At 45.7% G+C, this 126,006-nt stretch overlaps 3 protein-coding genes across 7 annotated transcripts in view; 1 reads left to right on the top strand and 2 right to left on the bottom strand.

Annotated features, from left to right (window-relative positions):
• Positions 1-8,285: 8,285 nt before the first annotated feature.
• On the top strand, positions 8,286-61,734 carry VPS54 (VPS54 subunit of GARP complex). Of its 5 annotated transcripts, XM_037390868.1 has the most exons (25): positions 8,286-8,369; positions 8,785-8,891; positions 18,859-19,020; positions 19,887-19,992; positions 20,084-20,128; positions 21,573-21,654; positions 24,665-24,699; positions 26,089-26,146; positions 28,809-29,194; positions 33,743-33,869; positions 34,946-35,053; positions 38,228-38,283; positions 40,119-40,215; positions 40,715-41,052; positions 42,946-43,075; positions 43,533-43,714; positions 44,551-44,663; positions 46,056-46,119; positions 48,275-48,380; positions 51,702-51,789; positions 53,422-53,543; positions 53,655-53,735; positions 57,274-57,381; positions 58,316-58,410; positions 60,428-61,734. In XM_037390868.1, the coding sequence occupies exons 3-25, from the start codon at positions 18,885-18,887 to the stop codon at positions 60,531-60,533; spliced, it is 2,769 nt and encodes a 922-aa protein (XP_037246765.1). In that variant the 5' UTR covers positions 8,286-8,369; positions 8,785-8,891; positions 18,859-18,884; the 3' UTR covers positions 60,534-61,734. The 5 variants fall into 5 exon arrangements, with proteins under 5 accessions (XP_037246765.1, XP_037246763.1, XP_037246762.1 ...); XM_037390866.1 differs by having other exon boundaries at positions 8,785-8,866; positions 19,887-20,128; positions 26,015-26,146; XM_037390865.1 differs by having other exon boundaries at positions 19,887-20,128; positions 26,015-26,146.
• A 1-nt stretch (position 61,735) lies between these two features.
• Positions 61,736-81,972, bottom strand: UGP2 (UDP-glucose pyrophosphorylase 2). Its single transcript, XM_037390870.1, has 10 exons — positions 81,719-81,972; positions 75,955-76,082; positions 75,298-75,405; positions 68,512-68,697; positions 66,957-67,090; positions 65,997-66,294; positions 64,735-64,932; positions 64,308-64,550; positions 63,738-63,842; positions 61,736-62,835 (listed from the first exon to the last, which is right to left on the bottom strand). Exons 1-10 carry the CDS (start codon positions 81,735-81,737, stop codon positions 62,728-62,730), a joined length of 1,527 nt encoding a protein of 508 aa, XP_037246767.1. The 5' UTR covers positions 81,738-81,972; the 3' UTR covers positions 61,736-62,727.
• Positions 81,973-122,001: 40,029 nt separating this feature from the next.
• Positions 122,002-126,006, bottom strand: part of MDH1 (malate dehydrogenase 1) — a 12,197-nt gene continuing 8,192 nt past the window's right edge. Inside the window, exons 5-9 of the mRNA XM_037391773.1 lie at positions 125,295-125,417; positions 124,994-125,170; positions 123,300-123,413; positions 122,999-123,088; positions 122,002-122,635 (exon numbers count right to left, since the gene is read on the bottom strand). Coding sequence (XP_037247670.1) covers positions 122,510-122,635; positions 122,999-123,088; positions 123,300-123,413; positions 124,994-125,170; positions 125,295-125,417 — 630 coding nt within the window. The 3' untranslated portion in view covers positions 122,002-122,509. The remainder of the gene's footprint in view (positions 122,636-122,998; positions 123,089-123,299; positions 123,414-124,993; positions 125,171-125,294; positions 125,418-126,006) is intronic.

Raw genomic sequence — 126,006 nt, 5'->3', positions numbered from 1 at the left:
ATTTTCGTTTGCCTGAGTTAAAGAAAGAATTGTTCCAAAATGAGCAAGTTAGCACAGGAAAAGGTGGGAATAAAGGACAGGAGGTCCTGATCCCCTGCTCATTTTGCAAAAAAACGAATTTACTGCATGGCTGTGGGGTGGCAACTCTAGCAGGCACTTGTTCCTGGAGTTCAAACACCTCCTCTCATGCGTGCTCAGATGAAAAGGATGCACTCAGGAGAAGTCATTTTTAAAACAGTTGGGTTGCATATTGTCTGCCTGCTTGTAGGCAAGTGTATGGCCCTCTGCCAGACAGTGCCCAGCACACGAAAATCCAGTAAAGTCAAGATGTTTTGCTGCTTTTGGGATACCAGAATGGTTGGAAACAGTGAGGTCTGGGAAGGAAAATGATTGATTTTTGGCTGTGTTGTGTTACAGTGGCCAGGAGGTCTAACATCAAATATTGCTGAGGAGATGGTCAGCTCGAGGTGGTAGGTCCTCAAGCCTAAATGGTGGAGGCAAACAGAGAGAAGCCAATAAAAGAGAGGTAAATATTAGTCAGCAGTAAAACGGTGTGTGTCATACTGGTGAAAACTCCCAGGGTGTGATGTAGACAGAAGAAACAAATGAGAGAGAGAGAGGGAGGAACTTCTTCGGGAGTATCTCAAAGGGCAGCAGGACTAGAGAGTCTATGGGCTGGAAGAGAAGTCTTAACAGACCCAGCAAAGCTGCGGGGCTTGATAAAGCATCTTAATCCCTGGGGATGATTTAGGTGCTGTAAATGCTATAGGTGAATTCCACGTGCATTGGACGCACCTGGTCTGTACACAGTGATTCCTTGTTGCCAAACAGGAGACTCTCCGGCTGTGTTTTCCAGCAGCTTCCCATGTCACCATTTAATTGAAAAGCGAAGCCCTGTTTGAGTCCATGGCTGATGACACTGGAGTTGCCGCTCAGACCAGACTGTTTCCCATTACACTTCCCTGAAAGCATCCCACCAGAATCCCTCCTTTTGTAGTGTCGGGGTGGCAGTGGCCGAATTCAAAGGGAGTGCTGCACATAACAAAGCTAGCCTGGAAAGCTGACATAAAAAAACCCAGAGCCCCTGATGACTCAGGTATTAATGTACTCCACTTCACCAGAATAAGCTGCTATCTGATAAAATGTGCTCACTCCAGATACAGAAGCAAGAGCTTTTAATTTTACACAGCCTTTTTACTGGATACTGACAGCACCAAGAAGAAACTGGGTTAAACGCAGATACATCTGCGGCATGTCTAATGTGCTGAGAAATGTCTTAGAGCCAGGAGAAGCTCTGCTACCGTGGCAGACTTGGAGGAATAAATGCCGTATCATTTAGGAGCAACGGGAGAGATCTGACATCCCTGTTTTATGGGTTGTCCTTATGTTGGGACAGTGTCTTGATGGAGTCTATTAAGAAACTGGCCCAGATGGAGCCATTGACCTCCGCTACCCTGATCCAGCCACTTTTCCTTCCTGCAGGCCCCTTCCCGCAGGCCCCTTCTGGCACTCAGTTGTGGCCCAGCTCATTCTCATCTCTGAAGGAAAATGTGGGTATTGCCCTGCAGGGTCAGAGCAGGCGCCCGTCCTGCCCTGCGTCTTGCCTCTAGCGAGGATACAGCGTGTCAGGGGTGGCCCATGAGTGCAGAGGTGGGCCAGTCATCTGTCTTCTCTACATATGGATCTGATCCTGAGTTCTGACAGTTGGCATTTGGTTGACATGAAAAAAAATAATCTTCAAAATTGTCGTATGAGTTAATTTTGAAAGCTGCTAATGTTGCCCTATAAAACTGCCATCCCGTTCTGCATCTTTCTAAGTTCTTGTCTTGAAAGGTTTCTTGTGGCATTGAGCACCACGCTCCACTTACACAAGGCACAGAAACATTTCTCCCGCTATTGGCATGAAAAATTCAGGTTTAATATCCCTTCACATCACTAAAGACAAGAAGAGCAGAAACTCTCCATCTGCTTTCTCTGTGGTGTTCGTAATTTTACATATTTCTTTTATAGCTCTTGCTTCCTCCAAGGAGAGCTTTTCCTTGATGTTTGGTTGTTCCTATCACTGTTTAATGCTGCTCTTTTAGAGACAAGATTACCCACCACACTTGGGGTTCCTGGGGGACCTGCCCCTCTACTTACATTTAATCATTATTTTCCCTCATATTCCTTATGGATCCCAATACCTTGTTCATTTTTTTTACTTGCAGTACAAGCTGAGCAAGGGTTTTCTGTGAAGGTTTCTGAAAGCCAGCGGTACCAGGACCCTGCAAGTAAGGACCTTCTAGGCCACTACAGCATCCCCTGAAAAACAGGAGCCCAGATATTACTGGAGATAACCCAGCTTTTACAATAGTTCGCTACTAGTCCTGCCACAAGCAGTAATACGCATTTCCTTGCTTTTTATTGTCTCTTGCACTCTCTCGCATCTGGGAAAACATCAAGCTACTTTGTTCTTTTTGCTGTTTATTTTCTACATCACAAAACCCACTGTTTCCCCTGTTTCTTTTCCAGGAAGGCTCCATAAAAGACTCCTGAACCAGAGTGAGCATAGGAAAAATCCCCTGTCATACTTCTGTTGTTTTTCAAGAATGCCGATTTAACTCGCATATCTGAAAAAGTAGCAGCAGAAAAAATTTCCTGGCTAGAACTACTGGGGATTGGAGTTGTTTACGCAGGAGACACTTTGCAGGACTATGTCCCACATGCACAGGAATAAGGATGTTTGTCATTCTATATCACCAGGGCACTGTAACACACCGGCAGTGCTGAGTCACGTTCTCCTGCGAAGCCAGCGTGGCCCTTGGCAATCAGTAGAGAGCAGAGATAACTGAAACGCTAGTCAGAAGACTTACCGTAAAAGCATACTTTACGGGCAGAAGTTGTGCTCGAAGAGGCAGGTAGACAACACATCAAGTGAACTACGGTTGCCTGACTCACAGTTTCCTCCCCTAACTCTGCTGGTAAAGCCCTGGCGGTTCCTATCTGCAGAGAACCATCAGCACGTTCAGGCTGCAAATACCAGAGTTCACAAGATCATGCTGCGTGTGCCCTGGGGAACTTTGTTAGGTTTAAACCAGCCTCTCTTCTCAAAGTCACGCGAAATCACCCACTGAGTATCCTACCATCCAGGTGGCAAGAGATATCTCAGGTGGGACTGGCGTTGTCACTGCCACCGCGGTGTTCAGCCACAAGATGACAGCCAGCAAAGCAAGCCGCAGGAGGGAACCGCACATCTGTCGCCCCTTCCTTCTGGTCCGCAAATGTTACGTGGGATTCGTTTATTCTCCCCGAGGGGAACAGAGAGCTTTGCTGTTAATACAAAATGCAGCAGAACAGTAACAACATTTAACTCTGAGATAACATCAATGAAGTGTAAGGTAGAAAATCAAACAATTTGTTACTTTCCCTGTGCGAGCAGACAAGACGCCTCTCTTCATCACAACTAAAAAATATTAAAGGCCGTGGAAGGGCGTGTGGCTGAAAAAGGCACTCTGAGGGTATGGCTTTCCCCTGTGTCTCTGGCACAATTAATCACTGGGGATTTGAATGTACCTCTCTGGTGAAAGAGAAACACAGACCTGAGGGTTTCAGCCAGATCAGTCCTTCCTGGGCAAATGTCAACTGAGGGGTAAATCCAACGCTAGCTACGTAAAGGTCATTTCATGCTGAGTGAGTGATGCAAAATTTCTTTTTAAAGCAGCTCTGAGCGATCGACTAAGATTAACCTGGCAGAACGTCCCCCTGACTTGGGTGAAGATGCTTCAAGATCGGCGATCTGAACCTCACCAGCTGGACACTGAGGTCAGTCCCGCACAGCTGGACTTGGCTCTGGCTTAGTTTGCAGACCAGGACCAGACACATGGCAGTGGTGAGTGCATTGGCCCATGATTCAGCCAAGGGAGGCACAGAAAACGGTATCCATGCTGCAGCACTCACTTTCAGCCTCGGGTTGACCCATAGGGCTGGAAAGGGGAAACCTGGTTTACCACCAAGGCTGTGGGAAGGGCTTTCCCTTCAAAAACAGCAGCTGTAGTTAATAACCACCCACAGCTGCTCCTCTGCTGGGGATTCCCTTTCTTTTTGCCTTTCCCCTCCCTTCCCATCTGTCTCTCTGCCAGTGGAAAGCGGTTATGTAGATACTCCCAGGTCCCTTTCCAGAAAGTCAGACTACTGAAAGCAAACAATGAACACGGTGTCCCTGCCCATGACAAGGGGGCCAGAACTAGATGATCTTTAAAGGTCCCTTCCAACCCAAACCATGCGGTGATGTGGGCAAACCCAAACTTTCCATCTCACTTGTGAGCGCTTGCAGGAGCCGTGGGGACATCCTCAGCCAGCTGGCAGCAGTGACGAGGCAGGAAGGCAGGAATGCCATCCTCAACCCACACAGCTGAGGACGTTAATCTGAGACAACAGTGAGTAACACAAAGCAGAACTGCAATGGAGGACAGGGCTAACACGGCCTCTGTCCCTCCCACTGCCTCTCTGATTTCATTGACTTTATGCACGTGAGTAAATTCTGCAAACTCAGTCTTTCTGCAGTCTGGATCTATACACAGTGATCAGTTTTACGTTATGCTTGTGATCTCTCACTTCATTGCAACTGTGTCATGTTTTAGGGATTAGAAGACAGACAGACTCCAACTAATGTGACCCCAAGTGAGAAGAAAAAAAAAACCCAAACCCTTCACATTTTCCCTACGAGGAGCACCTCACGTGTGCCTGTAGTCTGAACATGGCTGAGGCTGTTAGGGACAAGGAGATTTCTGCCAGGCAGTGCAAAAGATGCTATGAAAATATTGTGAGTGACGTTTGCAGGTTGCTGTAGAGAAATTCCCACTGGCTTCCTAACAAGCATTTAATATTTAGCACAGGGTTTTTTACTGCTTTTGCTGCTCTAGCTTCCAATAAAGCCTGTTTGATCTGAGCTGAGCTGATATTAATTCCAGCACTTCAGAAAGCCAAGGATGGTATTTTGAAGCATGAGAAGGTACGTCTTTGTTTTCTAAAGCATGTCTAGGAAAGGTATAATGAACTTAAAGAGAGCGCAGCAGGGGTGGTGATGACCACTGACACTGAGGCCAACAGTTATGAAGTAACAGTAACATTAAACTAGTATTTCTTTCTTGTAGTGCCACATTTTCTACTCCTTAAACTCATGGTATACACCAGTTATTTCCTGCAGGGTAAGACAAGAGATCAGATTTCATTGCAATTTTGCATGCAAAGCAGCAAACGGTGCTATTTCAGCTCACGTGAGTATCTCCCAGACTGTCACGCACATATGAGTGGCGATCTGTGGGCCAGACTGAGTAGCCACCACTTCAGTAGCAGGTTAAGCTGTGCTTTCAATAAGCTCTGCGATGAAAATTTTGGCGCTGTGTGAGTTGTGAGCTACAAAGACATTGTAAAAACTGCCAGGAGTATTCTGATGCAAAAAGCTTGGGAACCACAGCAGCGGTTTTTACTCTCTAGTCACTGCAGCTTTAAGGTGTTAACATGAATCAGGGAGAGCAATGAGGACACAAGCACCCAAACCTCCATCTGGGCATGAAATGGCCATTTCCAAACAGGGCTGGAGTGTTCTGCTTGTTGGTAAACAGGCACACCCGTAGTGTAAATGCAAGGGAGTCGAAGGTGTTCCCCATGCCCTCAATAAACGGTGACGTTGCACAACTAGGGCTGCAAGGTGTGCGGGCTGAGGCTGTGATTCTCTCAGGGAAGGGTCCTGGGCTGATCTCCACGATGTTCACATGCTTCCACGTGGACCGTGGGTGAGTTTATTTGGCTCTGTATTATCTGGCCAATCTGGGGCCTTGCAGACAGTGAAGCGACAGGGCAGTAATTGCAAGGTAGGCATCTTAAGATCCTTCTTTGTGCTCCATGGCATTACTGAGTATTTCACAATCTGAAACCTGAGGACCCATAGGTGGCTACATAGGAAAGTAAAATTAAGCAGTGAAGGCAGGAAAATTGCAGCCACAAACTTCCAAAGGTCTCTGAGGGTAAATGCTAATGAAATCTTCCCACCTAGTTCTCTTGGGTGTTCCTTTCCACAGTTCCTAAGGTCTGCAGAGCTAACAGCTGACTCGAGCTCCCCACAAGAAGATACCTGCAGGTTGGGTGGGACAGCAGGTCCCACAAATAGCTGTGACCCAGGGGGTTCCATGCCTGGGTCTAAAAGCCATGACTCGGCCTAATGCTCACGTCCACGCTATTGCGAGGTGGGAGAGTGGTCCCACTGGGAATGGCAGCCCAGGTGTGCGACACCAGCAGCAGTACACAGGTGTGACTACTTGTGGCAGCCTTGCTGCTGGAGGCAAAGCAGCAGCAAAACACAGCCTTGAAGTGAGACAGAGGCGTGGAGTTCACCCTCTGAGCACAACATCCATGCACCTGAAACCGCAGCCTCTCTGTGGGATGTACCCCAGCTGGCTTACTGATGGGTCTGTGCTTTAAATGTACTGACTCTGGTTATCCTTTCGGATAAACCTTTCAGAACCTGGGGTAGCGATGCTAGTGCATATTTTTAGTCTGATGCAGCCTTTTGCCATGTTGCAAACCAAGTCTGATGGGAGGAATGAAATGGGATACTGCAGCCACAACATGCAGCCTCCCCAAGACGGTGTCTAGAGCAAAGCATATAATGTCCTTAGTGCAGGGCTGCATGGGGAGCAAAGTGCCTCCACAATTCTCATGTATTTTCTTCCTGCTATTTATCTTATGTGTGTACGTATGTATTTCTCTCTTCTGCACCTGCAACTCATTCCTCCTCTTGCAAAAAAGCCCAGCCTGCTGCACCAGCAACTGGCACACGGTCGTTAGAGGTGTCAGCAGCTTTCTGTTGCTGTTAGTACATTAGCAACAAGAGAAAAGCTGAAGACAGGAGTCCACTGTCTGACGAAGGAGCATCCCAAGCCACATGGTGGACACGGGTCAGGTCAGACACATCTCCCAGGGAAGCCATTGAAGAGTCCCTGTGAATGCCAGGCACGTGATCCTACTGGTATTTATTGGTCCAGATTCCACAAAACAAATTGTACCTAACAAATGGCTGTCAACATTGACTACCGAGGAGCAAAACACCATCTTCAGCCCAGCTGGAGTGATGCTAGTCTGACTGGTGTCAGTGCTGGGGCAGGCACAGGAATGAGTTAGCGAGCTGCAAGCCCGGGTGTGAATTTGTGGGTTTCCACATACGTGCATTTATGTGGCCCATAGCCATGTGCTCACGTGCCTCTGCTTGTTAACACAAATGGAATTACTGCTATTAATTAATCAGCGCCTCCCTGTGTTTTGATACCTTTTGTTGACTGCTGCAGGACTACGGCTGAGAATTTAAGCATGTTTTAAGACATGATCAGGCAGGAGGCTGTTATTGCTTAATCAGGACCTAATGTGTCTCTGTATCTTTTGTGACCTGATGAAGAATTACAGCCTAAAATGTAAGGCTGGATCAGGCATTACCAGCCAGGTGATCGCTGGGTCTGACACCTGGTTGAAGCCTCGGAGCGTGACCACCTGCAAGGATTTCCCCATTGCTGTGCAGTGTGGCCACCGCAGCCACAACGCCGGTGGGACCCGCCCCCGTCACTGGCTGCTGTGGCTCCCGTCCTCTGCTCACCGCTGGCACGGAGGAGAGCTGCGAGACCTCCACGGTGCCAAGGATACCCTGTTCCCCTGGCTGGGGCCCACCAACGGGAGCCCCTGCGCTCCAGGGGCACTCGGCTGTGGGGCACTCGTGGGAGCCCTCAAATGGCAGCGCCTTGTCCGTGGGGCGTGTTGGATGGTGGCACTTCAGCCATGGGGCACTTGTGGGGCCTGTCAGACCCTGGTGGAGCTGTGCTGTAGCTGCGGGGCACTTGTGGGAGCCCTCAGATAGCAGCACCTTGTCTGTGGGGCCTGTGGCACTTGGCTGTGGTGCACTGGTGGGTCCTCAGACCCTGGCGGGGCCCTGCTGTAGCTGTGGGGCACTCGTGGGGCCTCCCGGGCGGCTGCGAGTCCCTCACGGGGCTTCTCCCTCCCCGGGGTGGCGGCGCTGTAGCCACGGAGTCTTTGTGGGGCCCCTCAACTGGCGGCGCCTGGGCCGCAGAGCCTCCCGCCCCCTCCCCGGCCCGGCGGCTCACCCCTCTGCCCGCCGACTTCCCCCGGGGCGAGGAGGGCCGGGCAGCGCAGTCCCCGACAGGGCAAGGGCAGCCCCTTCCGCCGGCCGCGGCGGCGGCTCCTCCCCCGGGCGGCGGGCTGAGGCGGTGCCTCGGCCCCTCCCGCCGCCGCTGCCGCCGCCGCCCGGGCCGCTTCCTGCGCGGGGGGGAGCGACGTGTCGCCGCCGCGGCGCCGCGCTAGGCCCCGCCGCCCGCCCGGCGCCGCAGGTAGGCAAGCGCGGGGAGCTGCCGCGCCGCCCGCCGCGGGGCCGCCGGCGCAGGTGCCTGCCCTCCTCCGCCCGGGCCTGCCCGAGAGCGGCCGGGAAAGTTGAATTTTGCCGGGTGCCCTTTGTCTTTGCGGCCCGGGGCCTCCGCGGGGTGAGGGCCGGGGCGGTGCGGGGGGAGGCGGCGTGAGGGAAGGGGCGCCAACTTCGAGGCGCGGGGCGGCGGAGGGGGGGCTGCCCGCGTTCCTGCAGATTTTCGTTTTCCATTTCCATGGTAACCCGCGGTGGGGAGCGGGCGGTGTCTGACGGGGTGCCGGTGCCTGGCGGGGAGGCACCGAGCCCGTGGCGGGGCCAGCCTCCAGCCGGGCGCTGCGGGCCGCCCCGGCGCGGCCCTCCCTCAGGCGGGCTCTTCCCCGCAGGCCGCCGGTGGGCCCCCAGCCAGAGACCCGGCGCTTCTCCGTGCGATGCGACGGGGCGAGATATGACGACGGCCTCCCTGAGGTACTGCCGGCGTGTTCCCGCTGAGGTAGGGCCGGCCCTCACGCACGGCTTCCCTGGGCGCCCGGCGCGGGACCGGGAGCGGCGGGGGCCGGGAGGCGACGGCTGGGGTGCCTCCGTGGTGCTGGGCATCGCACCCGTGTGAATGGTGGCTGGCATGTGGGGCGCTGAAGGATTTGCTGGTTCCAAACCCAGTTTGGGCTTGAAGTGGTTCCTGGGTTTATACGTGATCCAAAAATTGTGCGCGTTTCTTACCTTTGCTTACCATAAAAAGCATCGTTTCTTACCTTTCCTTACCGTAATTTTGCAAGCGCAGCATGTCCCGCTGAGAGAAATGCCCATATGTGTTTGTCAAATACTGAATTCCTGCGCTCTCAACAAAATAATGAACTTGCTCTTTGACTGTCTGGTTTGGGCCTTAGTATCTTACTGATTCTCTTTTCCTTCTCTGTTTTTCTTATATTCCCTAAATACTTAGGATTTCTGTTACAGAACATCAGACGATCTCAGACGTGTAAAGTACCTGCTTTAAAGTACATCAAAATACTTGACTACTGATTTGCATGTGTGGGGTTTTTGAGAGTTTTCAAGTGCAGGTGGTGAGTTGACTGTACTGTCTCACCAGTGCCCTCTCTGATGGAGTCCTGAAGAAGAGGTTCTCCAGACTTGTGTGCACCTGTGGCCCTGTGTGTCCACAGCTGCTTTGCAGCCCTGTGAAAAAATGCTCTTAGTAAAAAACCTGACTGCAGTACGTTAATTGTTGTAGTGGCTGCAGTAATTACTACTTTAGCCTGAGAGCCAGTGTGACTCTTTCCCAAACTGTAGTGTAGACAAAAGCTATAGTTCCCTTGAAATCCTCTGGGCACAGGATGGTGCTTCTGTTGGGTAGGAGAACAATGCCTAAAATGAACTAATTGACAGGAGATCTACGGCTGTCTAAGCAAAAGCTGCTGTGTGTCGCGTGGGCAGCCTCACCAGTGAGGTCTGGAGGCTGCATGCTGAGAAGCAGCTCTACCTCTCCCATCCCATTTGCCAGTAATAGTATCTGCCCTGGGTCTCTGTGTCTCCAGTACTGTCTTTCTCTGTAGTTAGCAGTCCGGAGCATGTGTGGAGGGATTGTGCCTTTGGGGAGAAGGGGATGTACATTTCCAAGGTTGCACAGGAATATTGTTTGCTTGAGAAGTATCAGGAGCCACTAGAGAGAGCGGAGGAAGCAGGCCGCAGGCTTGCTCTTTGGCAGTTTGTTGGGAAATGGAATCGTGTAGGTATTGTTTCTTCATTTGAGGCAGTGGCTCTGTGTAGAAACCACTTCTGCTTTCCTTCTTCAGACTTCTGGGGAAATGAGGAGCTGTGAGTTTCTCAAGAAGAGCGAAGGGCCACAAGCATCTTTCCATGCTTCTAGTTGAGAGGCTTCATTTTCTTTTGGTTTCTATTTCTCTCTTTTTTTTTTTTCCCCTTTCCACTTAATTGTGTTTATTCCTCGTCTTATTTTATGAATGTAGCATAAAGAGAGAAAGGGTGAGCATGAATGATGTTCTACATATATATTTCTGGGGCCTCATGTGATCAAGTCCAAAGAAGTATTTACCAGCACATCTTGTCTTCCCCATTTTTTAAAAAACTTTTTGCTTTTTGCACCTACTTCACCTAGGTGCTAGGTTTTAAAAAAAAAACAGCTTCCGAGAGTTCTTTTCCAAAGGTAAAGAATCCTTAATATATTTCCCTGGTAGTCAAAAACAGTGGAACTATTTACTGATCAGATGTTCCAAAATACTCATCTCTGGATAGAGAAAAAGCTACGATATTTCAACTGTTAATCTGGTTCTTAAAACAAGAAAAGGAGCCACTTTGGACATGGGAGTGTTTAAGATAGGTTATTAGAGTTGGAGTAGCGTATCTGGTGGTTTGCAATATGGCAGAGAGCTCCCATCATTTTTACACAGTTGTTGTTAGCAGCCATGGAAGACCTTCCTTTTATTTTTTGGCATTCTAAATGTAGCATAACCATGCCAGTTTTTATGTTTGTAGCAATCTTTATTCTTCTTGTAAATGGAGGCTGTTTGAGGGATGAAAAGGAAGTGCTGAGAGTAGATGTGATCAGTTTTGTTTGATATTCTGTTGGGCAGGCGTTAACAAAACACCACAAGAACTCTCAACAGACACACGGGTGGCATTCTCTGTTGCTCACCGAGGTACAGTTTGGATGGTGTTGTTTGCTGAGTACTTGCCCTGCAGAGTGATTTACTGCCTCCCGCTAGTGGACTGGCCTCCTGTGTCAAGACCGCTTGATAAGACTTGCTGAGAGGTCTGCGGTGTCTGCTTTTGGATAATCCCTGGTCTCAGCTTTTTGCGTGATGTCAAAACTTAAATATTTTTATGTGGCTCTTTTGTAGCTGCTTGCAGTTGTTCAGGACTTTGGTAAGGCTTTGGAAAGACATGGTTGTCATGAAAACCACATTTTTAGAAAACTAGTTTCAGATTAACAAATTGAGCTCAACTCTGCTGAAGATAGCAAGCGGAGAGCCTGCACAGGGAAACTTGTGGTTGATGCAAGTGGCTGTGAGCTTTCTGTCAAACTCCTTTCGTGAAGTCAGGACCTTGGTCTTAATTTCTGCTCTGGCTGGTGCAGTTCTGCCTTCCCTCAAAATGCCACTGCTTTCCAGTCTCTGCCTTTTGACAGATTTCTAGCTGGAATGCCTGCTGGGGCTTCTTGATCTTTTTTCAACTCCATCTACCTCTGTGGAGCTGTGAGATGCTCATATTTCACCATTTTCCAAGAGGATAATGCACACTGTAATGCTGATGCCTGAAAAAAAAAAAAAAAAGACTACAAAGAGATTTTGCTCTCATCTTGTGTGATAGTGTGGGCAACTAACCACAAGGCCTTTTATTTTCTGACATATATCTTTACTGCTTTGTTAATTGTTTCTGAATGTTTCTGCTACCCCTGGCATGGAAGAACCTGGTGCATAATGACCTAAGTAGCTGTAGGAAGGTCTGTTCCTCCAGCACAGAACATGCCTTCCAATTCTAAATTAGTGTTTAGCATTGGGAAGTTCGGTTTCCAGATGGGAGGAAGTGCATTTGATGTGTTGGGCATATCACAGGTGTTTCATTTAATTGTTTTATTCAGTACCTGAATAAAATTGAAATATTAATTTTAAAGTCTTTTGTCTGTAGGGAGGTAAATTGCTTTCTGATTTTTGACAAAATGTTTACACTTGTGTATTATTCTAAATAACTTGTGTGTACATGCATTCAAATAACTATGTTATTCAGTGATGGGGCTTTTTGGGTTAATTTTTTTCAGAGGAGCTTATTCTTGTATTTAAAGAAGTGAAGGTCAACTGAAATTTGGTGTGGGTTTTTTTCCAGCGTTTTATTTTTTGTAGGTTTTATATTTTTTTAAAAAATCTGCTCTTCAGGTGGCTTCAGCTGGGGAGGGCAAAAGAAACCAGTACAAAATATAATAATATGAAAGTCAGATGCTGTTTTACCCTGGCCTCATAGTCTGCCCACAGTGCTTTGCAGTGGGGTTGCAGCTGTCCTGTTCCTTCTTTGTAGTCAGATTACTTACTTTCTTGCCTGTTTCTTGGTCTGGGGAGAGCATTTTGAGATGGCGTTATGAAAGAGACGATTTAAGGGAAGTGGTAGCATTACTCTTCAAGCTGTTCCAGTGCTTTTGCTTTTCCACAGTTCCCATTATGCAGTTTGCTGAGAAAGTTGCACAGTCTGGTTCAGCTCGGCGCCATCCAAGGAATTACAAAGTATGCTGGATCGTAACAGCACATGTGGCTAAGGAGGGCTGATGAGAAATGCAGATAACTTCTGTATAGGTTCCTGTTCAGGTTGCTTTTATCCCAGCAAGGCTAATCTGGATGGTCATCACACATGCTGACTTTGCAGAGAAGGTATACTCTCAGTGTGGGAACGTGGGATTTGAGGTACTGTTAAAAGATGTGCAGAAGGCCCTGAAATACACACGTGTTCATGAATGTGACGATTTGTATACTTGTTAGGCTTTCAGCAGGGCTGGGCTGACACAGGCCCCTCTCCAAGTTGTGTAAGGAGGTTTGATGTTGGACTGTGCACCGAATGTCAATGGCTTGCCGTGGGGACAAGTCATAGGTCTCCTCCGACTCTTGCCTCGTTGTCCCCCTGACACTCATCTGCTTCCTACTCTAAAACCCCCAGGGTGGAAATAGGTGTTCAGAAAGAGCTTGCGTTAGCAGAACAGCTTCCACAGCCTCCACCTCATTCTCTGAAACCACTTAAACATTTCTGCTGAAAGCTAAGCTTGGCTTCCCCACTGAAAGAGTCTGTCTTGGGGCACAGGCAAACATGGAAATTTTGGCCCAAGGAATTAGGCAGTTGAAAGAAACTGAAAGCTTACGTTAGTCCTGGCTGGTTCACATTGTCTTACAAAGGTAGTGTACTTTGCTCATACTATGATTTCCTTGTTACAGGGTTAAATCCTGCTCATTTAGCAAAAAGAGCTGTAAAATAATAGAGTGGGAAACCTAAAGTTTTGAGGACGGAGTAAGTGTACTAGACCATTAACAGGCACATGTTGGCCATTGAGGTCCTGGAAGAAAACCTTTGTGTGTGTTTCCCTTTTAGTTGTGTTTCAGGTACTCTTCCCCTTAATAGGTTATCTTAGGTATTTATCACTCATAGGAATGGTGAAATATTTTGCTTTAGCATGACTTATGGGTGGCTTCTGGTGGTTTTCTGTTCTAAAGGGTGTTGAGTAACCATAACACAGTACTTTAAAATGTTTTGATTTCACTCCGCTGTTGCCAGACAAAGCCAAGAAAAGCAGCAGGGCCTCTAGCACGCTACTTGTGTTCACAGAGAGACTTCTCCTTGCCTTGCCTTTGGGATGCCCTGTGTACCTCTTGAAAAGTACCAAGTGGTGTCCAAGTGTGGCTCGTCGTGGACAACAGGGAGTACTTAAAGGAGAACTTGCTCGGTGGTGTGTGGTCAGTGGAAGCCCTGGGCTCTTTCCCCTGGGTCCTTGGTGTCTCTTCTCAGATGTCACCATTTTGGAAGCCAAATTTGGAGAGCAGATTCTATGAATCATGTGAAGAGCTGGAGCTAAGAAGCTCCATGTTCCTGGGTGCCCCTTGTAGTACTAGCTAACTTATCAAAACTACCCATTTAAGTTGAAGGTATTACTAGTAGGTTGTAGATTTAATTTGGGAGGGAGAGCACAGAGAAAGGAGAAATAGGGGTTTCTTTAGTGCATAAATTGAGACTTACTTCAGGCACCTTGTTGTGGACGGGTTGTGCTCATTTCCTAAATTCTAATTTGTATTGTTAATACAAATTACGGCTTTACAAGCTGAAATGTGCTCACATGAAAATTCCCAGTAAAAATTATTAACTTGTGTAAAGCTGTTACCTTAAGTAGGAAACAGAAAATTGGTTGATAATGCTAATGGAAAATTGCCCAAAAATGAGAAAATACGGAGTTAATATCCATAAATAGGCGAGGTTTAGTTTGCACCTTCTCTAATACTGTGTTTAAGTAGAGAGATAATACCGGATGTTTCAGCAGCGAAGGCTTACCATCTGAAAAAACAAAGTGTGCAAATAACACAGAATACGGAAGGGTAGTTTCTGAAGAACTTCATGCAGGTCTTAGTAATTACACAAAAACAAGCACATGCTGAAGAGTTATAGCCGACCTGTGCAATTACTTCTGAGTAATAAGCTTTGTTGTTTGTTGTGGTGCTCTTCTAACTGCTGAAACCTCAGGTGAGAAACTCAGGAGTCATAGCATAGTCATCACAGTTTATAAAATTAATGTGATTAATACATTACTAACTACACAGATCTTCTACTTTGCTGACTGTACAGTATCCAAGCGTGTGGTTATTACATTTGTCATCACAGTAGTTTTATTCCATGCTGGACTTTGTACAGCTGTGTCATGTCATAGTTGCTGAGTGTGTTACTGAACAAGAAATTTTTTTTAAAGAGGAAGCTGTAAGATTGGTGGATATGAAACATTAATCTTTATGTGTTCAGACTGTGAGAATACTGTAAATTCAAATTGCTGAAGCTATTTTGATTGTTGTGATGGTTGATTTTTTTTTTTAATGTTTAACGTCAATGATATTAAGTCATTACAGTGATAGTGTAATTTAATGTCATTTTTTAAACTAAGGAAATTAATGTAGTGTGTACAAAATAGATTTAATATATTGAAGGCATATTGCAAATATAGCTGTAATCCTGGGTTCCAGATTCCATCATTACTCTTGTATCTAACCTCTAAAGTTTTGGGTTTTTTATCGTGTTAGTTTAATATGCATTGCTAGACAAAATGTGAGTAAATTATGGTGATTATTGGGGAGAACAGACTTAGTCTAACCCAGTTTTAATTGTATATAATTTAAATATTGATGTCATTAAGTTACACAGTTGCATATTCTCAGTGCTGCACATATGGCCTTCTGAGTAGAGGCTCAGGGGACTCACCATTTCATAATTCATTCTGCACAGCTTGTGCACTTAACTACATTTACCTGCGTTTCACTTGCATTTAAAGTTGAATGGCTTGAAATATTCTGCAGCAGTTTTGTTCTGTGTTAACACTGAGTTTCATTTTTTGGTATGTTTAAATCGGCAGATTTATATGTTGTTGCATATTTAAAAATGCTGACTCAGAAGGCTAGTTGTAGATCCATTTGTCTATAAAATGTTCAGTAGCGTCGCATGAGGAACGGCCGTTCTGTTGGTGAACGAATGACAGTGTTTTTTAGTTGTGCACAAGGTTAGCGTAGCCAGAAGGGCTCAGGTGTAGGGAGGTTTTTTGTCTTCACATAGACTTGTCACATACTCCTTTGTAATTAAAATTTAATTTGGGTAATATTGTCCAGTTTTCTTTCTTTCTCTGAAGCTATACTTACTTGGCTAATTTAAAGACTGCAGTTAGAGGAATGTCTGGTTTTGGGCAGTACACGTGGGGTTTATTCCCGTGCAAATGTGGCTGTTCATTGAGGTTAATTATCCATAAGCTCCTGACTTATGAGGCTACTAGAATAGCTGTTAACTATGAATAATTTAGTACAGCATCATATTGTGTGCCACTTAAGAAGGCCCCTGTCTGTGAATCCTTATATCTTGTTGAAATCCACTCAACAGTATGAAGGTTACTGCTTGCATCGATATTTTATTGTACTCTTTTCATTCTATTTTAAGATGTGTCAGTGAACGAAGGTAATGTGAATATTTTATTGTGATAAGTAATGCAAATACCTGTGCAAGGATTTTTTTAAAAGCTGAGGTATGGAGCTAGTATTCAGTGTTAAATTGTCTTTTAAACTTATTTTAAATCTTGGACTGGCATCATGCAGTTAGTGTTTTCTCCACTGGGATTTATGTAATTGAGACAATCCACGTCTTGGAATATACTTTTATGCAACACTTCGTTATAAGGGAAGGAGGGAGGCTTAGTGAAAGACTTCCTAGCAAGAGTACAAGATTTGAGTGCTTTCTACACATTGCCTTAGTTGCTCATACATCTGGCTAGTGCAGACTGTGTCTCGTATTACAGAGGCTTTTTCAGGTGAAAACCTGCAAATACAGAACTTTGAAGCAGTTCCAAGTGCAGACAAATTTACCGTATGCCTTCAGGAGACTTGATCGTTATAACATAGCACTGGATGTGTTTTTTAAGAATGCTAAAATGATAGTGTTTCATCATTATCATATACTAGATTTTTCACAAAACCACGCCAAAACATTAGGGATGAGCTTCACGAGGAAAGAAGTTGCTTTGGAAGTGTCAAGGGAAGAACATAAGAATATGAACATGAATAGGAGTAATAGAGAAAAGATTTTCTTTGGGGCTTTTTGGGGAGAGAAACTGATGCTTTATGATACTTAAGGAAGATCTATCAGATGTCTGGAGAGGCTTTTTCCTTTCTGACTACTTCCAGATTTCCATTAGTTCTCCCATTCTCTATCTTGACTACTAAGTTTTCCTGGTATAAGAAAGAAGAGAAAAGGCCCTCCAAAGAAAACCTGAGAGACAGATGCTCAGTCCTTGTGCAGCATTTTTAGAAAGGGTGCTGCCAGTCTGTTTTCACCTCTTTTATTAAAAGTCACTTCTAAAAATTACAGTGGAAGCATGTTATCCTCCTTGTCTTGCTGTGTTGTCAGATAGAAAGGGGGAGGCACAAGTGAACAGCAGGAATGGTACCCAGCAGACAAGAGTTTTGGCCAGAATACCTGTTTGTTAGTCACTATGGTCTCATTCATTGGGATGCATATATATATATATATCATAGTACATATCTTAACTCGTCTTCAGAACTGTTTTGTAGGACACTTCCAACCTTGTTTTAAAAGTAGAACTTTTTTTTCTTTCCCAAATGAGATTTGCTGTAATATATGTGATGCTGTTAGAAGTTGACACAGTGACGTACAGTCATCCCTTGGTGCCTGCTTCAGCGATTGAAGATAAAATAGGCCTTTTATCTTTTTGTGCTCCTTCACAGGCTAGTAAGTAATTTAGGTGTCCATTAAGGGTAGTAGTTAAATGCTAACATCTCGCTAGATGTGTTTATTTCTCCTTAAAGCAAGGATGCAGATTGGTCCCTTTGAACGGGCACTCTTTGAGCTGTACATTATGTGGATGTTTTAATAAATCCACAAACCTCTACTAGTTCTGCAGCTGACTACTGACTCAGCTGATACTTTGATGGAAATGCAGCTTTGTTTACAGATGGAAAGAACTCATTATGTTGTTCAGCCCTGGTGTAAAACTTTTAAGGCTGTTTATTTTCAAATTGGGAGCTTGAAATTCAACTGAAAATTAGTGGGACTTTCCTTAATCCAGAACTTTTTGATCTATGTTTTAATTGTCTTCTCTCTGTGAATAGTTTTTATGCTGAAATAAACTATACTTTAGTTTACTAGGCAGCCATGAAAAGCTGAATACTCAGTTTTCTTGATTCAAGTGATAAAAGACGTCTGTGTTCTGTGTGTAGTATGTGCGTGTGCTTTTCTGGTATGCTTGTATTCTGTAAGTCGTTAATGGTTTATTGTATCTGTGGGTAGCTGTTGTTGGGCTGGTCTGAATCACAAACATAGGTTGCCGTTCTCCTCCTTTGCAATAACAGTGGACCTCCTGTTGCTGGGGTTCTAACATCAAGGCAGTGCAACACTCAACGGAATATCCCATCCCTTTTTCACTGCAGCATTCACTGTGGTTAAACCTCACTGAGGGTGGTGGGCCTTTGCAGGCATCTCGCAGGATGCTCTGCCGTGTCTCGAGTAGAGCAGCTGCAGGAAGCCTCATGGAGGTGAGCACGGGCTCGGCTGTGGTCATACACCAAGTTGTCAGGCTGTCAATCCTGACCTAAGCCCGTCATGCAGATGGGGTGGTTTTTCTGAGGGCTGTCTTACTGCCACTAGTTGTTGGTCTACGAAACAGTTTCTTGAAGACGGAGATCATTTGTCTCTCCTTGTGCCCTCCCTGGGCTGTTGTGGTTGTGGAGTGCAGCCCCCAGGACAGCAGAAGCACTGTAGGGACGAGACGAAAAGGTGATCTCCCTGCGGTCCCTGAGGGTAGTAGGTGGGAGGGCAGAGCAGGTGGAAGGCTCTGTGTTTGTCTTCCCAAGCTTCCCGGTATCATCTGTGAGGAGGTTCTGTTGTGAAAGTATGCAGTATGGCTGCAATAGTTATCGCAATAGAAAGAAAGAAGTGCCTGAAAGACTTTTTTTTAAAATATACGATTGCTGTGTGCAGGAACAAGCTATCCTCTGAACCTAGAGGTGTGGGAGGAAACAGACTATGAAGTTACATTCTGCCTTTAAGTTTTGTGTTTAAAATAAACTTTCCTCTGTTCCTGTTGAAATGTGTCAGCTAAAGTGTTTCAGTTAAAAAAAATACTATGTAGCTGATGGGGTGACATTGTTTTGGTACAATCTGTAACCAGAAATTCAATATTAAAGTCTTGATATATATTGTTTCTTATTTAGCTTTTATCAAGTGGTGATTTTATGCAATGGCATCAAGCCACAGTTCTTCACCAGTGCCTCAGTCAAACAGCAGTGATGCTTTCTTTAAAAAGGAAATGGACGCCACGAAACACTTTAGACCTGTGCAGTCACTGCCTGATGTGTGTCCCAAGGAACCTACAGGTAATGTTGGTGTGTAGAGAGTGAAAATGCAGTTAATTTTTTTAGCCCGTTTCCAATTGTTCAGTCAAGTTTTCTCGTATGCTGAGTGTAGTGTAACTAAGCTGTAGTCTTATTTCAAAGTATGCTGTAATTCCGCTTCATACCTCCCAGTGTCCCTTCGGAGCCATGGGACAGCCTTCCTATTTGCAGCTTGTTTTCAGTTGTCCACGTTATATAGGTGGGATCTTGCTTGTGTGATTTCGCATTATACCTATGATCCATGCCACGTGCAAGAAGAGGGTATATTCTGTCAGAGCCTGTAACAGACCTGTCCGGCGTGCTTGGAGTCTAGCTGCACTGCTTCTGAGACACCCCAGCTGTCTTGCAGTAGGAAGCAAGAGACCAAGACCTGTCTCTAGCGCTGTCTTAAGTCTCTAGTGCCATCATAAAACCAGGCTTTGGTCACAGTTGCAGCTGCTGTGGTATCCTAAAGCTTAGTTTATAAAAAGGATTAGGTGGGCTCGAATCTTCAGTATTGCAAAATATAATGCTAATGAGTATCAGTTGTCATTCCGATCAAGTTCAGATTATTAAAAATATGTTTGTGGTTAGAATTTTTTTTCTCTTCAGTAGAAGCTAATGTTGCTGAGCTAAACATATTTAATGAGTGAGTATACTACCGTGTTCAAAACTTGTATTGGTTAATCTGATAGAAGAAGTGCAAGTTGAAGTGTTATACAGAGTGAGAGTATCGGGTGTCTTTTGCATAAGTAATTCTGATCCATTGTGTAATTGTGCAAACATTGTTTGCTTAAGAACCATATTTTAGCAAAAATATACCTTGTGGTTTCTCACCTTAACAAACTGTCTTGTCTTTTGTGCTGCAGGCGATCCCAATAATTTATGTGACAGCCCATCTCTAGTTGCGGATCAGCACCGATGGACTATTTATCATTCCAAAGTCAATCTCCCAGCAGCACTAAATGATCCTAGGTTAGCAAAAAGGGAATCTGATTTCTTTACAAAAACATGGGGAGTGGACTTTGTGGACACTGAAGTCACGCCTTCATTCTACCTCCCACAGATCACCAAGGAACATTTTGCATTATACCAACAGGAAATTACTCCGGTAAGAACCCAAAATTAGGTGTATGTAGTACTAGGGGCCAGAAAGAAATTTGAGATCCTTCTTGTAATTAGAGATTGTCCCTGCTAGTAGTCCATCATACAGTTAGCTGAAAATTAATTTGCTCTTCAGTGCTTGTTGACTCTTAATTAGGCATTTCTTGTTTTATAATCTCAGTATCTGTAGTGTGGAAAATGCTGTCTGAATTCTCTAGGCAATTTAATATTTTTTTCATTTGTGTTTCTGAATACTGAACCTGCACCAGGGCTTACGTTCGTATTTTTTCGTTCTGATTATGAATTCTTTCTCTGTAAGGATTGCTTGATGATCGGGCTCCACACTGCAACATAGCATTTTCAGACCTTTGGATCAAATATAAAACATGACTATGTGCTGCAAGGATTGGAGATTTTTATTAAGAGCATCTAATTTAAACATTTATATGTGAAGTTCTTAAACTATAAATAGGCCTATTATCTCAATAATTTCTTTCATAACAGGGAAGCTTAAGCTACATCTAAGGACAGCAGGACCAGTAGGAGACTTCTACAAACTCTTAAAATACAGGTGTCAGTAAGTATGTAGTATTATTGTATTTTTTTTTTAACTGAAAGAACATGTAGAAGTCTCCCACTGTTTTCTGCTTCCTTGGTTTGTAACTTTTTTTTTCTGGTACAGAATTGGCTGCAGGAAATGTTACTTGTGTAAGTCATGGTTAAAGAATGTGAGAGTAAATTATCTGTAACTGAACTATTACCATTAGTTCACATATTCAACATTTAAAATGTTTTAAGAGCTCATCCATTAAAATTTGTGTGTAATGCAGTGACTGCTAAATGAAAGATTTTTGGGAAGAGAGAACTGACATGTAGCTTCTAACAGAGATTTAGCGAACATTGGTGTTCTTTAATTCTCACCACTACAGTCTCTGGTGGTGTTTACACCTGTAGATAAAATTTGAAGCTCAGCATGGTGAAAAGATGGTTTCAGCAAGGTACTCATTAGTATGATGTGGAAGCAGTTTCTACCTTGTTCCAATTTAATTTGTCAATGAAAGAGTGCTCGTTGTGTGGTAGTGTGATTTCTGGATTAGACAGCAAATAAATGTTTGGATATGTAATTATGATTGATCTGTGAATATACCTCATTATGTAGAGAAGTTATTACACTTCTTCAATAACTTCTGTGTTCATTTTCTCTTGTGGTGTAAAGATACAGAAAACCCCCAACATACCAAATACAGGGTGAAATTTTTTGTATCTTTCACCTGTAAAAACATCATCTGAGCTTTTAAGAGGAAAAAACCCCACTGTTGTGAATTTGTCAGAATTATTTGGCATAATGCAGTTAGGTTTCACTGAAAATGTTCTGAATGTTCTGTTTCAAATAAAAATTTTTTTTTTTTTAAGCCTCAGAATAATTCTTTAATATATTTTCTCTTTTACAGAGAGAGAAGGTTCACGAAAGATGCAAGAATATTTGTACTCCTAAAGATACCTTCGACAGGACTCTGTCATTACACACCCATGGTACAGCCACAGCCTTCCTTTAGTCGTTAAAAAGTAATTTCTTCTTGTATCGGTATGTTATAGCATTCAATAATGAATGCTATAGCATACTGATCTTCTCCTTTACTTGCTCGAGGGCTTCATGTGCAATAATAGCTGCTGATGATTTCTTTGTAACAATAATTGAAAACCCAGGCATGGTTGACTGGAAGTATTGTTGACTACTGCTGATATTTTATAGGTCAGAATGCTTGTGATACCTACTCTTAAACTATTCCTTGGCGTGTTTGCATTCATGGCAGGTCATTATGTCCCTGGCAGTGTTTTCTTTAACTTCCTTTTATTTAAGATCCATTGAGACTGTTGCATCAAATTTCTGGCAGCTGTTGACTTTGCAATGAAGAATGGCAGCGCTGGGCCATTACTGTCTCACTGCCATGAGGATCATGGAATGGCTGAGGTGGGAAGTGACATCTCAAGACAGTCTAGTCCAAACTGCTGGCTCCGTTAGGGTCGCCTGTGGTAGAACAATGTCTGGTTGGGTTTTGTACTTATCCACAGATGGAGATTACCCGACTACTTTGAGCAACCTGTTTCTGTGTTAGACCACCCTCACAGTAAAAGTGTTTCCTTATGTTAAGATGGAATTTTTGATGTATCAGTTTTTGCCGGTTGCCTCTTGTCCTGTCACTGGGCAGCACTGAGAAGAGCCTGCTCTGTCATCTTTACACCCCCTCGTTAGATATTTAAAAACAGTGATATCTCCTGCTGAGCTTTTTCAGGCTGGACAATCCTGGTCCTCTCAGCCTCTAGACCTGTGAAAAATGCCCTGGTCTCTTAGTCATCTTTGTGGCCCTTCATGGACTCACACCAGTATGCCTAGGTCTCTTGTACTGGGGAGCTCAGGACTGGGCATACTGCTCTGCATGTCTCACCAGTGCCGAGTAGAGAGGGAGAAGCACCTTCCCTCAGCTTGCTGGCAGTGCTCGGCCTAAAGCAACCCAGGGTGCTTTGCCACAACAGTGCACTGCTGGCTCCTGGTCAGTTTGTCACCTGCCAGGACCCCAGGTTCCTCTCTGCAGAGGTTCTAGCCGCTAGACCCTATCGTGTAATGGTACCTGGGGTTATTCCTCTCCACGGGAGGACTTTGCCTTTTCCTGTGTTGAACTTCATGAATTTCCACTCTGGCCAGTTCTCTGCTTAGTATTTCTCTGATTACTGTTAGCAAAGACTACGTGGTAAATTCTTTTGGTGTCGACAGCTGTAGCAAGACTGAATTTCAAGATTTTATGGAAATGGGTCAGCTAATATGAAACTGGACAAAGGAAGACAAGAGCTCTTGCAAAAGGAAAAAGATAAGACAAGGAGAAGGAAAAGAAACAGTCATAGCCTGGAGCAAACTTTTAATATTTATTTTCTCAAAAATGTTAGCGTAAAAGGGTTCATTTGCCAATCACTGTTTGATCAGGCTTGTCTATATGGCTACAGGTAATGCAGCAAGAAGCATTCAGTAGTTTACTTTTGATCTGAGTTCTTTCAGTCAGCTTTCTTCCTCTCTGTGCAAAAGGAAGCCCTTCTGTAGGTTTTCTCTGTGATTGGTGTTATTTTGGAATAGCTGTTCCTGAATGAGTCTGTTTGTCATGCATACTGCAAAACAGAAGTTCCTTCTTCAGACTTAGCTTAATCCATTTTGAAAGAGTCTTTTGTTTTCAAAAATTGAATTCCTGTGTCACCAAAGTAACTGGGAGCTTCTTGGGTAGATGAACAGTTTCTAGTAGAAGCTTCATTTGGTAAACTGAAACTCTTTGTTTTCTGTAGTTTCTTTTGCTGATGTGCCTGTCTTCCTCTCGACTCCAGCCAACAAGACTTGGCCTTTTACTTCTGTAGGAGCTGGTCTGTCCAAAGACTGAGGACAGCAGGATGATTCCTAGGTTGCCTTTTGTACTTCAGTACAAATAAAGTAAAAACTAAATAAAATAAGAACGAGGGAAGTGAGAGAAATGTGGGAGATAATGCTGATGTAGCACTTTAGCATTTTTGTCACGGACACAAGTGTCACACAATTTTATTTGACACACAAGTGTCCGCATAAGGTATGGGCTTGTTGCTTTTAAATTCCTCACCTTTTTTGGCCTCCAATGTGGCCCCTCTTTATAATGCACACTAAGTTAATGAGTAGGGGAGGAAAAAGGGATTCTGGCTAAATCTCAAAATTCCGAATTTGCCTTTTCTTCCAGTTCTGCTGGTGTACAGTGATGCATCTCTTTTTCCCAGCTCAGCTGTCTCACCCAATGCAATTGTCAGGTCAGCTTACTTCAGAAGCAGCGCTTCACTTGTGCTACTTGCTCAGTGTGCTGGGGACTGTCCTGAGCCCTTGTTCATCCTTCTTGCCAGCCTTTGTGTATCTGTTCTCCAAGTGCTGTGCAGAAGTGATTATATGGACAACTTCTGTCTGGAACATTAAAACCGGGGTGATGTTAGAGGGACCTTACCAGCCCTTGCCAATTGTTTGAACAGCGCATTAAGGAATGTGAAGCACTAAGTAGATTGCTTAGTGTGACTGGTTTTGCTGTCAAAGCAGCCAGGTGCGAGCACCTTTGAATACTCTGAGCGCGAGACCTAAACTACAAAGGGCAATGGAGTGTTTCAAAGAATCAGAATATTTCATATTTTAGATTGGAAGGGACTTCAGAAGGTCTTTACTGCAACTGCCATCTCAAAGCCAGTTCAGCTGTGAGGTCAGGCCAAGCCGTTTAGGGCTTTATCCAGTTGGGCCTTGAAAACCTCCAAGAGTGGAGAGTACCTAGCCCCTCTGGGCAGCCTGCTCCAATGCTTGATTGTCCTCATGGTGAAAAAGGTTTTCCTTGTCTTCAGTCAGAACATTTTGTTTCCATTTATAACCTTGTTTGCCCCCTGTGAGGAACCTGGCGTCTTGTCTTGAAAACTTCCTCATAGGGTTTAATAGTGTTCAAGGTAATTGGTTTTCTGTTGTTTGCCCATGAATGACTGCTTGTGTTTTGTTTAATTGTAGATAAATCCAGGACAGATCTGGAACAAGTACCTAAGGTATGATTCCTGTGCACTTTAAACTTTTATAAGGATTTCTCTCATGTAGTCTTGTATATATGAATGTACTCTCTTCTCTGTAGAAATTTTGTCCAAGCCGATTACTTGAGCTGATTCTCAAGAGGATCTGCAGTGCTCAGAATTTAAAAAGACTAAGAACAATGTGCTTTTTCGTTCTTTTGTTGTTGTTGTTTCCCATGGTCTTGATTTTTCTCTTAAAGTAGAATACAAATGCCATTAGTTTTTTAGTCTTTAACAGTTATAACCTCAGAGCTGGGTAAAATGAGCTACCCTGTTTTCCAGGAGGAAAGGGAGACTGAAGAGTTTGATAGAAGCTTGAATATTGCATAGTGTACAACTTAGCGTTAGGTTTAACTCCTTGAATCCTTGGGCATAGCCCTCTTGCTTATGTGTTTGCAGCATATATGATGTGGGGGTTTTTGTAACAGGTTGACAAAATGACACAACTCCAGATTTCATTTTAGTCTGAACAGTTTATTCTAGGTACATTAAGAAGTCAGAGTGTTAATGTGGGTCAGCATCTCTGTGCCAGTCATGTAGGCTGTTACTTGAATAGCTGTCACTGCAATGTTTAAAGGCCAGGAAACAAGAATGTTTGAGTGTGGTGAGATGCTATAGCCTATGTTGAACCTTTTAAAAGTGCACTTCATAAATACAGGGAAAAGGGTACTATTGTGTGCCTGGAAGCTCAAGTTTTGTACCATTTTTTTGTCAAGTAAAAATAATGTTATCAGAGAGAATTTTTGATTAATAGTTCTCTGAGATGTATAGTTAAAGTTACATGTTACTGACCGTCTGTGACCAGCACATTTGCTGTGTTGCGCTGAAGCAGGTCAGCTTGAGGCTGTGTTGGCTCCCACTTGCTGAGCCCTTGCAGCTGGCTGGATCCTCAGTCTGGTAGAAGCCGTGGCCCCAGAAATGAGCAGGTTGGCAGTAGGATGCCCCTGCTATTGAAGAACGTTTGCTCTGCTCCTTTAGGGGACCCACCTGCAGTTTAATGCTGCCTGTGTTTTCACACTCAGGATGTTTAGATCATCTTGAGTGCTCAATAACTTAGGTAATTTTGGAGCTGTGCTTTCCACTTTTAGGAAGATCATATAAACTTGTAAGGTGTAAAGTAAATTGGTTGTAAGGTCTCGAATTAATTTGTTTGCCTAGATAAATGAAAATTTGGGTTTTGAAAATCAACAAATAAGGTTCCTGTTAGTTTCATGGGACAGGGTGTGTGTCTAACTGGGGAGGAAGATGTAGGGGTGAGGGAGGCACATTTATTTCTTTTGTTTTTCTGTTTCAGATTTTTATGAAACCAGATTTTGCCTTGGAAGATTCCTTAACATTTAATGCCGTTTTACCATGGTCTCATTTTAGTACTGCTGGTGGAAAAGGAAATCGTGACGCAGCTTCCTCAAAGTTACTTCAAGAAAAGGTACAACTTTGATAGAAGGTGTTGCTACCCATCGCAGCTGTTAGTTATTACAAAGAAACTTCACTGCTGCTGTTCTGTATTTGTCGAGACATCACTCTTGTGGGCTTTATCTTTCATTTTACGTCAGGCTGCAGATTGTTAGTAATCAATGCAGGAAGCATCTTACTGAAAGAGAACTTTTTTCCCCTGCTAAATAAATCTGTCAAATCTGGAAAAAAGGAATCTGTATATGGCATAATAACTGGTTCTTCAGGACCGCTAAAACTTAGTGGAGCAGGAATATATTGAGAACTTTAGAGATTTGGAGCTGATGTTAAGGAGGAAGAGCAATTCAATGAGAAGGGAAAGCTAGAGGTTGTACACTGTTTAAGACTATTGCTTTATCACATCTCAGGAAAACTCCAGATTCAAGGCACTGTGGTTTCTGTGCTAAAAGAAATACTAAATCCTAAGGTTTTTGTATGTCAGGAGCTTCCTCTTACCTTTTGTTGTCGTGTCATCTTCACTGATCCACTTTTGGATTTCACAAAGGACCTGAGTACATTGCAGAGCAAGAAAGCAGAGCTTTTTCTTTCATATTGGAAACAGAAGTCTTTACTTAGTCTTTTTTAAGTATTTTGTTAGTTGTACTGTAGAAAATCTCATAGTGATCATTTTTACGGTACAGATACCCATAACATGCTTCTAAAACATCTACATGATTTCAGAGTCTGTTTTCTGACCTTAATTTTCTTTTCTATTTAACCTACTGAAGCCTCTGGGAACTAGCAGTGGTGTGTGGGGAAATTAAAAAAGAAAGTGGTGGCCTTAAGAAAAATTAAGATGAGATCCTCCAGAAGGTGTTTTCAAATTTCCAGGAATTAGTCTTCCTGCTCTCCTGCCAGGTCAGGAGGAAGAGGCAGGCTCTGTGGGAGGCTAACTGGATTGTTCATTGTGTTGTCCTCCACACGTAAAGTTGGAGGAATACTTCCTTGGAGTTTGTGGCAGTTGCTGTCTGAAGATGAAAAAGCAGTGTCTGGCGTATGCTTTGAACTGACAAAGTGTGCCCGGCAGCAGCAGAATGGGCACTCAACATAGACTTCGAGCGAAGGAGACCCAGAGCCCCCTTCAATGCAGTGGAGTGAAAATAAAGCTTCAAATATCCGTGAGCTATGCTTCTTTGGAGGGGTCGTACAAATACCTAAGTAGTATAAAACAGTTCTGTTGCCTCCAAAGCCACATGTATGACAAATTATTATACTGAATCATATTACTGAAATGGGCCCAAACTTTTTCTTTTACTCTTTAAAGGCTCTGAACTGCATGAGGTTTACACTTAGCACGTGTAAATAGGAACCCTGCTGCCATAATTATCCTTAGCTCCAGGCATCATTTTTCAACAGGATTTTGAAAACCTTGCCTTAAGCACACATACTTAGGCTGTTAGTGCTTTTGGACTGCTGCTGATCTACTTGAACAATTTCCCCCTAACGTTTTTCTCTTCCTTACCTCCTTCCATGTCTTGCCCTACATTGGGACTGTAAGCTCTTTGAGGCAGGTACTATCATTTTGTTCTGTTTGTTCTACCTCACTTAGCATAGTGAAGGGACCCAGGGCATCTGGTCGGTACAATCACATAAGAAAATTATCATCATAACCCTTTTTCTGATCCCTGTGTCACAGTCTGCCTCAGCTTTTCCTGTGGGCTAGGTGTATGGAGGATGTTTTTGATTAAATGTATTGCAAACAAGATGCGTTTGCATATTGTATAAATCCCCAGTGTTAAATACATGCAGGATGGAAATAACTATAAGAAGGAAATGTTCTCCTGCTGATTCTCTTTCCATCTCTGGATGGGCCTTTTGAAATTCAGCATGAGGTTTGAGTGCTTGGCACCTCTTAGAAACCAGGTCAACTGAGTATTAGCATTCAGATGAGCATCCTAATGCCTCAGTCCTTTGAGTTTGCATATTCAGCATAAGCCAGAACACAGAGCTTTTTACAGCTCAAATAATCAGGCCAACCCAGTGGTCTGGTAACTGTTCGACATAGAGAATTTGAATTTTAGGTTCTAAACATGCAGGCATATTCCATCTCTGGGAATCCCACAGTGCTGGTGTACGTGGAATACGCTTAATAGGAACTCCAGCTGGTTGACAAAAAAGCCAACAGCAGCCAGAGATATCCTGAGGATTTATCTACAAAGAAGATGCTACAGCATTTTAAATGATGACATGCCTTTGGAATGTCTCTCTTCAAGTATAGTTGGGCTGCATCTTTAGCAGCTTCAGTGACCCGAAGTACATAGAGTATTTGCATGTGTATACTGTTCTTATTTGCAAGCCAGTGTCCAGAGCTGTCTCCTGGTTAAAGGCCAGTGTGCAGCCATGGGATACAAAAGCTTGGGTATTTTAAAATTATTTGCTTTTCTACCTTGTAGTTTTCAAGCAGGAGTGGCACCAAGTCAGCCTTCCCAGAGTGACTTGGAGTTCATTTGAAATCAGATGATCAAACCACAATGAGCAGTTATTTGTTTGCTAATCTGACAAAGGATTTTAATTTTTATTAGCAAAATTTCCCTGTGATACAGTAAGACAAATACCCTGATAGTGTATTTGCGTGAGGATAAACTTGCTAAGTCATAACAACACTGTTCATTTTTCCTCCTTCCTCCTTTTTCTAGCTGAGCCATTATCTGGACATTGTGGAAGTCAATATTGCTCATCAGATTTCTCTGCGCTCAGAAGCATTTTTTCATGCAATGACCTCTCAGCATGAGTTGCAGGACTACCTCAGGAAAACTTCCCAGGCTGTAAAATTACTTAGAGAGAAAATCTCCAAAATTGATAAAGTAATGTGTGAAGGATCGCTTCGAGTTTTAAGACTGTCGCTCACCAGAAATAACTGTATAAAAGCATACAATAAACTGAAATTAATGGCTACTGTACACCAAACACAGCCCACAGTACAGTTGCTGCTATCCACTTCTGAGTTTGTTGGAGCTTTGGACTTAATAGCCACAACACAGGAGGTGTTACAGCAAGAGCTTCAAGGCATTCACAGTTTCCGGTACGTAACCATCTGGGGAATTAGTAAAATGCAAGTAGAGCTAGAATGTCCTGGGCACGTTATGTTGGCTGAAGGAGTTTGTTTTACCTTTGTTCATTCTTAGAGGGCGTAGTGCAAAAGTTACAAAATGTAAGTTGTGGCGTAAGCAGTGTGACTCATGCATGTGCCAGAGACAGGGTTTTTTTTGCAGTGGGAGGACATGAACTTTTAATGTCTAGATGCTTCGTACTCCATTCTTGTTTACAGGTGTTTTAGGGGTGCAGAGGTGAAAGCCAAACAGTGGCTGGACCTCCACCTTGCAGGGCTTGTAGCCCGGAGCTGGGAGATGGTTTCCAAGTGGTGGTCTGCAATCCTCATGTATGCAGCACCGCAGAGACCCAGTTCTTGCTATACAGCTCCACTCTGGGCCTGTGTCTTTAGTGACTGACCTAGGCTTGTGGTGTTACAGGAATATGCAGCATGTGTCAAATAAGTCAGCCTCCAACCTGTGCTTGTGCTGGAAGAAGCTTTGCAAGCAAAAGCCAGTGCAAAGTTACTAAATGTGGTCTGAGGTTGACAGTTGGTCAGATGGAATGTGTTCAGCCAGGTCCGCCCTTGTGGAGAGCTGTATTGACAGCGGCCAGGGGGTGCTGCCTCTTGCTCCATCCAACTGAGAAGTGAAGTTCTGTGAACTGCTGAAGTCGGGAAGGGAAGGAATAAAGGGAAGGTGCTGCCCAGTCTGCTGTTGCTATTGGTTTTTTTGCCTGTGTTTGCTACAGTGATGGGAATTGGTGAGTCCAAGGTCCTGCACTGGCTGCTTCTGTTAGCAGTGGATGCTTAGAGCTCCACATGGGAGATGCCACTGCACTGGACAAGATCCTCTGTGATATGGAAGAGTATTAATACAGTGGAACCCTTTTAGCTGATGTAAAATAAGCTATCATAACTGTCATATACAGTTTAAAAGTGTTGTATGCAAAGCTGCAGCTGTGGAATGTTGCTAGCAGAAGTAATATATGTTAAATCGGCTCCGAGACTTGCATCAGCTACGTGAGGAGCTGTATACTTAGTTTTATAAGTTGGTGGTGGGAGAGGGGTTGGTTTTTTGGAGGTTATGTGGTTCCTGCAACCTGGTGGTTCCCAGCTTGTGTAATAAAAGCATGGTTGTTACTCAGTAACTGTAACATGAGTGTTCAGAACTTTATACAGATGCTGTGTGTCTGTTCTGATGAGCTCCCTTTCTAACACCCCTTCCAGCTGGCTTGGGAAAAACCTCACAAATGTTGTAGAAAAGATTTCAGAAGAAGTATTCTAAAAGAATACCCCAAAAATTATTTTTTCTTTAAAAAGAGCTAATAATCTACTGGGAGGAAAGTTGTTAGAGCATGTTAAGTCTTTTTCTTTTAGCTTAGATGGTCCATCTTCAGGCGCTTCAGCACACTTCCTTTCTTCTTTACTGTTCCTACTCTCAACCACTTGAATATGGTGCACAGCGCTTGACTGAGTCACATTTGTATTTAACTGGATGATAATGAGTGTACTTCTACAACTCTGTGACAGCATCAGTCAGAATTACTTGTGTTTTGCAATCAAGTGACCTACGTACAATGTCAGCAGAGTGCAGTTCTGTTGTCGTGCTTGGTATATGTGATGTCCTAAGAATGTGCCATTATTTTAAAACTACACTCAGATGTGGAACATCTTTGCAGGTAAATATTCATTTTGTCTCCAAAAAGTAATTTGTATGAATAATGCTTAGTTGGTTTCTATGGCAGAGTTAAAAATAACGATGTGAGTGGGGAATGTCCCCTCTGCTTTGGATATTAAGGGTTCAGAAAGGTGAGTTAAGTGTGACCTGAGTCACCGTCCCCACCAGAGATGCAAGTGCAGTTGAGAAGCCCAGTACAGTTGTTCCCGAGTCTCACAGTGGCCCCTGTGTATAGCATGTCTGGAGAAATAACGTGCAGTGGGAAGATGGAGATCTTGATAAAACTTCTGAGTAGAATGTTGTGTTTCTAAAAACAAACAATTTTTTAAAAAAATCTAAATTGATGGCATACACAAATAAGTCAGCTTTTTCCAAGAAATACCAAATGGATGTTCTTGCTTTGTTCTGAACAAGAATGCCATAGTTGTCAAGTGAGTTAAGGAACTGATTTATTTTAAGATTATATTAACTTCTAAATCAGTATCACGTTTTTCTAAATAATTAGTATGTCTCTTTTTAACTAAATAATTTGTATCTTATTTTTAAATCCGAATTTGTTACTTTGGTATTGTGCATGACAGCTGGTGGAATTTGCTTTTGAACAGATAACTTTAAATTGAGTCATGTCGCAGAATCACTGATTCCATATAAAATAGTAAGAAAACTACTCAGATTACCCATATACAAAATTTTTCCTCATCTTGCTATGCTATATGCAGAAAACAATGTAATTTGATTCTAGTTATAGCAAGAAACGAAAGCACCTTAATGGTGCTGTGAAGTAATAAATTGGTGCCTTTAATCTAAGTCAGTATCCCCAGTGATTATAGGTACAGTTGTAACGATACAGTTACTGCTTGCTACTATTGGATAGAATTACAGGTTTAGAGCTCTTTAACATTTTCAAGTTCATACTTTTAATTTAAAAAAAAAACACATTTGTTAACTAAATTACAAACCTGTACTGCCAGGTTTTATATTGTTTTCATAGTCCTTGTTGGGGTCATGGAGATAAAGTGATTTTTTTGCACAGGTATGCTGGCAAACCATATTTTAGTACTTTTTTATACAGTAAAACACGGATACTTGGAAAAAAGAGTTTCACCTCTGTGTTTTAAACGAATTTTTACCCTGCAGTCATAATTTTACATCACAGAGTTGTAGTATTCAGTCATTGAAAGGACATGAGGTGTGACTGGTACCTCTTAAAAGATGGTTGCCAAGGCATTTTGCTGGAGTGTGAATTAAAGTTTGACTTGTTCTAGTGTGTTTCAGGGTAGAGGGATTTTTTATTTTTGTTTTGTTAGGGGCTAGAATATCTTGGGCAAAATGGTGGCAGCAAGTGCTGGGAACTCATGGCGGATGTTTCCATACCTGAGGTTTGAAAGGGCGGGTTACGTTGTGTTTCAGTGCAGTTAAGCACAGTTGCAGAAATACTTGACTGAAGAGCATCTTTGTGCTTACCTAAGTAAACCTTTGTGTTGTGGGTATTAGTCCTGCAGTAAGTTTTGCAGCTCCAGTCGTTATACTGCAAATAATAATCTTCAGGGTTTTTTCTGTTGGGTTTGTTTTGAAACGTCCACGGTGCAACTGGCTTGGATTTTCTGGAGACCATTTTTGCTTAAATTAGTTTTTTTAAATGTGTCCTCTTTGTCCATTCCAGCCAATTCTTGACTAACAGTTCAGTTTCAAAGCAGGCACATCCCCCATCATCTTAAAATTAGAAAAAAATGAAGCTGCTTAACTGGGATCCAGCAAGACTCATTCAGTTCAGCTCAGTGCTGGCCACGTGGGTTTCTGCAGGGAGGAGCTACCCTGGCATCACGCTTCCTTGCACCCTGGTGCTGACTTTGCCCACGGGGCTGTGAGGCTGGATCCTGTGGGCTTTGCACTGGTACAGCAGTGCTCCTACCAGGGAGTCCTAACATGTTTTTGCGGCTCCATGAAAGCTAACAGTCCGGCTACACCAGCACTGAATTAAAGCCAGTGAGCCATGCAGGTTCATCTTCCCCATTTTGTGTCCGGGTTTTTCTAAAACCTCACCACTTCTGTTAATTCTCATTGGCAAAGTGTCTGTCTGATTTTGTTTTTAAACAAGGAAAAAGCAGACTGATTTTTACAGATGTTTGGTGCTCCCAGCTGTCGGTGGAAGTTGGAAGGCCTGGAGTGTTTGACATCCCTGAAAGTATCACTTTTAATTTTACTCTGCTAAAAGTTTCTCTAGCTGCACAGTTTTTAAAGCCTGGTTGACATTTCTGATGTGAGAAATTCCCTTGTGGTTCTATATCTGCAATCTGCAAAATATGGTTTAAAATCTGAAATACATGGAAAAAATATTTTGAATGTAGAGTACCATAAAAATGGCAAACTTGAAAACTCTTCTGTGTTCTCTGAAAGCCATCCTCTCATGGAAAGCCGTTACTGTATCTCAGTCATGTAAAGTAAATCTGTGACCACGTTAAAAGCTCAAACACTTTTTTTTTTTTGTCACTTTCCTGCCGACAAGCACAGAATATTCTCAGTTCTGGTTCACTTCATTAGGAAGAAGTACTCAACACCTTAAAAAAAAAAAAAAAAAAAAAAAAAAAAAAAAAAAAAAACACCAACAACCAAAAAACCCCTAATTCCAGGTTTTACCCTCCATCAATATTCAAGACCATATGTTTGCTGCAAGGTGACGGTACCTCTGAAAAATGCATGGTTTCAGCTGCTCTAAGAAGTGAAAGATTTGAGCCCCCCATTAAGCCAGCATTGATTGCATGGAAATTACCTGCTGGGTGGTTATTTTCTTCAGCTGTGAAATAATGATTCATTTTCAGGTTGATTATATTGGCTCATATCTCAATGGCTGTTTTTCTTAGGCATCTTGGCTCACAGCTTTGTGAACTGGAAAAGCTGATAGATAAAATGATGATTGCGGAGTTTTCAACTTATGCTCGCAATGATTTAAATAGACCCTTAGAAGATGATTGCCAAATTCTAGAAGAGGTATGTCTGTTACTGAAATAAACTGTCTGATGAATATGTTTGCATTTTTAACATACTTAATTAGCACCAACTAATTCACTCAGGTCCCTAGTAGCAACATTATAATTCTACACTATTTCTCTTCTCATCCAAACTTCCACACACACACACCCTTTTTTTTTTTTTGTGCTTGATAAAATTAAGTAATTGTAACTAAACTCATGGAACTGCAATTCAGTCATACTTTATTTTTTCAAAATAATCAGTTTTATTTTCTCTGATTAAATGTATACTGAGTTTACTTCATGAGCCTCAACACTTTAAGTCAAAAAGAACATGGACTCTCATATCTACTTGAGTGTATAATGTAAAAACTTTAGTTTTGCAATGAAAGATGACAGTTGCATGTTGTTCTCATTCTGCCTCCCTGTGCATTTGTGGGTGCTTATATCAACTATATGGTCACCCTGAATACGTGCTTCATTTGCAGTATAGATAAATATATTTCTCATTCCTCTGAAGATCATAAACATCTAAAGATTAAGCTAGTGTGATTGCTTTCTAGCCAGGAAAAAACTTTTCTGGATTTTGCCTGTACTATTCTTCAGTAAATGCTGGACCCTATTAAGTGTTTAGTTTTATTTCATCCATGGGTTTCATTAAATACAGTGAACAGCAACAGCACTTAAAATGTTCCCATTTCTGCCCTATAGTTTTTTCTCACCTCTGCTCCACAATGGGATAGCCTCTCACTTGTGCTGGTGCAATTGTATTTAGTGTAATTCTTGCTTGGGGTAAGGAAACTCATTCATCTTTCAAATTATCCATGTTTTTAAGCACAAGTGGATGAGCACAACTGAGAAACAGGCATGAAACAGGCTGGGAGGAAGGGACTCCGCTGGTATTGCTATAGGGAGCTTTGTATGGTCAAAGCATGGCATTAGTCTCAAGGCACTGCACTGATCTAAATACTGTTCACTGTGTTTGATACATGAACTTTCTTACTGCTGTGTAATTTCTTAAAATTGTTTCTTGTCCTCATCTTGATATTTTTAGTGTGGGGTTTTTTATTTTTCTTTTTTTTTTTTTCTTGATAGGAGAGACTTGTATCTCTAGTATTTGGACTTTTAAAACAAAGAAAACTAAATTTTTATGAAATATATGGAGATGAAATGATTATTACTGCAAAGAACATAATTAAACAGGTAAGCCAAACACTTCTAACATACCTGACAAGCTTGCCTCAACTCCTTAAAAATTATTTTCTAAAGTAGTTAAGAACAGCTCTAACAAAGTTTTGTGGTGGTTGATGGTCTCTCCTTTGGAGCAGCTGAGCTTTGCAGACACTAAGGATTTCCTGAAGCACAGAGGTCTGTTTGCAGAGAAGACCTTCTGGAAGGAGTAGGTAGCATAAGTATAGCAGATCACAGCTTTCTCTGTATAGTTACCATTGTTCTGAGTTCCTTGATTTCAGCTTAAGGTTTTTTTTTTTCCCTCTTAACAATGGCTTTCCCAAATAGTATAGCTGTGTCATAACAACTATGTTTAGAAACAAAAAAACCAAAACCACCCCCACCCCCCCAAAAAACCCACCACCAAAATCCAAAAATGCATCAACCCTCACCGCCAACCCTCTAAAAACTAAACCTCTTAAGTTCTTGGTCTAAATACATAACAGAGTATCAAAAAACCTGCCAGCAGAAACAATCGAATTCCCAACAAATGCAACAGAAAACATTGCTTGCCTGAATATTAGCACAGACCTAGCATAGGCACATGATAGAAGGTGGGAAAATATCCTTGTCTTTTTCTGACAGCAAAGTGAAGCAATGAAGAAGGTAGAAGTGCTTGTCTGTAAAAAAAGAAAAAATTAAAAAAAAATAAAAATGAACTTGTCGGTGGTGGTGGTGTTTGCCATTTAGAGTAGCGTGTCTGTCTTCTCAAACCAAAAATCTTTGTAGACTAAAACAACAAATGAACATTCTTTGGGGGAAAATGCATCGACTAGTGACACGTGTGATGGCTTTTGTTTGCAAACAAAAACTTAGACTGAGCATGTGTTTAGTACTCTTAATTTTATTAATCTTGTTTGTTTGCCTGCATATGTGAGAATATTGTGTAAAGGGGTGTTTTTCTCCCCTAAAGATACATGATTATTTCAAGTGTCACGTTCTGCTGTGGTAATGAGCTGCTTCTGATTTGTATCTCAAAGGCTGGGAGATAGCTGGGTGGTGGGTTTGCCATCAGATGAAGACAGTCTTTCCTGTCCTCATAGTATAGTAAGATGTTCACAGCTGTGTTGTGAACCAAGTTGGGAACCCAGCTTTTAAAAGTTTGGATTTTCTTTTTTAATGTTATTGTAAGGTTTTTGTTTTAAGCTAGATTGGGATTTCCTAAATCACTTTATGTTGCAGCGCCACGGTTCTGTTCATCTCATTGTGCAGGGTGGGTATAGATAAAGCAGGCCAATGTTGCTAGTGAATATTGTGGGAGAATTAGAAAACAGACAGTCAATGTATGCAACAGTCCCACCACTTTTTTTAAGGACCTGGCGATGATGTGGGTCCTTTCCCACTTGACCCCAATGTAATTTACATCAGTTAAGCACTCGTGCCCCTGACTGCTTGTTCTCTCCCCACCTGAAGGTGGTGGGATGCTGGGCTGCATCATTTCCCTGCTCCCTAAAAGATCAGCAGAGGGTGTGAGTGACCACTACTTTCTAGTCATGCTGTGTTACTGTAAGCCTGGAAAAACAAAGGCATACAGATGTGTGCAGCTGCTCCAGGCCTTCACATTGTGCTTAACGCCACCAAAAAAAACCCAAACAAACAAACAAAAAAGGCATGAATGAATAACACCAGCCTAAAACTGTGCCATCTGCCCATTGGTCTGCCTTGGCTTTTCACTTGCCTCTATCAGCAGTCATGAGACTTTTTTTTTCCTTTAAGTTCTTTGTTTAGTTGCGAAATAGGCAGGTAGCGCTCCCTGTTTTCCTGCTTGTTCTCAGTCATAAAGCACTTCTCCCATTCTGCTGGGAGTATCTGTCTTTAAGGTGTCACCTCTGCTCAGTAATAGACGAAGTTTAATCAGCTTCCGGTCTAAGTTTCTATTGAACAGGGAAAACAGACAGGATCAGATTATTTCTGGTTTGTGCAACAGGTTTGGATTGTAGCCTATTGTCTCAGCTCTTAGGGATGTTTTTCCTTAATGAAGGAAACAGTTTCCTTCCCACATCTCAAATGTGCTTCCTGTTCAAATGCATTGCTGGGCTGTTTTGGTCAGTACTGTAGCAGCTCTTTATTGCCAGGCTGGTGAAAGAGCAGAGTTTGTAAGCACTGAACACACTGCACAGTTCAAGAATAAGGTGTGTTCTTACAAACTGCTGTACTGACCACCGTTATTCAAAATGCAGCTAAAATCCACGTAGCTTGAGACTGCAGCCCTCAGTCACTATTTGGGTTGTACATATTCACTTAAAGGCAAGATGAGTTCATATGCTACTGACTTATTTGATCAGGTTATTGAATTAGTATTTGGGAGAAGACCCCTAATTCAATCGGAACGGAGTTGATTTGTACCTAGGGCTTACAAGTAACATGAAAAGAGATCGGTGAAATCACTGTGAAACGATAGATGTCTTTGGAATGAAAATCAATTGTTAGAGACTGAAGAACTGGCCGGTTTTGTGTGCACCAGTTGAGGACCAAGTGTCCTTTGAGGAAAGGCCACAGCGTAGCGATTAAGGTGTGGAGAAATCTAGGGACAGAGGCAGGCTGTGCCCTGGAGGGACGAGGAGGACAGACAGCAAATCCCATTTCTCCTGGGAGAGCAGTTGAAACTGGCTCTGCCTTAACATTTGAAAGCGCAGGACTGTAGGTGGGTGCTTTCACACTTTCCTGCTGCTGTTCTTTCCAACACAGGTTACTTTCCAAGTCCTGTATTTAAAGATTAAAAGGAAGTCAACCAATATTTTCCAAAGTCAGTTGCTTTGGAAAGGGGAAGAATATAGCTTCTGTTCTCAAGTACCTGACCTGAGAGACATTTTTTAAATGTGCTTAGCATCCATGCTCAGAAAAGCAGGTCCCTTTGTGATGAAGTCGGTGTGCCCTCCAGAGCTTAGTATGCAGTTGGGAACTTTTTGATCATCTGTATTTTGCAAGTAGGTGTTTGGTGGGTGGTTTGGGGGTTTTGTTTTGGGGTTTTTGTTTGTTTGTTTTTAGAGAAACAAGAGGTTAAATGATACAAATATGTCTTTCCTTTATTATTTTACTTTTCCTTATTTAACTTGAGGATTATTGTGTATGTTATGAAACTCAGCAGCGGTTAGAAAGAAGCTAAGATCTTTTTTTGTTTTGTTTTTTCCCCTTTAAATTTGACAGTGTGTGGTTAATACGGTATCGCAGATAGAAGAAATAGATACAGAAGTGGTTGTTAAGTAAGTATACAGCCAGATATTATTTTTTTTTTTGGTGGTGGGTGGGGATAGGAGATGGATGGCTTTTAGCATAGATAAATTTGCCATTCTAATTTGTGCTTAAATTTCCATATAACAAAGGATTAGCCTTCTCTTTCACCTTGAGCCTCTGCTTCTGTCCACCTCCGTGAGAATATTGTGTATTCCCCTTCAGATTCTAACGTTACCTTAAATGTACTGTTAAAATAAATACTAAAATACTGTGAATCTCACTGCATGAAGCATAAACTACTGTATTTAGGCATATGTCTCTACTTGAAGGCATTCCCTGTTGTCGTAATCTGGGGTTACCTGTCAGTAGTTTCAGTACCTCCCACATGAACAAGAACAGGAGCTATGCAGAGAGACCAGGCAGCTTCAGACGCAAGAAAATGGTCCAGCAGGAGCTTTGCAAAGCCTAGCAAAGGCAAATGCCAAGTTCTGTATCTTGGAAGGAGCAACCCCTTTGCAAAAGGAGAGGCAGGAGCTGGCTGGCTTCAGGGCAGCTTTGCAGGGTGGGACCTGCGGATCTCTGGTGGAGAACTGGTTGGCCATAGACAGCAGCGTGTCCTTACAGCTGCAGCCTGGGCAACGTTAGCACAGCTGGCAGGTCAGGGGGCAAGAAAGACATCGAGATCCAGAAGAGGCCACTGGGTTGTCTGGGGGCGCAAAGCGCAGAGTGCAGGAGCAGCAGCCTGGGCCCCTTTGCAGCCTGGGAAGGGGAAGGCTCAGGGGAGAACGGCCCGCAGCTACCCCATAGAAGGGTTACGGGAGAGCTGCAGACAGAGCCAGGCTCCTCTCGGAGGTGTGCAGGGGAAGGATGAGGGGCAGCGGGCAAAAGGTGAAAGATGAGAAATGCTAGCTGAATCTTAGAAAAGATGTGTTCATGTGTTCCCAGTGAGGATGGTCAAACACTGGAACAGGGCCCTGAAGGAGCTGTGGGATATCCGTCCTGGGACGTAGTCAAGCTTTGACTGGGCAGGGCCCACAGCAACCCAAGCTGGTTGGACCCGAGTTGAGCAGGGGTTGGACAAGGCACCTCCGGAGGCCCCAGCTCCAGACGCCCCTGCCAGCTTCTGTTTGTCTGTAGCTCTGTGATTCATTTGGCTCAGCAAAGGGTTAGCCCAAGGGAATAAAACCAGACCAGCTGATAAAGCAAAGTGAGTGGCAGAATCTGCATGGGATTCTTACCCAGACTGGGAAGAGTCTGGGCACAGGGTCATTCTTAAACAGTAGATATTTGATCACTGTTCCCCGGTGTTTACTATTCTGCCGTTAGGTCCTAACTGTGTATTACAGGGTTTAACTTTTGTTCTATCAATGGCTTCTCTGCCCTTTGCCATGAACAGCTGACTTGCACTTTAGTAGCAGAAGTGGTCTCGCTGCAGTGCAACAAAATGGGCTTAATAACACAGCTTTTATAACACTTGCAAACTACTTTCATTTAAGTCTTTCTATATATATTTTTCCCCCCTTACATGATTCGTGAAAATGCTATTAACCCCCCTCCCTTGTTCTAACATGTACTTATCCCAGGGAAAGAGAATTTGTGTCCTGGAAAAAACTAGATGGTAAATGTGAGGCTTTCATTTTTTAGCATGATCTGGTTTTATATACCTCCTTCCCCATTGCACTTGCATACATTGTGTTGATAGTGACTGTTGGTCAGATGATGTTTGTTGTTATGCTAGATAAAAATCTACAGGGTTTTCCTTATATTTACGATTCCATTTAAAGCATGTTTTTTTTCTTTATGTGCCAGTAGGCATCATGGCCAGTAAGCACTTGTTGTTTACTGAATACTGCTCTTTTTTCAGGCTTGCAGACCAGATGAGGATGATGAATTTTCCTCAGTGGTTTGATTTACTGAAGAATATTTTTTCTAAGTTTACCACCTTCCTCAAGAGAATAAAGGTAAGACATTCATTTGCCAAGAGTTTCACCTAATTCAGACATGAAAGGGAATTAAGTTACTTTCCATTTGAAGTCTTAAGGTGTTGGTTTTGCTTATAGAGCTCAAATTTTTGATTGAAAGAAGGATATGTGAATATCGGCATCCAGGGCAAAAATGATTAGTGCTAACAAAGAGAGCAGTGGGAAGGAGATAATACCTCTTGTTGCGTGATTGCATCCATTTCAGGCTGCTAGGGATTAGGACAGAACTTTTGTATGTGTTAGATTGCTCTATTTAGAAACTAATTAGAAACTAATGGTTTCTTTCACCATTCTCAGAAACAGCTGATATTGGTTACCATCAGACGGACAGGTCTGCCTCCAAATGCTAATTATGCAATAGAAAATAAAGCCAGGATTTAGTTTAATTTCATGGGTAAAAGAAAATCCCTTTCTAGCACAAGTTTGTGGCACAGGGTTTTGGTTTTTTTTTTGTAATAGAAGTTATATTTGATTCTAGGCAACGTTAAATACTATCCGTAGCGTGGTTTTCTTGGTTCTAGACAAGAACCAAAAAACCAGAGACCTGGCGGACACCTTACAAAAGAACTCTGCTAAAGACAGTACGGTGGACACAGAAGTGGCTTACCTGACTCATGAAGGCATGTTTATAAGTGATGCGTTCAACGAAGGAGACCTCCCGCCTGTAGCAGCTGACACTACCTCTCAACGAAACACTTCCCCAAACAGTGAGCCCTGTAGCAGTGACTCGGTCTCTGAACCAGAGTGCACTACCGATTCCTCATCCAGCAAAGAGCAAACATCATCTTCTGTTACTCCAGGGGCAGTAGAGATGATGTAAGTAGACACACTACCTGTCTCCACTTTGCAGCGTGTTGGAAACCAGATGTTAGGTGCAGGCAGTTGTTTCTGATGATAGAGTACGAAAATTACTTTGAACGAATGTGCTTTTCTAGGTAAGTGAAGTGCAGTGGCTCTCCCCCATCTGCCCTGGAGACTGCCATCAGACTGCACTATCCCCAGCTCACCTTTTTTTTTATTTGTCTTGTTTTCACCTCTATGCATAGTGGTACAGGGACTGATTGTGTCAGTTCTTACAGAAAAGGGCCCCTTCTCCATCTGTTCTGTTGGGGAGCCTGCTTCTGTAGAGAGCAGGAGAGATGCAAGCCTAGCCTCGTGAAAGATAGCTTGTCACGCCTTTAACAGGCAGAAGCATCTGTTTCCTGTCCATGTTTCCTATGGCTATTTTTTTCTGTTGTTTTCTTTTTTTAAGCTGGCTTTATGGAGTACACCTTGATAAATTCTAGAGAAAAATCTGCTATTCGTTGTCAACTGTTTGACTTGCATGGTTAAATAAATCCATCTTGGTGCTTTGCGAACATAGGCAGTGCTGCCCTGTGGTGCTCCAGACTCCAGAGCTGTAACATTTTGGCATCCTTTTATGCATGTTATTTATGGCTGGAAGTCAGAGCTACCGTTTCAAAAGGACCAGGTATAGTGTGTGTGAGACTTGGGCATGAGCCACTTAAAAAGGCAGCATGTCTGGATACAGGGTTCTATGAAGCAAAATTGAAATACTGCTTGTTACCATGCTGGAAGATGGAAGATAGCAAATGTCCTGCTCGCTCTAGCTGGTTGGTACTTAAACTACTGGTGTGTTTAAGCAACTGTCATTGTTGATAGAGACCTTACCCCTCAAATCACAGTGCTGGCTGAAGGAGATTGTTTTATGCGCAGCATAGTCTAATTAAATCTAATTCAGGCCTCTGTACGTCCAAGCATCCATCATGCGCTGAAGGAGAAATGCAATGTGAAGACGAGTCCAGGGTTACAGTGAGGAGCAGGGAAGGAGAAGGGAGCTGGATCTGAACTGGTCTTGAGCGCTTTGCCAAGTTTGCTAAAAATATGCCACTCAGCTGGGGGTCTGGAGCAATGAAGTTGTTTCCGAGGCTGGTTGCATAACTTCGTTCTAAAATGAACTCGCTTCATCCCTCTTCTGGTTTTCTTTGCACTCTGCTGTGTGTCTGGAGCAGGCTAATAAAATTATACAGTTCTAACAATGTTAGCCCAATTGCTGCTCTGTAGCATCCTGGGTTTTTGCTCTCCTCTTATACTGCCAGTCCCTTCAGCAGCCACGCTGAACCAAAAGATTGTTATCTTAACTAATTACATGAATGGCAGTGCTGTGCTAATGGCTAGCCTCAAAGAGTAGGCAAATCACAAAAGGTTTTTTTAAAAGCACCAATTTAGGAGCCTGAAGTCTAAAGAGCAGATAGAATGACAGCCTATAGATTAAGGTGGCAGGGAGTGCAGAGTATGTATTTTAGGCTTAATGCTTGCATTGGAAGAAAAATACTGTGTTTTATCTGTCAGATGCTTGTGATGCTCAAGTGTTACCAAGCTAGGTAAATTTTAGTTCAGTAAATGTTAATAATATTTGTTGTATTAGTAATGACTATATCATGTTTTGTCTTAGCCCATTAATAACAAATAGAACGTGGATTCAAAACAAAATATAAAGAAGTGCAATTGTACATTTACTTGTTACAGGGATTGACATGACTTTGACAGCAGCTTAGAACATCCCATCTGTACAAAGTGACTTTGGTGATTAACTGACTGTCTGCATTTGACAGTTGCTGCAAGGCTCAGTCCTCCTTCAACCTATGAGCAAAAATACTGGGTTTTTTTATAAATTGATGCTCAACCAACTGGCTCTGTCATTTGTAGGATCAGTGATGACATGAAGCTGACTGACCTGGAACTGGTCAGGCTGGCAAACAATATTCAAGATTTACTTTATAACGCTTCTGATATCTGCCATGATCGTTCAGTCAAGTTCCTCATGGCAAGAGCAAAGGTAAGGAGCTTGGCTCAGACGGCTGTTGGCATCTCATCCTTAATGAGAATTTACTCCCAAGTTACTGGTTTAATGAGCGAGAGTTCTGAAATGGCATTCTCAATTGAAATTAAGTAACTGTTCCTGCTGCTACAGGCACTTGATGCTAATGCCCAGAGCACACAAGCATTAACATATCACATCATTGTAAGGCAATGTGGGTTTCTGCTACTTTTTTTCTTTTCTTTTTTCTTTTTTAATATTCTGACTTGCTGTCTTGGAAGCTCCATGCAGAGAATGCCTATCTATGACCAGGTACCAGCTTGCACTGCAATCTGCCTTCTCTGTCCCATGTAGAGTTAAATAATGTTCTCCTTTGAAATACTCATAGCCCTCAGGCCTGCTGATTAGTCGTTTCTTTATGTCTCTGAATTTTTGTGCTGTTATGTTTCGTTACAATGGTTTTCTTTGCGTATAGGATGGCTTCCTAGAGAAGCTGAATTCCAACGAGTTTGTTGCTCTTTCTCGCTTGATGGAAGGCTTTATCTTAGATACTGAGCAGATCTGTGGCAGGAAAAGTATGTCCTTGCGAGGAGCACTTCAGAGTCAAGCTAATAGATTTGTGAATAGATTCCATGAGGAGAGGAAGACGAAACTCAGGTATCTCTGGGTAGAAGATTTTTGTGTTCTTACATGAATAATTTTATCAATCATATGCCAGGCAGACACGGTCTTTTGTTGCTTAGAATGCTAGTAAGCAAGTTGTACTTAAGAGCAGGGAGTGAAAAAACTGTATTAAAATCCAAATCTTTTCAATTGGTTTAGACTTCTAAGGTTTTCATAACTTAACTTCTTCAAAGTGGATTGTTCTACAGTTGCCTAAAGGAGGACATGATAGCTACAGGAAGTCCTCAAGACTGCCAGCGAAGGGCAGGATTGCTGTGTCTCAGGGCTTGAGTAACTTTGGGATAATTCACTTCCAACTGTTTTAAAAAAAAAACAAAACAGCGACACAAAAAAATAACAGAAAACCCAAAACAAAACCAACAAATAACCCAACCTAAAAACCTCCATCAAAAACAATAACAACAACAACAACAACAAAAAAAACAACCCTTGGGGAACAGCCTTCCCAGTATCATACATCAAGTCATTTTGCTCTCATCCATCAAAAGCTCTTAAAATTCCAATGATTACTCATTGCTTCGGTGGCAGTGATCTCATAAGGATCTTTATTGCCTATTGTAGTCTTTTGTTCTCTATGATAGTTTGAATGAACAAATTGTGAGATCTCTAGGCCAAGATGGTGTTTTCCTGTTTTGCTACTGCCAATTGTTGGGCACCTCTTTAAAATGAAGATGAATAACATAACATTTTGGGCCACTGGCTTTTTTTAAAATTACTGTAGTTTTAATTCTATACTGTTACAGGCAGGAAAAGCATCAAGACAAGGTGTTTCATTTTCTCAGTCTCCTCTCTTTTGTGTTTATAACTAGCCTGCTTTTGGACAACGAGCGCTGGAAGCAAGCTGAAGTTCCTGCTGAATTTCAGGATCTTGTTGATTCGGTGTCAGACGGCAGAATTTCTCTCCCTGAAAAAAAAACAGCAGGTGTGTATCTTTCCAGTCTGTGCTGGTTTTGGCTGGGATAGAGTTAATTTTCTTCTTAGTAGGTGATACAGTGCTGTGTCCTACTGTTAACTGAATTTATTATCAGCAAATGCTGCTATTGAAAGTTGACGGACATATTCCAATGTCATTCTTGATCTGTGTTTGCTCAGTGTCTTCTGGGGGAATCAGAAGGAAGTTGATAGCTTTTTTTTTTTCTTTTTTCTATTACCAGTGTTGAAACTTCTTGTGCTGACCTTAAAAACATGGATGTTTTTTTGAAAACCCATTTAAGTGTTAGCACAGGGTTAGCACAGCTAATTTTTTTTATACGTGTATTCACAGTGTAGAGGCTTACAGTCTTTGTGCAAATTCAGTCTTTCCCCAGAACGTACCACTGAAGTGTTGCAAGGGCCCAAGGAGTGCGTGTGTGTGCTCAGCCCCCCTTAAACAAAGCTTGCTCCTTCCCCCTGCTTCATCTGCCACTTGTTCAAATGAAAGGCAGCATGCTGTGTGGCTGCTCATGGAAGTGAAAACTCATGTGCGCTCAATTATTTACCTTGCCACAGAAACCTCATTTGACCTCAGACAAGTCAGACTTTTCTCCTCGTGCCCCATTTCTATCTGTGCAAATTGGAATGCATGATGCATTCTTACTTTGTGGGGATACTCATCCAGTATTGCCGCGGTGAATGCGTGTGAGCAGCTAGAAGAAGAGGAAAACGTACATAGGGGGGAAGGAAAATGGCAATAGATGAGAAGGAAGAAAATACGGTAATGTCGTGGTGGAGAAACCCCGACCCCCCCAAAAGGAATACAGCAGAAACAGAGAGCGTGTTAGGCAATAATCACTCCGCTTACGGAACACCACACCAAGATATGCTCATCGACCATTGCTCTTAAAATAAGCTTTTGCAGCTTCCTTCAAGAAGACAGGAAACTGGCAGCATCAAGTTTAGCATGAAAAACTGCATCAGTAAGAGCTTCTACTCTGAAGCCTAAGGAAGAAGTGGTTTGAAGCTAAAATATTAATATACACAGCAAATCATTTGAGAATGTATAGTAGAAAACCTAATGGTGCTTTCTGCTTTTCTTCTTCTATTTGTAAACTGTTGTATTTGAAGTTTCTAAGTCTGTAATGACTGTGGGACTTTGGGGAATTTTTTGATCTAAAATCCCAGTGGATAATAAAGTAACTTTATGGGTTGTAATAATTACGATGGGTGGCCAACTATGTAATAAATATTGTAAGAGAGCAGTGCTCCCAAGATTGATTGTTGTTTTTTCAAGCCTCAGCAAGTGAACACTTAAGTTTTTAGAAATTTAGAAACTAGCAGGTTTTGTACTTGTTTTTAGTTCAACTCATCCCTTTTCCTTTCTTGCTAAAATATCTAGCTACTGAAGAAAGAAAGCCAACAGAATTTCTTATTGTTGAAGGACAAAAATATGCAACAGTTGGGTAAGATGCACTCTTTTCTCTTAGCAGTGGATTGGTTAGCAAGAACTTTTGAGTAGAACTGTGATAACAGCTTTAGCAATGTTATTTAAATAAAAAAAACCAAACCTCTCCTCTCACAGGCTAGTTTCTTTTTAGTTCTCAGTTATAAAACATTGCAAGCTCTTCTGCACATTAAGATGCTGTTTCTTTTCTGAATGACTAGGCTAAATTTATGGTTTCATTTGAATATGCGGGTTTTTCCAATTATTTCATGAAAACACATGGTCCTTAAAATACGGGTTTGTCTTTGTAGCACACTTGTTATTTCTTGCAATATAGATAATCTCTGGCAAAATCATAGAATGGTTTGGGTTGGAAGGGACCTTTAAAGGTCATCTAGTCCAGCCCCCTGCAGTGGGCAGGGACATCTGCAACTGGGCCAGGTTGCTCAGAGCCCCCTCCAACCTGGCCTGGAGTGTTTCCAGGGATGGGGCATCTCCAGCCCCTCTGGGCAACCTCTGCCAGTGTTTCGCTGCCCACATTGTAAAAAACATCTTCCTTGTATCTAGTCTGAATCGACCCTCCTTTAGTTTACGACCATTACCCCTTGTCTTATCACTACAGGCCCTACTAAAAGGTCTGTCCCCATCTTTTGAGCCCCCTTTAAGTACTGAAAGGCCGCAATAAGGTCTCCTTGGAGCCTTCTCTTCTCCAGGCTGAGCAATTCCAAAGTACATGAGTCTGCTGCTGAATGATTGCTTATCTCATTTAGTATAAGAAATAAGATACAGGCTATCTCAGAAGCTGCATACCCTGTATCCTGATTGCTTTGGATTGGAAAGTAGTTTCTTAAAGCTGGTTATATCAAAGGCATTTTAAAGTATATGATGCTCACATACTTCTTTCATTAAAAGCATGCTGTGTTTCCAAAGACTGTGAGGCTTTAGCATTAAATATGCATGAGAGTGTTTTTGGAGAGGGAGTAAAATCTGGAAAATCTCACTCCCCAGAGTCCTAACATTGATTTACCCCAAACTTAAAAGTTCTGTTTTACATAATGTCTTTGACCAGCTGTCTTTTTATGAGTTGCTTCATGATGATGCATCATTGTTCAATTAGAAACAGAAGCTGATGGCTCAGAACTACTGTGCCAGCCAACTGATATCACTGCAAAAGAGCATTTCAGGTCGAGTAGGAGCATTTGAACATGCTTTAAAGAATAAAATTTACCTAACAGATGAATGTCTTTGATAATCCATCTCAGCTCGTTTGAAACTCATTTTACTTAGCTCTGTGAAGCAATTGTCAGCTTCATGTTGGTACAAATATTTGTTTCATTTCAACACACTTCTATATACAGTTTCATTGTATTTAATCAAATAAAATGCATTCACGAAAAAAAGCCTAGATGTTCCCCCAAAATCCTCCAGCTCTTTATTTCCAGTTGGTTCTTCATCTTTCTGCACTCAACTGCCTAAAGGAAGAAAGAGATTTAACTTTTTGAAATGTTAGAGTATCGACTCTGAACATTTGATCTTGCCTTAGTTTTCCTGCCTTCTGTGTACCTGAATTCAAAGGAGAGTACCTGCTCTTTGTTGAGCCTTCTTAATTCCATCCAGTAGCTCCCAAATTCTCCAGTGCCTGCAGAATTCAAGGGAAATTACAGGTGTTGAGCACCTTTGAATTTTTGGTGCTGTTTCTTCACAGCTGCCTTCTCTGTTTGCAGCTCCTTAGCATTCATTACATCCATTTCAGTGGTGGCTGTTGTCTACATTCTGTGGATTTTTATACTTGCTCAAAGTTGGCCAGAATTATATAGTATAAGAAAGGAGCTTTGGAATTTTTGTCCCCTGCCAACATCTGTGTGGAGACTTCCAGTTCCATAGTAGCTGTTTTGGAGATTAAAAAGTTACACCAATGAAGCTATGAGATTTTTCTCTCATATACATTAAGTACTTTGTCCGCATGCCACCCTGTGGAATGAGAATTCTTTATAACTGTCATTATGTATATCTTCTTTTATGTTTTACTTCTCCTTCAGGTCAGTTGGTGAGTTTGTTTAATGCTATAATCTCTAGCATTAGGTAGCTTTCTATCAACATGACTGGCCTGTGTTTGATTTTTCAACATCATCTGTGCACTGAGATGACATATTTGGCTGTTTCCTCTCTTGTAGGACAGTATTGCTGTTAATAAGAATAATCCTTGAATACTGCCAGTGTGTGGATAACATTCCTTCCATCACCACTGACATGCTTACCCGCCTGTCTGATTTACTGAAGGTATGACACTAAATGTACTGTCTGCGCTAATCGGGGGTATTCAGGGCACGCAACGTGTCTTACTGTCTATAATGCTTCACATGTGTTTTATGATTTCATATCAATTACAGAAAATGTATAGAAATTATTGCATTTGTTACTACACCATAAAGCGGCCTTTTAAGCTAAGTGCATTAAAGATGCAATTTATTGTGTGTATTAACTTCAGGAAGGCTGTCTTTCCTCTTGTTCACCTGGAGTATTGGAAATCCCATCTAGTAGTGTTTGTCAAAACTGCCTGTCCTTCAAGCTGGGTGTAGGATTAATGCTGCTGAAGAAAAAGCAATTTGATCCCAGGTGCCACAGAAATATATCTATATTCAGGAAGGAAATGAGGCCCTTGGTTTTTACAAGTCAGTAGAGGTATAGTCAGTAGAAGCATGAAAAATAGTATGGGATGAAGCTTCTGTTGTAAAATGTGCAGATGATGAAAGACCAGGACCTTTTTGTCATTTATTTCTCGCTAGAGAAGAGGAAAGCCGGTAGAGCACAGATACTGCAAGGTGATATAAGTAAACAATAATAAAAGGAGCACAGGAATGCACTTTAAAGCTGTCACATATATCTATATATCTATATATAATAATCTAGGCTCCAAAACCTAGCAGTTAATTTATTTCAAGGTTTTCACTTGTATCTTTGCCCGCAAAGGTTATGTCAGGTATTAAGAGTTCTGAAGACAAGCATAATCGATAAAAGATTAATAGATTCTACTCTACAAAATTATATTTTACATAAGGTGGGGGATGGAGGAGGGGAAACACACGACAGAAGATGGACCTTTAAATAATCTTCACGTTGGTAGTTCTTGTCTGAATAACCAGATGCAGGAACACTCCTCCCTGCAGCCAATTCAGATTCATGCCCAGACCTTCCTGTCTGAAAGCACTATCGCACTATCCAAGCCCATCGGTCAGGCTGGGACTGGGGGTGCCCCTCTTCACCTCTCTTTCTCCAGCTGCTGCTTCATTTAGGTCTCCCAGCCCCTTTTTGCAGGCGGGCAGGACGGCAGCAGATGCCTCAAACTCAGCCGGACTTGCATCTCTGTGTTAATTCTCTCTCCCTACCATATCTTGTTCTAGCTCTGCGTCATTTGTGTTTTACTCCTTGGTATCCAAACACTGTGTGCAGTCTCATTATTGTCTTTCCTGTCTGGCAGCAAGGTGCCATCAATTGGAGAGATGACAAGAACAAGTAGCAAAAACGAAAGGTCATTTATTACACTTTGAACAAAATAAGACCACTCAAGGTGTCCTTGCAGGTCACCGCTTTTTGTTTGACAACTGTCAGAGCCAGCAAGCTTTGAAGGTAGCCAGAGCTAGGCTTTATTGTGCTGGAAACTGCAGAGTGTTCCCAGGTCATGAAATTCCAGGCTGTTTTGAACTATGGCTGCAACCAGAGTGAAATGACACCTGTGTATGGGCAAAACCAGCACTGCGATGACTGGAGCTGCTCAGCGGGTGCCGAGGAGAAGGCTCCAGCCCCGGTGCCCGAGCTCCGCGGTGCTTTCCTCCAGGCAGTCACAAGGAGGGGGTGTTGCTCCTTTGATGTTTCAGCCGTGCTGCTGCCTCGCTGCTTTGTCTGCAACAGGCCGTCCGGTAACTAGGGTGGATGAAAGGCAGGGGGAGAGTACCAGTGTCTTATCATCCTTTATAGAGCGTGTTTTTAATGGTCTGCCACGCAGTCATACCTCAGAGGAGCTTGGGCTGTGTAGGGTGTATCTGTCGTTGGCTCAGTGGATCTACTTCTGAAGTCCACCAGGAGGCAGAAGAAAAGGTCTTGCTTTTCAGGAGGAGGAGATGAAGGTGTGTCAGCCCGTCTCAGGCCTGACTTCTGTCTGAGCAGAGTAGATTGTGCCTCTTCCGGGTCAGGAGCCACACGTAGCTCAGGTTCGGTTGTGGCACTGGGTCTGGGTTGCTTTCCTGGTCCCAGATCCACCACTCTGGTGGCCCAGAGTGGGTGTGTGGGGTTCACCGTGTATCCTCTGTGGTCCTGAGTTTTGTGACTGACTGCAGGCAACAGCCAGAAAAATTGTTTCCTGATTTTACTCAAGGGGAGGGTTGAAATTTTGAGTTTGTTCATGCGTTATTCTGAAGCAAGACCTGTGAGGCAGGATTGTGGCCCACAAAAAAAAGGACCTGTATTTGGGGGAAATCCTCTTGTATTGCAGACACAAGCTGCAGGGCAACCTTGTCACAATTCCCTGTGAATCCTTCAGGTGTGTGAGAAAGGGTCAGGTCTCTGTAGGTTTTGCCCCTCAGTCAACAAGGTCAGTTCTGTTCAAACATGAGCCCTGGGTCTTCTGCTCTCCATTCAGTGCAGGAATCGGGGACAACAGCAATGCCTCCTCTGTCTCTGTTGCATCACCCAACCAGTCTAAAGTATCTGATGCCTCAAGCTGGGTGGGTGATGGAGCAGAATGCCAAAATAAGGCAGAATATGCTAACAGGATCCGTCTTGCTGTCCAGATGCATTTAATGATAATTTCTTTTCTCCTGTAACTAAGTTAGGAAGATTAAGTCAGAAGGCAGCCACTATACCTGGAATTCTTACAGAACTGTTCTTTGATGTGGCTTAACATCTTCTGTGCATCATTTCTTAATCTCAGTATTTTGTAGTGTTGCAGACACAGATTCAGCCTGCTCGGCAGCAGTGAGTTTCAGTACTTTTAAAGTTTTCATTAACAGCAGCAGTGAGGAAGGTCTGGAGCCAGGGCAGAAACTTGTTCTTCAGGTATTTTCCATTCTGATATTACACTTGTCTACTCAGCAAAACTAGTGAGATCCTTCCCCTTCACTCCATCCAAGGTCCTGGTTTGAGAAGTATGTTTTACAGATTTCTAGTACAAAGTTGTTCTTGTGTACAGCTTTCAAAGCAAGGCTGAACATAGCTAGCTAGTTTTCACACTGAGAGAAGCCTCACCCAAAGTTCCCGTAGAGAAGCAGAAGTTAGTCCCTGAATTGAAATCACTGAATAGCTGTTTTTAATAGCAGTATTTCTGCTTCCCTTTGCTGAAATGCTGCCTCGAGTGCTTTAGCTTAAGCCAAGTCAAAAAATACTACGGGCCAGAGACTACTGAGAGTGGTGGAAAAGTTCCCATTGTCTTACTAGTTAGCAGTCGTGGGCTCCTCTGTGGTGAGGAGTATGTGAAACTCTGGAGCTGGCCTTCATAATAATAGATTTAATCTTGCAAAGTTCTGTTGACGGTGTTTCTAAACTGTGGTTATGTGTAGTTGTTAAAAGAGCCAGCATGCGTTTTCACTATCTTTTTCTTTCTCACAGTATTTCAACTCTCGAAGTTGCCAACTAGTGCTTGGAGCTGGTGCATTACAAGTTGTTGGTTTGAAAACAATCACTACAAAAAACCTAGGTATGGATTTCTCTATTTAAAATGTCAAAGCTTGTTCTCCTGCCTGTTAAAAAGGAAAAAAAAAAAAACCAACACAAAAAAACCCCTAAACATTTATGATAAGCTATGTTTGTGTTGTGGTCCTGTGCACAGAACACAGGGTGGTAAGACCTTGCAAGTTAGGGGTTAAAATATGCATAAAAACTAGTGAGTTGTCTGATTAAGGCGTGCACTAAAATCCTTCAAATTCCTTTGCTGTTTACTGGATCACTTTAAATACAAAGCTTCACTGTGTTACATGAAGGGAAACGTAAGAACAAATATATAGGTGAGCAAGTTTTCCATGAAAACGTCTTGACCGTGGGAAGATGTAGTTACTTTTTCAGTGGTGACTTTGGCATGCTTAGGAGCTGCTTAGTGTTCAGATCTTGAGACTGGAGGTACACAGGTAGAGGAGTGCAGCCAAACCCCTGGCTCCCCCTGCACTTCGCTGAGCTGTGCTGTCCCGTCTGCCCTGGGGTGCTGTATTCTGTAGTGTCGTGTCCACATACAGCTCTTGTGGGTTATAACTGCGCGTCAGTAATGCACAAAATCATTTCTGTCGGTGGCTCTGAATCGAATAGTTAGCCTTTATGTGGCTACATGTCCCAGCGCAGTCAGGTAACTTACGGCTCTGTGACTGTGTGCTGAATCCAAACTACGATTTGGGCTTTAGTTTCTCATTTTCAGCATGTAGCTATTCAGCTGAGTTGCCAGCCCCAAGGTACCTGCCTGGACTGCTTCCCCTGCTCTGAAAAGCTGGGGAGAACTAGGTGCCTGGTTCCGTGCTACAGAAAAGTCTGACACGCTGGTTGAGACCCCTGTTTTTAAACTATCTCCAAATTTAGAGCCTTTGGTTGATGGGTTGAAGCAGGTATTTGGACTTGCGGTTCCCATGTTTCAGGGTGTCCTGATTACCAGCCTGCATTTCCCTTTTTGAAAGGGACTAGCTTGAGGAGGATGGGTTGGGAGGCTTCCCCCCAAGGGGCTGCGGCCATAGTGTGTGAGCAGAGAAAAGTTGGGGTGGATCCTTGCTCCAGAGGGCTTGGCCAGTGGGGTGACCATGCTGGCACCACCATGTGTCCTGCTGCCAGCCCAGGCCCTGTCAGCCGCAGGAGAAGCCTGGTTGTGGGAACTGGGCCAGCACCGCAGGCAGGAGCAGACTGGGCAGCTGAGCACTGGCAGGGCAGGGTGCTTAGGTAAACCTCCTGCAGAAGTAGTATTGATGCCTTGAGAATGTGGCTGCTGAGGTGAGGTAGCTGATGAGTCAGGTCTTTTGAGATCTCCCCGATGTCTACATGTGCTCAGGGCTCAAAATGTCAAGTAGACACTTAAAGCCTCTTGTAAAATTAGTCCCTTGTCCCATATCTTAGAGAAGCTGGGTGTGAATGGCCGGGTACCAGTCTGGTGTCTTCACTGGATGGGGTTTCCCAGTGGAAGCAAATGTTTACCTCTCCCCCCCCACCCCCCCTTTTTTTTTTTTAAAATTAAAAAAGCATGTTAAATTGTGTCAGATACGTTATTTATGTTAAAAGAGATACAGTCTATACAAAATGACTCTTCTTGTGTAATAATTAAGTTATTTTTCTTTCCCTCTCGCTTCTGGATTTACAGCCCTTTCTTCACGTTGCCTACAGCTAATCGTACACTACATTCCTATTATCAGGGCTCATTTTGAAGCTCGACTGCAGCCGAAGCAGTTTAGCATGCTCAGGCATTTTGACCACATTACGAAGGTAATTCTTTTGGCATTTGCTAATTAAACACGAAGTTCTGCTTTTCAACTGTGCTCTGAAGAATATGAATGCCATTAGATAGTGAATAAAACCTGCTTTCTTCCATTACAGGATTATCACGACCACATAGCTGAAATTTCAGCAAAGCTTGTTGCCATAATGGATAGCTTATTTGACAAACTATTATCCAAGGTAATGATTTATGGAAATAATTATACATTCTCGAAATTGCAATTGGAGGTCTAATTATATACAGTCTAGATGTTTCAAATGGAGTCTTAACCTTTCCTAATCAGGACTTGTTTGAACTTCTTTAAACTGTATAAACACAAAGCTCTGTGCTGTACTTGTCAATGTGTTTTGTCTTTAACGTTTGCCACCTGGGTGTCATTCGCCTTCACCCACACAAAAAAGATTGTTCGTTTACTCCTTCAGCAGTAACAGAAACGTTTTGTCTGGCCAGATGCTCTGGTGTTTAGAAACTGAAGTGCTCTCCTACCCTCAGTAGTTTTATCCGCTGACAGCTCCTGTCTGCAGCCAGACTGAGCCAGTTCCTGTTCCCTGATTTTCCTGACCGTGTGTCTTTGGAAGTGGGGAGCATGTAATTTCCTGCAGCTGAGGAAACAGCAAAAAACTGCTGGGGAGAAAGAGTTTTTGGAGGGGAAGGACCAGCCCATCTGTTGGGCTGCAGGCCTGGGGACTAGAGCCCTGTGCTTAGCAGTTCCCGCTGTGTGGCAGCGTTAGTAGGCATCCTGTGCCGTGCTGGTAGCGTTTGTGTTTGAACACCGGGCAGTACAGCGGGTTGGTCCTGGGCTGATCCCTCACTGTGACCCAGCTCACGGCGAACCACGCTGCCAGAGCCTGCCCCACGGTGGGACTTCTGGGCCCGCAGACCCCATGCATACAGTGCACAAGCTTTTAAAGCTTAGTGTTTTGCTTTGGATCTTATGCTCTTGGGAGGGGGGTGGAGAAGAAAAGCAGTCCCATGGTAGGAAAAATAAATTAATTCTTTAGTGACAGACTTGATGATTGGCCTGGACCAACCTCTTCCTTGTAGGAAAGACCTCATGAGAAGCACAGGTTGTGGACACGCCAATGGGGGCTGTAGTGAGGCCACTGCAACACGCATTTATGTCTTTCTTGTTGTTTCTATTATGTTATTGTTTATTTTATGTTGTGCTGCTTCTTTTCATCTGTTTCTTTGGGCTATCAAATGGTGTTACCTAAACTTAGGGGAGAAAAATACCAATGGTTTCCCCACCCCCTGTTGTGTTTATACTTTTGAAAACATGTTTATGCCCGTTTCTAAAGGTGTTCTTTTGGTGTTTTTTCCCCAAAGAAAAATACCTGTTCTATTAAGTAAGATGGCTTTTTGGTCACTTTGCCTCTTACCTCTTGAAAATAAAAAAAAAAAAAAACCAGCAAGAATTTAATTATTGATACTAAGCAAGTTAGCCCGCGACAAACAAGTAACAGTTTATGTTCTTGATGTTAGGAAGTATCCATCCCTTACTGTCCCTCCATCTTTACATCCCATTCTCCCCTTAGCTGGCATGAGATACAAACTGAGAATATTCCTGTCCTTTAGAGCTCTGAAAGGCTGAGTGGGAGCGCCTGGCTCACGTGAATGCAACCCACAGGGTACAGGAGGGAAGGAGACCGTGTGTTGATTTGCCTTCATTCCTGACAGACCCTGTAACTGGGCTCATCTTGTTCCTGAAATAATGAAATCTTGGCACTGAAAGCTGTGAAGAACATAAACCCAGGAACTTTGCAAATGGGCATGTCAGTGCAACTGTGTCAGTGTGTTCTTTGGTTTCCATGGGTTTTGTGAGAGTCCAAATACTTCAGTGCTTTGTGGATAAAGTGGTCACCTGCTTTGAAGTGTGTAAATCTGAATGAGTAAGCAAGCGAGTTTCATAGCAGTGGGTGTCCAGCGTGCTTTGAAAACAAACATTGCACAGTCTAGAAGCCTGCTTTGTACGAGAGGCAGTTTGATCCCGTAGGTGGGACGTTGACCTGATACCTGGGTAACGTGGGCAGGTTACTTGTGCGTTTCCAGGCTGTGCTTCCCTGTGGGAGCTCTGCGGAACAGGAGCTGTCTTGGTCTTCACACGGTGCCACTGTGATGAGGCTGCGCTCAGCAGGGCGTTTGACAGCAGCACGGACAGTTCCCAGCATCTGTCTGTTAACTTGGGCAGGGAGAGAAAACAGGAACAGGGGTATTTAACAGATCTAATTAACAAGTGAAAAAGGCGTAGGTTTTTAAAAAGGAATACATGTTCATGGAAAAAAATCCAGTGTGATTCACTCCTGTGGGAGTTTCCCATCTTGTGACTGTTTGGACAGAGGAGCGGTAAATTTTTGTCTGATCCCTCACGGTGTTACAGGCCGTTGACCTTAACTGGAGATAAAAATGGCCAGCACCTTGCAGGGCTGGAGCTCGTGTTTCTTTCTGGTGCCGTGACTTTTTCCCCATCACGATGGAGAGTTTGATTTGTCTGTAGTCGTGCAAGAGCCATTGCTGCAGCTTGCAAGATACTGGAAAATTGTAAATCACTGGTTGTCTAACTCGGATTGAGGCACGATCCTGTGCACTGTGCCGTTGTCCCACGCAGGAGGCAGCGCTCCTGGAGTAGTAAGCACTGCTCTTCTGCTACTTCTCCTGTCAAAATTAGGTCACCGGTTTGGCTTTCCTGCGAAGACTTTCTCCAAACTCCCCGTTGCTTTTTTTTTTTTTCTGTCGCACTGAGGCAAGCTTTTTGTCTTTCACAATTCAGGCTAGCGTAAGAGAGAGCATCTCCTCCAATGTGCTTGTAAATAATTTAGTTGTAATGATTCAGCTTTTCCACTGAATTGTGCAAGGCTCTATGGGGAAGCATCACCCTGCCGAAGGTCACCCTGTGCTGGCGCGGCCTCTCCAGCAGGCACGGAAGAGCTGGCTTCCCTGGGCCTGGCACAGCTCTTCAAAGTGCTTCGGAAATCACATTCAGATCTTCCCTATCCAGGGTGAGGGCGTAAGAATTTTGTTCCCTTTGCAGCAAATCTCATGCCATCTGGTGGTTTCCAGTGTCTTGGTTCTTGGATTTCAGTCTACTTTGTTCTTCAAGGTATTTTTGCAGTGGTTTTGTGCATGGGTTTTTTGGTGGTTTTTTGAATAGCTAATATTGAGTTTTCAGGAAGTTCCATCTCCTTGTGCTTTCCTTCTCTCTTCAGAAATGCGGATGCATATGGTGTTAGAGAGGCAGTATTTTCTCATTTAGTACATGGGGGGCACGTTCCTCGGAGGTAGAATTGCTCGTCTGTCATTGACTCGTGCAGATCTAAAGGAGAGGGCTAGCTAGCAGGCACCTGGCGGGCACCTGTGTGGCTGGCGTGGTGGTTGTTCTCTGCAGCTGCAATCCATAGGGTAATGGAAACCGACTAAAAGTAACAAGCAAAGAGAAGAAGTAACAGAGATGAACAGATGAATTTGGGAAATCCGCAGATTTCATACTGCTTTGAATGTTACTGTTTGCTTATAAAGCAAAAGTGCTAAAAGATTGTGTGATGTGAGTCCTTGGCTGAGTCAGATCGTGCCCAGCAACCGTTTTAATTTGTGATAGGCTAAATGAACCTTGATTCCTGACATCATTAGCAACGCAGGGCTTCAGATGGCTGTTGGAGACTCTCTTATGTAAACCGTTGTACAGTGGTGGAAAGGAGTAACTGGTTGTGGTTTTATTTCCAGTATGAAGTGAAAGCTCCTGTTCCTTCGGCATGCTTCAGGAATATCTGCAAGCAAATGGCAAAGATGCATGAAGCTATCTATGACCTCCTTCCTGAGGAGCAAACTCAGGTGAATGTTATTTTTGAGATTCATGTAATACCTCCTTTGCAAATGCACATGAACTCCGTAAGAAGAGACTTCTGCTTTATCGGGGGTGGGGGTGGAGTGGAATTCTTTTTTTGAGTCTTTGTGAAACTCACACATTAAAGGGGCTGGCAGCAGTCATGCAGACAGCTCGGTCTGAATCGAAGTGCAGGGATGTGCAGGGAGAGGGATGAGACATGAAAAGAACTGACTGATTCCCGCATTTTGAGCTGCATTTTAACGTCGAGAGAGGCGAATCTGCAATCTGGGAATTGGTGCTGAAATTGTGCACCAATGGCAACACTCTGGGGCTGGAGTGCAGCCCTTTTAGGGAATTCTTCTGCAGCGCTGCTCAAACTTGGTGGCTTCCGGAGGTCCCTAGATGTATTATGCAGCCAGATTGTACCAGATGTGCCTTTTCAGTATTTTGCTGCAGTCGCTGCTGCTGCAGAGTTGTAAATCTAAGGACAGGAAGGACTGATCCAGTCACTGAATACACTAAGTTGTAGTTTTTCTTTTGCACTAAATTAAATGGTCCCTTCAGAGTGTTTTTCACGCTTCCTTTTGGACAAAATACTTTTAAGTGGTTATAGTACAGGGAAAAGATTTGTTAGCTTCTAGCCTTAATACAAGTTGCTAGATGTTTCAGATAACAAGAAAAATTCATGCTCCAAACAATGTGTCCTCTAAGTGCAACGCATAACAACTAAGGGAGGGTGTACGCTGTCCTGTGTGTTATAAATTGTATGTGGCCAGAAAGGTTAGGAGGCCGAAGGACTGGCAGAAGGCAAAAATCACATGAATTGCAAAAATAATGCTGAAGGTTAGTAATTTAAGGTGTTGGCAGTGGGTTTCCTCTCTGTAGGCAGTGATGGAAGCAGGGGGATGGTTCCTTACTCTGTTCTGTGGTTTCTTCTAGATGTTGTTTTTACGAATTAACGCAAGCTACAAACTTCACCTGAAGAGGCAGCTGGCCCACCTAAACGTAGTCAATGATGGAGGACCTCTGAACGGGTATGTTTAGGTACTATTTTTATAATGCTTAATTTAAATAAGCAGGTTTTGTCTTCTGCAAGAAAGTTGTGATGGCAGAAGGCAGCCACGCTCCGTGTTTGAGTATGTCCCATTTGGGGCTTTCTCATAGTAGAGGACGTGACTTGTGCCCTTCCATAGTAACCAGGAATACCCTCGGCGTGGTGATAGATTGGGAGCTGGGCGTTGTCCTGCTGGAAACCTGATGCAGCTTTCCTTGGTTTGTGGATTGTTTTTTCTGCCTTGGTGTGACAGCAGTAGCCACAGTTTAATTCGCGAGAATTGCCTGATTCATGAAGCAGTTTTGAAACATGGATGATGACTCATAGGGCACTAGCAAAGGAAAAATGGGAAAAAGCGGTATTTCATCTGTGCGATGGGCAGCTCCTATACAGAAATCGTTTTTACAGCAGAACTAGGTTTGAAAGGGAGATTATGCTCACGGAGCTTTTCCCCTTTCCTGCCCCAGCCCAGCCCTCCACCACCAGCCCAGGTCAGTGGTGCCTGTCCTGAGGGGGCGTTGCTGGCTGTGCCTGGCGTCCCACACCTCCCAGGAAGGCGGATGGCCTCTCGCAGGCCGAATGCTATTGTACGTTGGGTTGTCCCCTGAAATGGAGGGGGTTATGATCATTCTTATTGACCTGGGCTTGCTTGTTTGCAGCGTAGTAAGGCTGTAATTCGGCCAGCCTACCCACACGCAAGAAAGTATTGTCTCAGGTTGAAGAAGCCAGAGAGGGGAGTTTATACGTTTCAAATGTTGCTGGAATTAAGAAGAGTTCTATTCCCGCCAGTTTATTCTTTTTTGTCCTGCCTAAGCTCATTCATCCTTGTACTCTGTGAAAGAGTTTATCTGAAATGGCTTTCTGTGCTCGTGGTGTTTCGCAAGATAACATCCAGTTACCTTTGGCACTTGGTAAGGTGTTTGTAAGCCAACAAGCTTACTGAATAGGAAGCAGGGCTGCAGCAGCCCCAGCCGGAATGAGAACGCCCAGGGCGTGTTTGGGAGTGTTCCACGCTCGGGTTTCTACTCCTGAGCAGCGTGTGTGCCGGCTTCCCCCTGCGCGTTTGGTTGTGGTTGACGCCTGTGGTTGGATGGCCTAAATGGATCTTTCGGGTGGGAGGGGGGGGGCAGGCGCTGCTGGTGACAGCGGTGGGGTATTTCCCAGCACAGCCGTCCTCCCTGTCAGAAGGGTCTCTCTGCTGCAGCTGGAAGCAGGAATGGCCCCGAGTCTGCTGCTTCCAGGGCAGCAGTTCCTTCCCTTGGGCCGCAGCTCTCCGAGCGTGGGGCTGGGCTGGCTGAGAAGGGAAACATCAAACACTGCATTTTACTTGCTCCCGCTCCAGCGGTCTTCATTGACCTAGTTTTTAATGCACTTTTCTGATCTGTTTCTAAACTGTTTCTGTAATAGTAGTAAAAATCCAGGTCTGTGAATCCTGGTTAATTTTTTTTACTATGAAAACACAACTTTTATGCCTACATCTTGCTGCTTTCCAGCTAGAAACGTGATTGTCTTTCTGTCATGCCCTGATAGGTTTCAACAGTCTGGGAGGGATTTTAACTCTTAGGAAGGATGGAACTGTTCTGCTCTTCCATTGCTTTTACAGTAACCTTCTAGAATACAGAAGTTAATGTTGCAATAATTAATATACTAAGTTGCACTGCAGTCGGGGCTGGGGGTTTAAGTCTAGAGAAACCTGGGATTACAGCAAGAGAGTGGAAGCTTTAGGTGCCTAATTCCTGCTGAGTTTTCCGAACTCATCACTTGATCTCCCTTTACACCTAGTAGTAATCACGTTATGTATGATCACTGCTGTAAAGTAAACCACATCCATAGGCGTTGAGTTTTGAACCGATACTTAAAATACCTAACCAAGGCATAGCGTTTGGACAGGCGTTGTTGTTGTTGCATGCCCCAGTCATAAACAAACCCTGGCTGTTTTTCTGAGCGCCCTGGGTGGACGGGAGGTTCACATGCTGACCTTGTGTGTTTCCCTGCAGACTGGTTACTTCAGATGTAGCTTTTTACACTGGAAACCTTCAAGCTCTGAAAGGCCTTAACAACTTAGACCTAAACATGGCTGAAATTTGGGAGCAGAAGAGGTGATAATCCACTGGGAGCAGTCACTTGGCTCTGACAACAGACCGACTTTCTTCTAAGCAGCGTAACGACTGTGAGGTGAATACTTAAGACCGGAGTCCAAGAAAGGACACTATTGATAGTCGGGGAAGCTAGGCTCAGAGCGAGCTGCAGGGAGTGATCTTTTCAGTGTCCTTCAGCAAGAAACAAGTGATCAGCTGTCTGTGCAATGTTTTTTCATTCTCTCTGGAAACAGACTCAGGTTTCTTTGGACCAAATCCAAAAGAACACATAGCTGTAACACAGCTGTAGTTGTCTAGAATGCTCTGTATATCTTTATATTAAAAAGATGCTTTGCATTTCTTCTAGTGCAATGAAATTCACATGGTGTCCCACCTTATTTAATGATGGTACAATATAAAAAAACCCTTGCAGTTGGAACTCTGTAGAAAATGTTTTTCTCTATGAAACTATGCTGTTCTAAAATTTATTTTTTTACAGAACTTTATATAAATAAATGTCTTTTGAGTGCTTGCATATAGGATTTGGATTTGTTAGGGAGCAGTCCTGTTTCAGGGCATTTCTCACAGCTGGGCTCTAAACTGCCATCCGAAGGTACGATTCTCTAACAGGTTGTTGGTTCACTGAAGCCATTACCCTGCAGAGCTGGGACACGGTGGTCGTCAGCAGTGACAACGTTAACAGTGGGCTTCCACTGGAATCGCAAAGTAGGGAAAAGGCTGGTGTGGGGACGGTCTCCTGCGGTGCCCAGCCCCGGTGAGGCACGGCCGCTGCCAGCGGGGCCAGGCCAGGGAGCGTGTCAGGACTTACTTTAGCTGGAGCGAGCAGCAGAGACACAGAGCGGTGTGTACAAACTCAGAGGACACAGAAAATGGGGGGGGGGGGGAAGAATTCTAAAAGTTTTTAGGCTGCTTATAAAAGGTTGTGCCATTAAGGAAGGTGCGACTGAAATTAATTTATTTCAGAGTTTTTAATACTACCTTTTAAGACTGGACGCTGCCAGTACTAAGTAAAAGTGCCTGTGTATTTCACCTCACACCTCTTTACCTAACCGTAGTCCGAGTGCCTAACCCCGTGACAATGATGTACGATGGAATGGTCTGCAGTGTGTGTGTGTGCCTATGGTTTCTTCAGACAGGCATGCTTTTCTGTTACCGTAACAGCAGATGTCATTAATTGTCAGTCAAAATAAAGCTATAAAATCACAGTTGTTTTTAAAGACCAACTTCTTTAATGATACATACCAGTGTTATACTAAGCTTATAAAATAAAGTTGTCTGCATGTAAATACAAGAAAAACATTAAGAAATCAATAGTGATCAGGACAGGGATTTCGATTCCTGTACAAATTTAGAAATTACTCAGGAGAAGATAAATTAACATACATGGCTGTGACAATATGAACACGGGTGTAGTCAACGTGATCCATTTATTGAAAAAAGGGGGCAGATCAAGGATTAAGATATTAACAGGAGATCCAGTCTTAAATGGGATGTGAAAAAGCAAACACCACACGTGGATACTGAGGCATTTTTCTCAAGTATTAGATTCTTTGGGCGAGTCTGGAACACCAACGATTCCCGCTCTCACAATATGGAAATGGAGGTACTGGCAGCCTTACCCCCGTGTCTTGATGTACAACTGGGACAGGCCATCCCACTGTAGTCCAGGGGGGTTCACGAGGGCTATAGATCGGGAGAGTTGTGAGCACATGAAATACAGGGGTTTTAACAGCCCATTTAGCAGTAATGAAACTTTTGGTTTTCAACTGTGCCTTCATAAAAAGCCACATGAGTAGCTAACCGTGCTGTCCCACATGTATTGCTTCACAGCTTTATTTCTGCAGTTACAAGCAATTCAAAACTACTAAATGTTAGAGGCAAGCCTCTTAACTTCTTATCAAAGAAGATCTGTCCATCTTACCGCAAGACAAACAGTATTGCACTTCAAGGTTATATTAACTGAGTTACAGAATCTCTTTAAGGACTGAAGCATTACTTACGCACATCCATTGCGCTATGTGTCTGCTTAACAAGATAAGCAAGAGAAATTAATTTTTAAATTAATACTGCAGGGTACTGTGAAGATGACGAAGCATAGGCCCTCTGTGTACTTATATTTCTAATGCTTAAAAGGGTCTTCCATTACGGGGCTGGGGTAGCACAGCCGCCTACAGCACTGACCGTGCCCTCACGCCGACTCAGTGGTCCAGGATCCGAAGGTTGCCGGACACGATTTTGTTCTCTAGTAGAGCTCCAGCTGGGATGTCGATCCTGTCACCGTGATTTGCAATGATGATAACTGTTCCCTGGAGTTACAGGAAAGAAAACAAGTGTTGAGAGACTTTCTATGACCTGCTGACTTGGGATGAGGGAGAGCAGCGTTGTCTGGAGGACCAGTTCGGTGTCAGCTGTAACGGAGCCGGATCCTGGATGCGTTTAGTTGCATTGTTTCTGCATAGACTTCTTTTTTCCCCCCACAACAAAGGTTTTAAACAAGCAATACTGGAAACAGTATAATCACCAGCATAGTAGATACTATCAGTTTACAAGCAGAGCTGATGCCTTATGCGAAGACACACACTTGCTGTAAGCATTCTTACAGTGTCTGCTTGCTTTTAAAGGTGGGAAAATGTTCCCTGCACCGGCGTGGCACAGCGTGGCACAGCTCGCCATCGCAGCTGGGCACAGAGACCTGTGCGTAAGCCTGGCTGCTGCAGCCACCCTGGCACTGATCCGTGTGAGCAGCTACCTGCCCTCGACTATTAACAGGGCCACGAAAATGTTGTTCTTGAGCTCAAGTAAGAACTGGAGAGAAGCTAACTTGCTCAGCCTCAGCATTTACTAATAAATCGAGGACCCCCAGCTGACGGGAAGGGGCTTGTGGCTGCAAGGCCGGCCTGGGAGGGGAGGTGGCAGGTGCTGTACAGCTGAAGGATGGGGGTGTAAGCGTTGTTCTGAACAGCGCCGTGTGGTCTGTGGTGTTCGCAAGGCTCGCAGAGAAACCTCATCTCTCCCTGGGACCGTACAGAGGCAGCTACCGCAGGAACACCCAGCGCTCCTTCGGAAGGGTCGCTCCTCAGCCTTGGCCCCCACGACCCTGGGGCCGGCTAAATCCCTAGGAGTGCCTCCAGGAGCTCGGGGAGCATCCGTTACCAGGGAGCAGAGATCGGTCATGTTTACTGCAGGAGCATCCTAATTACACACTCACCTTTAATGAAACATTCTTCCCAAATGTAACATCACCTGAAACAGTGAGATGATCCAGCTCCAGCATATCTGGAATACTTTCAAACCTCCGCAGGTAATCTTGAACCTTTTGGAGAGAGGAAAGAATAGAGACAGTTTAAAATCCACCTGTGGATTAAAGACAAGTGTGGGAGCTTCCTGAAAACTCCTTTCAGGGACCTTTCAGGAAGCTACATCTGACTTAATACGAGTTGCTACTTTGAAAGCAACGTGGCATTGTCATTTCTTTCAGCAGTAACTACGAGAAGCAGCAAGGGCAGTATCCTGCCAAAGCTGGGTGAGCTCCAGAGCACGCACACAACCCCATTCACCTGCTGTTTCCTCAAGCAACGGGGTAAAAGAGCACCCAACAGCAGTATGACATCATGCACATTACGTAGTTTTATTCTAACAGCCTAGTAGTTATTTACTGGGAGCAAAAGGGAATTCCCAGATGGGCAGAGGCAGATAAACCTCACTTTAACTTATTTATTGCTATGGACTGCTTTTTTATTCAAAGAGGTAAAACCAAACTATAATTATAGGAGTTTACCTTTGTGAAAGAACTTCCCAGTTTCACAAGAGGCACTGTTGGAAATTCACGCTTCTCGCTCATGGTTAGAGATCCAGCATTAAGGCTATACAAATTGGACATCACAAGCAAGAGATCCGACGTCGTCTTAACAGGCAGAAAACGACTACGAGGTACGTTTATCCCCAGAGAGTTCTCAAAACTCTTAATAGCAGCACCAACTGCCGTCTCCAACTGGATAACATTCAAGCCTCCATCCAGAGTCTGGAAGAGAAAACTCAACATGAACACAACCAGCAGGTAAGGGCGCTCCGAACTAGAGCGTAAGTCAGTGCTCTGCATTTACAGACAGGCTGGCTCCTTTTTGAAGGCAGCAGTCCCTGTCTAGTTACCTAGAAACAAACGCTCTTTTGAGTCCGTTTCCTCTAAAACCTTCCTAGCTGATTACCTTTGGGTTAACGATGATCTCCATATCGATAGCGTTTTTCTCTTGCAGCCTTTTAATTGCAGACAGAGCAATCCACAAGTTATTGGTGTTGAATATTTTGAATTTTGACACAGACTTGAATTCATCCACGTGTGCTTTTGGGACCTGAGCTATCTCCACGAGCCTCAGCTTGTTTTCATATTGTGTAAGCGTGCCACCCTGCAAGGGTCGAAAGCAGCAGTTTTAAGTCCTGTTCATGAAATGCCAGAGAAACCCTCCCTCACCCGGACGCGCTGTTTTGTTGGCATTTAAAGTTGAACCGCAGTGAAAACACGTTGCTTGTGTTCAGCTACCAGGTTACTAATTATAGAGCATGTTTGCAGTACAGTCAGAACCGTTGAACGATCATGTTTCAGTACTCTAAGACAGTTAATTCTTTTAATGAAAGTTGAGAATCTTTTGCAAGTGCTGCTGTGGTCAAAAATCACCTTCAGCAGTACTTTGCTAGGTTACAGAGCAAAATCTAAATTAAATCTTATAGTTTTGTACTTGTGGCACTTACAGGAGAAACAAGCAGTACTTCAGTAACCTGAACTGTATTCCCACCGTGCATTTTGGTGGCTTTGTAAGACCTTAATATCTAATGAATACAGAGAAAAATGGTGTCTCCTTCCCCATCCTCACATTTAAAAGAGCAGAGGCAAAGTACAGTTACGGCACAAATCACTGCATGCCAGAAGTATTTGGTAAGTGCCATAAATACCTGACAAGCTGTCAGACCTGGACTTTGAACGAAGGGGGGCGGGTGGGGCAGGAGCAGGGTGGCAGCCGTGCCAAGCGCCGCGGGCAGCGCACACCTCGGCCGCGCGGCAAGCAGCCTGCGCAGTGTTCAGGCAGCAGATACACAATCGCTGCATCCCAGCCCGCAGTGCTCTGCTTCTGCTATCCTCAAACTCCTCTGTGACAGGCTGGAGGAGCTATGGGGGCTGTGACCCGCACCCTGCGGAAATCACTGGTGTTTTCAGGCATCAGTCAAGCCCAGGCTGTCCTCTGCGGTTGCCCAGAACCTAGATCCAGTTTGTTCCATGAATCAGAACTTCAGAAACTCACTGATTTTGTGCATCTCTGATTAGATCACAGCTGATATGTTAAAGGTGCCTAAAATAGCTATGGGAAGATTTAAAGTCTCTCCTCCATGCTTGAATTCAGACATACAAGAAGCCGAGATCCCCACCAGCACGCCAGACATTCAGACAGACTCACACAACTGTCTCCCTCTTTACCTTCACATCCGCCCTCGTTTTGTTGGTGACTTCCATGACAAATTCACAGCGTTTTCCATTGGGTGGGTTCATAAGGTGGTTAAGAATGTAAAGGTCCACAGTGGCACCCAAGTTATCTATATTGGACACGAAAATGTACTCCTTCCCCTCTCCGATAAGGTTATCCAGCAGACCAGAGTTATAGAAACTGGCATAGATATCTCCATGGCCCGGGGGGTACCAGCACTCCGTATTCTCTCCTGAGTAAGACACGTCCTTGGCTATCGGAAGCAGAGTTTCCTTGTTAATCCTAGGATACCTGGGAAGACAATGGGTTGTGTTAAGTCCTCACTAGTGCTGGACTAGCAAAAAGAAAAACACAATACAATAGTAAAGGTGCAACTGCACGTGCTTTTTCACACAGCTTTTGGAAGTAATGCCTCCTAGACGGGCATAAATTCCCTGAATTGAAAGACCCATCTACATACTGAGCTACTGCTGGGAAGCTACAGCATGCAATCTCTCAGTGAAGGATGTACAGCCATAGCTCTCGGACCATGCTGTAAACCAGCTTTCCTCGGACAGGCAGGTTCGGAGCATGCCAAGCGTGCCTCGGACATCATGAACCACTCAGTCTGTTCTTGGTAAGGAAGCCCACGTTCTCCCGCCCTCCCGAGCCCAGGGACCCCAAAGGCAAGTTCAGGAATGAAGTGGCCAGCACCCAGCACACCATTATTCACACATTTCTTAGAAACTGCATCCCACACGCCCCCCTCTCCCCAGTTCTAATACATTGCCCTTGACCCTGCTTAACACCTTGATGTTTCGGTCTTTCAAAGAGCCCCAAAACAGAGACTGAACATGGGTACAGAAGACACTGTTGCTACCTCAGTGTCTCCAACTAAAACCTCACAGCACTGGAATATGGAGAAATGCAAGCTAGTTTTTCCTTTCACCCCAAGTGGAGAAGTGGCTTGATACCTGCTTTGATTAAAAGTATATATCTTCACACGGCTGTGACTGTATTTCTGCAAGATTTTCTTTGTGTCATCATCAGTGTTGAAAGAATTCATGAGAACAAGAGGAACATCGGTGTTGTAGGATTTGTTTAAATGCTGAGATGGGAAAGAAACGGTAAATTCAGCATGTATTATTAGCTTTAACTCCCAACACCTAAAGATCTGGGAGAAAGACATTAGATAAAAATGACTGGAAATAATAAATGCTGAGATAGAAGAGAGATGTGCTTATGTTGAGAGAAAAGATAATAAATAGGTAAAGGAAAACAAATCCCTGTAAGTAGTAAAGATACGGTCCACATTAATTAATGTATAATTAATCATTATTAAATCTGCATCAAGACTGAAAATTTGAAAAGCATGACACCACAAAATAATTATTTTAAATTTTAGCCTACTGTTGATGCCAAAAGGCATGTTTTCCTTCAAATTACTGAAGGCTGTCAGGGTGAAGTTTGAAAACCTTCTCTGGTAAGCACTTTCGAGCCGCCTTGGCAGGCTGTGAAATGGACTATAGTCCCAGGAATACATAACAAATGACATGTCACCACGTTAATAATTCGAGAATCTATAGAATGGAGCTGAAATACACAAAAGCCCATGTGCACAGCAGAGCACAGGCAAAAATCAGAAAACACGATGGCATTCCACGACAAATCGAGTGCAGAAATCAAAAGATATTTCAGTGAGTTCTAAGCTTTGTGCATCAGATCATCCTCATCCACTGTGGAGTGTCTGGGATTGTTACCCTCTGGTGGAGTTTGAGACTTCCACAGTGACACTTCTGAGAAAGCGCCCGCAACACCAAAGGATTAGGACTGCATTAGGTGGATAGAAATTTCAGTCTGCTATAGAACTGTCTAACAGATAGGGCAGAGTCACTCCAAACAGCCCCCACACTGAGGCAAAAATTGTTGGAGCTCCAGAAACTCTGGAACAGGCACACCCAATTTCCTACTCTGATGACCATCTTAATTATATGCTGTAAGAGAAATATTCTGCATTAAAAACATCAGCTGAAATGTCCTCTCTCAACACCAGCAGCTGTTATTTTATTTTACTTTTTTTTCTTCAGCAGAAAATGCCAGCAATCACTTCCAGCATGAGTTTTAATTTGACAAGGAGCTTGGAGCTGCTCGGAAGGACTTTGTTCTAATGCACGTTAAAAAAGCTTTTAAAAATCTAAACTTAAACTTGCAGCTGGAGGAGTTCAGAGACGAGCCCAGGAGTTAGCCGTGCCATGCCAGCTCCGATTTGATTGCTCGTGTTTCTGGACACCATCACCACCGTCCGGGTTGGTGTGCACAGGCTGGATTACACTTGTGCTAACGTGTGGAGTGGACCACCAATTGCTTCAACCCTTTCATGCCTATTCTTTCCAAATTCTCCACTCCAGACCTGCCTTCCCTCTCTTCTTCCTTTTGGCAAGTCTCCACTGTGATGTCTCCGAAAGGGTCACACAGGAGAGGCTCAGGGTGCTTCCTCCAGCATAGAAAGAAAAGCCCATCAGAAGTTACCTCAATCTGCTGAACCGTCAGATCCAAGAAGGTGTTCTCGTTCCGCACCCCGATAAGACTTTTGGGGCCTTTACAACCCATGCTTGTGCCCAAGCCACCATTTAGTTTCACAACAACCAGCTTGTTCAAGACAGAAGCGATGTTATCGGGCAGCCCTCTGGCCTTTATCTTCTCATAGGGCTGGATCTGTAAAAACAAACAAAAAACCCCAGCAGTCAGATATTTGGAAGGGAATTGCTTTCTCTTACAAATCTTCAAAACTCAAGATTTGGCAATAGCACCCACGCTTATTTATGTGATTTATGACACTAAAGAACATTTGCAGAACTGAGTCTACAGTAATCTGATTTGTTACAATACAAATAACTGAATTTGTTACTACAATAACCTCTTTTCTTGAGAATTTCTATAGACTTTGTGACACCAGTCACAATCGGCTCCATCCAGACGAAGAGCTGTCTCTGCTCCTCCAGGCAGGGGGAACTGACTCAATGGTGAAGGCAGTTAACGAAGAAGTCAGGCCAGTTACATCACTTACCACGACTCTCTCCTCTCACCCTGCTGAAGGAGAGGGGGTCTCCTTGTGAGCCACCCAGCGCTCCTCCCCAGTAAGGTGACCTCCTTCAGTCAGGCCCCAGTTTAAGGACACAGGCCCTGCATGCAGGACACGAAACTTTTTCCCCCCCTAAGCAGCTTAAACTTGCAGCAGATTATTATTTTTTAATGTATATATATTTTGCTCTGAGGTTATCAGAGGCAACATTCTTGGCAAAAGGTTGGTTCTTTGGCTCAGTCTAAACCAATTTTTATTCCAACTACTAGTCCAATTTAATAATTCCTCTCTCCCAATAATGTGCTACAAAGTGGAAGAAAGCTCCTAGTTCTTATCCCACAATTTTCAGGATGTGTTCATCCAGCTCACATTAAGCCTTGCAGAAGTCTTCCACCTTGCTGACAGCTACACCCTACAGGTTTGCAAACAGAGCATGGGCTGCACTAGGGGCTAGTGATGGAGAGCAAAATCAGGTTTGTAATGACAGCATGCCTTGCATTAGGCATTGCTTGTCCCCTCATCCAGAGCACCCAAATCAAAGAAACAAAGGTAACAATGCAAGAGTCATGTGAAAACTGTTAGAGCAAAATCAATACAGTTATCCTTTAGCCTGTCCTTCTAGAGATTTTCTTTTCAAGAAAAGCCTTGGTGTTTCAGTGCTGTGTGTATTCTAGCAGCAGGAAAATGATTTTCGTTCAGATAAGGGGTGTGTAAGATCCACAGCTGATTTCCAAAACCAAATACGTACAGAGTAGTTTCCAGAAATGTGTTTGCTTTGGGCAAGTCAGGCTGAGGTTCAAATGGAAATTCACACTACACTGGAACAAGAGTCATATTTCTTACTCAGATGTGCGGGGGTAGAGAGCAGAGTTTGCGCAACTCCAGCATTCCGGTATGCCACAGGCAGTAGATTAGAGCAGATCCCTCACATTAGGGAAATTCTGCCTTACAGGATCCGGAAAGCTTACGGTATATATTTAAAGATAAGATCGCTCCATGTGCAGTTAGCATGGCTCAGGCAATAGCGCAATCACTGCCATTTCACACAGGACATACGCAGGAACTTCTGAAGTTCCTAGAACATTTCAGGAACAGAACCGTGCAAAAAGCAGAATCTTGCTGTGTTTTGTCAGCAATAGAGATTGTGTTCAGGCTGGGCAGGCACCTTGAACAACCACCATTCTTCTCATTAACAAAGAGGTGATAAACACTGATTTTAACGTGCTGAAGGTACATCAGAAAGCTTAATGAACAATTCACTACCAGCAGGATCTACAGAGATGTATTCAAGAGATTTACTGCTTCCCATCCACTCCAAGGTCAGTAATGCTCTGTATTAGACTGCAAACAGATTTAAAACATTCAGGTTTGAGCTTCAGCTGGGCCAGATGCGAGTCACACCCACAATGTTCAGACAGTCTGAACAGCCAAAAAATGATTTCAACTTTCAAGTCTCGCTGTGTTCTTCTTGCATCACTCAAAATACGGCTCTCCAAAAAGACAACAGTCTGCCACTCAGTCAGGGCCAGGCTGCCTCAAAATCAGTTGCTTCTGCTGAAGTGCCAACTACCTTTTCATGCCTTCACTATCATGCCTGAAACTAGCTTATGCAGAAAGCTCAGAGTGAAATCCTGATGAAGTTAAATGGTTCCATCCAGGCCCTCCATCGAGGACTTTGTCCAGTGGATGTTCAGCTACAACACAAAACTTGTAACTCAGCCTTGCTAAATATTTCAGTTTTTTCTGGCAGAGGCACTGGAAATGACAACTTGGCAACGAAGCCCTGGGTCTTGAAGGGTCCTTCATTCAGAGAATAACACATGTCAAGATCTCAAATCTGAGCAGGATTGTTGCAGCATCAGGACTGCTGGATGCCAGCGCTACCGTCTAGCAGTTCCAGTCACGTGTAGGCACTAATATCCAGAATCGCCTCATCACCTATGAGCGTACACACCAGCGTGAAGAAGTGCTCCGCAGTAATAAAAATCAAACCTCGCTCTAAGGGTTTGGAGCAGTGGACTTGACAAGTGCGTGCTGATGGGGAAATACTTCAGGAACAGAAACAGGCAGGGGTGATGTGCCTTACAGATGCATGACTACAGCGTTACTCATTTGAGACACATCTCAAAACTGTCGTTTGGAATTCTTCTGAGATGACATATCTCACTGCTTCTGGTTTTGCAGACAATGTCACAGAAGTGACTTTTCAGAACAGTTTGCATGAGGCAACGTTGGGAGTTTGACTAACAGATTTCAGAAGCATACTCCTACTGCAAGGAGGTTTGCAAGCGTTTGTCAGAGACAGACAAAGTGAGCATCAGGGCTGTCATCGTGGGTAGACTGGGAAGGAATACACCCATATTAGTCAGTTTGTACTTACAGAACAACAAGGAAAGACTCAGCACCAACGGACGGTTTTAGAAACGGCACCAAGTGAACCCTGAAAAGCTGTTTCCGGAGTTGAAGGTTAGGAAGACATTTTGCTCTTGAGGAAGAGCGTGACATTCATTTCTTTCCTTCACGATGCAGTTCACTGCGATGACAACCTGAGCTGCAGACAAGAATCAGGCCACTGGGGGAAAAAACCTTCCAACAAGCAAGCTCCTCTCACAACTCGCGTTGTTTTGGATGCTCTCTTCACTTCCTAGATGAGGTTTTGTATTGCTGTTCCGAGGTTAACTTGATCACTTTGGTTCTCTCTGAGGCCTCCCAGCAGGGTGTTGCTATTGCTTCCAATTCAAACAAACAGATCACTGCAATCTACATCAACAGGGTTAAATTACACTTGCCGTGTCTACATGCTTTACCACCTCTCTTTGTTAACCGGCACTCTGACTAAGTATACCTTCTCTGAAAACTGTAACCGTAACGGTCCTAACTATGCTAGGTATCGCTGTAAGCCTTTGGACGTATGGAAGCAAAGCATCAGGAAGGAAAAAACAAGACAGAGGTTTACCAATACGGCACGAAATGGGTTCAATCTTCTGATATTGGAGTCTGGAGCTTACAAGTTGTTGGCCATTGGTATTAGCTGTTGCACTGAAAACACGGAGGTCAGTGATGACATCTCCCATTGGAGAGAAAAATGAAGGAGTATTACAGAACAATAATTTCTGTTTCAGTGTACTCACAGGAGCCTTTACTTGTCAGTAAATGCTTCAGGGAAGAACAGAAAGTTACATTCAAAGAACAAGTACAGCGGATAACACGTTAGAAGACCCAAAGAAGTCTGATCAGAAATTCTGTTCCTGCATAGCACACTCCCATGGCACTGGGCAAAAGCCTGAAACACCTTTCCAACCTAATCTGAAAGTCAGAAGTAGCTTACGTAAAATAGAAAATTAAAAGACAAAGCCTATAAATGCAATAAACTATTAATGAACTTGTTAAGCTGTTAATAAAAAAAACCAAACCACCTCAACGACCCCACGCTTTGGCACATTTGAGTGTTTTTATTTTATTTATAGATACATACACACACACATATGTCTGTATGTATATACATACACACACACATATATACCTAGACAGATCCTTTGAACTCTGCTAGGTACCAGCTGAAGATTACACTTGCCAGAATTCTCAGTGCTTTGGACTGATCAAGCAGCAAACCAATTCTCCAAAACAATCACAGGCAAATAAATTCACACCGGGGAGAGGAAGTCAATGTTTTCTAGGCTATGATCCTTGTAGTGTGGGATTCTCAAAAGCAGCTGAGCACCCCACCTCCATCACCACCTCCTCGTAAAACAAGGTCGTCCATACAGGCAGTTATAAATCAGTTCCAAGATTACCAACTTTCCCAACAAGTCTTGTGTGTACCAACCTCTGTGCTGGTCTAACAAGACCAGGAGGGGAGTGCACTGTGAGGTTTTATAGCTAGGAAAAAAAAACCAACTAGAACTGAAGCACTCAATCTGTGTATACTCACAGATGGATACTTGTCCCAAAGAACTCAGTACTGCAGTCTTTATTCTGAAGCTCTTCTAAAATGATCACTCTTACACCCTCTAAAAGCTCATACTGTTTTCACCTATACTAGCTAGACTAGTAATTCTGGTCTTCAGGACATCAACTTATATCTAGTAATTCCACAAGTCATACCCCTCAGCAAAGAATAATTTGGGAGAAGTTGCCCTGCAGGTCACTTGAAAAGGGTTTCATGTAAGACATTTCGCTTTCCACAGTACGTCCTCTACATGACTGACATATTAAAGGAGGTGGAAGCAGGATGAATACAAGCAGTGTTTGAGAAGGGTAGGGAGATGGAACTCTTATGGTAAGGAAAAAAAAGAAAAGAAAAATGAAGTTGAGCTTGCTCTCAGTTTTTGAGCATCCTCAACCCACCTCCGGTCAGATAAGGAAGCCTTAAGTATCATCCAAGTAATCCTAAAGAAAGAGATACTTACTATGAAGTAAAGAAGGCATGGAAGGAAGTTAGTTTGTGGTTATTTTTCCCTAGCTTGCTTTTGTGACATTTACCAAGTGCGATTATTTATTTGGAGTTCATGCTAGGAAGCAAAATTTCATTTAAAATGATGCATGCATCTCACCTGACCCAAAGTGACTTGATTTTGCAGGATTCTCACTTTCTCTCTCTCTGTAAAAGCTGCAACATGGCTAAGGGGCACATTCAAGAACCAGGCAGGCAGGGCCATAAGGAAGCCGAGCGATACTCATTCTGATCTTGCCCACCCCTTCCCACCCTCTGTGACCTTAAGTTAGACCTTTGTCAAAGTTCTCTTTTAAGCACCCTGCCATGCCTGGGAATCTCCCATCGGTCTCTTTCAGTGTCTTACCATAATCCTCCCATTTGACATTTGCTCCTGATGTCCTACCCGGTAATTTTCAGTCCTTTACAGAACTTGAAAGTTTTTCCATTGCAGGCGTGCAAAACTTTAAAAACAGACAATAGCTCTCCCTCTCCACAAAGCAGCCCATTCAGTCGCATCAAATTGCTGTCATTTAATCCCAGGCTTTATCTTGACACAGGGAACAGGTTATTTCTTTCATTGTTCCAACTACCTTTTTACATATTTAACAGGCTTATCACTCCCCAGAGTCTCACCCCCTCTAGACTAAAAGCAATCCCCTTTTCTTCAGCCTTCCTTATAAGTCATGTTATCTAGAACTCCAGTTTCTCCCCCGGCCTCTTTACTGAAGGTAGATTTTTATCCCCAAAGCAACACTTCATTCAGTGTTACAGTACAGAAGAGAGAGACATCACATGTTTTTGAAGTTAAAAGAAAACACTCAACCTTGGAAAAACCCTAGACTTGCTCTAAAACAGCATCATTCTTCCAACGCTTTAGAGAGCAGCACTGCATCTGTTCTGGAAGTAACTGGACAGCCTGCCTTTCAGTTGGAAACAGAGCCTCGATTGAATCACCACAGAGAGGCTAACAGGAACCACAAACGTGTGAGGACACAGAAGTCCTGCAATATGCCAAGATCACTACACTGGGAAATGCAAGAATTCGTACCACAACTACACCGTTAGATACACAAGAGTCAAAAGACAGCCTAAGGCCACAGATGAATCAATAGAATGAGGTTAGGTTTAATAGCAAGTATTTATTTCAGTACTAAACAGTGCTGAAAAAAATATTCAGCGCTTTTTCAGCAGCAGCTCAAGTGGCAGGTTATAAGTTACAACAACATAGATGACATTAGATGAAAATTACGCCCCCTCAGCCCCCCCTCAGTCAACTACTCAGATCCCTCGTTTTTACTGAGCTGCTGCAGGTTACAGAAGTTGCTAAATGAGCTATGCAACACAGCCCACTTGCCATATGTCCATTTCAAATTATTCAGCGGAACGGATTGCGGAAAACAGTCTCATCTGAGACACGCAACCTTCTTTCACAGGCAGGAGGGAAATGGGAACAACAAGGGCCCTCCCTCCCCTCTAACACAAGCTACCGTGGACTCCAGAGAAGGTACCAAATGGTAAGATGGAATCTGTCCCACTTTGCTGCCCTGCTCAAAGGCAGCTAACAAAACACCACCAAAGAACCTGACACATATGTTAAGAACCTGACACAATGCTGAGGAACACTACAACATATGTGTCAATAAATAATTTTTTTCCAGTTAGAACCCAAAGTGCTGTCCTACGTGATTTTATGAAACCATGGCACAGATATCCATTCTGTGGGCAACTACATCATTTACTACAAGCAGCAATTATCAGTTCTATGTTCCTTCCAAGCTGTCGCTTCATTGGAACTTACCGAATCCTCTGGAGGTCTCTGAATCTTCCCCCAGTCCACAGATGGTCCCTTTTCTTGCAGGAATCTATGAAATAGCTTCTTAAATCCTTCCAGGTCCTTTTTAGTGTGCTACCAAGAAGAAATGCATTAGTTAAGGCTGACGTTTAATGCATGCCTATTCAATCACAGACACATTTCTACAGACTTGATGTACAGTCTATTCACAAGAGTAATTTTATCAGCACTGACACGCTAAAATTTAAGTAAAATTCTAAAAGGCACCAAAAGCCCATTTCCACTAAAAGCTCAAAGGTGCAAAACCAACTCGGATACCTAAAAGACAAGTCTTTATAGTCAAAACCACAACCATCAGAATTTGGCCCAGTCTTTATGGTAACAGCTTTACCCTCCCCTTCTGTAATCCATTAAAGATTACATAAAACCTTTAATAACTAAAGATGATTAAACACTTCATAATAACTCTTGTCACCCAGTTTATATGGAACTGAAAGTCTCCTACTGACATTGTATCCAGGCTACTCTTCCACACAGGATCAGAGCACATCCTAAAAATAAAGATCATGGTATTCTGTGATTTGTTTCCCTGTATAGTATTTGCCTCAGTTTCCTGCATCTAACTTCTCATGCTCTGATCGAGTCAAACATCATGCTCCTTACCTCTAGCTCATTTGAAGTTGCAGTTGCAAGTATCTTATCAAGTTCTACTTTCATTGAATACTCCAGCTCTTGTCGAATGACTTCCTGAAACTGTGACGAGCCAGCTTGAGACATTGCTTTGCTGAAATCTTAAATAAAAATAAACACAGGGGTTAAAGGAAAAAGAAGAAACCTAGCTTATTTAGACTACAAATAGTCTTCAATTTTCTTCTAAAAACTAATAAACTCCTATAATCTAGTCTCATTTTATTACTGTGCTAGCACTCCAGGAACCTTAAGTTTTTATTCTTGGTGACTTGGGAGAAGAGACCTTAAACTGGGGCCAAAGCACAACTACCCTTCTCTCAAAACTCAAAAAACCCCAAACCAACGATACATCTCAAGAAGTGTCCAAAAATCCACAGCAGGATGCTTTTTTGCTAGAGGGCCAAAGAATTCATATCCTACCGCATCAACATACTTTAGCAAGTAGAAGTGTGAAAAAGCTTCTCACTAAAAAATTTCTTTTATGTAGAACATTGTGATTGAGGGTATCCTTCTGTTCACACAAGCAAATAAAAACATATGTTTTCATTATTTATACAGTGCTTTTTCACACAATTTTTAGTTTGTTCCAGTAAATATTCCCTTACTTTATCACATGAGTATTTTCACACTACAGCATGCATTTCAGTTACTAAGCAACCTAGAAAATTAGTCTGTCTATCACTTCAGCATTTGTTTTGCTTTTGAAAGTGATAAGCTCCATAAATGTGAAAAAGAGTAAATACACAAATGTTCTACACAGTAAAGTCCACATCGCAGGAAGAAACGGGAGATAACATGACTTTATTCTCCAGCAGAAAGCACTTGAAGGGAGCGTGTTCTCAAAAGACATTCTGAGTATGTTCTCTAAAGACCTCAGTTAATTTAATTTCTGCCAAATCCCTTGAGTAATCATTTCTCTTAACACAGAGAGTGATGTACTGCCAAATATAGCTGGATTTTAGAAACACTCTGAATACTAGTGCAAAAAGGGACAGGAGGAAACTTTGCAAGTGAACAGAGCAATGCTGCCAGAAAATACTGTTAGAAGAGGAACCTGCGTTTGAAGTTTACTTATTTAGAACACGCACTAAAAGGCTATTCTATTGAGAATGTCTAAGAAAGCCAATGGCAGTGCATTTTAATACAATTTTTTTTTTTAAGCAAAGTATTCCACAGCCTCAGACTCAGTGACAGTATCTAATCCTTGCTTTGAAGCCCACAGAAGCCATTTTCCTGACTGCACTGTTTTGCAGGTAGGGGAGGGGAAAAAAAAAAAAAAAAAAAAAAAAAAAAAAGGCAAGTGCTGCAGTGCACATACTGTGTGTGGTGCAACACGGGGAACGCCAGCTCAAGATGAACAGTACAGTGAACAATAGGTTCTCTTTTTTAATCAAATGCTTCATTTAGTAGTAAAAGCAGATAACGGTTGAAAGCCTGTTAGGCGTATCTTTCCAGGTCAAATATGTAAAAACACAGACAGCTCTTCATTAGGAAGCGCCTCCTCCTACAGAAAAAGGAGGAGGTCTATACCAGCTTAATACTTCCCTACCGAACTGCTACACGTACGGTCTTATCATTCGCACATTCTGGGTGGATGCATACCAAAACACTGTTTAAACTTCCAGAGAAACAACTGCTAGGAGCTACTTTCATATGTTTGCAATCCTCCCTGCAACATGTTGTAATACAGGACTTCTGTTACAGCAACAACAGTGGCCATTTCTCACAGTTCATCAGCCTGTAAAACAGCTGAACCTCCCCATATGATGCAACGTGTTTCAGAAGAAACTCTGCAAATACCAAGTATTCAACAGAGACCTTCATTCGTGCCGTGGAAACGCCGGGGCTGAGGAAGGCAGCGCCAGCTAGGCACTTTCCCAGGCTGCCATGGAAGTAGGAAAATCTTGTTTGCTCCTATCAGCCCAAAGACTTGTATGTACCAGATAAAAGCATTTAGAAATTTAAGTAACATCACAAACAAATCAAAAGAAAAAGGCACCATAAAAGTAAATGCATGATAATGTCCTAGTTTGTGGGGTTTTTTTTAAATAATACTATAAATTCTCCACAACTTAATGAGCAAATGCTAAACACATGTGATCACCAATGTCCTCGCAGAGAAGCAAAGCAAACCTGTTGCTTTTTCCAAACGCCAAGTGTCAAGCACACAGACCAGCCAGCTAGATGGGACATTTCTTACCAAAACGCAGACCGCCTAAGCCATCAGTGCTGTCAGCTGCATCTTGCATTGGCAACACAGAATATTTAGGCTTCACATCGACCATTTAACAACTGCTGCAACCACTCGGTCTCATCGAGATTCAACATGCCAGGGCATGGTTGCTCAAGGAGAGCATTATTAGTGCTATTAGCACTATTACTATTTTGGGGAAAGGAAGGACATGGCTGGAGTCCATAAAAACATGTGTTTGCCTGGTGCAGGAAAAGCATCTATTCTGCATACCTAAGAATTTGGATACTGTTACTAAGCAGCCAAGGGAAATAACAACTCAAAAGATTGTCTGCTTTTAACATGCCACTGCAAGGCAGAGGCTTTTAAGCATTTCTCTTAAGAGACGTCCACCAGGATTCGGACTGGTCGGGGACCTACAGCACTCTCTAAAGGCTCCCCAAAGCCAGACAACAGCAGCAGCATCACTGCATCCACTCCAAACCAACAAACTCTGTACTGGTTGTTCCCAAGTTGCTGCCCCTCGGGGGTTTTGGGAAGAAGCTGGTATTTATGCACGTCAGCCTACCACCAGCAGAAAGACAACTGCAGCCCTTTAACATGAGCTGCTGTTAAATTTAACAGCCCGGGTGAAGGTTGATTTCCCTGTTCCCCTAGCAGCAATGAGGAAGTAGAAAGGCCAGCGTGACCATGTATCTGAAAGCAGTTATTTCCTACAGGCAAGTAAAATTTCCAAAGGCTATAATGAAAAGCAGTTATTGTGCCTCTAAAAATCACATGAGAGGCAGGGGTGTTGGATAATTGCAGGAAGAGATTTCCATGGTTTGTGCAGCCATAAACTCCCAAATTATTTTTTAAAAAGAAATGCCTCTTCCAAGCTGTTTTGCAACCAGCGCCTCAGATTCCAGCCTAAGTCCACTTTTATGGGACCAGTATTCTTGAATGCACATCTGAAGGAAGAAAAGGGTGGGATAAGGTAGTGGAAGACTCTTGGGGAACCGGCCCACGCAGGAAATTAGCACAGAACAGAAGCGCATGACTAAACAGCTACGTTTCAGAAAACACTCTGCTTTGCAAAAATGACCACCCAGGATATCTTACTTTAATGTCATCCATAGAAAGTACTTCCTTAAGTAGCGGAGAAAGGACAACTCTTTAATGGAGTTTGCAGTGGTGTCTGACGCGTGGAGATTTTCACTCAAGCCCTCCTGCCCCCACTGTTATTTCTAGCATGCTTTTGTGCTCTGCTTTCACTGCTAACGTGCCCCCTGCCCTCGCAGCATGAACTACAGCATAGGGCAGAGTACTTGCAGGTTTATGATACATAACTTTATAACAAACATACAAAAAACCAAAATATGACAAATCAGATTAATAAAAAAGTCTTCGTACACTATCAGAATCAAAATAAGAGACAGAAGCCCTCAGGAAAACTGCATGAGAACAGAAGAGCAGTGACCCTTACGCAGGGACTTCCATGTGCTTCCTTTCTGGCCATCCCTCCTCTTATTCCACATTAAAAGCAGTTAATGTGTTAAGATCTATTAGTTTGGTTCATTAATTCACTCAGAAGACAGCTTCACTGCCTTGGTACTCGGTACATAAGGACCCAGTACAGGAGGGAGTCATGGGACAAGTCAAGCAAGAAGTCCCCTCTCTCATGAAAAAAATGGAAATCTTTTGGGCTAAGGGTTATGAACTGCAGCTACCTTCACAATCCCAGTAAGTATACAGAAAGACCTACAGCAGAAAGTTATTCAGATCCCCTTGGAGCCAGACTACTTGCATAAAAATCTAGAAGGGTAGCCAGTAAGTTAAAAGCATGCAGCTGAACTTTAAACACTCCATCCTTGAACTCTGTGCTGAGGGTACAGGCTGAATGCCTCAACTTCCACCAACTCCGCGGAAAGTTCAAGGCAATTTTTATCCCTGACGAGCACAAAACCCACTCTTTAAATACCTATACTATAATGTGCAACGCTAATAAATATTACTTCGTTTGATTTCTAAAATGGAACATACCCACTCAGCCTTTAGGAACGTTTTTCTCTTCCTACTACTAGAGGCAAAATCTGTCAACATACATTGGACTGAAGCATACATGAAGTGAAACCTCTGCGCTCGCTCTCTCCTTAGTGGAACGAATGAGCATGTCAGCCTGTGCCAACGCACAAGTTTGCAACCTAGGAAGCCGTTCTTGCCAGCTGCATGCACCAGGAGTTCAGGTGTTATGGTCAGACACAGCTGGGTTTCTCAGTCTGAACAGCTGATCCTCATGCTAAAAGTATCACTTGACACTGGCAACATGTTTTAGTATGATCGGCGTGATAAGAGTACTTTAAATGACAGACAATTTTTTAAAAGCTTTTAGGATCGTCAAATCTTTGGTAATATTTTAAAAACTGGTTATGATCTTTACATAGGTTTCTTCAGCTTTCAGTTTCATAAACAATATCACTTGCATGCAAGATGGCTACCTTCAGCAGAAGGCTGAGGTAAGCCAATACCATTTGAAAAGAACAATTCTGAATGTATTTTTGTAAGTATTTTCACAGCAAGAAGGGGATTATCTAGGCAACTTTCAGAGCAGCCTGCCGAGCAGCATGGCTGTAATACTTCCCTCCTTCAGCTCTCTGCATTTCGCCCAGGTGCCACAGGGCATTTGCAGACAGCTGATGCATTTACACAGCAAGTGTTGTGCAGTCCTACACATCCACGGGATGAGCGGCAGGCTTTCCCAAAGCCCGCCAAGGCCCTCGGTTGCCTGCAACGTCCAAGTTGACACAGCGAAAGACCTATTCGTGTTCTTCCTACAGGCAGCATCACGTTTGTCGATAGGCCTGCAGGGATTTACACTGAGGAAACCTACAGACACGGATTTCATTACAAAAAGCACACACACACACACACACACACGCACCATTAGGAATACCGGATAGGAGAGAAAGAAAATTGCCACGGCAATGCACCAAAGTCGTTTTTCTTCCCAAAATGACCTCTTGTGGGCTGGTTCCCTGTTTTGCAATAAAGGAATCTGAAACTCAGACCACGTACGCATACGCTCACACATGCGGAGAGTAAAGGAAAGCGGCGGGAGCCCACCGGCATCGGAAAACGCCAAAATACACTCAAGACTCTGAAAAAAAGTGAAGACGTTCGACCTCAGCGCTCTTCCTCCCCCAACTTCAACAGACGGCTTTAGCGGAGAGGGGAGATCTGCGCTTACAGGATCGCCCTGTAGACTCCAGATCCCGCCTGGATCCCTCCAGCCGTGGGGAGAAGCCCCGGCGCTACAGCCGCCCGGTTTCCCCGGTTCCCCCGTGCGGCCGGCAGCCGAGCCCCGGGAGCGCGGTGGGGGCCCCGGGAGCGCGCTGGGAGCCCCGGCACACTGCGCCTCGGGTGCCGGCGGGGCGCCTGCACCCACCGCTGCGCCGGGGAGAGGGAAAACGGGGGGATCATAAAAAAGGCAGCGCGTACACACACAAGCGGAGCGTACGCACATCTGAAGGGGAAAAAATACAATTCTAGAACGCACGTCAAGCTTACCTTTCGCAAAGGACGACATTTTGGCTGCTTAATAAAACACACACTTTGCGCGTACAGACGCGGCGCGGCTGGAGCGCGGGGCTGGGGGCCGCCTCCCCGCGCCCCTGCGGAGCGAGGCCCGGCGGAGCGGCTGCGCGGCGGCAGCGAGCGGCGGCCCCGGCCCCTGGGAGCTGCCCGCCCGCCGCGCCTGGCCCCTCAGCCCAGCGGTGCCTCCCGGGCCGGCGGGCGGCAGGCAAACCCCCAGGAATTTAAATTTCATCAATGAAAGAGGCGGATCCGCCGCGCCCCAGGTTTCACCACCCCCAACCCTCCTCCTCCTCCTCCTCCTCCTCTCCCCTCCCCGCCCGGCTGGGCCGCACGCCCGCCCCGCCGGGGCGCCCTGCACGGCTCCTCCCCGCCGCCGGACCGGGCACAGGCCGGGCCGGCACCGCCGCCTGGGGCGCGCTGTGCGGCCGTTAGGCCTGAGGGCGGGCCCGCCTCTCCTCAGGCGGCGGGAGGGCCGGCAGGCGGCGGGAGGGGCGGCGAGAGGCCCCTCCGGCCGCCCCAGGGGAGGCGGGGGGGGAGATGGGGGGTGGCGGTCCCGCCGTACCCACCTCGTCGCTGCCGGTACCGCGGGCGGCGGGGGGCGGGGAGGGGCGGGGCGGCAGCGCGGAGACCCACCGCCCCCCCCTTCCTCCTCCCTCCTCCGGCGGGGGCGGAGCCCCGCCACCTTCCCGGCGGGCCCTGCGCGGCGGCGGAAGCGGGAGGGGTCGCGCGCCGCCGCGCTGAGGTGGTGGCGGGAGTCGCTCTCGCCCGCTTCACGGTCCCGTCCCGTCCCGTCCCCCAGACCGGGTCCCGGCAGGTCCGCTTTCCCCCGTGCCCCGCCGGCGTGGGGTAGCCACCGGCGAGCGGCCTCGGCCCGGCAGGGGCTGCGCGGGGAGCCGCCGCATGGGTGGCCCATTTGGGGCTTGCGAAGCATCTCCTCGCCGCCGCCGCTCGTCGTTCGCCCCGCGGCTCCCCTGAGGGGCCTCAGCCCCGCGGGAGCGCCGGGGGCACATCGCGACTGTGTTCTGTCGCGACACCCGGGGATCGAGGGGGGGAACTTTGAAAAATGGGGCTTGAAGCAAAGACTGCACCAAATTCCATGCGAGATGCCTGGTGTATCTCAGATTTATCAAGTTTATCATGAATTTCACTGGCTCCGCCCTGGCTGACAGGCCTTCAGCCCCGGGTGCCTGCAGCGCTTCGGGCATCATGCTGGCAAGGGCCAAGGTGCCAAGGCAGAGTGTCGCTTCTCAACTCACCCCAGCTCCCCTCTAATATTCTCCCAAGTTTTTGCTTGAGGGCACTTTCCAGCTGTGCCTGGGCTTCCCCCTCCAAGGCAGTGATGCCCCATTACAGCCTGTGCCCCTGCCCGCCATACACCACCCCCCCCCAGCAACAGCAGCAGCCTGTGGGTTTTTGCCGGTGGGCAGGAGCTGACAGCACCGATCCCACGGCCCAAGGGTGCGGGGAGCAGGCACCGGCTCAGGCTCAAGGGAGAGGAACCACCATCGGGCAACCGTTGGGATCAGTTGGGATCGGCAGCTTGGCTGGTGGGAGTTAAAGGGCAATAGGCCCAGGCTGCTCCGCACCAGAGCATCGTCCAGCGGCAGCAGCTGCAGAGGGAGATGCTTCCCGTGCTCTGCAGACAACGTGTTGGCCCAAGCCCACCTTTGCCGATGGTGTGGGTTGGTATGTCCAGCTTCGCTGTGTTTTTAGGAGGCAGGGGCGCTCCTTCCCTCCCACCATCTCTACATGGACTTTTATATATATATATATATACTTGTATATAAAAAGATGTGTCATATGATTGACTCATTCAGCACAACACTTTACACCAATAATAAGCAACCAATACGTGCTTGGGCAGCCCCTTATACCCACACCAAGTAAAGCTGCAAACAAGTTTTTTTTTGTTGCTCCATTGCCACGAGGAGAGCTGTGGGACTTGGCAGGGTACTGCTGAACCCCAGTTCCAAGAGGTGGGAGACACAGGCAGCCTTGCCTGGGACAGGAGGGTGGGCTTCATCTCTCCTGGCTGAAGATCCCTGTAGGTTCTGTGGCAAAAACTAGGCGACCCCCAGGATGAGCTGCTTAGTTCCTTTTGGGGTGAGACAAGTCCTATCCGGATCTGCCCGTTTCTGCCTCTCGACTTTAAAGCAAAAACCAAAAATGCAAAGACCTAAAAGTGCTCCATGGATTTTATATCCCCATTCACTTGACCTAGGAGCATCCCTTTGCACTTTGCACCACCAGTTGGGTGCAGCGGCTCGCTGCATGCTGCCTTCTCCGCATTGGGGAAGACATTCTTCTTCTGCCCCCAGTCCACTGGCAGGAAAGTCCTGGATTCCCTCCAGGACTTCAGCAAAGCCATGATCCTTCTCTCCAGACACTGATGGGAGCTTGCTGTTACCTTAAATGCCAGAGCAGAACCACTGCTGCCCTTGAGCTGTTAATTAAAACCCAGCGCTCCATTCCTACAGCTCAGCTTTGCTGCCATCCCACATCCAACAAGCCGAAAATGCCAGCTAGATGATCTCCAGATAGTACCAGCACAACTTTTTTCCAGCCATCCTTTTACAGGATAATTACAGGCATAACTTACAGGGTAAAAAACCAGGGATAACTTTTCATCTGCCTGCAATAAAACTAATTCCAGTGCCCTGTCTCGCTGCAGAAGAACTGGGAGAAAACCCTCCCTCCTTCACTGAGTTTTAGGGAAGTAAGGGAAAATCAAGACTGAGCACTGATGATGTTGGTCAGGTCACCGCATCACTTAGGATGGAAGTGAACAGAATCAACCGATCTGAAAACAGCAAATTTTGGTAAAACTCTGAGTGTCCAGAGCTCTGGTGGCATCTTTTTTACAAAGGTGAGGGAAGTTATTGGGGCTGACAAGGTCTGTCCATCCACCCCCAGCAATCCCTCCCGGCTCTTTTAGCAGGTTTCTGCTGGAGGCACGGACAGAGGAAAGGCTGTGTAGCGCATGTCCTCAGCTTTATTTTAAAGAACTTAATTACTCATAAGCTAGATTAAAATGAGAGAGCTAGAGAGGTTTTTCTCACAGGATGCATGCAAGCTGATGCACACTGCCTGCTGATGCTGCTGCTCCCAAAAACACCAACCAGGGATGTGCAGGCAGCCTGTCTGTCTGAGCCAACCTTTCAGGTTAAGTAGCCATAGAAACACCAGCAACAGGAGGTTGAAATGGCTCAAATAAAAAAAAAGCTTTTGCTCCCGATGTGTCTGATGTCACCGTCTCACCCAGGGTGGTGAGTTTCTTCCAGGAACATCGGGCTGGACCACGTTGCAAATGTAAGAATGAGTAACAATAGGAAAAAGGCACCAAACCCAAACTGCTGCGTGTTTTTTATGTCTCACAAATAAAGTGCCTCACAAATACACCTCATAAGTAAAATAAATAAATACCATAATAATGAATTCCTTTGGTTTCATCAACAAAGAAGCCAACACCAATGTGAGATGCTGCCAGAAGAGCTGGTCCTGTCCTCCCCTTACTGTAGCCCTTCTCCCCATCCCACTTTTGGCTCAGCGCTGGCGGTTTTCGGCTGGGACAGCTGCCTCTCGGGTGGTCTCACGTCTGGTATGCAAGCAGGCAGTGGCACGGGGTCCTGGGTACCCAGCATCATCCCTTCATCTCTCTCTCATTTACTTCTTCCTTAGCTCTCCCTGTTAAGTTTCCCACCGAGGACATTTATTTTCCCTCTATCCTCTGCCTGTTTTGCTGCCACTTCATTTATCGCCAATTAACTGACTCGCCCGAGCTGAGCAGGATCAGCAGGTAATGGAAATCTGGGTGTTCATGGGGGGAAAAGACACAGTGCAAATGCCAGGGAAACGTGGCCAGGAGGTGCTGGGGAAGCCAGGGTGTAAACATTTTTTTAATTTACTAACAAGGGAATAATAGAAAAAAAGCTTTATTTTTCTTCAAACAATATCAACAGTAACGCCGATGCTTTATGGCCATTTCTCCCTTAAGCTGGAAGGTGATGTCCCAGCTAAGTTTCAGGGTTTTTTTCCTGCAAGGTGAAGCAGCTTTCCCAGCCCCATTGGGCAGGGCAGGGAGAGACCCCATCCCCATCACACCCAAGCCCTTGTCCCCAGGATCCCCCCAGGTCATTTTGGAGCAGGGGCTTGAGCCTAATTTGTGGCATAAGGGTAGAGCAGGAGCAGCCTGAGGGCCTGGCCCTGCCAAAAGTCCTGGCCGCCCTGGGCTGTTGTGCAGCCCAGACGGTGAAAATAGGGGTGAAGGTCGCAGCGTTTCATATTTTTCCTGATTTTTACAGGTCTGCCCTTCCTCTGAAGTGTCTGCTGCTGGTTTTGTTGCCCCTGGGTCTTGCACGTACTGAAAGCCCTGGTTAATATTCCTGGACATGTGTGTGTGTGTATTAAAGTGTATCATGTTTATGGAATATATTATATTTCTCTACATGATATAAATATATACTTATATATTTATCTATAATATAAATATATATATATGAATCCAAAACCTTATATGTGTATTTATATTATATACATGTAATCCCAGGAGATGCATTCAGGCATCCAGCAGAGCAGACACGCTACACACATGGATTTCCTAGGATGTGTGTACATACATTTTTATATAAATATATATATTTGTCATACAAAGATACATTACTATATATATAGATAACCTGTATTTTGTATAGATTTTTATATATTATATAAACATGTACCTAATCTAAATGTGCATATAGAAATATATATGAATCTATAAGATATATATAAAATAGATAATAACTATAGTAATATGATCTTTTTTTTCTTCTTTTTTTTTAAATCGGGTTTTTGGCAGGAAAAGACAGTGAGTGGCTGGGAAACAATAAAAGTCAACCTCTCAGCCCCCTTGGCTGGGGCACGCACGGCACACTCTGCCTGAGCTCTGCTGTCTCCTCTTTGTCCAGTGAGTGCAGACACCGGCCTGGCAAATTCCCGTGTTGCTCTGCAGGCTCGTTTCTGGTGACCAGCACCCATTTGCCATATTTCATAAGCAAGAAGGGGATCATCAGTGAGCACCATTTGTCCCACTCCAGTTTTCCCTTGAACTGCTTCTGCTGGTGGGGGAGCAGATGAGTTAAAACAACACATGCTCAGGCATAAGTCCAGGAGGACATAAAGCATTGCATTATCAAATTTAACAGCCCCAAACAGATCACAACTGTCAAACTGCATCATTAAAATATATCCCTGTTGGCCATCAGTCCGTGGTAACCCAGGACTCCAACATGGGGTGCAGAAACCTGCTATTACATTCTTCTTGAATCTTTCCCAAGCATTCAAAAAGGTATAAAAATTCACAATTTATGGCCAGCAGCATAAAGCTACTCCAGTGCTGAAGCAGGTGGTGCTGAGTGAGGGCTGTGCAAGCAGTTAACAGGGCCAAGCATCCCAGGCAAACTGTTGAGGTGCTTCAGCCAATTGTTGTGCAGGCTTTTCCTTTTAATTTTTTAAAAGGAAATTAAGATAAAATAAATAAAAAATAAAAAATAAAATAGAATGAAAATATAACAATATAATAATAATATTAAAGCAATATGATTTTTTAATTCTGTGGCTTTCTCTCTTTCTTTTACATGTTTAAACCAAGGACACAGAGCACCCTTTGGGGCAACAGCTGAAAGCCAGTGGGTCAGAAAAAAGCCTGGTTGCACCTAAAAATCCCAGTTAACAACCTCAGGGGGAACCATCTGGAGGTTCTGGGCGCTCCTGCTCGGTGCTGCAGCACCCTCAAAGGTGTTCTTGTAAAACCGGGAGCACAGCAGAGGCAGCAAAGACCCCGGCCTGATGGTGGGAATGGCTGGAGCTGCTCGGCGGTCACAAGGTGATGGGGATAATTATGTCCACAAATAGGCTTGACAGAAGCTCTGGAATAATTCAGCATCTATTTTTAACTCCCTTCTTGCAGTAATTTTGCATTGCCTGGTGCCTTCTGGCAGGTTGGCATGCAGACGGCACACACGTCACTCCCCGTGCAAGGCTGTGGGAAGGCTCCGTTTGGAATTATCAAAGCCCCTCCTGGTCTGGGGATGCTGGCGTGGCAGAGGGGAAGGCAGGGTTTCTGTACATCCCGTCCTGTGAGCTGTTTTTCCGCATGCTTGGAAGTCTTTCTGCTGATTTTCATAGGAAATAAATCCCTTATGGCAAACAACAGACCCATCTTGTCCTTATCGCTGTCCGGTCATCACCCTTTCACATTTGCCCCTGGGCATATTCCCACCGCTGTAATTAAGGGCAAATCAGGTGTCAGCTCATTCAGTTGGACACAGCCGTAGAAATTCTTGGCAGGGTGCTCTTCCCTTCAGGGCTGGAAGCCAAGTGCTGGAGAGATGGGAGGAAAACAGCTCATTACAGGCCGTGGTGGGGTGAGAGCCTTCCCCGTTTTCCCCTGCGTGCTCAAGGCTGGAGCCCGGCCCTAGCTCAGACCAGACGGCCATGGTTGGATCATCCGTGTGCCCCCCCAGAGACCGCGGGTGGGGAGAGCCTGGCGGTGCCGTGCCAGGCTCCCCCACCTCCATCAGACCTTGTAGGTGAAACCAGGAGGGCGAGGAGGCTCTGTCAAAGAGGCACTGAGACCAGGCTGTTGGCATTTGCATGCCAGCAAGAGACATGCAACAGGGAAGCAAAACAGATGTCACGATCCCTTCAAGTATCAGGATGGGGAGGAGTGGAGGAGATGCCTTGAGTCCACACATGATAGCTGTGGATCTCCCTCCACAGCGGCAGACCCACTCCAGGTGCACAGGAGGTACGGCAAGGAGATCACACAGCTGTTCTACCAAGCACAGCTCATCCTGGAGCCACAGGTGGCCTGACCCAGCCCGAGGCTGGGCATCACACCCCATGGGCCACCACAACCACATCTGTGGGGTCACAGTGGCCCCACGGGTCCCCTACGTAACAAGCGATTTTATCAGCCCTGGTAGCCCGTCTCACAACCTACATCTCGTTCTTTCTAATGACGAACCACCCAGGGCTCTGTTTGGGCCCATTGGCTTAAATCAGGTCAGCACAGAAACTTTGATTGATGTCCCAGCCCAGAGGACTAGGACTAGCCCTGCTGGCGACTCCTCCTGTGGGTTTGGTGAAACATCTCAGAAGGATTCTGGTGACTGACCGGTAGCCAGAGGTGAGGGGAGAGAGAGGGTTACTCCGTCCTCTCTTGCCCCAGCTGGCCAAGCAGAGTATGAAGGGACGTTTGACTGGCAAGTAATTATGTCTTAATGTTGGACCTACAGAAAGGACATGCGCTGGGGCACAGTGAACCTGGCAGTGAAAAACCAAACACAGTCAAGAGCAAGACTAAAGGAGTTGTCACAGCACTCTCCAAACTATCAAGCTGCAACAAGGTCTTTTACCATCTCATCCAGCATACCCTTCATACAGTCCCTCTGCTGCCTTCTCCTCATCTCGCCTCATCCAGGGCCCACTCTCTCTTCTCTTGCTTCTTCCTCTCTCCACTTCTTCCCCGGCTGCTCTCTCTTCCTTGGCTCTCAACCACTTAACCAGCCACAGCTGCACCTTATCTACATTAGCCAACCCACCACCCCTGAAGCCAGCCCACAGCTGTATATTATCAATGCTGATTAACCCAGCTTCATTCCACTACAAGGACTGATTACAACTTTTCTGGTTTCTCCACCAACAGACTGTGGGTTTTTCCCGATGAGTCACAGATCTACAGAAGAACAGAGGCCAGCAAGGACCTCTGGAGGTCCCTCCTCCAAGCCCTGCTAGATCAGGTTGCGCATGGTCAGGGTTTGCCTCTCACAGGACAGAAATCCCACAGCCTCACTGGGCTCCAGTGTTGGATCACCCTCACAGAAAACACATTTCTTCCTGCTATCCAGCTGGCATGCCCGTCACCCCTTGTTCTTCCCTTGTGCAGCCTCTGAGAGGAGCCTGGCTCTGTCTCCATCTCTGCTGTGGTGTTTGCCTCTACTGGGCTTTGCGAAGCTCCTGCTGGACCATTGTCTGAAGCTGCCTGGTCTCTCTGCATAGCTCCTGTTCTTGTTCATGTGGGAGGTACTGAAACTACTGACAGGTAACCCCAGATTACGACAACAGGGAATGCCTTCAAGTAGTTAAGAGATGTATGCCTAAATACAGTAGTTTATGCTTCATGCAGTGAGATTCACAGTATTTTAGTATTTATTTAGTATTTAATTTTAAACTATTTAAATTTAAGGTAACATTAGAATCTGAAGGAGAAGGGGAATACACAATATTCTCATGGAGTTGGACAGAAGCAGAGGCTCAAGGTGAAAGGGAAGGCTAATCCTTTGTTATATGGAAATTTAAGCACAAATTAGAACAGTAAATTCATCTGTGCTAAAAATGTCCATCTCCTATGCCCAACTATTACAAAAAAAAAAATGGCTGTATACTTACTTAACAACTACATTCTGCTGTCTGCAATACTGTGTTAACCATGCACTATCAAATTTGAAGAGGAAAAAAAAATCAAGAACAATCTTAGCTTCTTTCTAACCGCTGCTGAGTTTCATACACACACAGTAATGTTCAAGTTAAATAAGGAAAAGAAAAACAGGAAAGTGCTACCTGCACTGCTCAACACCGGGTTTGTCTGGCAGTCCAAGCCCGCACAGCAGCCCTGCCCTTGGCCATACTGGGGACTGTGCCCTGGGCTTCTGCACCAGCCCCAGCTCTGCACAAGTATCTTCCCACCAAATGTCCCATCCAAAGAAATTACCATTTTCCCCTCCCCCTTAATTTTTCTTTTTTGCATGGTTACCCAAGCAGCTAGTTTCTGCCAAAAAGCAAAGCCTGTGCTCACAAGCCCATGCGCAGCAGTACAATGGAGGTTGTCCCAGAGAGAGAACAGCACTCTTCAGCCAATTCCTAGTCCTGCAGTTCTGCAAAGCCAACCAGAAGACCAACCCCAGTATGTCCAAGTGACCTTTTCCCCCCCCTGAAATGCATAAAATAAATGCAAATGGTTACATTTTATTTCTTGCAATGGTTGTGCCAAGCTAGTACCTTACTGACAGATCACCAGCCTCCTTCCCTGGCATGTGCAGGGTTACATACACCACTGCTGGGATAAGGAACCAAATATCACCCATGCTCGAGCATATAACAAGTTCTCCAGGCCATCTGATCTTTTCTGGGACCCTGTGGTTTGACCAGAGGAAGTGTATCCCACGGTGGGGGTGCTGCCAAGCTCCCAGGGGATGGAGCAGCCCAAAGGGCCGGCGGTGAGCTCCAGGTTCTCGGCTGTGCCATGTCCCCAGCGCTGCCTTTGGGGGAGCTGGCAGAGAAACGCTGGACCCACCGGTTTGTTTTGTATTAGTGAGCTGCAGGTTGGGCTGACAGGATGGGGAAGATCCAACAGAAAGGCACAACCAAAGTTGCTGCATCCCAAAACTTCATGGGCTACATGAGGCTTCCTGACAGCCACACGCCTCTCTGCAGCTGCTTCTCATAGACAAACACGTGGTATAAAAGCCGCCTCCGTGAGGTCACGCTGCAGTAATTTCACAGAGGAGGGATGAGGTGTCCTGGCGGAGATTTGGCAGGCTCTTGCTGGACCAAAAGTCAGGATGGCCTCGAGCCTGGAGCCAGAGCTCCATGAGGATGTCCTGCCCCTGGGAGAAATTTGCCAAGAAGACGTGGTCTCGTTGGACTCCCAACGTCCCTTCAGGTGTGTGTATTTAAGGAGGTGGAGCAGGAAGGCAGGGAATGCCAGCTGCTAACCCATTTCAAGTAATAGGTTGTTATCGTTGACGGGTTGCTTTTGTTTTAATTTTAGATCTTCTCCTTTTGGGGGCATTCCCCGAAATGAAGTTTATAATAGAAAGATCTTCCATTTATTGCCACAAATGAGCATATTTTGCATTTCTATACAAGACACCCGCTGCCAGGCAACCTCCCCGGAGCCCCTGGGACGTGCTCACGAGGATTTTTGTGGTAGGGCAGTAACTCCCCACAAAGTCTGCCCTGGTCTTTTACTCCTTTCTGACGGAAACCAGTGGATTTCATCCTTTTAGTTCTTGCCTGCTCCACACCGGATTTTGCTGCTTTGTCTCTGCCAAAACAATCCTGTTTCACAGACTCTCCCTAGGAAAAGTGCTTAGTAAATCCTTTCAATTAAGTCCGTGTTTGCTTCCTTCCCATAGTAACAGAGGAAGGAAAGACGTCAGCTGGAACCCCTGCTAAAATGTTTTCTTCCCCGTACTAAATAGTCATGGAGAAGCCAGACAAAACGTCAGAAAACAATTTATTCCTAGTGTCTGCACCGCCACATATTGCCACTGTCATCTCATTTTGGTGGCAAAGGCAGAGTCTTAGATGCATTTGGACAACACGTCACAACTGCTCAGGCTTTGCTGGTGGCACCACAAATCACCTCGGAGCACCATCAGCCCCCATCCTTTCCACCCAGGGAAAAAGGGAGGGAGTTAACCTTTGCCTGCAGTACTGTTCCTTGAATATGGGATGATAAAACTGTTGGGTGATAAATCTGTCTGTTGATTATAAATCACGTTTACTGTGTTTCAGCCATTTTCAAGGAGATGCTTGCCAAAGTACAGCCCGTGCCTTTGGTGAGGTGCTGGAGGCTTCCTGAGGCTATCGTGATCCGTCCTGGTGGGCCAGGCAGTGGCTGTAGGACACAGCACCAGCAGGGAAAGGGACTGCAGAGGGGCCAGAGAGCATGTCTCACCACAGAGGGGTCTCTTCTCGGAACTAAAGCCCTATGGGAGGTCTGCAGCAAAAGCGAGTGAGACTGAGCCACAGTTGTACCTCAAAACATCTTGAGAAGACATGACAGCACCTCCCCAGAGAAGAGATTTTCCATTTCTTGATCAGGAATAGTGACTCCAAGGTTTGTGAGTCACTCCCATGCTTGTCTGGGCTGCTGCACATGGGGCAGCCAGGGTAGGGGTGACATCTGCACCCTCTCTGCCAAGTGGCATCATGTCCTGGGAGGACATCAGCACTGCCGGAGGGGGCTCAGAGGGGAGCGGTGCAATATTTTTCCCATTAATCATTCATCACACAGTGACGTTTTCTTCAGCAGAAAGGGACGGTCCTGGTGCACACGTTTCGGTTTTCCACAGCACTCCCGAGTGATTTGCTGCTTAATGTAGCGTGTGAATAAGAGGTACTACAGCCCAGCCAGGCACACAGTAGGTTTGTGCTCCAGCCTGCATCCTCCTTGGTGGGTGAAGCCTGTCTCAAGCAAATCTTCCTCATCTGGCCGCAGCAGACCTTTGGCAGTTTGTAGGAAGCATTGCAAGAAGCAAGCTGTCCACACCTCCGTCACCCAAATTTGGGGGTGGGTGGCCACGAGGAAGTCCTTACAGTGGCTGTATTTGCAGGGGTAGCAACAAGGGCTAAATCCTGACATCCTGGGTAAGCTTCTTACCCAGCAGTGCTTTGTAGCTGTGGGGAATGAAACATCACAAACATAAAGCCAGAACTTTCTGTCTCAGGTACATTTTCATGGTGGGTCCTAAAATTTTCAATCCTGAGCAAGTTGCCACTGGGCTAGACACACAACAAGCCCAAAAGAAGCATTCCTTGCCCCAAAAAGCCCCTCGTCAAGGGAAGGACAATGAGTGATTCCTAAGGATCATCACTCAGCACCTCTGAAATGGAGGGCAGGGTAGGAAATGAGGTCTCTGGATGTGTGACTTCTGGGCAAGATGGGGCCAGTGAGAAGCTTGGGTGAGCAACCTCATGCTGGGCAGCAGAGACAGCCACAACTACCGAAGGACAGGAGACCCGGATTGTCTCCGCTGCCTTGGACTACGCTTGGGATCATATAATGAATGCAGTGAGCTCCAAGAGCTGTATTTTGCCCCATCACCAGCTGCTAAAAGCCACCAGCATTTCCTATTCTGTAGTTGGGTCCTGATCATATGAAAGCACGTGCTTCAAAGCCAGGCTTCCCACCTCAACCGTACCTGATGTGTCCAAGAGCACTTTCCTTTGGGTTTCGCTCTGGTTTCCTTAAGCTATGGAGTGAAACATGAGTGGGTTTAATCTTCTACCACATGGCTATGCCAGAGAAATCCAGAAACAGCCAGAAATGTTTTACAAGCTTATCAAGGGCAATAAACTTTCTCCGCTTGAGCAGAGAGGCTTTTACAGAAGTTTGGTGATACTGGTGGAGGACTAGCTCCACAACATCAACAGTTTCTCCCTTCTGGGTCCCCAGGCTTTATCCATAGCTGTGAGAAACGACCTCACATGCCACCAAGATCAGGCTGCAGAGGGACGGCAATGGGAGCCCCGCATCACGGGCAGCAAGGAGCAGGCGGGAGCCAGAGGCTCTCACCAAATACAAATTGCAGAGAGGAGCCAAATCCCACAGCTTTCAGTAAAACAGCTTGGAAACCAATTTGTTAGGAAGGGCAAACCATGAGGGCCACGGGGTTGCCAGCTGGAAGCCTCAAATAAGGAAAGCAACAAGCTGATTTACTGCTATGGTGAATGTGTTGGGCCACGTTTCTGTGTTAGTGGGGAGGGGATGATGCTGTTGCCTTTGTCAGCCACACGGATTTGACCTGGTGCTGGGCCAGGCACAGCTGAAAGCGCTCTACACGGTCTATATGCAGAGTGTGACCAAGCTAGCCTGACCTTTGGCATCTCTTGTCCGTGCATCGCCATCCCGGGCTTTAAGGCAGTGCTTGCCATTCTGTCCCTTCTGGAAGTTTGGGCCTGAAAAAAAAAAAGTTAAAAAAAGGTAGGGTTTTTTTTCATTTAAAGAGAAATAGGCTGAAAAATATCAAGACCAAAAAGTCACATGGCCATGCAAGAGGTTAAACTGCAGGTGCTGCCTCTCCAGGAGAGCTGTCCCTGCCGAGCCCAGAGCTCCAGGGGCTGCTCCGTATCCCACTGGCTCCTCAGCTGGTGGCACCTCTGCCCAGCCCAGGTGCCAGCCTGTCCTTGAGCTCTGTCCCAGTGGCAACGCCAAGGTGGCTCCGCTCCAGCAGCCGCACAGCCTGGCCAAACCCTGCCTCTGGCTGCAGGGCCACCACCCTGCCTCGCCACAGCCACTGGCCCCTGCTGCGGGTGCTCGTCCTTTGCTGGCTCTGAGCACGCGGGAGCACAGCGGGGTGCTGTGGTCCCCCAGCCTGCAAGGATCCGTACACCACATCCTTTGGGGGGGTTGTCCCCGAGGGAGAGAGATCCCAGAAGCTGGCATGGCAAAGCAAGAGCTGGTTAAAGCAGCCCACAGTGCTGCTGCAGCACCACCCCACGCACGCTCCTGTTTGGCTGGGGGTCCCTCTTTCAGGGGTCTCCCACAAGGACTGCAGTTATTAGCATGTTATTTATAGGAAGCGAGAGCATGCAGCCCCCACGAGCCTCCTGCAGCCGCAAGTCCCCCAAGGATGTTTTACATGTTGATGCCTGCGCACGGGGCTGAGCACAGCCACATCTTCACTGTTACAGACCTTTTCTTATCTGCTCAGCATAGGGCCCAGCTGCAGAGGGCCTTGCAATGAGCATTAAAATGCTAAATACCCAAACTATCAACACCTCGAGGCTTGTGCTGCAGCTTATCAGCCTCTCTGGTCTCTCCCAGCATCTCCATCAGCATGTGGTGGCTTCGGTTCCCTGGGACCGCAGATCTCACCTGAACGGCTGGGAGGGGGGGACACAAAGCCACGCAGCTGGCAACGTGACAGTTTGTTGGGAAATAAGCGCAGGACTTTTCTCCTGGAGACAGGAGTTTGATGAGATGAGCTCATGAACTCAGCTGAAGGCGCAGAGTAACTTCTGCCTTTTTTAAAGGCCCGGAAGACTGGAAGCTCCCATAAACTTTAATGAGATACTTCTGCAAAACCATTAGTAGAAGCTGTTGAAAAGCAAATTATAGCCATTTATGGGGACTCAAGAAACTCCAGCAGCTATTCACTCAGCAAGAGCTGGCAAAGCAGCCTTTCTTCCCTTCAAATTCCATAGTTCCCTTTGTCAAGAATTTCTTCTTTTCTTCTGTCAGGTTTTAATTAAATTTGCCCAGGATGGGCATTATTTTCCTTCCCAAGGCACTTGTCCATGGACCAGCCTGGAGCTGGATCCAGCCAGGCAGGAGCCCAGATCACCGACAGGGTGCTGGGCACTGTGGTCCCCTGAGGAATACTGTGATCCTCAGCAAACCGAGACCTCGCTCGATGTGTCCCAACGAGCGATCTAACAGGTGGCCTCCGGGAAAGCTTGGCAACTGGATCTTTTGACGCTGATTTAGAGAGGCTCCTGATCTGGTCAGGAGGGAGGTGGATACGGCTTTTGAACACAGCAAATGGCTTTTTAATGCCATTAATGAAACCTGGGGAGAAGGTAGATTTCTTAGCTGCTCAGGTCTCCTATAAAAAAAAGACACAATACATCTGAGCCTTTCCCAGACAGGAAAGCAACTCCAGCCTGTCACCCTTCACCTTCAAGCTTTTTCTACACGGCTGGGTCATTACTGCAGCTAATTAGAGACTTCAAGCTGATTATGAGGATTGCAATAAGTGGAGTTACAAAATCTCTGGGCCTGATACTCCTTAATACAAAAGCCACTTTACACTGGCCTTAAAATATCCCGGGATGATGTAAAGTGCTCTTACAGCAAATGGGATGAGTCTGTCTGCATTTGCAGGGACTGGCACTCATCGCAGACCACCAGCATCTGAGGCTGACGGGGCTTCCAAAGGCCCCATCTGCCCCACCAAGTGAGGTGAAAGCATTTTTCTGCTCACACAGAGTCAGGTCTTTCACAACAAATACAAATATAAAATTCAGGCAACTACCTGAAGAGCTGATCCAATAAAAGCAAAACAAAATCTTGCTGAGCCCGTGTGCAGGTGCCTCTGGGGTTACCTCCAGACCTGAACAAGTCAGTAAAACTCTGCTCTGGGTTGATTCTGCCAGCACTTCCATGGCTGGATGCTCCCTAAACTTTTGATGTATTTTAAACTTGATACAAATGTGAGAAGAAAAGCTCCACCTTTCCATATTAGTGATACAGAAAGAGGGAAAGAGCTTCCTGTGTTGTTCGAAAATGACACAAAGGAACAGGTATCAGCTCGCTGACCGCAGGACAGCTTTTGAACCGAAAGTGCCAGAGATGCACGAGGGTCTGGAGGTGACTGTGTGGGAACAAGGTGCCCCGTGCTTGCCTCAAACCCAGACGCACCACCCCCCCCAAAATGGGGAGGCCCCTGCCAGCCCCAGCAGCCTGACAGCTGCTCCAGCCTCACCCACCAGGTCCTCCCAGGAGCTGCCGGTGGTTCATCCTGGGATGGAGGACCACACGCCCATGGCCGTAGCCTTGGCAGAGAAGGGAAGCTGCAAAGGGAACCCTTATCTCTGGGCTAAGCACAACTCCAAAAATATGACAATAGTCATGAGACCCGTGACCCCGGTCACCTGGTGTAAGGTTACTGCCGCGGTGACATTTGGATTACAGCATCATCTATCATGGCTTTGAGTCAGCAAATAAGCACAGCCAACGGTTTAGGTTTCCCTGGGAGTAAAATAATGCAGGAAAAGCATTTTGCTGGTGAGCATGCTCCATCCAACCCCAGCAGCTGTGGGGCAGGGAGGGAGGGAGGGAGCTCGTGAGTTTGAACTGATGGAGGGACGCCTCTTGTCACCCCGGGCAAGGTCCTGGGCAGCAGCAGCAGCGGGTGCGCGTGGCAGTTTACGCAAGAAGCCAAAATGCTGCAGGTATTCCTCCCACTCACTTCCCAGGGCAGACCAGCCCTCTCGTGTGCAGAGGCAGCACTGCTGCTCCAAGGTAACCTGTGAGATGTCAAAGAACGTGAAAATCCAGCCAAACCAGTATGCCCAACTGGCTAAGAACAGCTCGACCCTGGCTGGTGGAAACTGAGACTCCATCTCCTTCAGCCCAGGTGTCCTGCCCTTCCCCAGCACCAGCGCTACGGGCAAAGGGCAGTGCAGGAAACCTCTGCGGCCACCTTTGCTTGTCAGCAGCTTTGAGACCTTAGGAAGGACTTCTCTCCTGCAGTGGGAGGTTTTGCTGGGGAAGGGGGCCAAGCTGCGGTCTAACGCAGCAGCAGCCCCACACCTGGCGGGTTGGTAGAGGGGATGGGTCAGCGTGGATCCCTCAGTCAACAGAACTACGGCTTGGATTGCTGCCATGGCTCTTTTAGGGGAAATTATATGTCAAGCAGGATGAAGAACTGAGAAGCAACCTGCTTCTGCAGAGGGAAGAGGTGCTTGTGCTAAATAAATGTATGTATGTATGTATGTATACAAGCATTTTCTGATTTAAAGAAAGATACATGTTTACACAGCTTTGCGATCTTGTATTAAAACAAATTAAAAAATGTAAAGATTTCTTCATGGCCTGAAAACTTCCTGCTGCCCTCACCTGTCCAAACACCTGATCCAGAAGAGGTGCTGTGCCAGGACACAGAAAGGCAGAGGGAGGCAAAGAGCTGGCACAGCTGGAGCTCAAAACATGTTTGGGTCACCTCCTGATCACAGCCGGTATTAAAAAAAACACATCAACAGACCTTCCTGCGATCATTTCGGTGGCAGGTGATTTCCCACGTTCTCTCATTCTTCCCTCACTTCTCCTTCTAGGGCTTCTCTCTGCAAACATTTTCCACTCCTAACCTGCTTTTCCCCCCAACCACTGTTTTCTGCCATGACACTTTTCCTCCCGCTTTCCTTCTCTGTTTCCCCCCAGTAGCTCCATCCCTTTTCAGCTGCAATGCCGCTTCCCTCTCTGTTTCCCCTGGACCAGCTAACAGGAGGAGAGTCCTCAAGCCATCCCTTGTCCCACATGCATGAGGAGCATTTTGGAGCTCAGGGGGCACGTGCAGGTGCACAGAAGCTTTATTCCGAAGGCTGTCTCTAGCAACCTGGACCTCAGCTCGGGGGATCTGCTCCTCTTACTTCATGAGCAGCAGTGCGCTTGGCCTTCAATGCCAGCCCTCTGGCATCAGTGTGCGTGAGCAGTGGTCTCTATGTTTGCCACAGCTACGGTCCTCTGGGAAGTGCAATTTTAGGAAGAGCCAAAAAGCTTCCCTGGTTGTCCTTGTGCTGGCTAGGTTACACCATGTAGAAGACAGAAGCTACACCAGCCCCTGCAGTGGCAGCTGGAAGGTCAGAGAAATACCAGAGCTGCAAAGTGGTCATCTAAATCCAAATCCATGGTTTTCCCACACATGGGGTGCTCAGAGCCTGATTGGGGGTTTCTTCCGAAATAAGGAGCCAGCTGCTTATTTCTGATCCAGCTCCTCCAAAGTTCAGGAGGGCTTAGATGGTTTGGAGGCTCTGCACCAAACCAAACCGGAGACATGTGAGTTAGGAAGCAGAAAACATGGAAACAGAATTTAAAATATCAGGGTTCTATCTGCCACCATTGTAAATCCTGCAGTTCTGCTGTGATTATGTCAGCAGACGGGGTATGGATCACCCATGACTTCACTGCAGCCTTTCAAAGCATCCCAGCCCACGGCTTGGCTGGTGACCCTCCTCCAGGGCACCTTGGATGCAGCCAGGGGGCAAGAGAGTTGAAGAATGTGGATCTAACCTGCTCTTTGCCAGTTGGCTCCCAGTGCCAAAAAAAGTCTCAAATGCATGTTCCCAGCTTGGACAGGACAATTGTGAAGCAGTGTCTAACAAAAGCCTTAAGAAAAAGAGCTACAGAAATACTGCAGCAACTTCGCGCTTCCCCAGGGGAAGAGATGTGGGCTGCCAGCTCCCTCGCCAAGAAAATGTGTTTGCAGAATGTTGGCCCAGCCTGGACCAAAATCCCAGGAGGAAAAGGTCCAGAACCTCTACCCTGGACCCACAGCTTGGTTTTACACCAGCACGCACTAACACCACAGAGGTGGCCAGGGACATTCCCAAGTGTGGGGTCTTGATCAGCTCTGTGAGTAAACCACCAGCATAGCCCCAGGAGCCTTGGCCAAGCCAACCAGCCCCATCCCAAGCCGTTCCCCAGCACCTCCTCTAGCTCTGCGCTGGGCGAAGGGGTGGCTGAGCAGAGCGGGCATCTTGCATGCAGAAAAGCAATCTGGTGCCTTTGGTGGGGGCACCGAAAGAGAAAGGCAGACCTGACCAGGACTGCCATGGAGAGAGAAATGTGCTTTAAAAATACTCACCTGGAAGTGCCCAGGTGGAGCAGAAGCAAAGTGAGAAAAGAGGCATTTTTCTCTGGCTCATTTGTACATATGCATCTGCTCCCATAAGTGCACAGCACCTGGCTGAGCCGCCACGGAGGAGCCAGCGTGGAAGAAAACAAAGCAAAATGCTGCCCTCATAAACCCTGTATATAGCAGAGCTGCTCCTGTGAACGCACATAAATAATAGTAAACGAACACAGAAAAAAATATCTGTGGTTGCTAGGCAAATTAATGGTCCAGCATAAGCAGCAAATATAAATTAGCTCAGGGCACACACATGGGAGCGCAGCCTTTGCGGGGGCACGGGGTGGTGAAGAGCTGAATGCTGGACAAGGCAGTAACGCTTGGTGGGAAGGGAAGTTCATGTCCTGGTGTTAGAAAAACTGTGCTGGGGAGGAGTCTGGCAGCACATCGCTCCCATTAAATCTTTCCCGTATGCGTCTGGGGGGAGCCCTGGCTAGCTGAACCTCTCTGTACCTTTTTCAAGCATGTAATAAGGTAACGGCTTGTAATTCCTCACACACGGCTTTCCACGGCTTCCAGGTCAATCCAGCGTTCCCATTTTGCTCTCCCGGAGCAGACCCTGGCCGTGTTCCTCTGTGGTATTTTGAGGCCAAGCTGGTCACACGACGAGATGGCTAAAAGGCACCGAAAATAGCAGGGGCTATTGAAAAGGCAGCTCTGTGCCAGGAAGGCTGCAGACAGACCTCGGGAAGGGAGGGAAAGTCGCATTACAATCCCTGCATTGATAGCACCGCATGCTGGGAGTGATTTTCATCGCTCACTGCTGCGGAGAGGGACAGGGCAGGGTTACTGAGCCATGCCTCCAGCCGGTCCTGCCGGCTCCAGTGGCGCTGGTCTTCTTATACCCTTTTCAGATGGGGAGGAGAAGCCAATTCTGTGCTTTTTTCCCCTTAAAAATACAGCTTTGTTGGGCTCAGCAGCATGCTAGGACTTCAGTGGAATATTTTCAGTGGCTGTGAGTCATCCTGTGGTTAAATAATAAACACAGCAATAAAACACTAGTACATTTTCCTAGTGCAGGAGACAGAGCATCTATTGTCATCAGTTTTGAAGAAGCACTATTCTTATATGCGGACCCCTTCCTCCTTTACCCAGTTGTCCGTTCCCCTAATGCTTTATTGGGAGCAGATGCTAAATATATGTCATTAATTCTTACCATATATTGTTCTTTTGATATTCAGCAGTTGTCAACTTTTTGTGGAGTCTTGCTACAGAGAAATGAAAATTAGATGGCCAGGGCTATTTGGTTGAAGAGATTTCCTTTCCTGTTAATCCTCCAAACAAGGGCATAAGCAAGCAACTTTATTCATACGAGCGGCTACTTGGACTAAACCTGTGTCCTGCTCTGAAAGTGCATCCTTTATAATCAATTCTGCTTGTTAAGCATTTGCCATCTAAACATTAAATGGCGTAATGCAAGGAAAAAAATCTGAATGCTGGGAGTAATTTAAGTTTTAAGATGCCATAGTTTTAAAACTTCTCATTGCCTGAATTGTGCATTTCCTACCAATAATTCCACCAGGATTTTTTCCTGTTAAATACAACATTTTTTTCTAGACTGGCTTGTAAACCCAGACGACAATGAGACCTGCTGAGAGATGCACCATTTCCAGGGGAAATGAGGGGGGTGGGCACCCCCAGCCCACTCTGCAGGGGGCACATCCAGCTGGTGCTAAAGAGCCATACGGTGCCGCTGAGGAGCAGCGATCCCCGCAGGGGTGTATGACCCCGTCTGTGGTGTCCTGGGTCCCAGTTCAATGGCAGCACGTGTGTTTGGCTATGCAAAGGCAGAATTTGGCCTTCCCCTGCCGTCACATGAAAAATGAGTGCAGTGTGATAGATGCGGTGATGCGACACCCAGCTGGAGTGCGGCTTGTGTTTGCTTTTCCCGGTATAACTCAGCAAACTGCTGTCCACGAGGCTCCACATGACTTTTTTCATTAAACTGTACAGCATGTACCAAGCCCCCTGTCTTTAAGGTGACATTTCAAACCCCCGTAGAGGAGGGACAGTTGTCAGAGCTGCGATTAAAATAGATCCTTGTTTGTTGCTGTGACTTTTACTCAGCGCCCAAGAAATGTGGCAGCGAGCCCTGCCACCTCTCCCAAAATAAGACATGCCCCAGATGGACGCGCGTGGAGCATCCCACTGGATGCGGTCAGCTCCCAGCCCACCCTTGCCTGCACCCACCCTGGTGGGCCCGACGGTGGCCTCCGAGCACTTCTCCATCACCCGGGCGTGAGGACGCGCAGGCTGTGTGTGGGAGCAGGGCTGGCACAGCCCTGCCCCAGGGATCCCTAGTGCCTGGAAGGTGAAGCTCGGTGGTTTGGCCAGAGAGCCAAGATCAAGAGTTCGAGGTGCTGAGGATGCATTTGCCCGTGCTTGTGCGGTTCCGTGGCTTTTAGGGGACCACAAGAACCTGTAAGAAACCCCAGGGGCTGATGTCCTGTGGCACGTCCATCACTTTGCTCAGCCTCGCAGCCCTGGCGACCAGCTCAGCCCCCGCTAAAAATAGGGCTGAGATGGTGCGGCTGAGCCCACGTAAGCAGCTCTAATGCGACACCTGCTAACTGCTGGCTCCCGCGCGAGACAGGCGGGCAAAGCCCTGCCAGGGTGGGTTTCCAGAGCTAATGCTGGAAGGGAAACCGTTTTCTGACGTTACTCTCCCAAACAGAGCAGAAGGGATAAGGGGGAGCAGCTGTGGCTGCGCGTCAGGCTGGGCACCGAGACCTTGCAGGGTGCTCGTGTGTTGGCAGAGGCAAGGCAGAAAAGACAGGAGCTCTGCAGGGGGAAATGAGACAATAACATGGTTTTGTGACTTTCACCATCTTCCTGTAAAAGCCCTATAAGAAGCTCCAGCAGCTCTTTGCTTGACGAGAGCTGGCAAAGCTGCCTGAATCCCCGAAATGCTACAACTCAGGATGCGACCACTTGTGTCCCCTGCCGTGGGGTGGCTTGTCCTGAGCCACACGCCTGACACCCAGGTTTCGTCACCACTTTCCTCCAGACATGCCCTTCTCACTCAGGCTCACTCGGGCTTTGGTGGCCTCCCGACAGGGGTGGCCTCCCGACAGGGATGCGATAGCTGCCACGACCCAGCCCTCATGAGCCTGTAGCTGTCCGAGTGCCTCAGACCTCCTCTTCCTTATCTCATCACGTATTCCAGCTGGCTCAGCAGCTTCCTTGGAAAAGAAACAACCTATAAAAATACCCTCTCCCTTCTAACAAAATGCCTTCCACTTGCCACCCCTCCTTCTCTAAATTCTGAAAAGTCAGGCTGGTGTGTCTGGCCGGGGCGCCGGCAGCGGTGGCTGGGGTCCCCTCTCCACGGTGAGCGCTGGCGAGGGCTGGGGGCACACCGGCACCGGGCACCCCGGCTGGCTCAGCCCCGGCTGATCCGCCTTTCCCAGCTGGCCAGGGATGACCACGGCTCCCTGTCACCTGGCAGCCCTGCAGAGGCCGGATGAAATAAATACAAAGCAGCTTAAATATTGCTTCAGAAACACACTAGGTGGTTAGGATCAGCAGGTTTTCTGCTCTCAGTAACCAGGAAAGTCCCCGGTTTGTCTTTGAGTCCAGCTCGACATCAAGTGGGGCTAGTGCAGAAAAGCAAAACCCACGTCTGCAATGCTTTTTTGATGACAGCAGCTCCTGAGTTGACTCAGTTCATCTTATCAAAGGGACTTTGATAAGTTTAAGGTTTCGTCCTTGGTATCAGCAGGGCAGTGTGTGCACACTGTGATCGGAGCACACGCTCCCAGGCTCTGCCTTCTGCCCATTGCGTGTGCTGGAGGGCTGGCAAACTCCGGGCATTTAAATATTAACATTTATTGCATTGCATCCACTTTGTTCTAAATCCAGCACAAGCTCTTTCTCCCAGGAATGGGGTGGTTGTGGTAAGCGGAACGATGTGGGAGCTCGCTTATTATGCACGGTACTGATAGTGAATAAAGCCTTCAGTCAGGCTGATTCACCCTCCCATTTTGGGTAGGGTGAATAGCTACATAAATAACGAAATAACATCTAATCTATCCTTCCAGCTCTGGTTTAACTCTTTGAGATTGATTTGTATGCTTTTTTTAATTACAGTTCTTCTTTTCTGTCTGCTTTACGACTGCTTGGGAAAAGTTTTTATGTTCCTTTGAATGAAACTCTCCAGAGAGATAGACCCAAGCCATTCCTTTTTCTCCGGCTGGTGTAATTTCCCTTACAGCACTTACAATGCGCTGTACCAGAGCGTCACTGGCAGTTTCAGGTATAGCAAAGAAAATCTTGGCTCACCTCTGAAATGGGCACTTCTTAAATGAAGTAAATTTGAGATCGAGTCATAAAAAACATCTGGGGTCAAGTCATAAAAATCAAATTTGGGATCAAGTCATAAAAAGCAGAGGAGAAAGAGACACTGAAACAGGGAGGGCTGTGCTGAAAATCCGCCGTGCTGGTAGGCACTGGGTGCAACCACAGCTAAGGCCTTTCTGTCTTCTGTTTCGCCGCTCTGTTGAGAACTGATGGCTGCTTCAAGAGCTCGAATTTAGTGGCGATCATACAGCTACAGAGGGAGGATGTTAAAATAGTTACTGAGGGAGAACAGACAGAACTGGATCGTGCCAATTCACCTCCCAGCCCCATCACACCCCCTGTGCACAGCTAGGCAGAGGTGGACACAGTGTGGATTAACGATTTGCTCCCCCCCCGCCCCTCACATAAAAGCAATAAATCTCTGAAAAACCTGTGCTTGTGTACAAAAGCTGCCACGAAGGTGCCCGCCCCAGGGTGCCTGGGAAGGAAGCAGTAGTTTGGCCAAACAATTTGTCTTTATAATATCGATTCTGTCACAGCGGCGCAAATGGAAGCAAAGCCTTTAAGCCTGAGTACAAAGCGCTGCCTCCGTCTGCTGTAACGAGCCCGTGCCTTCGGGAGATGTGGGGTACCAGGGCTGCCGGCTTCCCAGGCTGCTGGCAGCTCGGCCCAGGGGATCAAATGCAACTGCTTCAATGATGGCGGCCTGAAAAACATCACAGCCTTTTGCTTTTGCCTACTCAATCGCACGGCAGGATATGAGTCAGGAGAAAAGGCGAGGCATGTCCTCATTGCTCCGAGTTGCTCAGGTGCTCAAGGACATGAGCTGTCTTAGAAAAGTGCTGCTAGAAAATCCATGTGAGCAGCACGGGTGGCCTGATGCTGTTTTCTCCAGCTTGGACTCTTGTCACTCCTTGCATGGCTTTTTTGCTGCAGGTGGGGGTTCAGCTGAATGTCTGAGCAGGGCACTGCCCCGGGGCAGCTGCAGGACACACGGCGCATCACTGCCGGGAGAAGGAGCCGGCTGGCTGCTGCTCGCCTTCGGCACCCCCATGCACCCAGAAGAAATTGGCCATTAGATACGGCTGGCTGGTTGTTGAAACTGTGCCCAGAAATGGAAGAAGTGACTGTCCTGTGCCCCTCCAGACCCTCACCGTGAGCCGTGCTGGATCCCTGCTCGGCCCAGGGAGGGATGCCGCTGCAGCGGGGTCGGGCTGGGGACAGGGACAAGACCCTTCTCCAGCACAGCAGGACCCTACACATGCTCCTGGCTGGGCCGGGTTGGCTCAGCAGTGATGAGAGGAACATCTTCCATGGAATTTGGGGGAAATTTGATGAGCCCTGTGCCAGCTCTGCACCCCGGGCCATTTCCAAGCATAGGATCTCCTGCTGTTGCTGCCTTGGTCTTGATTTTTGACCAGCAGGATTTCCTCCTAAGCCTTTCCTGCAACCCCAGTTGCTGGCTTTTGCCCAGGCTTCGTCACAGCAGTGGCAATCAGAGTTGCCTGAGCAACATTTTTCCCTCTGCCTCTGCTCCTACGCTGGGATTCCAGCGGGCCAGATCACCCACGCCCCGCGCCCCCAGCCACGCTGGCTGCCACCTGTGCGCTGCTTGTTCCCCAGTTAACCTCATTTGCCTTGCCAACGCCAAAGCAAACACAGCAGAGGCGCCGCGTGGCACAGACGCTGCTCCTGCCACATGTTCTTGCAGCTGTCCCTCCGTGGCCTTCACTGGAGCTTGGTGGCCCGCCAGCTTCCTTCAAAGAAGCCCTGGGCTTGGCAGCGCTGCCGATCATCTCACGCCTGCCCGAGCCGTGGGTTGGGTCATACGATGGATACCATCTGCCCAACACCTCCACATGTCAACCTCTTCTCCGACCTACTTTCACCTCCCACCAGCACCTTCTGCCCGGGCTCCTCACCTGCTTTCTCCTTACCACAGGCTGAGCCATCCTTCCTTCTCCAGTGCCCTGAATTCTCTCTATTTCTGCCCATGTTCCCCTTCTCCCAGGCTCAGTAGCTTTTGCGATTGTCCCTCAGACCAGCCTGGCCCTCTTCCCACTCCCCTGGTTTCCACTTCATCAGCTCCTCCAAAGTTGAGGTGACCTCCTCATCCTCCTGGCCCTGTTGTCTTTCTGTTGGTGTGACCACATTTCTTTTCTGTGTCTCATGTCTTTGGGGTTCAGCCACCGGTTTTGTGGGCTTCAGGCTACTGGTTCCTTTGACTCATCTACTTGTTTTCTCCCGTCTCTTGACATGCATACCATTAACCACCATTTCTCACTAGCTTCCTTCACTTGGCTTTCAAAAAGTAGGTTAATCTGTGCTAAAGTCAGAAACACACCTTCTGTGGAGAGGAAAAAACCAGGAAAGCTCTTTTTCTCATTAAGCACACACAAAGAAGATTCTCAACCCAGTCTAAAACGAAAAAAAAAAAAAAAAAAAAAAAAAGACGACGACCTTTTATCGGATGTAAACAAAAGCCGGTGGCATGTAATGCAAGAATGCAAGAAGAAAAGGAAGGATGCTAAAACTGGAAATGAAGGATCTCAAGACAGATAAGTTGTCTGGACAGGTCAGTGTCCACCTACTAGACAGGCAGAAGGTACCTTAAGATGAAGCTTGTGGACTAACCCGGGAAGATAAAAACCTGTCCCAATGAGGAACAGTGGATGCTATCAATAGCATGCAATGGACTGCAAATGCGGGTGAGAAGCAGCATGGATTTTGTGCCGGGCTCCGCTTTTATCAAAGTCCATAACCAAACCCTAGTCAAAATCAATAGCAAAAGCAGCTGGGAAGCCACAAGACAGCTTTGATGAGGTTGCATCTCTGTGGCTTTGCGTTTCACTTTGAGGTTGCTCAGACTGTGTTGGTTGACCTTTTCCAGTTCAACCTTTGTAAAAAAATATCCAGGAGCTCTTTTGTGCCATGGTACCCCAACGTTTATGTTTCCAGAGGAAAAAAAAATAATAAAAGCCCAGGGTAAACTTTGAGTAACGATTTATTACTTCTTTTATTACTTCTTTTACCACTCTTCTGTTTGTTTAAGTTGTGTGCCTGAGGATAGACATGGCTCTTTCGAAGTCACTTCCCTGACCTCTCCCTGCTGCCTCTGCATCCCAGCAGCACTGCCCACGTCATGGGCAGCGGAGCAGCGCGTAGGAGCACCGCGAGTCACGCAAACATGTGCTTGCTCAGGTATCACTCCCATTGCCAACAGCAATGTCACCCCTGGGTAGGTGTGGGTTTCATCACCTCCTTTGTGGACATACCAGGAGCCAGGTGGCTCCCGACATGAAGAAAGGCTACGGCACTGGCAGCAAGGGTGCAGAGTGTGGTGGGCCTTCTCTCGTTGGTGAAGCATCTGACGAAGCATTTTATGATTAGTGTTTTTGATGGAGATACATAGTAAGGTAAACTCTGTAGGCAATATACTTTTTTTTTTTCCCTTCAGAATTCAAGCAGTTTTTCCAAGATTATCCATGTTGATGAATGTGTCCATGAAGGGTATTGCTTGGGTGCTTCAAGAGGGATGAGTGTCAGCTCCCAGAGTCTGGTGGTGCCATTGGTGGCTGGTGGCGAACTGGTCGGGGATTGGGAAGAGGAGCTGCAGTGACCCTTCAGCTCTGGGGTACCTCTGTCCTCCCTACAGCTGATATGGGAAGGCAATTACCCTGCGGACACCAGCCAGTGCCTGCTGAACGCATCGTCAGCGATATCCATGCCAAAAGCTGAGATAAGAGGTCACTCCCCACTCAGTGCATGGCCAAGGTCATGATTCAGGTTAAAAGACTCGGTTGAAAGACCAAGGGCTTTCAGCGCACGTTACTCTGAGCCGTGTCTCCAAGCAGGTAGCTTGTAGGTTTGGAGAGACCCTCCAGCAGATATTTTTTGACCAGGTCTTTCCTCCTGTTGGCTTCTCTAGCCTGAAAGGGAAGACACTCAGTGCTGAAGAGCATCAGCTGGACCCTATATTATACTGTAGAACAACCTCATTCAATTAAGAGCAGTAAGGGTGGGAGGCCTGGTAGTGTAGAAGTGTAAATGTAGAAACTCTAAGCCACCTTTATTTCCCCACTTACCAAAAAGAAACGAAATCGCTGGGGTTTTCTTCCATCATCAAGGTTTCTCTGTGAACCAAAATGAAGCATTTTGTTTCTGTGCTTGGCTGCAAAGGAAAGGAAAGGGAAGGCTTGTTTTACATCACCGGGGCGCTTGCGGTTGTGTCTGTCAGGTAGCTCAGAGCTTCATGACGAGCTATTGCTTCTGCTGCCTTGTCTGGGAGGATTTGAACTGCTCAGAAAAACGCCCAGACTCCTGCATATTTTGGGACACAAAGGGAACTTCTCCTAATCTCACCTCGTAGAAATAATCATACAGTGTCAGGAACTGATACCCTCAAGACCCATTTGCTGTAATCTCCACGAGGAGTTAACAGCCCTACACCACCCTTTTGCTCTCTAGATCAAAAGACCAGGAACTAGGGTGGAAACTTTCTCCAGCAAAACAATCACTTTTTATGAAGTTACTGTTTGGCCAAGAAACATCATTTCTCTCAGCCTAGATTTTGCTTTGGTTTGGGGGCTGGGGCTGCCTGCAGGGAAGCAGCACCTCCTTGTTGCACTACGACCTCTGTGAAATATAGAACTGCCAGTACGCCAGCTGGGAGGCGACACGTGAAATCAAATGTGAAGGTGGGAGCTAAAGGGGACAAGTCTAATCTGTAATTTCCATCAAATAACCCACTCTTCTCCTAAAGATTTTTTAAGCAGCTATTGCCTGCCTGTTTTGAACAAAACCCAAAATGCTGCATGAGAGATTTGGTCTCCCTGAGCATCCGTCGCTTTTAGATCAAGCTGACAGCCACTAGATTGAGGATGCGATAGTTTCCCTTTACTTGGCACTCCTTAGTCCTCATCAGGATACTCACCCAGTTTGGGGACCCCCAGGACAATGGCAATGTGGAGAGAGAGCTTGGAGGAGACCACCAAGATGGTGTATGAAGAGCAGTGGAGGGACTGAGGCCAGTTCAGCACGGAGAAGAGGCTTCAGGGGAACCCAGATGTGGTCTTCCAAGACCTACCAGGAGGTTTCTGAGAGGGCAGAGCCAGCTCCTTCCGCTGGCCCACAGCAGTGGGACGTTACGGGACAAACCGAGAGAGGCAAGTTTCGTACTTGGTATTAGAAGGAAAAAATCCCAGTGAGGGTAAGCACCAGCGCGCATTTCCCAGAAAAGCTGTCCAGTGGCCGTCCTTGGTTTCAAGACCCACCAGGATAAAGCCCTGAGCAACCTGGTCTGGTCCTGCTGTCAGCCTTGCTCTGGGCAGGGGCTAGACACAGGACATCCCGAGGTCCCTTCCAACAAGGGGGGTTCTACAGCTACCAGGGAAACAGGCCCAGTGCTGGATGATACGTCCATGGACCCACTGTTTTCAAATTCCTGAGGTTTTAAAGCACACATCTTTGATAAATGGGCAATTAGGCCAGAGAGAATCAAAACTAGAGAAGGACATGGGCTCTTCACTGATGAAAACTTGAAAATGAAGTTCATTGCTCCAACACCTGCCTATCAGGCACTGCTAGTATTAGGGGAAAACGTTATTTTTGCTTTCTTTTCCCCTTGCTGCATTGTGTTTAAAACTCCTGCCCAGCTCGAAGCTACTCCAGACACTCCTTTTATCTTTCTGGAAGACCAGCCCTCAGTACTCATCCTGCAAACCCCCCCCCCCCCTTCCTTCAGGGGCTTTAAGGGACACTGGTCCCCCCAGCACCAGCACTCGCCCGTGGCTGCAGACATTTCTCCTCGCCTGGAGCTGTGCAGGCCCTGCCTCTGAGGCAAAGCCCGGCCTCTAACGCAGAAAGGTCCTGCTCCTGCCAGCGGACTCGCCTGTTCCTGAGGTGGTAGCAGCCACAGGAGCCATGCTCTGCACCAGGGGCCTGTCTCTCTAAAATACCTGGTGGCAATGGTACAAGGGTTTGCTGCTGGCCAGCTGTGGGCAGGGAGGTGATGCCATCAGGGTGAAGACCTGTGAAAGATTCACTGTTGTCATGATGAGGATGAAGAAAAGTTGGGATGACCTACAGGAAGGAAAACCTGTTTATTTTTTATCCTGGAGAGAGGAGACATGCTATTTATTTCTGGTGCATTTGTCATGCTGGCCTCCTGGTGGAAAGCCCATCTGTCCAAACTCTTCTCACTGCTTTCTTTAACGTGAGAGAGACTAATCATCTGGGACCATGTGTTGTTTTTATGAGATGTCTCTGCTCCCTGCACAACACCTCTTTAACTGCAAAGCCTTCACAGGCATTATTCTCGCGGGCATCACGTTGCATGATGGAGCCAGTGCGGTGCAGGGCTCCTTACTGGCTTCATTGTAGGACGGATGGGTCCAAGTAGATTCTGGAACCTCAGCGTGAGTCAACTAGAAGTGCTGTCTGTGATCAACCAAGGCATCAAGGGATCGTCATGCTCATAAGCTAATCTTCTGATGGTGGGAACCAGAGCAGCCACCCCCCCATCCCGCCTTTGCAAAAGAGGTTCCTTTCCCTCTCTCTCGGCACGACCTCAAGTTCTTTCTGTTCCCATTGTTTCTTTCTCAAAGACTTGCATTTGCATTTTTGTTAAACCAAGTTATTTATTTGCAAAAACCCAAGGATTTCTTTGTTCCGCAAAGGCCTGTGTGCCCAACAGAGGCTGATCTTCCCAAACACATCACTGGGTATAATACAAGGTGGTGTCCCTCCCTGCAGATTTTGCTTTGCCTATAGACTCAGATGCTGCCTGGACACCCAGACATCCAAATAGAAAAATGGCAACTATTTCTGTCATTGTTTACTTTGATTCTTACGCACGTTTGTAATGCATAAATAATTTAACTGAGTGCTTCTACAGGGACATCCAGAAATTACTTCCTCACCAAGGTGACCAGGCGGCCTCACAGCAAGAAAGGCTCAGAAAAGGCAAAAGCAGAGTGTGACAAGGGTCAGCTTCCCTCCATGTCCCGATGCAGCCTGAGGGCAAGCAGCCTGTGCGTCTTCTGTTCCACGAAGGCAACCTCCAGCAGACACCTAGTGAGGCAACGGGACAAGGGGTTTGTCCACACCTCGAGCCCCCCCACCTCTGCACACTACCCTCGCTTTTTTCTGCTTTCTCTCACCATGGGCATGAGAGCAGAACAGGTCAGCCCCGCGTTTGGCGCAGAGCACCACTGCATCACCTTTGGAGAGGGCAGGCGTCTCACCACGGCTGGACCCTGGGGTTCCCTGCACACCCCAGCACAGGAGGCACTGGCTGCCCGACCTCAGCCCATGGGTGTCCTGCCATTCTCGTTTGGTCCTAGAAACTCTTCAAACTGGCTTTTCAGCTTTCACCATTAGCACAATTCTTTTGTGGTAGAGGCATAGGCGGTGTGGGGACCTGGAGGTCAACAGCATGGCACAGCTAAATCCTGTAGATTTCAGGTCTTTATCTCTCACATTCACCCTGACAGTGTCCTCACCACTCAAAGCAACTTCCAGCATTTCTAGGCGAGTCAAATAAATCATCGAGGTGATTGCATGATTGCTTCCATGCAGAATCAAACAGAGAGATGCAGTCACCACATCAGTGCGACACGCAGCTGGAAACCACAAGGCTCCTTCTCCTCCAGCTCCCATGCCCTGCAGTCCTCCAGGGTGCCTCGTAGCCCCGTGAAGTTCCCACAAAGTGCCAGCGAGCTGGGATATCTCCAGGAGATAAGTAGAACATGATTTCTCCTGATCCACTGCTCCTCAGCTGAAAGGAGGGAGGCTGAAGAGGGCCCGAGGAACGAGAAGAGGAGCGCGAATCATCCAGCTGAGCCCTCTTTCCCACATGAGAGACACTGAAGGAGGCAGAGGGAATTGGAAGGGCTGAGAACCAGGCACGCTGGCCAAAGCAACACACCAGCCAAGTGGCAAAACCCCCAAGGTGACCCAAAAGCAGGGAGCAAGAAGTGACACCACCCAAGCAAGTGCCAGGGCAACAGCAAGGACCTGAGGGAGAAACTTGGTCTTTGTTGACTCTGATAACTCCACTGGTGTATAACACAGAAGCCCTGAGTGCCAGACCCACACATGTGGTAAGCAACGCAGAGCCAGAGCCAGGAGCACGCGTGGGATGACTGAAAGGCAGATGGCACTCTGCTATTGATGCAAACAAAGCTCTGAGAGCAAGACCCTGGGAATCTGGTTGAGAGCAAGGGGATGGGAGGCTGGGGAGGGAGCAGAAGAAAGCCTTGACAAAGCCACCTTGATGCGCTGCTTTCCCAAGGGGCTGCAAATCAAAGAGGGTTTCTTCTCAGCAGGAGGGCGAGCTGACAGCCAGCTTCTCGTACCAAGCTGGTGACACCACACCAGCAAAGTGTTGCCCCCCCAGCGGAGAGGCAGAGGCAACCCCAGCTGTCACAGCACTATCAAAACTTGCTGGCTGCAACAAGGCTTTTACCAGCACATCCCAGGTTAACTTCAGTAAGTACTTATCGCACCTTGCCCCGGCACGGCCACCAATCCCCCACAAGGTTTGAACAGTTCATCTACTGTTTGTGCTGTTTCTTCAGCCCCTTCAAGCCAGTCCACCCTGTTTCTTGCCTCTGCTGTGTCCTTCCCCTTGTCTCTCCTACCTCCAGGGCACTCTCACTCTCACTCTCACTCTCTCTCTCTCTCTCTCTCTCTCTCTCTCTGGAACCAGCCACAGCTGCACCTTATCCACACCAGCCAACCCACCGCCCCTGAAGCCAGCCCACAGCTGTATATTATCGATGTTAATTAACCCAGCTTCAATCCTCTACACCCAGCCAGTGACACCTTGTGCAGTTTTTTGTTTTCCCAAGCAGAGAAGCTGAACATGAGCAAAACCTGTTGACTTCTACCCCTATTTGCAGGTAAACAGGTGGTTCTCATTCATTACAAGATGTTACAGGCTGGAAAACAGGGGAAACATTGTGTGTGGCAGCTGCGGTGAAGCCTTCGGTCAGACAACCTGGAACCAGCTCCGTGGAATGGGGCTCACCATGGCCACCTGGCTTGGATGCTGCCCAAAGTCACCCATACGCAGCCACACTCACACTTACCCGCTCGTGTGCTGACACAGTCTCCTCGGTGTTGCTGGTGGGCAGCCCCAGGAGCCGGAGTGGGAGAAAGAAATGAGCAGGTGATTAATTACTCAGCAATCAGTGCACACACAGAATACCCGGAGCTAAGCCTGGGCAGCCCCGGAGGCTTTTGCTGTCTGCCCCACGCCGCTGGGTTGGGTCAGTCGCTGCCATTGATGGTTTTGGTACAAAGCTGCCTTCACTCGCCAAGCAGACAACAGGAGTGGGAAGCTCCAACACAAGCAGAAAACAGGAAAAGTGGGGGATAAGATCGCGCAGTGGTGGAGTTTAGTCCATCACCGTGGCTGCGAGAGCCTGGCGATGGCGAGGCACAGCTGCTGAGCATCGCCCCGCTCTGACATCTGCCCCATCTCAGGTTTGTTGCACGTTAAGCAGGCTAGGAAGAGCATTTGGGGTTTTAATATTTCATTAGCAACCTGGTTTATATTTTTGTTATTTTACATTTTATTAGGGTGTGCTCTGCTCTGTCAGGTGGGACTAGTCAGGGCAGGGCTTTGCCAAGGACCTCGGTTGCTCTCCCCTGCTCTGAGCAGGCAGGTTGGCCAGGCAAGGGCAGGAGCAGGGAAACGCTCCCGGAGACCACCCAGCCCTGCCGCCCTGTGTTCAGCACCTCTGACCTCCGTCCCCCGTTCACCCTTTCTGCCCAGTACGATGCTGGTCCCCAGGAGATGTACCATGTGGTCCCTTTGCATGGAGCAGCTATCACACCAAGGAGCGCTGCTAGTCTTTAAGTAAGTCCAGCCTTACAAGCCCACAAAAGTAGCTCAGCTGCCTGCGCCCATATTTAACTTCTTCAGCTCAGAGAGGAGAAGCAGAAGGGTCAGGATTACTTGGTTTGTGGTTAGCTTGTTGATTAAGAGGTGGCTGGAGCTTTCCTGCTCCGCTTATCTCTCACGCCAGCGTCGCCTGGTCCGTGGCCACCCTGTCTTCTGCAAAGTGCTTGGAAGTAAACTCTGACCGTGCCCTTAACAGCATCCTCCAGCTGGGGCTTTCTGCTTATGTAGCAAGTATGGGCTAAAAGCAGCTGAGGGGCAAAGACGGGCGAGCTGGCCACTGCTGGCCGGGATGGCTCCCGCACAGCCAGCAGCAGAACTCGTTTCCTCAATTTAGCTGGATCTCAAGAGCTGTTCTAGCTTGGGAATGGAGGAGAGGGTCACCAGCGCCGGTAGCACCAGGTGTCCAACACGGCGTGTGCCTGGAGCTGATTCTCCTTGCCGAGAGGCCACCTCTCGTGTAGACATGTCCTCCGTTGGATGGAGGCAGGTGTCTATCCCGGTGGGGACAAGGACCAGCCAGTACCTTCCCTCCCCTGCCTGACAGCTTCCTGGGCCCCAGCCTTGTAACTGCAGAGCTGAAAGGAGATTTGTCTGTTTTCTTTTGGTCAAGTATTTAAACTCTCTAGGCTCAGAGGTTAAGGGGAAAAAAATCCTCCCAGTGTGACTCCCTCTCTACTAGCTCCATCTGGAGGCTCCAAAAAAAACTAGTGCTGCCAAATTATTTTTATTTTTTTATCTATTTATTTAGGATTTATGGCTGCCTTGGCATTGAAAACCACTAATGCCCAGAAGCATCGAGGCAGCTGTGAGTGCAGAAAGCCACCTCTGCTGCTGTCCGACCTGTGAAGCAGAGCCAAGAGCACTATTCACCGTTCAGCTCCAGGGTCCATGTAAAAAACACTTCACTTGACAACATCCTGGGATAAACACCAGCATCACAGATTATTCTTATACATATAGTCCCACCAGGGCTACACACGCTGCTCTCTTCCAAAGGAGGAGTTACGCAGGGCAGTCCTGGTGCACACACTTGGCAGCCCAAGGTGAAGAAAGCTTCTCCAAACATCTTACACCACAAGCCTAATAAAGGTAGGTGGGGAGGGCAGGGGCTGTGGCAGCCCTGCGCTCCCTCCCCACCTCTGCTGGGAGCTGGTGGGCCAGGACAGCCGCAGCCCCTTCCCCACCAGCCCCCAGCCCGGGGAAGGCTGCCTGGCACCAGCAGTGCCATTTGCAGGCTTAAAATGCATCATGACTGTTGGCCAGGGATGGGCCAGGGAGGGTGACACGGAGAGAATTTGGAAGGGACCCCCTGCTAAAGGATGGTAATTTTGCACAGGATAATTACCCCCAAAGCTGGATGTGACCACCCAGCTAGCGCAGCACCAGGGTGGTGCTGAGCGTGCCCAGGGCGCTGCGAAGGCAGATGTCCTCCTGCCTGACGGCGGTTCAGCGGGGGGCAGGACACTGACAAATCTATTTTTTCCTCCCCCAGCTGATAGCCAGCCGGTGCTGGAAGCTCTTGTCAAACCGGGCTGCTGCTCTTGAACTCTGAGTCTGCAAACAGCCGGGAGGTGACATGTCTGTTAGTTGGAACTATTTTAGGAAACTGCTCTTTTTCAGTCATGAAACACATGAAAGGCCCAATGGCAAAATTTGGATATGGCAAAATTCCATTTTAAAACCATCCAGACCTGCCTGCCTTATCTTTTCCTATAATGGTGCAGTTACTGCGTGCGACTGGGACTGTCCCCCCCATCCCCCGCTGCCTGGCCCTTGCTCCAGCACGGACTGCGGGCTGTCCCCGCTGCCCGCCTGGCCCTCCCGTGCCACTCGGCTTGTGGGGGTTATGCTGGAACTGGCCACTCTTTGTACAGCTGCTGCACAGCCACCAGCTGCAGGTGAGCTCCTTGCTGGGACCCTCGCTCCCGGCCCACCGCGGCCGCTGGAACACATGTGTATCTGCCAGATGGGCATTTGCAGCTGTGGTAAAGGAGAAACTTCACAGCCTCTCACCTCTTGCTCCCTGCTGAGCTGGTTTCCCTGGTTTCCAGCCCCACAGACCCGTCTATCTCACTCGTGTGACATGTGCTGCCCTTCTCCAGCTCTGATCCGGCCGGGCGCGACGGGCATTGCTCGTGCACATCCCTGTGCAGCCACTCCTTTGGAGTCTGTCTCCCTTTTAAGATCAGAAAGAAATACTAACATTGCCTTTTAGGACCGGGTTTTTTTTAATATAGAAAACATAGAGATCATTTGAGGGGTTAAGTCTCTCCTACAACCTCTTTGCTGGGGAATAAACCTCATCCTTCCCCAGCTCCCCTGGCTCTTCACCCTTTTGGACTCCCTCTGAGTTCAGCTTCACAGAGCTCTTCCAGGAGCCTGCCCTCAACAAAGCGTTGGGGTCTTTTCCCCGGAACTGGAGGTCTGGGTGGGAACCTGCCTGACATGGCTTCACTTGTGCTGAGGAAGCGGCTCATCCTCTGCTCCAAACCCTGCCGAGAGCCCGCTGGCCCTGGGGCTCGCTCACCCGCTGGCCCTGGGGCTCACTCAGCCACTGCACTGGCGTAAGCAGCTGCCGCTGTGCTCTCCCCGGTCAGGCAGCCTCGCATGCAACAGGCACATCTGTTGTCAGCTCAGCAGGCAGGAGAGATATAGCTAAAAATCCTGACTGCCCCTCCCTTCAGGCAGAAAGCCCAGTGCCTTCCTGCCCCTCCAAGGAGCGTGCAAGCGCGAAGGTGCGGGCAGAGAGCTGCCACCGCCGTGTCCCCAGCCGTGAGCCACGCTGCCTGCGGGAGGGACTCGCTGGGCCGCATGCAGCTTGCTGTTTTGCCCGAAACCCCTCCACTGCTGTTGCTCTGTTTGGTTTCTTACACAGCCAGACTATTAAGCCTCTGTCAGTGGGCTTTCAGCAGGGGTTCGGTTTGCTTCCGAAATAATTCCCATGCTGGTTTGTTAGTGGCTTCCTAAATCCTCCATCTCAAGCTTGAAAGCATTCTCATCCCACTGGCTTACGAAATAATGATGTAATAATATTTTTCATTAGGGTCACATCAACCAAGGTGCACTGTTGGTCCCATTTTAAAACTACTCAAGCCACTCGTGTTTGTTGAGAAACAGTCATGAATGCAAAAGCCAAACCGAATGCATGAACGTACCCATGAAAATTTCCCCATAGAGGGCTACACTGGATCTCTGGACAGCACAAATCTGTGGCTTTACAGATGCTGATTTCATTTAAAAAACAGACCCCAAAGTCTAGCAAACTGAAATGCCTATTTTCTCAGCCTTTGCCTTAGCTTTGGTCCATGGCCCGTGGCAGGTACGTGCGCACAGCTGCTGCCAGCCAGCCCGGCGCTGGAGGGTGCCCAGCTCAGCCCAGCAGCGCAGTGAAGCCACCTTGGGCTGCTGGGCTGCTCAGGTACGACCTGGCCGCTCCGCTGCTGCTAACAGATGGAAGCTCACCTTCATCCCAAGGATTATCACTTGCCTGCTACAATAAAATCTCGCACAGCTGATGTGTGCAGCTTAACGCTAGCCACAAAGGTCTTGGCTGGCAAGAAGGGTCAGGTGGCTCCTTTGAACTCCAGAGAGGTTTTCCATCATGCCCGAGCACGCGTGTGGGTGCACACACTGCATGTATCAGTGCTATCTGCCGGGAGGGCAGCCGTCACCTCCTCCCGTCACTGAGATCCTCTGTCCCAGCGTTGCTTTTCAGCTGCAGCACGGATCAAGAGGGAGCAGGACCACAGGAGTGCCATTGCCTGAATTCGGGGCTTTCAGCCACAGAAAAGTCCTGAGTGGCCACGGATTTGTTCATGCAGCATTCCTTGGGAGCCAACAAATGCTCGGAGCCTCAAATACGAGTTGGCTTGAGTTGAGCTTTTAATGCATTTAAACGTCAAATCGCTCCCGAGCGAGCGATGATCATGTTTCCTGAGAGGAAGCAGGCAAAGGTCTCTGCACAAATTCTTTGTATCATCTAGCTACAGACCCCTTGGTGGTTGTGGTTAGCTGACTCAAAAACCACAAAAGCACCTGTGCAATTAAACCTTTAATTAATTAATAAGCACAATTAAAGCTCCAGTAGAACCAAAACAATGGGCTTGTTTCTGGCCAAGATGAAGACTGCATCTCTGCCTATTAATTTCTCATTTACCTGCAGTTACAGTATTTCATTTTAAGCAGCTGGCTGCTCAGCCTCTGTTCAGGCACAATAGAGCATTTGTCACGTTCCTCTCCAAAGCTGCCGCTCAAGAAGTTGTTGGAATGTTTTTTTAAAAATACCTTTGTATTTGAAAACAAAGTATCTGCATTTTCGGTTGTAAGTAGTTTTATTTATGTAAGTTCCTCTTTCATTACAACCGAGCTGTGGTTATCCTCTAGGATTTGCTATTTGGAATTAAAAATGTGTCTATAAATTAAAAAAGTCCCCAAACTACAGGAAATAAGGAGGGGGAAAAGTAGAAAGAAAAAAATAAAGTAATTCTAATAAGCTCTTCCAGGACAACTTTTCAGTGTTCTGTACATCTGGTGCTCCGAAAGCATGCTGCAGCTGCTTTGCTCGCCAGAGTTCTCCTGACTTCCCTCGTGCAAAGTGAGATTCAAATCCTGTTGATTCGATACGACATGATGCCTTATAAACATGCCCAGGGGGCAGAGCTCTGTGGTGAGCATCAGCATAATGTTGATTTAGACTCATTTGCAAGAGCTGGAGTTTCCAGCTTCACCTGCAGTCACTGTGAAAAACAACAAACAGTCACAGTAGGAGAACAACAAGGTGAGACAAACTTGAAATCAGTTTGTTGTTCATTTGGGGAAAAGCTTTGTTTCTTCTCTCCCTCAGAAGAGCTCTTGCTGGGAATGGAAAGCTGTCAAGAAAGCACGAAGAGATCAGCTTAGCAGCCCCCCTTGCACAGCTTTCACTGGCATGACAGGAGGATATGACATCTGCGATTTCCAGGCGCTCTATGACAGAGCATGCCAGTCACACTGAACAGGTCCCAGTCATCCCTGGAAGCCTTTCCACCGACAGACCCAGCCAGGAACCCTGATGTTCTCAGCTGCTCCATCTCAAAGCTTTACAGAAGTGGATCTGATGATACACATCTTAATTTCCCCCAGGATCCATTTCTCAAAGAATGCTTGTATGTATGTACTCACACAGGAGCTGCTGTTTGAAGTCCTTCTGTTCTCTTGGGGATGTGACCAGCAAGTAAAAAGTGATGTGAAATTCCTTCCTGCGCAGAAAGTTTGTATGTGCTGAAAGTACACTCATCACTAACTGCAGCGCAGCGTTTCATAGGTATGTATGGAGAGTTGGTCAAAAGATGCAGTTGGTGCGAACACATCCCATGGCTTTCAGTCACCTAGGTCGGAAATCTGTCAGTGCAAACTCCTGCAGGGCTGACCTGGCCCAGGGATGGAGCTTCCACAACCTCTCCCGTTGCTTTAGATCACCCTCGGATGTGATAAATCAGTTTTTGGTGTTCCAACTTGTGTCTGTCACCTCCTGACTTTCCACTGTGTGCCACTGAGCCTGGCGCTGCTTCTTCTGTGCCCTCCCCTTAGGCAGCCATGGACAAGAAGGTCTCTCCCGTGCATTTCCTTTTCCAGGACAAAGAAACACAGCTCAGAGCCTCAGCTAGCACACTCCAGCCCATGAACACTCAAAATCACAGAACAGACATTTTAGTGAAAAGCAAAGTACTCAATACCAAAAGTTTGGGTAGTAACATGCAAGTTTCCTTGAGCACTAGAAAACCGTAAGCCTGCAAGGAAAAGCAGGTGGCTACTCCTTTTGCTTTGCTGTCCTTTTCATATACCACCTACTAAGGGAAGTGCAAAGCACCCTGCAAAACCCACGCAGAATGTACAAAGTAACACAAGCTGCAGTGGAAGCTACCTGACTGCAGCAGGAGGGAATCTCCCAGAAGTACAAAAGCCAGAGAAAGCAGAGCAGAGGACAGAACAGTTCAGAACCATGGATACAAAGAAAATCCACCGCCGGCTAGTTTGAGTTTGCGAGTAGTGGGGTAGTAGTTGAGCAGATGGGAGATTTCCTGTTAATTGCTTCATGGAAGTCTGGAGGAAATACAGCACCTCATCATCCGAGGAGTCAAATGTAGATTCAAGTGTTAACGTGAAGGAGTTAAATAGATCCGTTAATTGTGCAATCATTCTGATACACTGTTACAAGCATCACTTCGCAAGAAGAGAGTCGCCTCCTGGAGAAAGCGGCTTTCAAACCAACATCAAAGAACCCTGAAGAGCCCTATCTTCCACATTTTCTAAAATCTTTTTTAAAGCTTCTTCCCTACATTGTGATGTTCCTGTAGGTATGGCACAAAACCTACTGCACACCAGCGGGATTTATCATAGCTTATCTATGGCTTTCAGGCACAGATGTGCGCACTGTAGCTCTCATGTAGCGTTCACAGTAAAATACATTGTTTTATAATAAGCTGTAGCATGGTAATTACTGGAATGAATTCTTTTGGTCCCTTGGTTCACGCTGGAATGAGATATTACTGACTTTGTGTGGAACACCAGAAGGCAGCCACCACATCAGCAGCTTTCCTTACCTCCCTAATTTCTGCAGAAGTTCCAAAACTGTTGTGAAAAGACACAGCAAATCATCTTCTTACCATCTCTCCATAGCTAAACTCCAAGGGGTTTACAGTAATGAGAAAAACAGAAGATATGGTGTATATACTTCTTGTTTACTCTTAAGACTGCAAGAACGTGTAAATTCTTGCTACAGCTGCTTCATAAACTTTCAAGGCATTCGCCTTCTGTGCCCTGCCTCCAGCTGGCCTGTGCTGCAGCAGACATTCTCATTTTCTGAGATGCTCCTTTTCCCTTCCAACTAATTACGTATAGTAAGTCTTTGCTGCATTTCTCTCGCTGTATTTAATAGCCACGGTAACGTTCTGAGAGCAGACTTATTTTTAAGGATAAGCTTATTGAAGTTTGCCTATGCATTTTATATTCTATTTGATAAATCCTCAAAGAAACAATGCAATTGCCTTAGAATTCAGTTTAAGCTTTTTTTTTTTTTCTTCCCAAAAGTTCTACTTTTTGGAATCCTCATTTAATGACAACAAACCAAAACAGGGAAGTGAGATCACTCCGTTATGACAGACCCAAGATTTCCTTTAGTACAAGGCAGAAGCGCTTATGTTAGAATGGACAGACAACTTAGCACTGACATTGTGTATGACAAAAATCCCGTTACCATGAGTGCACACTCTGCAAAGGGAGCAGGAAGTATTTAAGGTGCTTCGAAAACAAACAGAACAGGTAGTACATGACGGAAGTTCCCAGAACAACAAACCCAGTCTAAACCCCTTCAGTCTACATGAGGTAGGTTACTTCAGTAGGAACAGACAAAACAGGAGTCTAGAAGAGTTACAGCAACACTCACCCGTGTGTTTGCAAAGCAATAATTACAGTACGATGTATCTGAACCTTTCTGAAGCTAAAGCATTTGTAGGCTGCACTACGAAAATTCTCAAACAAGTATATTAACCTCACTTGGTCTTAACCAAGCGAGTCCTTGTCTCCTGGGACAAAAGGCTTGGAAGCTAACAATCAAATTAGTACTGAATGACCAGCACTGCTTTCGGACTGTGCCCGTCTGCCTTGAGGCTTCTTTTGTCTGATGTCAACATAAAGCAATTCTACCTGGGAAAGACAAATGGAAGTGCTGGTCACCAATAAAGCTTCTTAAAACTAGTTTCCCTCAGTTCCTTAAAACAGGCCTTCAGGGCTTGTTTGTTTTTTTTTTTTAAATGTTGTACTATCAAATCCTGCCAGCTACATAACTAAACCCATGCAAATAAAGTGCAACAGACTACTCTTAGCCATTATGTGATTAAGCATCTTTTAATATTTCTATTGACAAACATTGTAAGCATAACCAGAGTCAACAGTATATACTTGGGAGTCTGTCCGGTGACAGACTTGAGTCACTGAACTACTAGTTCAAGAACTACTGGCATTCTAATTCCATTTTCAGTGGAGCCATAGGGTGCTGAAATGATCACGGACTAGGATGTGTACTGATAGTGCCAAATTCTAATCAAGACCCATTGATTGTGCGTTAGTAGCCAAGGTAAACAGTTATTCCGTATCATACATAGAAAGCAACTGGTATTGAACAGACAAAAGGTTTGGTCAACAAACTAGTTTTGCTTTTAATAATCTTTTTGCTAATAACTCAATAGGCACAAGAGTACCAGTAAGCATATGAACTTTAAAATGCACAATTGCCACAGACAGTTGACTTGAATACAGTAATAGTGTTTGGTAGCAGACTTAGAGACGACTCTTAGATTCTTCCACTCTCACATGACTTTGTATTTCCTCATCACCTAGTCATGCACTGGAGAGGAATTCCACAGCAGTCTCCTTCTCTTCAGCTAACTCCTTTGCAGTCAGATCCATCTTCTCACGAGAAAAATCATTAATAGGAAGACCCTCAACAAACTTCCAGGTCTTGTCCTGTTTGAAAACAAACAAATAAAAAGCCATTCCCCATAAGAACAAGTTTCATTCGGTCTGCATGAAGGAAACTTTGCAGCATAAGAAATAAACTTTATGGCCTTAAAAGCCACATCAGGCAGAAGTTAGTTTTGTTTTCAGATAAAGAATGCAGCCGGCACCGCCTAGTCATGTCAGATTCTATTTGTCTATCAGTACTTGTTTGACAACCACTACAAAATGGTTAATAACGGTCCCCTCTGTGAAAGGCTGCTGAAGTCCCAGCAACTGCAGTCCCGTACCAAAAGCACTGCTGTTAACAAGCTCACACAACAGATTAGCTAGGTCTTGCAGAAGATGCCTCGATTGATACAGTCTAGTTACCTTGATCACAACAGGGAATGAATACAGCAAGTCTTCAGGTACACCGTAAGAATTGCCATCAGAAATTACTCCCATGGAAACAAATTCCCCCTGAAACCAGAAAAGTTAAATATACTTTTCACTGCTAGAAGAAAGCAAAATTTTAATCTTTTATATACTGCATCTCCTATGACACACTTTATTCCAGAAAAAGACCAGAAATTCTTCCTCTTCTGAACACACATACACACTTTGGGTCAAAGACACTGGCATGTAACAAAGCATTAGACAAACAAGCACTTACTCAAGAGCAACATCTTACCGCTGGAGTGCCAAACCAGATGTCCCTCACATGATCACAGATAGCTTTGGCAGCTGACATTGCACTGGACAGCTTCCTAGCTTTAATAACGGCTGCTCCACGTTGCTGAACAGTCTGCAATTAAGAAAAAAAGCCTCTAAATTGTAAAGCAGCAAAATCATGGTTTGGTCCAAACGCTGTCAGTAAACACCATGAGGAAAGACGGTCTTTTGTTAGTCAAGATACAGTTCTATCACCAAATGAACATGGCACACAATCCAGAAATACAGTCTAGGAGAGTTCTGCCAAGCCGGGAACATAAGGGAACATTTCAGAGGCTGGCTCGTTTCTCAGTACCTGCTTTACAGCTAGCAGGCCGCTGACTTCTCTCACACTAACCAGATGTTTCAAGCTTTTACCACCAAGACACTTCATGTATGTCAATACTAACGGATGCCTCAGAGCAACACTGGCAATTAAGGTTTTTTGCCGAACACCAATATTAACTGCTTGCTGGTCTCAATCTACAATATTTAATGCATAAAATTCATTTATTTCCTGAAGACAGTTGAACCTACCTCCCTATACTTACGTTTATATTTAGAAATTTTGTACTTAAGAATTGCACTTCTCAGAATTAGCATAGCTTCTTAAACCATACCTATTTTTTCTTTTGGTAAGTTTTGGTAAAGCTCTATGCCAACCGTACCCCAGTCTAGAAAGCAAGAATTATGCAATCTCCTGATCTCAGGCAAAACATTCTAGCACAGACCAGCATTACAATGTACCTAGAAGGCCAAAACAGTATCCTGCCTTGGCCACCTAAGATACAGCAGGATCAAAGACACAGACAGGTTTCTGCTTACACTCTGGCTCAGGAACTTCAGTTGCCAACACACAATCGTTTATTCTGCAGCAACAAGCATGTACTGGAATAAGCTATATCCAAAACCAAGACAAGACAGAGCACGGTCATATGACAAAACACACCCTCAGTACCAAAGATATGATACCTGGTTGTCAGCATGCCAGTAACACTGCAATACCAAGCCAAGTACAGCTACTTGGAGTCACGTTCGTCAAGAGCTTTGATAATCCTTGTTTCACTTCACACTGCGTTTAGGTTAGCCGGTGCTCTTGATCAATCAATACCATTATTTTGTTTTACTACCCTACATTATTATTTATTACCACCCTACATTAAGACATTTGCAGGTGTTTTCTAGGTATTTCAGATTACTTTTCAGAAAGGCTGCTGACAAGGTCATAGATTTAGGTCTGGAATGCATGTGTGCATGTGGCATGCGCATGCATGTGCAGGGCAAAGGTTACTGGGCCTTTTTTTGGTGGGTGGGGAGCTGCAAACAGAAGATCATCCTACTTCATCTACAAAGCTGCTAAAATAAGTTACCACAGTGAAATGTCAATGGTGCTTGTGTGTCAGATGAGAAACCATGACCAAACTCTTTTTTGTTGAATCATTTCAGCACTCCAAATGGATTTTTTTCCCAGTAGTATTTACATAAGTTTTCATAATGCCTTAAATTTTTCAAGAGCAAATAACTGATAGAGACAAGCTATCTGAGGATCACTTACTCTATTAAGACAGGAAAAGCTGCTTCACTAAGTCAGTTACATAGTTTACAATTTCATACAATGTTACAAGAAAGGGGAGACACAGAGTGACCATGGAAAAAAATCCAAGAAGATCTTACCAGGATAAAGTCTCCCTTCAGCCAGCTGTCATCTTTTATAGCTTCATAAACTCCAACCTCCTTTCCTTTCACATTTACCTTCGCATGGTTAACATCTGGATATTGAGTGGAGGAGTGGTTGCCCCAGATGATGACATTCTTCACATCATTAGCAGTCACACCAAGTTTCAGAGCAATCTAATTGGAAATTAAAGATGGCCACTGTATTAATTTTAGCTTCTCAATTCAGAGGCTTCTTTGAAAGCACTGCTATTTAGCAGAGACAACAGAAAGCATTCTACTTTGAAGAGGCCCTTTTTACCTGAGATTTAGCTCTGTTGTGATCCAAACGAGTTAAGCAGCTGAAATTTTCCTTTGGTATTGACGGGGCTGACTTTGATGCAATCAGGCAGTTAGTATTTGCTGGATTCCCAACTACCACAACCTAAAACCAAAAAAGGAGAAGAGAAATGTGGAAAGATGAAGAAGCTGTTTCTGCGAAATAACTCCCTCAAGTTAAATACATGACTTTGCCTTCAAAGAAGCTATCAGAAAGTTAAGTTTTCTAAATCTCTTGGTTGTCTTCAACAATACTGTTTTATATGTGCATTGTTCATGGTCACCGAGTCTTCTATAAATGTACAGAAAAATATTTTCTAGCTAGGTATTTTCTTTATAATTTGATACTCAAACATGAAAGAGAATAAGACTTCTAGGGAGATCTGCACACTGACTCACAGCCTGGCTTCAAACCTCATGCAACTAGACCCAGGGAAAGCAAGATACACGCTAGTCAGCCCACAATGAATTCACCATCCCCTTTTAAATGCTTTCTAGACTGGATGCCACTGATTTATATAATAGCTTTATAATTAGGAAAGCCAGAACAGTTACTTATCTCAGTGTTCATAGGCAGTTAGAACTATAATATTGCCTGAACTTGGATCAATTTATTACTATGGAAAACTGATTTTTATTCATCCCTCATCTACTAATGTGTCTCAAATGATTAACGTCAAGCTCCATATACTCTC

The sequence above is a fragment of the Falco rusticolus genome, chromosome 6 (genome assembly GCF_015220075.1).
Source record: "Falco rusticolus isolate bFalRus1 chromosome 6, bFalRus1.pri, whole genome shotgun sequence".
Lineage (NCBI taxonomy): Eukaryota > Metazoa > Chordata > Aves > Falconiformes > Falconidae > Falco > Falco rusticolus.
This window is presented reverse-complemented; position numbering and strand designations above follow the sequence as displayed.

Excerpts from the sequence above, each read along its gene's own strand:
- VPS54 (XM_037390866.1), top strand. The coding sequence starts at position 18,885 with ATGGCATCAAGCCACAGTTCTTCACCAGTGCCTCAGTCAAACAGCAGT. Across the intron at positions 41,053-42,945 it reads CCAGGGGCAGTAGAGATGAT|GATCAGTGATGACATGAAGC; the intron begins GTAAGTAGACAC and ends TGTCATTTGTAG. Across the intron at positions 58,411-60,427 it reads GATGGAGGACCTCTGAACGG|ACTGGTTACTTCAGATGTAG; the intron begins GTATGTTTAGGT and ends GTTTCCCTGCAG.
- UGP2 (XM_037390870.1), bottom strand. Across the intron at positions 67,091-68,511 it reads TGACGGTTCAGCAGATTGAG|CATTTAAACAAATCCTACAA; the intron begins GTAACTTCTGAT and ends TTCCCATCTCAG. Across the intron at positions 63,843-64,307 it reads TGGGAAGTTCTTTCACAAAG|GTTCAAGATTACCTGCGGAG; the intron begins GTAAACTCCTAT and ends TCTCTCCAAAAG.